General features: G+C 41.5%; 4 protein-coding genes, 2 long non-coding RNA genes and 1 pseudogene across 9 annotated transcripts; 3 read left to right on the top strand and 4 right to left on the bottom strand.

The window, feature by feature from the left end:
• The first annotated feature begins 33792 nt into the window (after window positions 1–33792).
• Window positions 33793–51946, top strand: Gm3363 (predicted gene 3363). Its single transcript, NR_126079.1, has 5 exons — window positions 33793–34079; window positions 43656–43724; window positions 44440–44605; window positions 50169–50352; window positions 51263–51946. It is a non-coding gene; the product is annotated as a predicted gene 3363 (long non-coding RNA).
• Window positions 34727–35763, bottom strand: Gm13333 (predicted gene 13333; annotated as a pseudogene).
• Window positions 44909–100644, bottom strand: Spag6 (sperm associated antigen 6). Of its 2 annotated transcripts, XM_006497502.2 has the most exons (14): window positions 100158–100644; window positions 99462–99502; window positions 96059–96156; window positions 95561–95929; window positions 95392–95487; window positions 84022–84188; window positions 78831–79014; window positions 62510–62715; window positions 61483–61656; window positions 60390–60542; window positions 57261–57452; window positions 51786–51902; window positions 49051–49196; window positions 44909–45192 (listed from the first exon to the last, which is right to left on the bottom strand). In XM_006497502.2, exons 4-14 carry the CDS (start codon window positions 95583–95585, stop codon window positions 45123–45125), a joined length of 1530 nt encoding a protein of 509 aa, XP_006497565.1. In that variant the 5' UTR covers window positions 95586–95929; window positions 96059–96156; window positions 99462–99502; window positions 100158–100644; the 3' UTR covers window positions 44909–45122. The 2 variants fall into 2 exon arrangements, with proteins under 2 accessions (XP_006497565.1, NP_001001334.2); NM_001001334.2 differs by lacking the exons at window positions 96059–96156; window positions 99462–99502; window positions 100158–100644 and having other exon boundaries at window positions 45050–45192; window positions 95561–95633.
• A 3279-nt stretch (window positions 100645–103923) lies between these two features.
• Gm46725 (predicted gene, 46725) lies at window positions 103924–107153 on the top strand. The gene has a single exon (XM_017319362.1). It carries the CDS (start codon window positions 103924–103926, stop codon window positions 104833–104835), a length of 912 nt encoding a protein of 303 aa, XP_017174851.1. The 3' UTR covers window positions 104836–107153.
• Window positions 107154–108025: 872 nt separating this feature from the next.
• Window positions 108026–117637, bottom strand: Bmi1 (Bmi1 polycomb ring finger oncogene). Of its 3 annotated transcripts, none has more exons than NM_007552.4 (10): window positions 117186–117637; window positions 112732–112862; window positions 112336–112432; window positions 111761–111816; window positions 111624–111674; window positions 111372–111480; window positions 111247–111286; window positions 110892–110990; window positions 110589–110669; window positions 108026–110503 (listed from the first exon to the last, which is right to left on the bottom strand). In NM_007552.4, exons 2-10 carry the CDS (start codon window positions 112841–112843, stop codon window positions 110174–110176), a joined length of 975 nt encoding a protein of 324 aa, NP_031578.2. In that variant the 5' UTR covers window positions 112844–112862; window positions 117186–117637; the 3' UTR covers window positions 108026–110173. The 3 variants fall into 3 exon arrangements, with proteins under 3 accessions (NP_031578.2, XP_006497374.1, XP_006497375.1); XM_006497311.3 differs by lacking the exon at window positions 117186–117637 and adding an exon at window positions 116824–117046; XM_006497312.4 differs by lacking the exon at window positions 117186–117637 and adding an exon at window positions 113436–116770.
• A 786-nt stretch (window positions 117638–118423) lies between these two features.
• Window positions 118424–122220, bottom strand: Commd3 (COMM domain containing 3). The gene is made up of 8 exons (NM_147778.4): window positions 122052–122220; window positions 120649–120760; window positions 120467–120530; window positions 120340–120374; window positions 119939–119999; window positions 119790–119846; window positions 119646–119705; window positions 118424–118788 (listed from the first exon to the last, which is right to left on the bottom strand). The coding sequence occupies exons 1-8, from the start codon at window positions 122188–122190 to the stop codon at window positions 118729–118731; spliced, it is 588 nt and encodes a 195-aa protein (NP_680087.1). The 5' UTR covers window positions 122191–122220; the 3' UTR covers window positions 118424–118728.
• A 30-nt stretch (window positions 122221–122250) lies between these two features.
• Window positions 122251–126081, top strand: Gm33355. Its single transcript, XR_374026.2, has 2 exons — window positions 122251–122319; window positions 125876–126081. It is a non-coding gene; the product is annotated as a predicted gene, 33355 (long non-coding RNA).
• Window positions 126082–144179: the final 18098 nt, after the last annotated feature.

Genomic DNA, 144179 nt, shown 5'->3' with positions numbered 1-144179 from the left:
ACCAGCAAACAGGGGACTGGATTGTAGCCTCAGGGAGCTGGCTAAGGAAATAAAGACCCAAGCAGACAATGGTGACATTGTGCAGCAAAACTTGGATGGGGACACCTAGGTGTTGACCCTTGTTATCCAGAAAGACAGGGCAAGAGACATCATCCAGTAGACTCCCTATTGTCACAGCACTGGCTCACAGGGGTCAAACTTTGCAGCTGTTTCCATCAAAGAATATGGCTCAGAATCAAACAGAGTTCATGGGGAACGTGGTTTGTGGATGTGTCATGGTGCTGGCACTGTGCGTCTAGCGTGTGAAAGCCCTGGGCTCAGTCTCCAAGTTAGGCACCGTGCACATTCCACAGTTCTAGCACTTGGGTGGCTAAAACAGATTGAAAGTTTCAGGTGAGTGAGAGACAGACAGACAGACAGAGACAGACAGACACAGAGACAGACACAGAGACAGAGACAGAGACAGAGACAGAGACAGAGACAGAGACAGAGACAGAGACAGACATACAAAGAGGTTAGAAAAGAAAACTAAGGGAAAACTTGTGCTGCTTGACATCAGACATATTGCAAGCTAAATATGCAGTGGTCAGGTTAGGACTGATCTAAAAACAAAACCATTTGCCTGTTCTCTCTCTCTCTCACTCTCTCTCTCTCTCTCTCTCTCTCTCTCTCTCTCTCTCTGTGTGTGTGTGTGTGTGTGTGTGTGTGTGTGTGTGTGTGTGTGTGTGTTGCCAGAGGTAAAAGTATACGCTGGGCAAGCACTCTGCCACTCCGAGCCTCAGTCCCACTTATGGAGGCTAAACCTTTGATGCCATTGATGTAACCAAGTCTCTTTGTCCTTGTGGAGAAAACATTAGAGTTGTTGTCAGAGTTAAATGTTAACCTTTGTAAATCAGCTACTATAGGGTATAAATGGATCTTAGGCCAGCATCTAAAGTTTCTGAAGTCAGGGCATAATAAAGAGGAATAGATGCAGTTTAATTTATGTGGAAAGATAGAATTAGTATCCTGGATTTTTTTTTCTTTTAATCTATTATAGATTTCTCATGTAAATCATTTACTAGAAGCCCGACCTTTTAGAAATCTACATCGAAGGTTATGTGGGCAAAATAATATGATATCCAAAACCCGTTTAAAATAATGTAGTGCAGTTGGAATGTAGCTCAGTGCTAGAGCACTTGCCTAGCTCATTCAAAGCCTTGGGTTCAATTTTTATTGCCACAAACAGAGATAAATAAAACAGTTCATTGCTGCAGCTCAGTGGAAGGATGTGTGCTTAGCACAGTAACAGTACAGTGTCTAGCACCACAATGATACCAGGAAGTAATAATGATGAAGATCTGAGTGGGCTGGAGAAGGAGAGTACATACAAACATCTTCATGCTGATCAGTGTCGAAGCTGGGATACAGGTAGATGAAGCCTCACTATAGTGTGCTATTTTTATATATGCATGAACTTGTATAAAAAAAATTAAAAGACAAGTTTGGAGAGACGGCTCAGTGGTTAAAAACACTTGACTGCTCTTCCAGAGGTCCTGAGTTCAGTTCCCAGCAACCACATGGTGGCTTACAAACATTTGTAATACAATCTAATTCTGTCTTCTGGTGTGCATGAAGACATAGCACTCATACACATAAAACATATGGAAAAAAAACTTAAACAATGTTTACAAGTTAAAAGACAATAATAATAAATTCATTATATATAATCTGGCAGAGTGTGTATGTCCAATTTTCTTTTCAGAGCTGGAAAGCATGAATGTCTGTCAACCTGAGGCAGAATCACATCGCCACAGCAGCTCTTCACTGTAATAAATGGTTGTGAAGTCAAAATGGTGGCAGCTTGTTATCCTGGAGAAGATCTGTAAGTGTGAGAGAGAATTAACCCAAGGAAACCTTCTAGGTGCTCTTGGCCTTGGGGAGAGTCTGCCATGAGGGTCGGGGGTACAAATGACTGCAGAATTTCCAGATTATGGTAAGGATTCTTAGAGACAAAATCTGGGAGAATCATCTTTATTCTGAGTCCAGCTATTTGCTGGTCCTCATGACCCAGGTAGGTGGTGATTGGTAGATAAGATTCTCTTATCAGGAAGACAGGCCCTGGGCAAAGGTCTTTCCTGTTAAACCAATTCCCAACAGGTCAGAACCCAGAACTGAGCCCAAGTCCCAATTCCTAGACATGGACTCTATTTCTACAGAGATCCACTCGCAATTTTAGAGACCAAGAAAACTATCGTGTGGCTGAGGAATCAACCTCTGAGCACCACTAAGTCCATGCCTACCTTCAGAGTGATTTTGGTTAAGTTATTCCATCTGGTGATTTATGTGACAGATGAAGGTTTCTCTGAAAAAATCCTATGCATTAACCCCACAGCAGACCGGGCCACTCCTGTTACCCAGTGGGTTTGGCTATGGTCCCCATTCCTTGATCTGTTTGGTGGGTTGTCCTAGGCAAGCCATTTTACCTATGTATCTTCATTCTCCTTTAAAAACCTGTCTCCTTAAGATTTGAAAAACAGGGGCTGGACAGGTGGCTCAGTGGTTCCGAACTGGCTGTTCATCCAGAGGAATTGGGTTCAATCCCCAGTTCCTACATGGCAGCTCTCAACTGTCTGTAACTCCAGTTCACACCAATGTACATAAAATAAAATTAAATAAATTATTTAAAATTAAAAAAAAAAAAAGATTTGAAAAGCAGAATAAGACCTGAGGATATCCCCTTCCAGTCGGCACCAGCGCTGGGCCACCTTTGGTGCAAACTTGGCAGAGTCCAACGGTCCCCAGAGAACTCACCATCCCCCCGCCTCAAGCATCCTAGCATGCCCAGGATTTTAGGATCACTGGTGAGTAGAACACAACATCTGTTCCAACACAACCAGTAGTGCCTGGAGCCAGCAGGAGCAGGGACACAGGAACCCAGCCTGACCAGTGTCTCTGGTTCCTTCCAGTTGGCGCTGGTCTACTTTGGTTTCGAACTCAGCAGACAGCTCCATGTTCCCCAGAGGAGGTACCACTTCCAGGCGCTCTAACATGCGCAGGAAGCAACAATCACTTTTCCTTAATATCTCTTAATATCAATGGACTCAATTCCCCAATAAAAATACATAGACTAATACACTGGATACATAAACAGGACCCATTTTGCTGCATACAGGAAACCCACCTCAGTGACAAAGACAGACACGACCTCAGAGTAAAAGGCTGGAAAACAATTTTCCAAGCAAATGGTCCTAGGAAACATGCTGGAGTAGCCATTCTAATATCGAATAAAATAAACTTTCAACCCAAAGTAATCAAAAAAGATAAGGAGGGACACTTTATACTTATCAAAGGTAAAATCTACCAAGATGAACTCTCAATTCTGAACATCTATGCTCCAAATGCAAGAACATCTACCTTCATTAAAGAAAATATAGTAAAGCTGAAAGCGCACACTGCACCTACACAATAATAGTGGGAGACTTCAACACCCGACTCTCATCAATGGACAGATCCTGGAAACAGAAACTAAACAGAAACACATTGAAACAAACAGAAGTTATGAAACAAATGGATTTAACAGATATCTACAGAACATTTTATCCTAAAACAAGAGGATATACCTTCTTCTCACCACCTCATGGTACCTTCTCCAAAATTGACCATATAATTGGTCACAAAACAGGCCTCAACAGATACAAAAATATTGAAATTATCCCATGTATCCTATCAGATCACCACGGACTAAGGCTGATCTTCAATAACAACATAAATAATAGAAAGCCAACATTCATGTGGAAGCTGAACAACACTCTACTCCATGATAACTTGGTCAAGGAAGAAATAAAGAAAAAAATTAAAGATTATTTAGAGTTTAGTGAAAATGAAGCCACAACATACCCAAACTTATGGGTCACAACGAAAGCATTTCTAAGAGGGAAACTCATAGCTCTGAGTGCCTCCAAAAAGAAACTGGAGAGAGCACACACTAGCAGCTTAACAGCACACCTGAAAGCTCTAGAACAAAAGAAAGAAAATTCACCCAAGAGGAGTAGACGGCAGGAAATAATCAAACTCAGGAGCGAAATCAACCAAGTGGAAACAAAAAGAACTATACAAAAAAAAAAAAAAAAAAAGTCAACCAAACCAGGAGCTGGTTTTTTTTTTTGAGAAAATCAACAAGATAGATAAATCCTTAGCCAGACTAACTAGAGGGCACAGGCACAGTATCCTAACTAGCAAAATCAGAAATGAAAAGGGAAATGTAACAACAGAATCTGAGGAAATCCAAAACATCATCAGATCCTTCTACAAAAGGCTATACTCAACAAAACTGGAAAACCTGGATGAAATGGACAATTTTCTAGACAGATACCAGGTACCAAAGTTAAATCAGGATCAGATTAATGATCTAAACAGTCCCATGTCTCCTAAAGAAATAGAAGCAGTCATTAATAGTCTTCCAACCAAAAAAAACCCAAGACCAGATGGGTTTAGTGCAGAGTTCTATCAGACCTTCAAAGAAGATCTAATTCCGTGACTTCTCAAACTATTCCACAAAATAGAAACAGTACTCTACTCATTCATTCTATGAAGCCACAATTACTCTGATACCTTAACCACACAAAGACCCAACAAAGAAAGAGAACTTCAGACCAATTTCCCTTATGAATATCAATGCAAAAACACTCAATAAAATTCTCGAAAACTGAATCCAAGAACACATCAAAACGATCATCCATCATGATCAAATAGACTTCATCCCAGGGATGCAGGAATGGTTTAATATAAGGAAATCCATCAACGTAATCCGCTATATAAACAAACTCAAAGACAAAAACCTCATGATCATCTCATTAGATGCTGAGAAAGCATTTGACAAAATCTAACACCCATTCATGATAAAAGTCTTGGAAAGATAAGGAATTCAAGGCCCACACCTAAACATAATAAAGGCAATATACAGCAAACCAGTAGCCAACATCAAACTAAATGGAAAGAAACTTGAAGCAATCCCATTGAAATCAGGGACTAGACAAGGCTGCCCACTCTCTCACTCCCTATTCAATATAGTACTTGAAGTCCTAGCCAGAGCAATTAGACAATAAAAGGAGAGCAAAGGGATACAAATTGGAAAGGAAGAAGTCAAAATATCACTCTTTGAAGATGATACGGTAGTATATATAAGTGACCCAAAAAATTCCACCAGAGAACTCCTAAACCTGATAAACAACTTCAGTGAAGTAGCTGGATGTAAAATTAACTCAAACAAATTAGTGGTGTTTCTCTACACAAAGGATAAACAGGCTGAGAGAGAAATTAGGGAAATGACACCATTCACAATAGTCACAAACAATACAAAGTATCTTGGTGTGACTCTAACCAAACAAGTGAAAGATTTGTATGAGAACAGCTTCAAGTCTCTGAAGAAAGAAGTTGAAGAAGACCTCAGAAGATGGAAAGATCTCCCAAACTCATGGATTGGCAGGATTAATATAGTAAAAATGACCACCTTGCTAAAAGCAATCTACAGATTCAATGCAATCCCCATCAAAATTCCAACTCAATTCTTCACAGAGTTAGAAAGGGAAATTTGCAAATTCACCTGGAATAACAAAAAACCTAGTATAGCAAAAACTATTCTCAACAATAAAAGTATCTCTGGTGGAATCACCATCCCTGACCTCAAGCTGTATTACAGAGCCATAAATGATAAAAACTGCATGGTACTGGAACAGTGACAGATAGGTAGATCAATGGAATAGAATGGAAGACCCAGAAATGAACCCACACACCTATGGTCACTTGATCATTGAAAAGGGAGCTAAAACCATCCAGTGGAAAAAAAGCATTTTCAACAAATGATGCTAGCATGTAGAAGAATTCGAATTTGATCCATTCTTATCTCCTTGTACAACGCTCAAGTATAAGTGGATCAAGGAACTCCACATAAAACTAGAGACACTGAAACTTATAGAGGAGAAAGTTGGGAAGACCCTCTAAGATATGAGCACAGGGGAAAAGTTCCTGAAAAGAGCGCCAGTAGCTTGTGCTGTAAGAGCAATAATTGACAAATGAGACTTCATAAAATTGCAAAGCTTTTGTAAGTAAGGCAAAGGACACTCTCAATAAGATAAAATGGCAACCAACCGATTGGGAAAAGATCTTTACCAGTTCTAAATCAGATATGGGGCTAATAATCAATATATATAAAGACTCAAGAAGTTGGACTCCAGAAAACCAATTAACCATATTAAAATATTGGGTACAGAGCTAAACAAAGAATTCTCAACTGAGGAATACTGAAAGGCTGAGAAGCACTTGAAAAAATGTTCAACATCCTTAATCATCAGGGAAATGCAAATCAAAACAACCCTGAGATTCCACCTCACACCAATCAGAATGGCTAAGATGAAAAACTCAGGTGATAGCAGATGCTGGAGAAGATGTGGAGAAAGAGGAACAGTCCTCCATTGCTGATGGGATAGCAAGCTGGTACAACCACTCTGAAAATCAGTTTGGAAGTTTCTCCGAAAATTGGACATAGTACTACCGGAAGATCCAGCAATTCCACTCCTGGGCATATACCCAGAATATGTTCCAACTGGTAATAAGGACACATGCTCCACTATGTTCATAGCAGCCTTATTTATAATAGCCAGAAGTTGGAAATAACCCAGATGTCCCTCAACAGAGGAATGGATACAGAAAATGTGTTACATTAACCCAATGGAGTACTACTCAGCTATTAAAAACAATGAATTCATGTAATTCTTGGACAAATGGATAGATCTGGAGGATATAATCCTAAGTGAGGTAACCCAATCACAAAAGAACACTCACTGCTAAGTGGATATTCGCCCAGAAGCTCAGAATACCCAAGATACAATTTGCAAAACACATGAAACTCAAGGAGAAAGAAGACCAATGTGTGGATACTTCAATCCTTCTTAGAAGGGGAAAACAAAATACCCATTGAAGGAGTTACAGAGACAAAGTTCAGAGCAGAGACTGAAGGAATGACCATCCAGAGACTGCCCCACCTGGGGATCCATCCCATAGACAACCACCAAACCCAGACACTATTGTGGATGCCAACAAAGGCTTGCTGACAGGAGCCTGATATAGCTGTCTCTTGTGAGTCTCTTCCAGTGCCTGACAAATACAGAAGTGGATGCTCACAGTTATCAATTGGACGTGGAACACAGGGTCCCTAAGGAAGGAGCTAGAGAAAGTACCCAAGGAGCTGAAGGGGTTTACAGCCCCATAGGAGGAACAACAATATGAACTAACCAGTACCCTCAGAGCTCCCAGGGACTAAACCACCAATCAAAGAAAACACATAGTGGGACTCATGGCTCTAACTGCATATGTAGCAGAGTATGGCCTAGTAGGTCATCAATGGGACGAGAGGCCCGTGGTCCTGTGAATGTTCTATGCCCCAGTATAGGGGAATGCCAGAGCCAGGAAGCAGGAGTGGGTGGATTGGGGAGCAGGGGGAGAGGGGGGAGAGGATAAGGGATTTTTGGAGGGAAAACTAGGAAAGGGGATAACATTTGAAATGTAAATAAAGAAAATATCTAATTTTAAAAAAAGAAAAAATTGTCATACAAAGAGATTGTCAGGGCCAATGGGGAAGAGGAGAGTAGAGGATGGATACTCAATGGGCACACTGTTCCAGGGCAAGCTCTACAGACCTGCTGTGTAGCACGATGGCAATAAATGCAACAGTGTGTTAGTTGTTCATGTTAAAGTCTGTCTAGAGGTAAAAATCACTTCAAGTGTTCTTGCTGCAATAAAATAAAAACTAATAGAAGTTTGAATTCTTCTACACAGTATCCAACAAAATAATGTATGCACAAAAATATTAAAGATTTTTATGTCTTGCCTTTGAAAGATGCCCAGAAAATAAATAAAAAGGAAATAAATGTGTTCTACACAGTATCCAACAAAATAATGTATGCACAAAAATATTAAAGATTTTTATGTCTTGCCTTTGAAAGATGCCCAAGAAAAAAGAAAATAAATGTGTTAGGCATTTTGATTAGTCTCTATGGCATGATCCTCTCTTTAGAGTTAAAAAAAAAATGTAATCAGCCAGTTGGTGGTGCTGCATGCCTTTGATCCCAGCATTTGGGAGGCAGAAGCAGGTGGATCTCTGTGAGTTTGAGGCCAGCCTGGTCTACAGAGCTAGTTTCAGGAAAGCCAGGACTAAAACAGAGAATCCTCTCTCTCTCTCTATATATATATATATATATATATATATATATATATATATATATATATATATACCTATACATACATATATATGTGTGTGTACATGCACATGTGTGTATAAAAAGTGTTTTTACACATGTCTAAATCTCTATAGACTATATGTGTATATATAAGAATACATATATATATATATATATAATCTATAAAATGTAGGCATGTATAGAAAAATTTTTATTACATTTATTTGCTTATTTTGTGTACGTGTGTGTGTCAAGGAGGTCTTGGGTGGAAGTTCGAGTATAGCTTTGAGAATTTATTCTGTCTTTCCATCATGTGGATCCCAGGCATCTAACTCAGGTTGTCAGCCTTGCTCGCAAGTACCATAACATTGTAACCCATCTCACTAGCCCACTAGGAAAAATATATTTATGAATTCATACAAAGTTAATAATGATTTCTCTTAAGTGATTTCTTAAATTTTCTTTATTGTGAAGCTATTTCCATTTAAAATAAAGAACTCATATGCAAAAAAAAAAACCTGAGGATATTTAAAACTTGATGATATATAAAATCTGTGGATATGTAAGACCTGAGGATATGCAACAAAGAATATCTGGGTGACTCTGGGCATGGAAATAGGAGACTTTCCAAGGCCAGCTCCGTCCTTGATCTCTGCCACTTATTTCTTTCTCCCTTCATAACTCCTCCGTTTTAAAGAGTGTCAACAGTCAAACTAAAGGTTGGTTTCAGAGAGTCTTATGAAGGCCATCTTCTCAAATTTCCAATAATTAACTCCCTTTTCAGTTTCTGTGTATTAAGTAAATACCTAACATATACCATAGAGTATGGCTTCTGCCTTCAGCAAATGCCTGAAAGCACACCTACACCACTCTGAGAACTCTCTCTCTGTCTCTTTCTGTCTCTCTGTCTCTCTGTCTCTCTGTCTGTCTGTCTCTGTCTCTGTCTCTCTGTCTCTTTCTCTGTCTCTGTCTCTCTCTGTCTCTGTCTCTGTCTCTCTTTCTCTCTCTCTTTGTGTGTGTGTGTTCACTTGAAAATAGTAATGTAAATCTTGCTTTTTGTTTTCAGGATATTTGATGCTTGTTAGGTTGAATGGAGTATTAATTATGGAATGTGTCTTCTCTGCCACCCACAGCGTGTGCTGGCTCTGGAGGGTAATGCGCATTTCTGCTCCTAAGCTTCTCAAAGAGCAGAGGCCACTAAGAACACTGGGGTTGAGTCATGCGCACATCATGAGAATCTGTGAGCGTGAGGGATGGGTGGAATCCCCCTTGAGTCCAAAGGGCAATCGGGAGCTATGGGAAGTTCTAGAGAAGTGAGAACATTTTTGGAGTTTTCTAGTTCATGGTTTATTTCTAGTTGGTCTATAAAAGTAGCATCATAACAGGTATAATGGCTCTGCAGGTAAGGCAGCTGCTGCACCATCGTTACCTGAGTTTGATCCCTGAAACTGAGTTCAATTTCCTTCATGGGGAAAAAGAACCAATTCTACCAAGTTGTCATCTGACCTCCACATGGCATTGTGCCACCCACTCCCATGAAAATGATGATGATTAGAAATAAAAATTTAAAGGTAATTTTAAAAGTCACATCAGAGTGTGACACAGTATCCTTGATGACTGTGCAGTGAAGTGACCAGAGTAGCCTGAAGCCTACTAAAGCTATGCTAGCTTTAAACAGAGAAACAAACAAGCTACAGGTGATCTAGCCAATGAACATTAAAAATTACAGTTAGGGATGGCTAGTGGCTCATACCTGTCTTGAGCTACAGAGTAACATCGAGTCCAGCCAGAGCAACTTAGTAAGACCCTGTCTTAAAATCAAGAGTGAAAAGAAGGTCGGGATGGAACATAGTAGTAAAACACTTGCTTAAAATTTATGAGGCCCTAGGTTCAATTCCAAGTACCAGGAAAAACAAAAATTAAAAACCAGTGTTTTGGTTAGGGGTGTAGTTCAGAGGTGAAATGCTTGCCTAACAAGAGTAAGGTCCTGGGTTCATGCCCTAACACACACACACACACACACACACACACACACACACACACACACACACAAAATCAGTGGGACATCTTGCTCCTTTCCTGAAAACACAGCAAATACTAGATATGGAGAGGTAACTAGAAGTTCAAGAAATTTGTAAAATAATATATTTCTTTGTAATATTTGCCATCATTTGTAAAATTATTAAAAGAAAACATAATAGGTGTCAAAAATTCCAGCAACACTTTGTAGACTCCTATAGAGAGATTCAGAGGAGACATATGCATAAAAATGTTTGAACCCCCAGTCTGAGAATACCTGTGTCAACGAGCCTCACCAGCCAGACTCCTGCTGCTCTGCACGTGTAAGCAGTGCTCCCCAGGCCAACCCACAAGTGCTATTAGTGCTCACACAATCCCCTTGCTCTCTCAGCATGAGTTGGGACCCTGCTTATCCCCAATCCCGCCCCTCGCACCTTCCCCCCTCCCCCCCTCAAACCCCACGCCATCCCAGATTCTTTGAAAAGTTTCTGGGACTTGGTGGGTGACTGGTTCAGGCAGTGGGAGCTGTCTTCTTTGGCTACCATTTTGCTGTGGAATTTTCTTCTCTCCCTTCTTTAAATAGCCTGACTCTTGTGGCCTGAAGGGCACACTTGACCATATATTCGTGTGTGTGTGTGTGTGTGTGTGTGTGTGTGTGTGTGTGTGTGTGTGTGTGTGTGTGTTTGATACTTTAAACATTTTAGAAAATGTTTGTGCCTGTCTTTTCTTGGTTTCATTTTGTTTTGTTTTATATTTTAGTTTGACTTTGGTGTCCCCAGGAACTTCATTCCTTGCCACCACCCAGAGATCTGTTTGCCATGTGTGATCCCTACCTTCTGTCCCCACCACCTATCATAGGAAGTGTGTAAAAGTTCAGACTCAGGGGACTCAGTTCTCAGCACTCGGATGGTCATTTCAGCCACCCTCTCCCTGACTGTGTTCTGCTCAGTGTAAGGAGCTCCAGCTTGTCAAGAGACTACCTAACAGAAAAAGGAGTCCTCAGATTACTCTAAGTCTTTTAAAAAGTCTGACAAGGGCTGGTAAGATGTCTCAGAAGGGAATGGGCTTGTGACTAAGCCTGAGGACCTGAGTGTGGTCCTCTGAACCCACATAGTAGAAGAAGAAAATGGCACTTTGTCCTCTGACCTCCATCCATGCATGTGCATACCCATCCACATACATAATTGAATGAATAAAATGTTAAAAACAAACAAACAAACAAACAAAAATCTAACAACATTGCAGGTGGGTCTCTAACAATGTCTGTAGGTGGGTCTACCCTATGTTCTGTGAGCTCTGAAATACTGTGAACTTCTGCACTTGGCAAGAAATGTGTCAACACTTGGGGCTGGACTATCCCTTCTGCTGTTCAGATGTTCTGAGTGGAAAATCAATTAATTATGGTACCTTTTCCATGATGGGGATCATGGGTAGTAGAGAGTTTCTGGTAGCTGCCTCCACTGTCACCTATCCCATTTACTACTACGGATTTTTACAGTTATCAGACCAAAGGGGAACTCTAGTATGTGACCCTAATGTACACCTTTAAATCCAGTGCCTGGTTTGCCTGAAGTCATGACGTCTGGTTTCTGTGAGGCTCCGGGCACTCTATGGGAGGGCAGTTCCTGTTGAAATATGCTCTCTAAGGGAGGCGTGCCTTGAACTCTTCAGGAAGGAGGGTTGTGCCACTCCCTGGTTGGTAGAAAATGGCCTGCCTCACTGGGAAGAAGGGTCCCATGTTCTTCCGGTGCTCTTCCAGCCCACATCCACCAGCCTGACTGCTGTCAATAAGCTTGGCTTTCTTGTGCTTGATGAGTCCTACCAGGCCTCTTCCTTCCTAGAGTGGGGCAGAGCACGGAACTGTGCTCTGTTACACTAGAGCCATGTGTTGGGCTAGACATGGAACCAGAGCCCGGAGTGTACTTGTCGTAGCCAGTGTTCTGTTGCTGTGAAAAGATACCATGACCACTGCAATTCTTATAATGGAAAACATTTCAATGGGGCTGGCTCATAGTTTCAAGGTTTAGTCCATTATCATCATAGTGACATGCAGGCAGACATGATGCTGGAGAAGTAGCTGAGAGCTCTACATCTGGATCAGGAGGCAGCAGGAAGAGATAAAGACACTGAGCCTGTCTTGAGTGTTTGAAACCCTAAAGCTCACACTTAGTGACATACTCAGCAAGGACAAATCTCCTTTATGTAGCACCATTCCTCACTGACCAACCTTTCAAATCTGTGAGCCCATCACCACCATAGCAATAGAGGGAAATGCTATACCACCGAGCCGTACCCTTAACACCAAAAACTTAAACGACAGCTTCATTGTATACCTATATTTTTCCCAGTTCTGGGATTCAAACCCAGGGCGTTGAACATGCTAGGCAAACCATCTACTCCTGAACTGCATCCTGGTCTGATCTTTATGTTTTATCATTCCTCGCATTGTCTGGTGAGCAGTAGGAATTGATAGTACTCTGAACCCACAGAAAGACTGGTCATCTAGAGAGTCAACTCCACACTGGGCAGATGTCAGTGTCTTAGAGTACTTGGTCCTCACACGGTCTCATTCTCCCCAGGTTGGCCATACTCATAAACAAAGCATGCAAGGGAAGGCAGGAAGCACATTCAACCGGAGCTCACCGACCCTTGGGAATGTGAAGGATTTCTTTAAGCATCTGCCTTTGAAAAATTAAACACAATAGTGTTTTCATTATGAATCTAACATATTTGTATCACAAAACCTGGCAATTTTAATGATAAAATTAAAGTGGAGTACAGAAAATTTTTACTTTCATTGTATAATCTCCTGATTGCCAAACAGACACTAGCTCTGTGTCTCACTCTTGGATATGTGTTTAATATGAGCTGGGGCCCAGGCTGAATAGACACTGAGTGCCAAGGCTGAGCCTGGGCCAAGCCCGGGGCGCCTGGGGAGTGATCTCGTGCAGGCTCAGGAGGCAGTTTCCAGCCTTCCTAGGTTTTTCTCATTCAGGTTGTTAGCTTTACCGCTGCCGGGGCCTGCAAACTCTCCTTTAAGTCATGCACCATGGGTTAACATGCTGGCCAAACACGATGCATTGCTCTTTTAGTGGGGACACTGATTTCGAGATTCCCTGGGTACTCTAACAAAGAATCCCAGTGGCTGCAGCTGTAATCTCACATGATACACATCAGAAACATGACCAAATAATCAGGGCTCTTGGGAATGGGATCTTGTTGGGTCTGAGGAGTCTTCGGGGACATAAAAGGAGGGTGTGTGGCCTTAAATAACATAGGTGCTCATAGAAGAAAAGACAGAACGGTCATCCTGGCAGGAGACAGCCATGTGCACAGGCCGTGACCAGGCAGGATGCACTGGCCAATATGTTGCTCTGACCTCAGTGGTGCAAGAGCAGACGGGGAGCTGAGTGCTCCCTGAAATTGCCCACAGATTTGTGTGCTCTGTCTTAAGACACTGAAGAGCTACCAGAGGAGAAACCCAGGTTACTGCTGGTCTGTGTTAACCCTCTCTTTCTCCTCCCTCCTCCCCACTCTCCCTTCCACCCTTCTTTCCGTCCCCCTCTCTTTCTTTTGCTAGAGCTGGAGATCAGACCCAGGGCTTCTGTGTGCTAGGAAGCACTCTGAGTTACATCCCACCCAGCCTTATGCATGACATGACTGGCTCCATAGCATAGCCCCTATGCCTGTTAGCAATGCAGCACAAACATCGTCTTTTCTTCGTTTGAGTTATTTTCACTACCAGATGGTCTCACTCAACCCCTTCCTCATAATCAGATATTTCGATTGTTTCTCATTATGATAAATTAGATTGGGGTCATTTTGTATATACATGTTTCCCCTGCTATATAAAAGTAACCCTACGTCAGGACATGTGTCTAGCCACCACACCAGTTTTATGGGACAATATTGGTTCCCTTTACTATTTGATGAGCAAGAAACCGTTATCCTTTATTTCCAGTTTATATCCTTCTAGTGACTTGTAAAATTTAATATGTCGTCATATTTTCCAACAAGCATTCTTAGGGCAATAGATAAAGTTATAAAGTAATTTAGTGAACAGATTAAAAAAAATGTCAATTGGTATTTTATACCCCAGTAAATCTGTGGCCTATGGAGACCAGCAGAACAATTATAGACTCAGCAGTTCTTTTATAAAGCCATCTTATTATTTAAAAAATCAATGTGTTTTCTACAGGCTAAATAAATTGTTCTTTGGAAGGAAGACATTAAGAGAAGCCACTAAACTTTATAGACATGTACTGATGGTGACCAAGTACCTATGTGATTTAGACGACACCATCTCTTGTTTATATGGTTCAGGCACAAATCTATGCCTAAGCCACTGTCCTTGTATTTCAGAGCTTCCCCATTCTAAGAACAACCACAACTACATTTGTTTTATTGACCACAGGGAAGTGTAACATGCCCCTGGAGGGGTAGCTCAGGGCAGCGCTCCTCTGGCTTTAAAACAATGACTTCTCTGATCAGCTTCTCGCAGGAAAAACCATGTTTTCCAGTCCATTAGAGTGAACCCCCAAATCAATTTACAACTGTATTCCTGAAAAGCTCTGAGCAAGACTGCTGTCAGACTTCACTTCAAAGGCCAACTTCTGAGGGGGGATTTCACTTCCTCCAGCTGCCTCCAGGATAGGACCCTACTCTTAAAAGATTTGTTTGAAATTTACGTAAAATCCATTTGCTTCCCAGGGAAATAACTGCTATCTCCGAGTGAAAGCCAGGCCTTAGGTGAAGCAGCCTCCTCCGGTAAGACTGACACTGCCCCATGAATGGAAAGGTTCATGTGAGGCAATCCAGCCTTCTTCCTGGGGACTGTTACCAGAGGGTCCTGAAGAGGGGATGGAAAACCCTATGGAAAATCACAAAGCTAGTTATGTTAGGCACATGCAATAAAGTCAGAATATAGACTCTCCTGTACTCAGAGATACTTCTGACTCAAAGACCCTGTGGAAACTGCTAACTGAGCTGCCCACAGAGAAAGCCACTATAATCCACACTTTAACATGGTTGGAAAGACTCTTGGTTCCCTGTGGTCTCTTCCCTGGTGTTGGGGACCTCTCCTTCTGAGGTGTAGAGGTCCAGGTAAGCACACATACACACACACAAACACACACACACACACTATCCATGTCTCTTTCCTTGGAGTCCTAAGAGCCTGGGGTCACCAGTTCAATGACTGTTTAATACCCTTGTAAAATCTTGTCACTTGGTACCTGAATTTCAGAAGGGTGTCAGAATTCTAGGTAACCCTCCAAACTAAAATCCCAAGCACGATTACTAGTTTAAGTCAGTCAGTCCCAAGTTACCAGAAGCTTTTGGGACATGGCAGAATGTTGTTTTTATCGTGGAGTCTCCAGATTTGGGGTAATCTCAAGATGCGTCAGAGTGGAGGAGAGAAGAACAGGTTTCTGGACCCTTCTATGTGGAAACACGGTGTGGCCAGGTTTCTGGACCCTTCTATGTGGAAACACGGTGTGGCCAGGTTTCTGGACCCTTCTATGTGGAAACACGGTGTGGCCAGGTTTCTGGACCCTTCTATGTGGAAACACGGTGTGGCCAGGTTTCTGGACCCTTCTATATGGAAACACGGTGTGGCCAGGTTTCTGGACCCTTCTATGTGGAAACACGGTGTGGCCAGGTTTCTGGACCCTTCTATGTGGAAACACGGGTGTGGCTGGTCAGACCCACTTTGAATTTATGATTGTTTTCAACAGGTATGTCACTGAGCAGAGCGGTCGGAGGGGGTGCGAAAGTCTTTTGACATGTGTTCTGCCACAGGACACAGGGATTGTTCATTTAGTGGGTGCTTACTGTTCCATTCTGAGATCCTGAGGCTGGACGCCACTCAGAGGAGGGAGCCGATGGGGCAGGAACAGCACAAAGGAGGGATAATTAATCAGGTCGTTACTTGGCACACGGCCAGAGGTTCCCTGGCAACAGGAATCCTTCAGCTGTCAGCAATCAGAACGCAGGCAGCTTTCAATTACCGCAGCCATTGGAGGGGGCAGTGACGTGGGGAATCTGAACCAGCTGATAATCCCTCCAAATCAGTCCCCTTACCTTCAGGATGATTTGTGTGCGCGCACACAGTTTCCTCCTCCCTCATTGAGTTCCACCCAAAGCAAAGGTAAAAACCAATCTGCCTTCCTTAGGCACACACCAGTTGATAAGAAGGTTGGCCAAAGGAAACTGGTTCCCACATGAAACACTCCTGAAGGGTCATCTACTCACGGATTACAGAGAATTTTATAGAAGTAAGTTCATGGACTCACAGAGCTAGAAAGCGCCAGCAGATCTTTTACTTTAAACTCTGTTTTTGCAGATGGAGAAATGGCAACTGAGTCAGTTGCCCAAGAACCTGTAGACAGCTCAATGTCCATTCAGCTTTTACCATTTTATTGCCAAGAATCCCCCTTCTGTTGTCTGTTCCTTTAACTAGGTGTGGTGTCAGCTCAAGAGCCACTTACAGGTCTGTGGTAGAAAAGCTAAGGCATCCGATTCCCAACAGTCATTCAGCGCACCGAAGGAGCATTAAAAACCTTTTCAATGTGGATATAGTGTTCTATACCTATAGCCTGACAGACACTCAGGGGCAGAGGCAGGAGGATCATGACATTGAGACTATAAATAAATAAAATAAAATGAAATAAAATAAAATAAAACAAAATGTTCCAGGCCAATTACAGGTGCGACCTGAGCACCAGAGTTTAAAGGCGAATTTCATTCAAAGGGGACAAAGTTGGGAATCACCATTGAGAATGCTCATCTTTTCTTCCACTAGCTACACAGTCTCAGGCAAACCCTCTCAGGCTCCGTTCCTCGGTTCCTCTGTAATGAAGTGCTGAGGATGACCGTTTCATACTTTACTTGAGCTGTTGAAAGGATTAAATGGTCTAACACACAGAAAATACCTAAAACAGTTCTTAATGCCTAAACAATACTATATAAAGATGGTCTGTTGCTATTCCTGCCAGGCCTGCTAATATTATCATATGAGAGCACCTGGTATGCGTGTGTAAAGACATTGTGCTAAATAGGGAGCCCTTCTGAAATGTTGGCTTCAGACTTCTCGCCCAACAAAATATCCAAGGTGTGGAAGCAAGCTGGGGGCAGGGGGAACATCAGCTGTTAAAAATAGATTCACTGCTAACTTGATAAAGGAGAAAGGGAACATTTTAGTAGGTTGGACTCCAGAAGTATGAGAGATAAATTTCTATTATATACAAAACATCTAACATGGAATTCTGTAATAGCAGCCTGAGTCAAGACACCCGTTTTTAAAATTAACAAGTAGATACATTATTGGACAACCTTCAGAAATTAACTTTATTCTTTTTAACAAAAGAGGGACCAGTTTTGTTTTAGGAAGACAAGTATGCTATTTAAAAAGTCAAGTCAAACTCCAGGGATTATTAACAAGCACTTCTTACAAAAATGCCAACACCTTTTAAGAAAACCTACAGGAAAAAAATGTGCATTTGGTAAGAACACATAAAGCATAGATTTTAAAATTATACATGCTTAAAGATTCCAGAATTTAGTTCACTTCTACTAGTAACAAAATAATTTCAAATTGATTTATAATTTTCAAATCTTTCTCTTTTTGACAAGAGTGGCTATGTAGCCCAGGCTGCCCTGGAACTCCCAATGCCCTGGTCATCTTCCTGAATGTTAGGAATATAGGAGTGTATAATCACGCTCTCTCAGTGAGAGACCATAATCATGAACCCACCAATGAGTTTGTACTTAGCAGATCTCATACTGGAAACTTGCCAGGAGCCTAGGCCCTTGCCCTTAGAGTTTACAGTAACCTCGATGTTCCAGAAAAGTCAACCAGGCTGGGTGCATAAACTGGAACCAGGATAAATGAGCTGGCGAGTCCTACAGAATCCAGACACAGAGAAGCAGATGGTAGACAAAGCAGCAATCCCCAAATGTTTTCTCTAGACATGACTAGAGCTGGCTCCTGCAGAACACTCTACACACTTGCCACCTTTATCACCCGAGTGCTGGGGGAAAGATGTGTGGTAGCACTCTCCCAACCCTACTGGCCATCCTCCCCTAGCAAAACCCAGCAAGAGTGCTAAACCTGAGCCTAGAATTTAATAAGTAACCTTGTAACTGCAAAGCCACAGTCTCTGCATCTCCGTCCCTTTGCTTGTGTGTATCAGAATTAAATTAGATAACACATATAACGTTCGTGGGCATGGGATAGCCATCAGCTATGGTTTAGCACCGTGCTTGTCCAATTGTTTGACTGGAACCTCATCACTCTCAATCCGGATAAGACCACACCAGGAAAATGTTCCTCTAAGGCAGTGGAAAGGCAAACAGGTCCCAACAGGCTGGGGACAGGGGAACAGGGAGAGGTGTGGCTGCCTTTTTATATCTAGAGAGTCTATCTTCTACAACCATCCCGTGTGTGTGTGTGTGTTCCACTTGGTTCCAGTGTTCTAGAATTTTCTCCATTGTTGGTTGGGTTTTCCACTTACTCTAGGGCCTACACAGGGAAACTGCATCAACCTGACCGATTGGTCCTTATATTTCAATCTCAGTTTCCCTCACCTTGCTTACAGTGTTTGGTTTCATTCCTCTTTCCCTTGTTAAGTGTAATTCTCTGCCTCCAGATGCAGACGTGTTCTCAAACATTTCCCTTAAATAGTTATCGGATAATCACACTTGGTCAGTTTCAAAATATGAGCCTGGAAAACACTGGTAAGCAGCATGGCTTGAGAAGGTTAGACAAGTTGCAGGACATCAGCCCTTGAACGATTTGTTGAGAGCGACAGTGTTTATATAACTCTACTAGGGTTAAGGAGCCCTGGAGACTAATGAACGAGTTCTCTGATGGGGCTTACAATGTCAATGAGAAAATGATTAATGCTATAGGATAATGGCTGGAGAGATGGCTCAGCCAGAAAAGTGCTTGCCTTGCAAGTGTGGGGACCTGAGTCTGGTACCCAGAACAAATGTGAAAGGAAGGAGGAAGGAAGGGAGGGAGGGAGGGAGGGAAGGAAGGAGGGAGGGAGGGAGGAAATAGGGAGGGGGAACAGCATGATAGCATGATGGCAAGGTGTAATGCCAGTTGTGTGTGGGATGATGTATAGAGGGTTGTGTGGGTTCCATAGTCAGTTGGTCCAGCTGTAGTGGCTAACTGCCAGTCCAGTGAGAAACCCTACTTCAAGAGAGAGAAAAAGGTGGATAGTGACTAAGGAATGGCATCTGAAGTTTTTGCTCTTCACATGCACACATTTGTATCTATCCACCCATGAACACACACACACACACACACACGTATGCACACACACACACACACGTATGCACACGTGCACACTAGGAGAAAACAATAAATCCAGACAGCCCACTCCTGACTGCCTGCTCTGCCTGCCACTTACAGGCTGGTGAGCCACCCATTTCTCTGAGCCTTGCTTTCCTCATTAGTGAAGCAGAGAGCAGCCACACTCTTCTTGACAGACATTAGGAATCTCTGAAAAGCACTTAGCTGTTAGCTGGCAAAGCGGCTGGTTACTGGTAAGAAGTGCTTTCCAAATAACTTACAAACTAAACTGTAACATAAAAACACCATTTGGTCATTTAAACCCATGCTTTGTGCCAACCATTCAGAGTCTACAACGGAGGGCTTGGGCTGGAGAACACAGCCTTACCTGGGTTTCTGAGGGCAAGTCAGATACAAGTAAGGATTGTTCTTTTACACATAATCTTTGGGTTTTGGGAAAACAGTTGTCAGTTAAAAGCTTGGACACAGTGTGAGGTTGAGGCAAGTCAACGTTCTAAGTAAGCAACATTGTGCAAACGGACATAACTAATTTTTCCCAGAGTGCTGTGCACATTCCGTTACCACGCCTTGTTTAACTGCAGTGATAAGCACCTTAGGACACTCAGCTTAACTTGTAGGACTTTGAACTTTGTAGACGTGAACAAGCTTCACTACCTATTACTAATGTTGGCGATTGTGCCAGGAGACCATTTTCCCAGTTTGCTTTGCATTGAAAGACTGCCTGCAACAACTAGTGTTAAAAAACAATACATCTCCTCAGAGGGTAGGCTACTCTGAAAAAGATGTAAGTTCCTGATTGGCTTGGTAATTTGAGCACAGGTAAGAAATCACACATATCCTTATGTAAAACGAAAACCTTTTCCCACTGAGGGGAGAACCCATCTTTTTATTTGTATAATGGTTCCTGTTGTGCACCAGGGGCTTTTCAGGGCTTTCTGTTTGCCACACTTCAGTAAGAAGCTCAAAGCACACATTAACTTGCCCACTGTGGTGATGCCTTATGTGTGAGCATGGAACTCCTCTCCAGACTCAGTCCCTACCTCAGCCCATCCTATTGTTGCCCAAGTCCTCCTCCCGTATGACTTTGAGGCAAAGTCTAGATATGATATCATTTTATTTGTAAACATTACAAGCAAAACAATTGATAACTCATGCCACCAAATTGGCAATGTTCAGATTTCTAAATGTCTCATGATATCATAATTTTTTTAAAAAATCAGAATTCTGGGGCTGGAGAGATAGATTGGCTCAGCAGTTGAGAGCACTTTCTGCTCTTGCAGAGCACCCAGGTTAGGGTCCCACAACCATCTGTTACCTCAGTTCTGGGGGAGATGAGACCCTCTTCTGACTTTTGCCAGCACCAGGCATCCCATGGTTCATATACATACACACAGGCAAAACACCAATGCACATAAAATAAAATAATCAAAACATACAAAAAACCAAAACAAACAAACAACAACAACAAACCAGGATCCAGATAAAGTGTACTCTTTGCAACTGATGTCTATGTCTCCTGTGTCTCCTTTGTTCTCCAATCCTCCTCTAGCTCTTGTCCACTTGCAATTACTTTTGTTCAAGAAATGTAGTTGCTTGTCTAAAAACATTTTTCCCTAGGATTTTGCTGACAGTATCCTGATGGATACAGTTACCATCTTCTGTAAGCTATCTTCTAGGAACTGGTAGTTGGATGCTTGAGCCACAGGTAAGATTTTTAAGCATTTTCCTTGGCTTTTTATTCTCCTTTTATTCATTCAACTTTTGCTTAATATTTACTACCTGTTTATCTCTGCATGTTGCTATGGAAACAAAAGTGAAGCAGAAACTTGGAAGACAGTCAAGGGATACAAACAGAAATACAGTTGATGTATTTGGTGTCTGTCTTTCTCCTTTTCCTCTTCTTCCTCTTCCTCTTCTTCCTCTTTTTCCTCTTCTTCCTCTTCTTCCTCTTCCTTCTCCTCCTCTTCCTTCTTGATGTTAAAGTTTAAAATCACTGCTAAGGCAGTCTCAAATGGGAGTAGCTTCTAAAAACTTATAAGCCTCCATAAACTAGTCAATTTCTTTATATAAACCTCAGCTCATCTTTCCACAAGAGTGTTTCTCTCACCCATAATTTCCCTGACTATAATGAGTCTTATAATAGGCCATAACCAAATGCTATGCAAAGAATAGCAAAATCTCTCTCTCTCTCTCTCTCTCTCTCTCTCTCTCTCTCTCTTTCTCTCTCTCTTTCTCTCTCTCTCTCTCTCTCTCTCTCTCTCTCTCTCTCACACACACACACACACACACACACACACACACAACAAAAAGTTCTAAGACAGAAAGTGTTTCTCTTTACTTCCAAATGATAAGCAAGTTAATCGTATGCATTCAGGCCTGCAATAGAGAACCTGACACACATGAGAGACGTGCAAGTATTTTTGCGGAGGATCCGTCAGTCATAAAAACGAAGAGTCCTCTTACTTTTGCATGGCTTTCCCATCTGTTTATGACTCATGCTCTGTCATCCAGGAAACGGTTTTATTTTATATGGAGACAGTGAGGCAGGAGGATGTGAAACTGTCACAGATCCACACAGCTTATTACATATGAGGTGAGGACTCTTGGCCCCCAAGCCGGGAATTCTTTATTTAATGTTATACCTCTAACGCCAGAACACTGTGGAAGAGGGAAAGAATTTGATATATTTTTTAAGCCTATAAAGTGGAAGGTAAAAAAGATTCTGTAATGTTCAAGCTGAGGAAACAGTTTTGAAATTAAAATTTAGATGAATTTATGATAACTATAAGGAAACAATATGAAAAGGACGCACAGAGATGTGGGAAGACTATCTGAATAATTAGATAATTTTTCCCTCAAGATGGGATTTCTCTGTGTAACAGCCCTGGAATTTACTTTGTAAATCAGGCTGGCTTCAAAAATCACAGAGATCCACCTGTCTTTGCCTCCCAAGTGCTGGGTTTAAAGACATCTGCCACCACGTCCAGTTTATTCCTGTGGTCAGGAAAAAAAAAAAAAAAACAACTCATTTGGTTCTCAAAGGAAGACGGTGCAGGAAACCTTACAGCATTGGCTAACTCCTGCTTTTTACCTGCTATCCCAAGATCCAGTATTAAACCAAGAACCCTTCATTAGCCCACAGTTCTTAGGGTTAGGAATCTAGGCATGGGGTAGTGAGGATAGCACTTTTCTGAGCCATATGGTCTTTGACTAAGATACCTTACCTGTGACAATGCAGCCAAGATGGCTTCAACTACACGCCTAAGGGCTTTAGTGCTGTTGAGTAAGACGTCTTTATTCCCCTCTGTTTCTCTTCCTCCTCCCACATCCCTGTGCTTACATACCCCTCTTAATTTTGTGATGTAGCTCATTTTTATGTAACAGCTGTGTTCCACATGGGTATAATACATCATACAGCGTCATTTGCATTGCATGTTGTTGGCCAAGCCAGGCTAGAGTGCCTTCCTAGATTCAAGAGTTGGAGAACAGACCCCACTCCTAATGGAAGAATGCAAAAATAGGCACACTGCAAAAAGAATACGTGAGGCAGAGTCAAAGTATCCAGACACCAGAAAGTAGTATATATGAAGGTTTTATGTGCTTAAATATTTGTATGCACGTGTGCATGTGTGTGGAGGCCAGAGTTTTATGCCCAGTTTCTTCCTCAATTGCTTCTCCATGGTAGATTTTGAGGCAGGGTCTCTCTTTCAGTAGGTCAGGCTGGATGGCCAGCAAATCCCACGAATGCTCCTGTTGCTGCTTCTCCAGCACTGTGATTTTTATGTGGTGGTAAGGATCCAGACTCAGTTCCTCATGTTTGGAACAGCAAGCTTTTTATCTACTGAATCATCCTCTGCCCTGGAGCCTTTATATAAATTTCAGAAAAGCAAGCTAATCAATAGTGGCAGGAAACAGATCACAGGTTGTTTGAGACTGATGGGTGGGGATCGCCAGCAAAGGGGCACGATCGAACTTTGGGAGTGATAAAAATGCTCTGAACATTGATTGCTGTGGTGTCCCCATAGACACACACATTTAATGTGTGCATTTACAGTAATTTTACATTTTTAAAGCAAGGGGGATTGGTGAAACTATCTTCCTAAAATTAACTATTGTACATTAAAACTTAGATCTTAAAGAACTTTAGAAGGTTCTTCCATCAGCGTTTTAATTTATGGATAAGCCAACTGTGCGTCCACTAACGACACGCACCTATAATCCCAGCCCATGTACGGTAGAGACGGGGAACTAAGCTTGAGAACTCTTGTAATAAACGTGCATCTGAGCTACCCATGGCACGGCTTCCCGAAGTGGCGTTCCGTGTAGTATTCTAGATATTTATAACAAGAACAGCACCAGGACTCTAATTCCACTGATTTGAAATTAACTGGTCCAGGGCAGCCTAGGAACCAGTATTTTTTTAAAGGCCTCCCAAGTGATTCTCCTATGCCAGCCAACACTGAGACTCACCAGCATGGTCAATAATCCATCTCTGACCTCACTGTTTGGGAAATTGCGAAAGGAAGGTTGGGAAGAGACCACCTGACATCCTCCCTTTAGCCCAAAGACAATGAGGAGGGAAACAGAGATCGCGCAGAAAAAAATGTCTCAGCAAATCTGAAATAAAATTCCTGTAAACAGGCAATGGGGGAGGAGGAGACTTGCACTTAATCTATGGTCTTCAGAGAACATTGAGGGCAGCAAGTACTTCAGAGTAAAGGGAGAAAACTTAGAGCAAACAAGTGGCAGAAAATCAAGGACAGTGCAACGAAAATAAATTGAGACTGACCGTTCCTTCCCAGGCTGAGCTATACACTAGAATCTCCTCACACAACCCAGACCTCTAAGCTAGTATTATTTACTACTTTCTAAAATTTTTCCTAGAAGTCTGTGATAGCGGTTTATGCCTGTGATCGCAGCACCTGGAGACTAAGGCAGAAGAAGGTTGCTGCGAATTTGAGTCCTGGCTGAGCTGTCCTGTGAGATTCTGTCAAGAGACAGAGACCTAGAGAGGGAGAGGAGAGAGAAAGAAAGAGGAAGGGAGAATGAGGGAGGGAAGGAAGAAAATCAATCTTGAGGGCATCTGTTTTACATGCTCAATGTTGCTATTTTCCACATTATGTTTGTGGTGTATTTTAAAGTTGGCTGTGATCAAAGTTTAGGTGAAAAAAAAAAACATTCTTACAGAAGGATAGAAGTTGACTAGATAGTAATTATTTCCATTCACGCCACAGCCAACTGAAAGAATATTCAGACTTTATAAAAAAGAAAACTTGAAAACAATAATCCTTTTGCTAAAAGTTAGCTTCTTAAATGGCTATTTTCTTTGTTTTATTTCATCACAATTTTTTCTCCTACCACTATTTTATTAAACATTTTCTCATGATGTTATACATTCTTTTTTAAAAAGATTTATTTATTTATTATGAGTACATTGTCATTGTCTTAAGACACACCAGAAGAGAGCATCAGATCCCATTACAGATGGTTGTGAGCCACCATGTGGTTGCTGAGAATTGAACCCAGGACCTCTGGAAGAGCAGTCATTACTCTTAACTGATGAGCCATCCCTCCATCACATTTTATTTCATAAATTTATATTCTGAATGAATTGAGAGACAGGAAATAGGAAAGGGGAAAAAAAACCTAGTGAAGAGGCCCAGCTAGTCAAGAAGGCAGATGGCAAATTAATGATTAAAATAGAGAAAAAGCACAGTGATAATGCAATGCTGTTGGAGAGCAGGGAGACCTTTGTTTGCTCCCTGCTGTACCTGTGGCACCAGTGACAGTCCCTGACACTACTGGATGTTCACTGGTTACATAGTTCACTGGTTAGATACACTTGAAAGCGTGACCTCAAAAGATGTCTCTAGTGTTCCATATTAGGGTGCCATAATTACTGGAATGATCGTAACATTAATACATGAAATCTTAAATTTACTTCTTATGGAGAGATGGTCTGATAGGAATTACAAGCCTGTCCAGCCAAGCTGCAGACTTTGCCTAACCAAAACTTCCAAAGAAATACAAATTGATACAGGAGAATTCCTTGTGGGTAGCTGGCTTGTCTGAGATGGGGGGAGGGGATCCCACTTAAGTACTTCATATCATTTTTCTCTAAACTAGGGAGGTTCGCCCAGTTTCCAACCCTCCAGGTGTGTCTTTAAGAGTGTATAATGTTGTCTAGGTACTCTTCAAAGACTCACAGTGGCTGGCCATGAACACTCCTGGCAGTGCCACAGACTGGAGGGAACTCTGTAACTGCACATCAGTGAAGAACAGTGTGGGCTTCCATTTTCCTTGTGCACGTTAGGTGAGTTCACATCAGAGTCCCTAGACTGAGAAGAAGAAGAGAGGAAAGAGATCTTTTTCTTCCTTATGAGTTCTTGAGTCAAAAAGTAAAAGCGAGTTAAGAACCATTTTCCTTGTGTCCTGTGGTATGTTTATCCTCAACTCACAGGACCTTTAAGTAATGCTTTTTTTTTTTTAACTTGCTGATTCAGTAAATATCTGCAATGCTGTATATATTGCCAAATAACATACTAGGCTCCAGGGAAAAAAAGTGAACTCCTGTGTTTTTTTGTTGTTGTTGTTGTTGTTTTGTTTTTTTTTTTTTTAGTAGGTTTACAGGAAGGAGAGAAACCAATAAGCAAATACATAAACTGTATGCAAAAGGTTTAAAATGTCATGACTGTGGGAGGTAATTGGCGAAAAGTAGTTCTAAAGCCAGCCTTGAGCTCACATTCCGCCTTGCTGGTATTATTTATTTGCTATTACTTATTTGTTTTCTCATTCCTGACAGGTTGTATGAACAAATAGATGATGACTTCTTAGACTTCAGTTTCTTCCCACGTTTGCTTTGGATAGTCTTAAATCATAGGACCCCTAACCCTAATTCTAACACAGGTCAATTCCCTCCCCTAGGCCCCGAGGTCACATTGCTTCTGCCAAGGGTTGCACACCATCCCGAGGAGGCCTCATATTCTTTTTTCTCTTCTCTTCTCTTCTCTTCTCTTCTCTTCTCTTCTCTTCTCTTCTCTTCTCTTCTCTTCTCTTCTCTTCTCTTCTCTTCTCTTCTCTTCTCCTCTCCTCTCCTCTCCTCTCCTCTCCTCTCCTCTCCTCTCCTCTCCTCTCCTCTCCTCTCCTCTCCTCTCCTCTCCTCTTCTCCTCCTCTCCTCTCCTCTCCCCCTCCCCTCTCCTCCTCTCCTCTCCTTCTCCCCATCCCCTCTCCTCCTCTCCCCTCCCCTCCCCTCCCCTCCCCTCCTCTCCCCTCCCCTCCCCTCTCCTCCTCTCCCCTCCTCTCCTCTCTTCTTTTTCCTTTCCTTTCCTTTCCTTTCTTTTCCTCCTTTTCTTTTCTTTTCTTTTCTTTTCTTTTCTTTTCTTTCTTTCTTCCTTCCCTCCCTCCCTCCTTTCCTTCCCTTCCTTCCTTCCCTCCTTCCTTCCTTTCTTTCCTTTCTCCTAACACAAGATGATGGTGCAAAGAGCCAGAAAACTAGCTTCTGTACGCAATTTTGAGCACAAGAAAACAATAAAACCCAAAGATCAAAACCCTAAAGGGGACAACGGCCAGTGGCTCAAAGCTAAAGGAGAAGGTGGTGCACAATCCAAATCCACGCCCCAGCCTTTGCCCTCCTTCCGCCCCAGGAAGGCCGACAGACAAAGCCACCCGGTGAGTCCATGAGTAGGGGAACAATGCCCTGGCGCTCAGCACAAAACGAAAGTCCGCTGCGGGGCCCGAGGGGATGGCAGGCCGGGGCGCCTTGGGCCCACGCGTCCCGACCCCAACTCCCGACGCCATTCAAGCAGACACCGCGCAGAACAAGGTCAGCTCTGTGCAGCGCGCGGCGGCAGCGCGGCCACCCCTGCTCCCGGGAAGCCCAGCGACGACATCGGGAAAGGCGCCCACGGAGAGCTTACGAGCCCCACGATCCCCGAGCCAAGCGCCCAGCCGGGAAGTAGAGCCGTCCGCGCGCGGAGGGAAACGCCGGGTGTAGTGCGGTTTGTCCTTGCTCTTATAAGCATGCTGCTCCCGGAACCGCTGCCTTAGACCGAGTTCGGGTTATTTTCTGGCCAGGATTCTACCTTCTGTGAGCCTGAGGATCCGTCATCTGCGCACTCCAGTGGCCCAGCGGCCGCCCAGCTCCAGCTTCGGGGACGTTCTGGGCCTGGATTGCATCCGAGGGTGATTGCGCCCACTTCCAGGGAGCAGGTTTTACCAGTGTCTGTTCTGGTCAGTGGAGTGCTGTTCTGGTCAGGATGGTGAGGAGTAATGAGGATAATGCAGGTAACACTGTCTAAAAGCACATCACACCCTCAAGAAGGAACCTAGCATTAACTCAGTGTTAATACAGGTAACAACTCACAAGGATCTGAAAACATAACATGAGGAAAATCGCAGAAAAGATCACGACCAACTAGAGTCCATGTTTAAAAGCTGTAAACAAAGCCTTTGCCTGGCCAGAAAACGAAAGTAGTACACTGCAGGCTGGACAATAACTTTATAGCTCAAAAGCAGTGGTGATTACATCACAGTTGCCACAATTCACAGAAGTGTAATCTAAAGGTATATAAAGTTTATTCTGCTCAAACTGTAAGTAAAATAATGTCCTCAAAAGTTGGCCGAAGTAGGGTGTCTGTTTTGGGGGAGAAGCTGCTGCTAGGGGGTAGGTGACTGAGAGACAAGCTGATAGGAAAAAAATATTTACTGCTTAGGAAATTTACATGAGCCTTAAAAGCATCCTTCTCAGAACTAAGTCCTCTAAGAGTAGATTCACTCCAACAATAGAAAGAAAATATCCTAAAGAACAATATGGCAATGTTGTTGCCTAAAGAACACCCAGAGCAATTGATGTACTTCTCCAGATTTACTTAGCCCCACCAACCTCACCACCACCTCTGCTTCGTGGTGTCCAGGGCTGGCCTTTCTGCGGAGGGTTCCACTCCTGTTCCCTCCCTGACAGATAACCCCCAACAAATGAGGGTAAAGATTCAACCCTGCTTCCTTATAGGGGCCCTGATGGTGGAATGTTCTGCCTCTATCTGCCCAAGGTCCCAGCGCAAGGTGAGTTAGAACAGTATGAGACAAACCTTCACAGAGGCAGAAAACAAACACTACCCGGCATATCAGTCTCTACCACGGACACTCCCAAGGCTTGAGCTTTGCCTGAAAGCTGCAGAACGAACAGTCAGCTACACTTTCTCATACGTGTTCACTAACGTGCTACTTTGTATCTGTTTTCCTTTCTGTTTAGGAACAGTCAGCTGTACTTTCTCATAAGTGTTCACTAACGTGCTACTTTGTATTTGTTTTCCTTTCTGTTTAGGAACAGTCAGCAGTACTTTCTCACAAGTGTTCACTAACGTGCTACTTTGTATCTGTTTTCCTTTCTGTTTCTCCTTGCTCTTGATGCCCTGGGATTCCATCTTCTCATCAAATCTTAACACTTAAAATTGCCCTCAAGGTTAGCTTTTCTTTGGCAGTGTTTGGGTGTTACGTATACTTTCCTAAAGATTTCACAACCATGACAAACTTTTTTTTTTCTCTCTCTGTTTTGGCTCTGGATTACTGTCTCATTAAAGTGCTAGTTTAGAAGGCAATCGGTTGAGAATCATTGCCAAATATTTGGGCTTGGGAGAGAGATAAAAGTTTGGGCTTCTATTTATTTGGTTTCAATTGGTGTTTCCTCATACAAGCTAATTCCTAGATCATAGGCTCTTACATGCTTTCAACATTTGGAAGTATGAAAAGTTGAGATGCATGTTTGTGTAAAACAAAAATACTTTCAATTATGCTTATAAAACTGTTAATCTGGATCTCTAATTATATGTTTTAGTGCATCTTCACAAAGCTGTTTTGCTTGTTCTAAAATCACTAGGAGAAGATAAATTATGAGCCTTTTACCGCAACCTCTAGCTCACAGTGCTTTGCAAAACAATTTTTCTTGACACTATTTTAAATATAAGAGCATTAGGTTCATGATTTTAATAATAATTGCACAGGTTTGTGGCAACATGTTTATTGAAGATTCATCAGACACATTCTGCCTCCCACCTGGCTTGCCAATCATCTGTAATTTGATCAACAGTAATTCGAGATGGGACTCAGTAGGGTCAGATGTTAAATAGAACATTTCCACTTTTCTAACCACAAAATCCTCCCTCTCTTGGCCACTTAAAACCTGTTACATAATCTGCAAACACATGAATGTAATGATTTCTGCTGCAGGCCTTGGTAAAGATCACATACCTGCAAACTTGCTTTTCTATTGCAGTTTACTGCTTAAAATTCTAGCCTTGAAAGCCACTTAAAATACATAATCTGCTTTCATCTACATCTGTAGCTAGTGAATTGGTGTTTGCAATGAAAACTTTTTCTCTTATTGTGTTTACAATTTTTAATATTTGCACTTGAAAGCCATCCCATCTGAATTTAATTATGACAAAAAATGAAGCGAGGCTGTACAGATAATGTGTACATTTTCAAAGAAAGAAAAAGACATTTAGGGATATCTTAGGTTATTCATATCTATGCAATATCAAACGTTATCTTAATAAAGGAACAGAAGAGTATCTCCTTAATTTATGGCTGCTAGTTCTTCCCAAATTTATGAGTATAGACAGTGTTCAGCAACCATGCAGTTTTATACTTACAAAATAGGCACTGGCCTCAGTAGTAGGTCAAAAGCTGGCCGCAATTGTGTCCCATTACTCAAACACTTTTAGAATTCTTATGCCACTAGTGTCTGAGTCACATTATTTTAAATGACATGTTCAGTGTTAACAAATCTCCACCCCCCCCCCCCGAGCAGATCAAACTGTTAGAAATATCTGAAGGTCACTTGCAACCACAGCTAGCTTACCGGCATTGTTTAACAGGTGAGATTTCAATGAGAAGGAAGGAAATTGAGTGAACTGAGCAGCACATAAAACACAACAACCAAACCACCACCATCATCATCATCATCACCACCATCATCGTCGTCATTGTCGTCAAGAAAGGACTGAAGAATGATTGCATGAGAAATGGATGAATTAGATAGAGACCAATAAAATGGATCAATTCAAAAAGAAAGGTCAAGGAGGAGAAATCCCTGAATTTTTTATTTAATGAAATATACAGAGCATAAATAAAACTACAAAACACAAAGGAGACAGCAGTGATAAGGAGTATGTTTTAAAATTACCTTAATTATAATTAATTATTAATTATAATTACTATGTAATTATATTTTTGAGTACAGTTACATGAATGAATCACAATTTTTCACTCCCTAATTGGTAACCAATTAGACCGTTATCCAGTATTCTGCCATCACATAGCAGTGGAATGTCTTTGCTTATTATTTAGGAGAAGACATCATTGAATGTTTTTACCTATTAGTTAGATTGATGCCTAGTAATGAAAATAAATTTCAGTATCTGAGTATGTATTTCTAAGCCTTTATCCAGAAGGGTAGAATTTGTATCAATTTGAAAGTATATGCAAAAAACATGTGGAAGGTTTGAAGGTGGTGGACGGACGAGTGCCATTTTATTCTTTCCTCTACTTCTGTTCTCGTCTTAAAATTTTTATACTTAATTATAGAACCATAGAAGCATTTTCATTAAAATCAAATATGAGGATACCTGTTATCACTGTTATTTAAATTTATGTTGAAATACCTAAAAAGATAGAATGTAAATATCAGGGAGACTATGTCAAAGCGATGGGGAAATGCTTTTATTTGTAGGTCATTCTTTTGCCTATAAAAATCTTAGAAACCTAGTTGAAAAGCTACTGTAGAATATTGAAGAGAGGCTTGAGAGACAGTTTTAGTGGATAAAAGTGTTTGCGGTGTAAATATGGGAACCTGAGTCTGAATCTCCAGCACCCAGGTAAAAAAGCCAGGTGTGTGTGTGTGTGTGTGTGTGTGTGTGTGTGTGTACTCATGTAACTGCAGCACCGAAAGCAGACATGGGCAGAATCTAGGAGCATTTTTAGCCAGCCAGCCTATCTAAACCAGCAGGCTTCAGGTTCAGTGAAAGACTCCATGGAAAGAAATAAGATAGGGTTATAGAATGGGACAGCCGACCACCATCCTCCTCTAGCCTCTAGGGGTGTATACACAGGTGTGTACATCTATACAAATGCACACCCACATAGAATGCAAACATACACCATATACATAGATACATATATATCTAAGTATATGCATTTATGTATGTGTGTATATATATGTATATATATGTGTGTTACATATAAAAAGGTTTTCCAGTAATTTACCAATTAACTGCTTAAAAAGATTCTATGCAAAATAATAAAATGATCCTATTTACACATAAATAATGTTGGCAAAAACTGAAAGAGATCTATACCCACAAAGGAAAGGGAGGCAAAGTTATGAATAGGTTAAGATGTATATGCTCCTAGGTAAATATTTGCAATTTTAACCAAAAAATCCAGTGGGACAGGTTTGAATTGAAACAATAACTATCTGAAGGAAAAAAACAGAGTAACCAGGATAGATCTGATCATGAATAATAACAGGGATATTCACTGTACCAGATGTTAATATATATTATAAAGCCATAATAATTACAGCAATATTGAATTACTGAAAAAAGGTTGACAAATAGATTGATATTTTGGGGTAGATAGCTCTGAATTCAATATGCCAGTAAATGAAGCATCACTAATGGGGCGGGCATGGATTATCAACAAGCAGTACTAGGAATACTGGCCAGTCACTGGAGGGACTCTGAATGCATCTTCATCCATACTGAAATCCGTCTCAGGTTAAAGAGGGAGGTATAAAACAGAAGCTGTCATGGAAGAGAAATACACCACAAAATTATGGAAGAAATAGATGTATACATAGAATTGTTTAGATCAGATCAGCTATGCCAAAAGTCATAAATAATAAGTTGTAACATGAGTATTTGTGAGGAATATCAAGTACGAGAGGTAGCATTTCCATCTTAGAGCCTTCTGGAAATCTTTATGAACAATACATCAATGTATCTATATATCAGTATATGAAGGTCACTTAGAAGAGCGTTTATCTGGAAGGTTCGCTCATCCCATTTTTTTTTTTTTTGAATGCTCAGATTTTTGTTGTCTGTAGATTTTATTTGTATATTTTGTTGTTTGTATACTTTGCTTTTTCTCAACTCATTCTCTTCTACAGGGTAGCGTTTAGGTTGTAAGTGCTTCTTTCTCCAGTTTCTTTTTCAAAAATGTCCCTGGGACTTCGTGCTTCCCTTCACTCTCTTCCAGAGAGGTAAGTTTTTACAGTTATCCTGAGATCTATAAAACGACAATAATGTAAACGATATGGAGACTATTGCATGACAGTGAAAAACATCTTATATTACGACAATACTTTGGCCTACAAAACTTTAGAGACCCAGTTTGTCTTTTTGTAATCCCATCTCCCAGACTAGAAAGGAAGGTTTCTGTGTGTCCGCATGTGCACACATATACCTTTTAAGCACAAATCGATAACAGAGTGAAAAACCAACATAAACAAGCCATGAACTATGTTCAGTGATGAAGCCATGGGAGTGAGGATTATTCTAAACCAGCGTGCTCACATCTTGCAGCTCTGGCCCTTACCTGCCACAGACTGCACGCAGGGGCTAGAGCTTAACTGTAGCACCATCCAAATAAAAACAGTCCCAGAAGCCTTGGGCAAAACAGACCAGACCCACACCTAAGAGGAAGAACCCTGACTTCAGGGGAACCCTGCCTGAGCCCTGCCTTTGTGTTGGCACTTGCAGGGAACTGAGACTGTTGTAAGCATCTTCTGACCATGTGGTCCACAGGATTGCCCCGTGTAACCACTGCCAAACACGCCTAGCATTTATGTAGTTTCATTGTCTCTATTTTCTATATTATGGGACTGAAGTACAGAGAAGCAAAGCACCCCGCTATAGCTCACTCAGATGGAAAATGGTGGGTAAGTCTGTGGTTTGAGCTTTTGTAGGAGTTCTTATGATCCTCAAAACTTTGTGAGGGAGTCAAGAAAAATAGCCTTCCCAATTTCTACCAAGACAATGCAGGCAGGAATGGGTTATCGGGAGTAATACACTTTTGTTCAGTGATCAGAAAGAAACAGCAGAACAAGGAGTGACTGGAGGGAAAGCAAGGCTTGCGAAGCCCAGGTCAGAGGGGAAAGTGCTCTGAACTTTTAATAGATGAAATACATGCTCCATACAGGGGAAGAGGACGGGCAGATGGGGGTGGGGGGTGGGAAGTGGGAGGATACCCTGAGTTCAGTGAGAACGAAGACCATGCCAGTCCTAGAACTCTCAGGTCCAGAGCGGTGTAGCTATTAGACAGTACATGATCACACCCACACTGTTTCCCGTTGTTTATGGAGTATCGCTGCTTATGTATCGCTCCCTCATTGTGTGCAACTGTTTATCTAAGACACTTGTTAATTTATATCTCTGCTTATTTACAGAGGCTGTGTTAGTTTAGTTGAATGGAAAGCACCACGATGAAGTTGCAGTTGAGCGGTAGGATTTTTCCCTACTTTCGGAATGTAAGTGTGGTACTGAAGCCGCTTTTAGAGCTTTAGAACTAAAGCGCTAACTTTTGGCCTCAGAACTTGCTGCTTGATTTTTAAATCACATTTTGAAAAAAAAGATTCTGAAATATTCTAGAAGTGGCCTTCCAAGAAACATGCATCTGATGACAAATGTATATACATTTGATAAAGTCCCTTTGTTAAGATTGTCACTTACTTGATTTTCATCTGGCTAATTTGATAGGTATCTAAACTGATGCATTGTTAAAAAGACTTTAGTTCTTTGTAATTTAAAATTGATGCTTATCTGTCAGCTAGAAGGTGAATTTGTATACCTTTTTTATGTTTCAACATTGTCCAAAAGTTTTGTTTAAAAGTATGTCCCTATCAGATTTATCATTACAAATATAGTCTTTTTAGTAGTAACACATTTTTATAAATAACTTCTGTAAATGAATAGAAGTTTTAAATCCTCTCCCAAAGTAGCGAACTCCACATAATAAACTCTCCCCAGCTTGTCCTCTAAACACATGAAAGGTCTTTGGTGACTTACAGCAACCAAACAAGTTCTTAGTATTTCATCTCATACCCCTTTTGGAGGTTTTGTTGTTTTGTTTTTTGTTTTTTGGTTTTTTTTTTTTCTGTTGTTTTTTTTTTTTTTTAACTGGGCAGTGTTTTATTTTCCTTTACAACTTAATAAATACTTTTTGATGACTGCACATAGGGTACAGCTGCTCGGTAATTCAGAAAGATCCCAGTGACGGTATTTTCCTGACAGTGTGGTCTTCAGTGTTGAGTGGAATGAGTTATGTGAATGACATCACTGTCAAACTAGTAAGACCAGCATTTATGCACCCATCGCTTTCAGGATTGTTGGTAACTTGGGCATACTTTCCCCAAATAACCTTGCCTCCTTGTGTCACAAGGCCCAACTCTCTCACATTCACTTCAGTAACTGTACCTTTGGTGATCACACCCAGGGTTGTATATAATGGGGATGAAGGATTCTTTTTCACACCGAATATAGGCAGGCAAAAGGTAGCTTTCAGCTCAGGGTGTGTGACATGGGCTTTTTTTGAAACCCATTGGCCTAATGAACCTTTCATATTTAGGTGGTTTTCTTGTAAAGCCATCACCAACAGAGCAGACGTTAGTTACCATTCTCTTCCATGCCTCCTTTTTTCTTTCTCCTGTTTGAATAACTTCCAATACTTCTGCTTCTCCTTGGGCATGAACTTTATGTAGAGGGAACTCCTGTTTTCCCACCTTTTCTTTCCATTTCTTCTTAATCATGTTAGAAAGTACTTTTGCTCTGGACTGCCCCTCTCTGTCCAGCAGATAGGTGGGGATGCTCCCTGCGGCGTCTTCCCATCATCCTTCTGCCTGGTGTTTCTCTTCTCATGCATCTTAATAGTCTTTTTCATTTGTATTTTCTCGGCATGGCGCTGTTTATGGTAGAGCTTAGCCTTCAGGCCAATCTTTATTTTTTTTTTTTCCTTTGAATGTTCACTGGCCTCTCGACCTTCTTTCTTTCTCTTTTTCTCATGGTAGTTTAAACAATATCCATATCGTTTGCAGTGCAATTCAATATATTCATTTTGTGGCATGATGACACCCACGGAGTAGCCATCCGCAACCTCCCTGGTCTCAAAAAAACTCTTAATTTCTGGGTGTCACTGGTTCACGAGCCTGCCTCTTTTGTTTTGATTTGTTTTGTTTGAAGATTTTTAAGACTTAAATATTTGGCTGTGTCAGGGTGGGGGGATGATAAAGGGCACTCTTAATCCATGGATATAACAACCCTGTTAAGATTTTTTTTTAATTGCTAATCTGGCATGATTGTACACAGATGATTCATTCAGTGAGAATTTGGATGCTGGTGGAAATCCAGGTGAGTTTAAAGAAAGACCTGGAACTTGTGGGGAAATGCTGTCAGCAAAAGAAATGACTTCACACTTGCAGGAAAACAAACCCAGCCAACTTGAACTGTAGTATTTAAACCTGCTAAAGGCCAGTAACACATAGCACCAGGGTGGGGTGGCGGGGAAGCCAAGGGTGAAAAGTTTCTAAGCCAACGATTAAATACATGTAACTCGCTGACTAGAGTGCCCATGTGGGATTTTAATTACTAGGACATCTGTTTAGGGAAGTGTACTACTAAATAGGGATCAAATACAGAGATCAAATTACGTGTGGAGGAGAGTGGAGATGACATTCATGAGTCAGTTAGGAGCGCTATCAGCCAGGGGAAAATCAGTCCTGGCTTTACATCTCACCAACGGAGAAGCAATTAGTTTAGATTCAGGGCTGGTTAGCATCCTCGGTCATGAATTTAATTAAATAACCCACAAGTGGCAGAAAACAGAACAAACCACTGTATTTAACCATCAGTAAGACACGAAGCACAGAGATGACCCAAGCCCCTCTTCTTTCCCCTCTCCCTACAGAAACTCCTAGTGTTTTTTTTTTTCCCCAAAGGCCTCCAGGGAATTAATTGGAATTGATGGTTTAAACCAGAGAAACAGAATTTAACACTAAAATCTTTGCAAAGAGGTAATTTTAAAAATGGAAGAAAATTAAAAAGATGCAAGGATTGAGTCACCATGAGTGCCTTCCTCACGCTCAAAACAAAAGCTGATCAATTCACAGGGAATTGTGACTTTTATTGATTTTTTTTTTTCAGAGACAGGTCTTCTCTGTATAGCCCTGGCTATCCTGGAACTCACTCTGTAGACCAGGCTGGCCTCAAACTCAGAAATCCACCTGCCTCTGCCTCCCAAGTGCTGGAATAAAAGGTGTGTGCCACCACTGCCTGGCAATAATTTTTTTTAACATAACTCAGACCTACCTGCTTAGGAATGGCACCACCCACAGTGAACTGATTACTTCATCAATCAGCAATTAAGAGAATGCCCCATAGACCTGCCCGCAGGCCAACACAATGGAGACAATTTCTCTGTTGAGATTCACAAAGTAAACAGCACAGGCAGCTAAGCTTTAACTCTCCAACCCAGCCATTTTTTATTCTGTTTTAAACTTTTACCCCTGTATACCCTTGTCTTGCCTCTAGAACATTAAGTTCTATTGACTGTCTTCATAAATGTCAGGATAGGACCACTGGATATACATTAACCTCATCCTGTTGAAATAATTACATACACTTTGCTTCTGGGATTATCTGACTTCTCTTATTTTGGGATCCTATCCTTATTTCTGTCAAGGAGCCCCCATTCTATAACTACCTCTCTTCCAGTGAGCCCTACGTGCAGAGACAGTCTCCACTGAGATCCTTGGTAATGTTACCCTTTTGAATATATTTTATCACCATGGTATGTCCTGGTATATCTCTACAGATCGCACCTGACTGGTCAGTTTTCCATCCTTACATAGTATGACCCTTGGAGCTGTTAGTACCATTTATCACACTACTGTGACAGTTGTACCATTTCAAAATTTTGAACAACAGGCTATTTGTTTCCTCTAGGTTTCCATAAGCCACCCTGGCACGCATGGTCTTTGCCAGCGACAAATCCTTTATCCTGATAAGAGTTCCTGCTGTGAATGAACTCTCCCGTGTGTAAGAAATGCTACCCAATATTCTCTGTGATTGTAGTACTAGCAAGGTATGAAAATAAGTCAGAATTTTCCCTTTGTGTGCAGTCATCACTACAATAAGGACATCCTGCAAGAACAGAGACCGGCTCTATCGCAGCCTACTAACCTGGGGAATCAGGGCACAGCACATTGCTTTCCTACCTGCTGGCTCGACCACTACAAGATGGTGTCAGATCCCCTGGATCTGGAGTTACACATGGTTTTGAGCCCCAGAAGGAGATGCTAGTCTAACGCTGGTCTTCTCCACAAGTAACAGCACTCTGCAACTGCTGACTCATCTCTCCAGCCCCTCACTTAGTATCTCGGCAAACTTTAACTATGGACTTACTATAGAATATTCTTTTTGGTCAAGTGGGAAATAACGGAAAATGTCAATTCCTTTTATTGAGATTTAATTTGAATTTTTAATTTTTCAGGTTAATTTATTTATACCCAGGGTTACCTGAAATGCTTTTCTAAATAGCACTTCACAGAAGTCAGAAGAGTAGAGAGTAGACTTTCATTGATTGCTATGGAGTCCAGCATTGCAGTTCATTGTTTACACAAAGGCACTGGTATAGCCTGGGTGTCATGGCTAAGCCATGGACATCATAAATTTGCATATTTACAAAGAGAATTTTCCAGCAGATGGCAGTCAAGTGTCTTATTTTAACAAAATAATATTATTACAACAAGGTGTGCCAATGGAAATAAAATGTCTTGAGGATTGGTCAGCCTTTTCAACTCAAAGCCGTGTAGACTGATGGTGGCTTCCTGCCCTGCCAAGTCCTGTGTTTCTTCAGCTTCGTTTAACCCTCAGAGTTGAATGGAAGAGATGCTGTTGGTAAATTGACCACAGACTCACTAGGAGGAGCACAGTAGTTTGGGGATTCTCATGTGGACTTGGTCTCCTTAAAACTATGGTTCCTTCTACACTACACTATTTTAGAAAACAAAAGCATCAGAACATGAAAATATTTGGCTGGCCATAGTGAGAAAGTTGACTCGGCCTAAATCAGTCAGGCATCAGAGGCCCTGGTGCCTTTCAACCCAGCCTGCTGCTCCTTCTGCCTGCTGCATGCTTGCTAGAGTGCTGGCAACACTGGGAGCTGGAGAGAACAGAGCAATAACACAGTTTACATTACTCTATACCTGCCACAGAAATATGTAAAATGAAGAACTTAATATAGGTTGCAGTCATTCACGAGCTGCTGGACATCTTCATATCCAGCAAACTTTGAATACACGTTTACCATCAGTAATATGTTTTATATTTTAGTATAACTTTTTTCCAAAAAATATCTATATCTATACTAGACCATTTTATGGTGGTGGTATAGTAATATTCTTGACCCAGCATTCAGTTAAAATTACTATAGAAGATATGCCAATTGTGAATAAAAAAATTCAGAAATAAATATTTTTTATGCTGATTCCTAGATTAATCACTGAGGATTTCCCTTAAGCCCACTTAGAGAAAAGTGAAAACTGTGCTCTATAAAACGAAGGAACTGCTGTGCCTCTGGGAATTTTATTTTAAAATTCTTGAATAACATGGACACTTTTTCCCTGCTTTTTCTAACTGTGCAAGGCTTAGAAGCACTTGAAGCTCTGATAGCCCGCCCCCCTGGGTCCTGAGATGTGGGATGTGTTTCTCCCTTCCTTCCACCTTTCACACCATCAGTGACATTTACAAACAAAACCTTGCAGTCTTTAAAGCAGTACCACTGACTGGGTGTAACTTTATAGCCTACGGGACTGATTAAAAACAAAATGATGTCTTCGTATTTTTTCATATAAAAAACTCAAAAGGTTTTGAAGCAATTAGAAAATACAACAGCTATAGATACAGACTTGTAACTTGATCCTGTCAATCTCTGGGAAGCTAACTACAAATGAAGTTTTCTCCACATCAAAGTTAGTCGCCAAATAAGCCCTAACATTTGCTAGCATTTCTCTTAAAGGGACTGTTACAGAAAATTCATCTCTTCAAGGTCAGTTTCTAAATGAGATAGCCTCACCTTGGGATTTAATGACAAGGTTTATGTTAAGAGCTTAATTTCTAGCAAATCTTTGATTCATTGGTTGGCTTGTTGTTGTTGTTGTTGTGTTGTGTTGTGTTTTGTTTTTGGAGGAACCGGTTTGAGAAGCGTATCCTGTGACTGTGGGGCTGTCGTTTGTTTTCACATCTAAGTTAAACAGGACTGCTTTGTGCTCTGTGCTTGATGGATGGTTTGCTCCCTCTGGGAAAGTGTGCACGCCAGAAAACTCCACGACGGCAGGAAAGCAGTTTCGTTCTATCATAAATCATTGGGCTTAAACCCCACACACCTAAGAAAGAGGACTGAGAGACACTTCACAACTGTTGGTCACAATGTCTAGCTTTGTCCCACCAATCATATGAAGCCTGTGGAATGAAGAGTTACAACATTGTTACCTGCTTCCGTCTAGGTTGTCTCCTGAACATCTTATGCTAGGCTGAATGCGTGTCCTCGCTCGTCCTTACTCTCTAACCGACTGGTGACTAGAACTCAGGCCTCAGTAGCCCTTTCAGAAAGGTACGACTCAGTCTCTTCCCACAACAGGTGAGGGAGCTTTGTCCGCAAAAAGAAGGCCTGGCCAACTCCATTCCTGAAGCTCCAGCAGTAATTAACCCTCACATAAGAGGAATTCTTATAGAAAGTTAAAGATGAAAAAACTACAGGGAGTGGCAGGAAGGGGTTAGTCTGTACAGACAATTGGCGTTGACCAAACTCAAACCAGCAGTGAAAATGCCCGAGAATATCATCAGTGGCAGAAATTATTTTTGCCTTGACACAAAAAGGCTTTTTAAATGCTATATTAAAAAAAAAAAGTTTTACATTGCTTAAAGTGTCTTGTAAAGAAACATTTTATACAACCGGGTATGGTGGCATATCCCCTAGAGCCAGTACTTTGAAGGCAGAGGCAAGCAGTCCTCTCAAGAGTTGGAGGCTAGCCTGGTCAACACAGTGAGTTCCAGGACAGCCAGTGCTACATGATAGACCCTGCCTCAGACAAAAGAAACAAAAAAAGAAACATAACTTAAAATGTCCTAATCCCATCTGAGCAAATTAGGAACATCTGGCAGGACAGTATTATTTTATTCCTACTATAGTACTCCTTGATAAGGGGAAAATGATGTATAAAGTAAAAATGCAGCTGCAAGGTAGAATGGAGTAACAGGAAACGAGAAGAAACTCACCACCCAATATCTAAAGCCACTGTAACCGAGGTAACTTAACTTCTGCACCATCGTGTCTGTCCCAGAGCTGCTGCTGCTGTGCTTGGTTTTGGTGGCTTACTTTGTGTGTGTCACACAGGGTTTTTTTTTTTTTTTTCTCTCTCTCATTATTATTTTTATTTTTTAGATATTATCTTTATTTACATTTCAAATGTTATCCCCTCTCCTAGTTTCCCCTCTGAAAATCCCCTATCCCCTCCTCCCTCCCCATGCTCTCCAACCCACTCACTCCCATTCCTGGTCCTGGCATTCCCCTATACTGGGGCATAGAACCTTCACAGGACCTAGGGCCTCTCCTCCCATTGATGACCGACTAGGCCATCCTCTGCTACATATACAGCTAGAGCCACAAGTTCCACCATGTGTTTTCTTTGATTGATGGTATTGTTCCAAGGAGCTCTGGGGGTACTGGTTAGTTCGTATTGATGTTCCTCCTATGGGGCTTCAGTCCCTTTCAGCTCCCTGGGTACTTTCTCTGGCTCCTTCATTGGGGACCTCATTTCTGTATTTGCCAGGCACTGGTAGAGCCTCACAGGAGACAGCTATATCAGACTCCTGTCAGTAGGCTCTTATTGGCATCTGCCCAGTGTCTGGGTTTGGTGGTTGTTTATGGGATAGAGCACCAAGTGGGGCAGTCTCTGGATGGTCATTCCTTCAGTCTCCTTCCATGGGTATTTTGTTCCCCATTCTAAGAAGGAACGAAGTCTCTACACTTTGGTCTTCCTTCTTCTTGAGTTTCATGTGTTTTGGAAATTGTATCTTGGGTATTCTAAGTTTCTGGGCTAATATCCACTTATCAGTGAGTGTATATCATGTGTGTTCTTTTCTGATTGGGTTACCTCATTCAGGATGATATCCTCCAGATCCATATATTTGCCTAAGAATTTCATGAATTCATTGTTTTTAATAGCTGAGTAGTACTCCATTGTGTAAATGTATCAGTTTCTGTATCCATTCCTCTGTTGAGAGACATCTGGGTTCTTTCCAGCTTCTGGTTATTATAAATAAGACTGCTATGAACATAGTGGAGCATGTGTCCTTATTACATGTTGGAGCATCTCCTGGGTATATGCCCAGGAGTGGAATTGCTGGATCTTCCGGTAGTACTATGTCCAATTTTCTGAGGAACTGCCAAACTGATTTTCAGAGTAGTTGTACCAGCTTGCAATCCCACCAGCAATGGAGGAATGTTGTTCTTTCTCCACATCATCGCCAGCATCTGCTGTCACCTGAATTTTTGATCTTAGCCATTCTGACTGGTGTGAGGTGGAATCTCAGGGTTGTTTTGATTTGCATTTCCCTGATGATTAAGGATGTTGAACATTTTTAGGTGCTTCTCAGCCATTGGGTATTCATTCCTCAGGTGAGAATTCTTTGTTTAGCTCTGTACCCCATTTTTTCATAGGGTTATTTGACTTTCTTGAGTCCAACTTCTTGAGGTCTTTATATATATTGGATATTAGTACCCTATTAGATTTAGGATTGGTAAAGATCCTTTCCCAGTCTGTTGGTGGCCTTTTTGTCTTACTGACAGTGTCTTTTGCCTTACAGAAGCTTTGGAATTTTATGAGGTCCCATTTGTCGATTCTCAAACTTACAGCACAAGCCATTGCTGTTCTGTTCAGGAACTTTTCCCCTGTACCCATATCTTCGAGGCTTTCCCCCTGTGCCCATATGCCCAAGGCTCTTCCCTACTTTCTCCTCTATAAATTTCAGTGTCTCTGGTTTTATGTGGAGTTATTTGATCCACTTAGACTTTAGCTTTGTACAAGGAGATAAGAATGGATCAATTTGCATTCTTCTACATGATAACCACCAGTTGTGCCAGCACCATTTGTTGAAAATGCTGTCTTTTTTCTACTGGATGGTTTTAGCTCCTTTTTCAATGATCAAGTGACCATAGGTGTGTGGGTACATTTCTGGGTCTTCAATTCTATTCCATTGATCTACCTATCTGTCACTGTTCCAGTACCATGCAGTTTTAATCACAGTTGCTCTGTAGCACAGCTTGACGTCAGGGATGGTGATTCCACCAGAGATTCTTTTATTGTTAAGAATAGTTTTTGCTATACTAAATTTTTTGTTATTCCAGATGAATTTGCAAATTACCCTTTCTAACTCTGTGAAGAATTGAGTTGAAATTTTGATGGGGATTGCATTGAATCTGTAGATTGCTTTTGGCAAGATAGCCATTTTTACTATATTAATCCTGCCAATCCATGAGCATGGGAGATCTTTCCAACTTCTGAGATCTTCTTTAATTTCTTTCTTCAGAGACTTGACGTTCTTATCATACAGATCTTTCACTTCCTTAGAGTCACACCAAGGTATTTTATATTATTTGTCACACGGGTTCTTAATCTGTCACAGAGAACCTGAAATCCTGTGTTGTCAGCTCCCCGGTGTTGAGACATCAGAGTTAAAAATACTCTTAATTAAGAATGATGCAAGCTACTCTATTTCCTCGGGTCCTTAAATGGCTTTGTAAGACAAACTAGACAGGCAGGAAAAAAGAAAGGGAAGCTACAAAATCAGGAATAAAAATTATATTCTCCTATGTAATGTGTCTAAGAAATTGCTGTAAAGAAACAAAATGGACTAAGGAATATTAATGAAGTCAGGAGTGTACATTGTACATACATAACCATGAGTTTGATCCTCAGTGCCGACACAGAAAGGAAATTACTAGGTATTCTGGTTTTACCTAAGGTTTTGTTTTTTTTGTTTTTTTAAAGAGATGGGAGATTGGTTGCTGGTTGTGAAGAAATCTTGAAAGATGCAACAAAGCTGTTTGTATGGCAGAGGTAAATACAGGAAATGGGTGCTTTCCCTCTGAGGAAACATAAATGGAGTCCAAGAAGGAAACTTTAAACCAGGTTTTCAGGGACCATCATAATGTAAGAACTTCCTGGGCTACCCTGTTCCTCTCTGTTCTTCAGGCCTTGAAGAAGTCCTTCTCAAGGAATAAACCTTTAGGGGCTAGTAAAAGATAGCTCAGTGGTTAAGAGCCCTGGCTGCTTGCTCTTCCAGAGGAACCTAGTTCAATTCCCAGCACCCACACGATGGCTTACAACCATCTGTAGCTCCAATCCCAGGCATCTGAAGTTCTCTTCTGCCTCTGTGGGCACCAGGCATGCCCTTGGTACACAGACATACACGAAGATAAAACACTCACACACATAAATTAAAAAGAGATATATCCTGTTATGCCCAAAGATATAGGCATAACAACCAAGATATGTGACTCTAAACAAAGGTTCCTAAGGTGAGAGGGGTATTGGATAGGTAGAGAAAATTTGAAAAAAAAAGTTTTTGCAACACTATCTTTAGTGTTCTATTGGACTCTACTTTGACCCCCATTACAATTTCCTAAGTGAAATGTGTTAAATCTGAGGCTGCTGCTAGCATTCTCAAATTATACCTTATTATCCCTGAATACGTAAATTCTGAAAGTTGGGAAAGTGAACCTGGGAAAGGGAATTCTAAGGACGTAATTTCTGTATCTGCAACCTTGAACAGGAATCAAGACACCCCCCCCCCGCCACCCCCCTCTCCGTGGGAATGGAGAGCTGGATTGTCAGGGTGCATGGAAGTCGAGAAACAACTTCATGCAGGGTGAGAAGAAAGCAGTTCCAGAGCCAGGACTAAAGAGGAGGGCTTTCCCAGATTCTCAGGGAAAAGGCAGGTGAGTGATCTGCAGATCTCTTGAGCTGATTCAGTGCTCTTAAGTGGCCACGCACAACTCCTTTCTTAGGGCCTGGCACCCCCATACCCACTCCATCCCCAGTCATCATTTCTCTCTCCACACTCTTTTCTGTCTTTCTGTGAAACTGGCAAGGTCAGGTTTCCTTACCTATTTGATCTGTGAGGACGTAACTAAAGGTTTTCAAACAGCATGTCTCATTTACATCCAGTCCCAAGGATGCGTGTGTTGTGTTGTGTTTTATGTGTTTTATAGAAAAATAAATACCTTAAAACCCTGTATTGACTTTTAAGTTTTTCTTTATTCATGCAAATGATTATAACTAGTCTTTTCATACATTGCAGCTAATAATTTCTAAAGGATTACATAAATATAGAGAACATTAAAACATTTCACATCGAAGAAAGCTAGGGTGTACTTGTTTCAGACATTTTAGAAAGATCTTTAACAATTGTTATCCTTACTCTCCTGTGAATCTGAGTATTATAATATACTTCGTTCAGTTAATAAGAGGCTGATAGCTGTCGATCCTCTGCAGAAGTATGTCTGAGTATCCAGGAGAATAGTACCTGAAAAAGAAAATTTGCTATCAAATATATGAAAATTTGTCATACATTAGGAACCAAAGAGTCTATGTAAAGAACTTATTAAAATAACGTATGGGGCTGGTGAGAAATAACTTATGACTCAACCAGTAAGGTTGGTAAGTCCATGCCTGAAGCCCATATGGGTATTAGAAGGAGAAGCAACCCAAAAGCTGACTTCCACATGCATGCTGTGGTGCACATGCACACACACATAAACAAATGTAAAGTGTTTTAAACTAAATCATTGTATGAGTGAAACTTCACATATGTTCCAGTAGTGCTAATGCATAAAGTTAGAACATGAAGAACGAGATCCCAGCTCGCAGTGCTGTACTAGACACTGAAACCCTTGAGGCCAGTGAGCGCCGTGACCAAGGACGGAGTTCCCAAGCCTCCCTTTAATCCAGTGGTAATATTTCAGAGACATTCTTGCTATCATATCAGACGAGTGCTGGGACTTAAGGATCACAGCTAATAAATGTCTTTTCTATATTAGAGTATACAGTCTGTTATTGCTAATCAACTTCTGTATTTCAATTGTCTTAGAAATCGTGTTTTAATGTATAGTTGGATCAGAACCTGTCATAATTCACATGGAAAACAATTGAACAAACACTCATATAAAATAGAAAGTTAACCATCTTCATTGCTTCTTTGGCATACATAATACCATACATTACATTTCCAGATTTCTAAATTGAGCATCTTATAAAATACTTAGTATAAAACATTAAATATATGGAGAGTGTATATGAATAGTGATATGTTGTGGAAAGAATTTACAATTACATATAAACAAGCCAAATAAAATCTTATACATATTAATGCTGGGACTTGTCCTTTGTTAGGTATCTTTATGCCTTTCTCAAGTTAGGAGGGCAAAACAGAGCTGTATTTTCTTTAATAGTGTCCCTTGTTCATAATCAATGTCAAACAGAACACACACACACACCCAAAGAATGATCTTCTTCCTGCACTCATGTGTGCACACACATACATATGCACATATTTAAATAAAAATAAAATTTTAGCTATGTGTGGTGGCACATGACTTGACTCCCAGCACTCAGGAGGTAAAGACAGGTGGATCTCTGTGAGTTTAACACCACCCTAGTCTAATAGCAAGTTTCAGATCAGCTAAGGCCACATAGCAAGCCTTGTCTCAAAAAACAATCATCAAAAAGCCACCAAATCTTGAAAAATTAGTTTCAAAGTGGGCTTATTAGTCTGGCATTGAGGAACTGGCCATTGTCTTTCAAAGTCTGAGTTAGTACAGTTGTTAAAGCTGACCCCACTTTCATTGGCTCCTCATAATGTGGTGGACACAAGACAGGTAGTTTTAAGATCTTTAAAAATGTGCTCCTTAAAATGATAACCACTAGTCACATGGGGCTAAAGAACACTAGAAATATAGCTACTATGCTTAAGAAACTAAATTTAAAATTTTAACTTCAAAACTGACAAATCAACTCTTGGAAAACACAAAACATGTTTGGAATCATTTGTGAGTCTGCTTTTCCCATGTTAGTTTCATATGATCTAAATTGAACCCAAATATTTCCAATGAGATTTACCACCTGGATTAAGATATGCTAGGAGTAACAAAATATTATACAAATGTAAAATAACTAATTTTATATTTATTACAAGTTAAAATGATAAGAGTTAGATAATTGGAGTCTTAAAAATTATTAAAACATATTTGCCCTTTCATTTTACTTTCTTAAATGTGACTAACAGAAAATTGGAAATTACATATGTGGCTCATATTATATTTTTACTGGACATAGTTAAACTAAAAGTCGCACTATATCAATCAGGATGTATCTATAATTCTTGAGGCTTTACTAGACTCCTTTCCAAGCTTACTGCCATTGCCAAATGTCCTTCACCAAAGACCTCAGAGACTTCATAGTCTCTAGGACTCCCAGCAACCAAGAAGTGACTAAACATCCCCAGATCATCAACAGAGCAGGCACTTAGAATTGCCCAGCCCCTCATAGCTGCAACCAACTCCATGTGTGTCTCAAAATACAGACCCATAAATAAAGATATCAAGTTATTCATTTACCATAAGAAAGACCTCGTTCCAGCTACTATGGTGGTAAGGAATTTAACAGTAGTTTCCTATTAGGAAAAGCTATGTAACTCCAGCTCAACAATAAAAGGCATTTTAAATACATTGCAATAATTTTATACTTATAAATTTGGAATGAGCACTTTGCTTGCTATGCATTTATTATCAAAACAAATAGCAAAAAATAAGTGCCCAAGCACTACTATATAATGTCTCTAATATGATTATAAGATTAAATTTGATTTACCTAATAATGCTACTTAATCTCAAGAGGAAAAAAGTGATAACAGAGAGACCCCAAAAGGGACAATAAGACATGTTGCCTGCATTGGACTCTTACTCATTTAAGCCCTTTGATTATGATGTCATTTGATTCTAAATAGTTAATAACATTTACAAATACAGAAATTCTAGCTTAAAGGATGAAATAATTGTCTTCAAGGTCATTAGAAAATAATAAGAACTGCGATAGGAACCTAGGTCTGTCTGACACACCACAGGAGCTGAGTTTTCCTCAAAGAGTAACAACAGCAGCTAAGTGAGAAACTCCTTCCCTGGAGCTGTCACAGTCAGTGCTAAGCTAAGCCATCTCAAATGGCCTTTAGTGTAAGCAGATGAACCCTATCCCAGACTGGGAGGAAGCTGGGTTCTGAATGGAGCGTTTCCTTCCTGGGGGCCTTTAGCTTGCCCTTTGTTTTCTCCATTCTTATTTTGTTTTTTAGAACAGTGAATTGAAAGTTATCTTAAGATTACACAAAATAGTATTCTTCCTGAATGCACATACATCCATGTACAAAGGCAAACTTTAATAAAATGTTTTGTTGTATAGCTTTTGTTAGTCATGTGTTTTTATATATGCTATGACATACTACTCCTTTGACATCATATACTAATGTACTAATATTTTTTAAACTAACTTATTGGAATTGTTTCAAGTTCTCATAAGCCTCTCAAGAATGCATAACTTGTCTGGAGAGATGGCTCAGCAGTTAGAAGCACACACTGCTCTTGCAGAGGACCCACGTAAGAACCTGAGTCCAGGGGACCTGTCTGGGGGCACCTGTATTCATGTGCACATACACAGACATGGAATTGTAAGATTCTAAAAAGAACTCAAGCCAGGCTTAGTAGCACATGGCTCTAATCCCAGTACTTGAGAGGAGAGGCTAATAGGGAAGGGTTAGTGAATGTCTAATCTATATATCAAGATCATCTCAAACAACAAAATGTACAGTTGCCTCCCCCTCCTCTTTCTCCTTCTCTTCCTCCTCTTCTTCCTCCTCTTCATCCTCCTCCTTTTTCTTCTTTCTCCTCATTTTCTTTTTATTCCTAACCCTCACCCTCTTCTTTTTCTTCTTTTGTACGTATGTTACATGCACTCTGTGTGTGTGTGTGTGTGTGTGTGTGTGTGTGTGTGTGTGTGTGTGTGTTCTATGCACATGTGATGTGTGTGGACATAAGCACATCACTCACCTCCTTGATTTGGGGACAGAATATCTCAGTGAATCAGTCACATTGACATCAGTTATCTGGCTGGCTTGTCACTTCCATGTTCTAGCTGTATCTGCCTCTAATACCTTGGCTATGTGTGGCCCAGGTTCTACACGAGTGTAGGGATTCACACTTGAGCCCTCTTGCTTACATACCAAGCATTTATCACTGAGCCATATTTCCAGCCCCCCAAAGTCTACATTTTGACACAGATATGAAAACCAAAAAAAGTGGTTTGTAATATGGAGCTGCTTAACATCAACTTTTCTCACCTTACTATTTCCTCTGGGTAGCAGCTGTTGATGTTGTTGATATACTCTTGGAGGATGGAACCAGGTTCTGCTTTGATCTCTTGGATCTTTTTAAGTCCACCACTTGTTACAAAAAGCCGACGAGCTTTGCTGTCATGTGGCAGCACCTTGAGGATAGAAACAGATACAAATGTAATCTTTACTTTTCCAAGTCAGGTTATTTCTCTTCAAAAGTTATATTGTATCAGAATTAATGCAGAAGAGAACTTTTCAGTCAGTACCTATAACTTAAAGAGGTGATGATTTGAAGTAAAATACATTCTTTTTCAAAGTACATTAACCCTCATGTAGTAGAGACCAAATAAAGGTATGTGGTGAGTAACACTGGTGGAGACCTACTCATATCTAAAGCTGCATGGATCTGAAGTCTCCCTGCTCTTCCGGAAGTGAAAGCAAGCTTGGTAACAAGGAAGAGAGGGGCCCCTCCCATCATCTCCTAAATACATCTCCAAGTTCCAGACTCACGAGGCTTTACCCCAAGCTTTGTCTCCAGAACATCAAAACGTGAAAGCTATGTGATCATTTGCATTTCCCACTGAGGAAACATCCCCTTGCCTGGTTAACTCTTACCCACTGTTTAATACTCAGCTTGAATAGTATTTCCTTTAAGAAAGTACAGGCTGGGTATGGTGGCATACATCTGTATCTCAGCAGACAAAGGCCAGAGGATCATGAGCTAATCGGATTATGAACTAAAGGTCAATCGAGACCATATAATGACACCCTATCTTTAAAAGACAAAGGCAGTTCAATGATAACATTTGACAAGCATGTACAGGTCCCTGGGTTTGATCCAAAGCACTGGAGATAGAGGTGGGGGGATGAAGGAGGAGAAATGAGAGATAGAGGGGAGAAGGAGGCAGAAAAAAAATGACCTTGTTTATAATAAATAGCATTAAAACTGACTACTCGACTGAGTTTGTTTTCTCTCATTAACTAAAGAAACCTTAGTTGGCTTTAAACACATGACGTTTTGTTTGCTTGTTTTCTTATTATTGGGGGTGGGCACACATGCCACAGTGTGCACATGGAATCAGAAAACAACTTGTAAAGTTGGTCCTCTCTCCATCTTCATACAGGCTCCAGGGACAGCACTCTGGTGAAACCTGGGTGGCAAGTGTCTGTGCTTACTGAGAAAGCTCACCAGCCCCAACCTGGGCTGTTGTTTTAACGTTCTATCCATATTAGAGGGTTGCACAAGCTATAACACATGGATGGAAGCCAGAAGACAACTTGCAGGAGTTGACTCTCTCCATTCACCAGGTGGGTTCCTGATCACATGAGAATTGGCAGGTGAGATGGGAACACATTTACCTGTTGAGTCATGTCACTAGGCCCAAATGTCGTGCCTTTTAAAAACAGTTTTTGCTTTCATTCTGGGTATATTTATGTTCCTTAGATTGAGCTAAACTCTTACCATATGCTACTCATTTAATCTCTACAACCATCTATAGAGAAAGTACCCTTAATCTGGTCTTATGTGTAAACAAACAAAGGTTTAGAGGGTCAAGACTTTCCTTAGAATTAGAGGTGTAACTTAGAATACAGTTATAGTTGTATTCCAAGCTAGAGCAGCCGCCATGTGTGTGGCTTTAAGTGCCATCCTCAGTACCAAAAACAAAACAAAAAACGTAAAGCAGCAGAAAGGAGGCTAAACACTGTAGCTCATGATTGTTCAGGTCCCAACTCCTTTCATTTGTTCTTGGGTTTGTTGTTTTTTTATTTTTGTTTGTTTGTTTGTTTGTTTGCTTGCTTGCTTATTTTTGAGAGGGTCTCAATTTGCAGCCCTGTCTAGTCTCAAACTCTCTGTGTAGATCAGGCTGGCTTCAAATATACAGAGGTCCACCTGCCTCTGCCTCAGTCTACATGGTAATAATTTATTTTTCATAATGTGTGTAGTGTTTTGTATTTAATTCTGTGTACCATGTACATGCGACCATGGAGACCAGAAGAGGCCATGGATTCCCTGGGAATGAAGTTATAGGCAGTTGTGAGCTGCTGTGTGGGTGCTGGGAATTGAAGCCAGGTCGGAGGAACAGGCAGTATTCTTAAGAGCCGAGGCATATCCACAGCCCCCGCTGACTCTGCTTTAAGTCAGATATGCAGAGTATAGTTTGACTATCCCGACTGTTAGTATTGTAACACGGCCGCTCTCTCCATCCTTTTCTGTCAGATCTGCCTTCTTGGCTCTGCACTCTGGCAGCTCAACCTTCTGCACTACTGTCAATCTGCAATGATCTATAAAGCATGACAGTTACATTTGGTGAACTGTTCATAAGAAGTCACTGTGTGCCAGATGACTGAAAGCATCTCCAGTACAGAGTTTCTAAAATGTGTTTCAGTGGCTCCAAGACCATTTTCCTTTTCTAAAGAAGTTCCTATGCTAAAAGCAAGACTAAAGGACCCTGAAAACTACTAAAAGGTAGGTTCTAGCATCAACCATCTAGAGAGTAAGGTTTCCTACGTGTCAGCTTCTTCTTGCCTTCTATATTGTTTAAGGAGATAGTACAGAAGTTGAGAACTATATGACAAAGGATGAAGCGGTTCATTTGTCTGTGACCTGTATCAACTGAGATTGGTGAGAACTGAGTCTTAAACAGTAAAGCCCAGAGCCAACCTTACAGAAGGAATCAGACAAGCAAGCTCACAGATATTGTTCGTGTTCTTCCCTTTCCCAGGCTATGAGAGTTTCTCACCTTACTGAACTGTCCAGCGACATACTTCAGGATATTGGGAGGCGCATCATAGAGAAACGGCTCAAGCGCCGGGAGGTAGGTGCATTTTTGGATGATATTCTTTATGGCCTTTTTACTCTGTTGAGATACAAAGCACAATAAATAAAAATCTTGGCAACTCATGTCTCATATTTCTGGAATTTGAAAATGAAATCAGTTTCTAACAGTTATTTCATTTTAAAACAATTTTCTGCATAACTTAACAGCTGAGCCATCACCCCAGCCCCTGTAGAACCTTTTTTAAGAATCTTAAAGTCAGAGAGGCAGGGTACACAGGTCTTCATTTCTCAACACTGAAGGACTATTTTGACTGATACTATCAGTTTTACCAACTGTCTTCTGTTAAAGTTTTAACTATGTGGTGAATGATGGAGTTCTTAAATATACATCAGGACATTAAAACTATAAAGCAGGGCTGGAGAATGGCTCAAAGTATAAGAGTACTAGTTCCTTCTCCAGAGGTCCTGAGTTCAGTTCCCAGCAACCACATGGTGGCTCACATCCGTCTGTACTGGGACCTGATGCCCTCTTCTGGGGTGCATGAAAACAGATCACTCATAGACATAAAAATAAACATCAAAAATCTACAAAGTTAAAAAACTATAAAGTGTACTTATTTACTGTAAACTAACGTGTATTAGAATAAATAAATATATATATATATATATACATTTATGGCTGTTAAACAGATAACTAAAGCATTGCATTTGTTTTGATCAACAATATAAGATTATAATTATTACAAAATATATACAATAATATATAATTATATAATTATTTCTCTATTTAAAGCTATTCATATTGTATAAACAGCTATATATAATATCTATATGGTATAGGTACTCTATACTATCTAAACAAGTTCATTTTACATAGACATATTGATAAATGTCTAGTGTGTGAATTCCTCAGTGTGCATTTGTAGACACTGCTATAGCTCATGGATAGAAATTGATCCATTTTCAAGTAGAAGCAAAACAGAATCTACTCAACTGTACAATCAACTGTCAACTGAGAATCACTCCCAAAACCTAAATACCACATGTACCCTTCCTACCTCCATTCCCCACCTGGCTGTCCCTGCTTTCAAACTGATACAGTATTGCTGTCACAGCTGTAATCAAGGCTGAAGGGCCTCACTGTGACAGAGAGCACTGCTGCAGCCATGGCCAGCTCTGGTGCGCTTTCTTTGCATGACGTGGACTTGTTTGCCCATAGCTGGTTCTCTCTAGAATCCCACATCTTGGGTGTGGTGAGCATCCAGGCTACCTTAGGTAGCCTTGAGTCCTCTGAAGTCAGAGCACGCCTGCCCTTCTGCTTTTGTTACTGTGTGTCCGACAATGATCTTGAAATGAAGGACCATTTTGATTTTATATTATGGCCTTTATACATGAAAACTGTAGTCAGCAAAACTTTTGTCCTATTTGTGCTATCATAAATGATCTCTTGGATTTTAGGTTTTCTTTAGTGAAGCCAGAGTAAGGAGTCTTATACAGCCTCCATTGCTGCATAGGTCAACTAAAGAATGGAGAAAGGTAGCCCACAAGCAGTGTGAATTGAAGAGAAACTCCAGTTTCCAACACACCTGATTATACTGCCCCTTTGTAAATCATCTTAAGACCATGGTGACCTTAGCAGACCAAGACATTTAACTTAACTGCTATCGCTAACAAGGCCAAATAGCTGTAATGGTGCAAATTATATCAATCGTAGCTCACAGACAGCCCTGCTCCTACTCAGACCATTCCAAGTGGATGCTGACTGATCAAGTCATTAGTCCAGGGCTCTAAAAAGAAATCTAAGAACCTGAGAAGTTCATCGAGTTTCCTTTCCTTAGTCTGAAAGACATACACTTATTTCATAACTATCCTCTTAGATAGGAATGGATGTTATAAAAATCAACTATATTGTCCTACATGAAAGAATTATTAGTTACTTAAGGTTTTGCTTACCTGCCTACCTCTGACCTGTGAGAATTAACTCTCAAATGACCCTATTTAAAAATAGGCAGGACTGGAAGTATAGCTCAGTGACAGGGGCTTGCCTACCATGTAGAAGGCCTTGAGATCGATACCAATTTTCAATTTAAATTGAACATTTAAATTCAAATTTAAATGCACAAACAGCCAAGAAGTATATGAAAATATATTCAACACTATTGGCCATTAAGCAAATGAAAATCAAAATTACGCATTGGGATAGCTATAGGTATAGTAAAAGAATAGAATGAATAAATAAAATTTATTATTAGCAAGTTATGTGCAAAAGTTGGTTATATACGAAAACAGTTCAGTAGTCCCTTAAATCTTAAAGCATTAGCAGTGGCCCACCAATTGCACTTCTGGAAATATACCGAAAAGAAATGCAGGCATGCCTCCAGCTCAGAGACATGACAAACGTGCCTGACGCTCCAGTCCAGCCAGCAGCCTGAGTTTGCTCTCCAGATGGAAGGAGAGAATAGATTCCAAAGAGTTGGCCTCCGATCTCCACATACAGCCATGGCTCATGTGTCCATGCACACACACTACTGGTAAGTTTTTAAAAATTAAAAGAAAATACATCCACATGAAAACATGTGCAAATAGATAAAAAGTTTAAGTAGCGCAGTGTCTCATCAACTGGTGAATGATAAACAATGGAATATTATCCAGCAACAGAGAGGCTCAAAAGGCTGATATGCACTACAGAGGAGTCTTATAAGTCAGGTTAGGGGCTGGAAATAGAGCTCAGTAGTTAATAGTGGCTGTTCTTCCAGAGGACCCAGGTTCAATTCCCACCACCCACACGGTGGCTCACAATGACTGCAAGTCCAGTTCTAGGGTATCTGAAACCCTCTTCTGGCCTCCATGGACACCAGGCGCACATGGTACACAGACTACATGCAGGCGAGACAGCCATACACATTAAACAACAAGTAACAAAACTCCTTCAGATCAGACACAAAAGGTCTTGGATATTATATCAGCTCATAGAGACAGGAAGAAAATTAACAGTTGCCTGGGAGCAGACGAGATCTGGAGGGACAATTGATGGAGGGAAAAACCTTTAAAATCAGCTTGTGGAGATGATTTCACAATCTGTAAGTAGACTAAAAACCATTGGATCTTATACTTTAAGTGGGTAAGATGTGTAAGTTATATCTCAATAAAGCTACTAAAATGCAATGGGAAGTATGACCATGAGAACAGGAGATCTATATGGGGTTACTGTCTTTGACAGTTTTATAAGGATTCATATGCCAACATAAGCTAAAGCACTTCAGCATGATGCTCTAAAGAAAGCATATTGGATGATGTAGTCAGATAACAGACTTTTCACTCTTCATTAGAATAACATAGGGGCAGCAAGCAGTGACTACACAGGCATCATTCCAAGAGGTTGCTCATTGGCTCTCCCTCATTAGAACCAATTAGCCAATGCTTACCGAAGCTGACATGCCTTTGAGACAAAATGAACCTTGAGCTAGCTTTATTCTTAGAAAGCTGCCACAGAGTAACAAATGGGAAGTGCCACTAGACAGCTGCTAATGCTTTTGGATACACGTTTTCTCAGTGAGCTAGTGTTAAATCAAACAGGCTTGAGAGACTTCACTGGACACTCCAAGAGACCCTGGAGAAGACCAAGAGTGACATCCCTACAGTAAGAAGCGATTCAGATGAACAACAAGCATTGGGAAGGTTTTGTTGCCAGGGAAATTACTAAAGGTTTCTCTTTGTACATTTAATGCCCTGTGTATTTCCCAAAAGTAAATACTGTATCAAAAGAAACTTCATTTCTATTACTTGGCCTAATAAAACCACCTAAGATGAATTTAAAAGATTATCTTACTGTTAAAAGTAAGTTTTTTTCAATTAATTTTTCTCCATGGATATTTGTACAATTTAATGTCACAATGGTTCATGTAAAAAAAAGTCTATGGGCAGGGGAGCTGGCTTAGTGACTGAGAGTTTATGCGCTTGGCATGTTCAAGTTCTCCAGTTAACCTCCACACCACTTAGAAGTAAAAACTATACAAGGTGATCTATACATTGTAATCACTGTAAAAACTATCCAATGCTACCTAAGGGCCACTTTGCCAAGGTTTCTCCAGCTCTCAGTACTGTTGATTACATTATTAATCAGCCAGCCTTGGACAAATCAGACCTCAAATGGGTCTGGGATTTCTCAGCAGAAAGTGGAAGAACCAGACACCTGCTTAACTGGAGAAGACTGGGGAGGGCCCAGTGCAGATCTCCTTCTGTCAGCCAGGTATTGATTACTCAGGTTACCTGACTGCAATGGTCATGGGAGGGAAGCCCTGATTCTACGTAAGCATTGCTTTGATCTGGAAAGTCTTACAACTTGAACAATCCATTTGCAGAAAACTAGCGTGTAAACATAACCAAATAAAGTCACTTTGGTAAAACTTAACAAAGGGAACTTTCTACCCTGTTATCCGAAGCTGCATGTCAGCAAATGGGGTTCACTCTTCATTAATTCACTCATTAACTAGATTTCAATGCACTCTACTATTAATTTTGTTTTGGGTTGTAATTACATTTATCATTTATTTTGTGTGTATGGGAGGGTGCAAGCTTATGCCTGCAGCAAGCGTGTAGGACTCAGTGGACACTTGGCCTGAGCCAGATTCTCTCCTTCTTCCATGTGAGTCCTGAAGATGCTCTTCAGCATGCACAGACCCCCTTCACCCTCCAAGCCACTGGAGTGGCCATGCTTATCTTATTTTTAATTATTCTCTTTGTTGTAATTAACTTGTCAGTATTTTCCTAATATGTATTCTAGAAAATATTTTTCTTTCCTTGAAATTACAGAATTATTAAATAGTTCACACTACTTAATATGCCAGTTTCACAAATCACCCTCATAGCCAGTAGTATTTTTTTAATAATTTGCCTTTTAAAAGATGCATGACTCAAAAAAATTTAATTTTGTGAATCTTAAACATTTCAAAAAGAAAAAAGACACAGAATTAAAAGATCAGACAGTCTTGAAATTAAGAAAAGTAAATTATATCTTCAGTAATATTTTCTAACTAGTTATATCTTTGAAAAATAATTTAAATTCTTTTGGACTCAATTTTTTTTTCTGTAAAATGCATAGAATGCTCTCTAGCAAACCCAAATTCAAAAAAATTCTGTTTTTCTTCCATTCCTATTTCATAGAAAATGTCCACAGCAATATAGAATGTAAAAACCAGACATTCACTTTACATCCAAGTATTTGCCTGTACAAAATTTCCTTGAAAAGATCCCTGACCCTGGTGACAAGGGTAACCAGTTTTCAGAGGTAAGATACCCCAGTCTCCCGACAGATTTGTATTGCTTGACTGAGAAAAGGAACAGCCCGTCAGGAAAACCATGTATTAGAACCACATATTTTAAAGAATGAGACAGTGTCTACCCAGTCTTCCTAATCCTGTTAAAAGCAAGCACGTACTTTCACCTGCAGGTCCTCAGAGCTCTCTGGGGACATGTACAAAGCCAGCAGCACGGGCAACGTGTTTGTGATGGCGACAGCCCGAGCATGTTCTGGAGTGTGCCTCCCAACCTGCCCTAGAGCCCAGGCAGCCGCAGCCTTAATATGATCTTCCGGTTCTTCTGACAGGCAGTCTGACAACTGGGGTACACCCTGCAGTGGGGATCAAAAGAGCAAGTGCTATAAATCTAGAGCGGGATTAAAGTCCTCCCTGTCTCTCAGGCATTATAAGAAATCATTTCATTCTCTCTCTCTCTCTCTCTCTCTCTCTCTCTCTCTCTCTCTCTCTCTCTCTCTCTCTCTCTATGGTTCAATAAATGCCCCCATCACAAGGGCAGCCATTTCTTAAGTCAATAGAATGATGAGAGCTACAGTACCTTAATTACCTGTAACAATCCAACTTAAATAAGAATGTCTCTACTAGCTTGTCTTAATAGAATGTCTCTACCCCCCAAATAGAGGGCTATTTACGCAAACAACAGAGATGCCTCAGACCAGGCAAAACCAGATTCTACTGGGACAAACTGAAAACTTTCCTATCCTTTAAAAAGTTAAGACTGAGGACAGCTCTCAGTTCAACCCTCAGTGACATACATACCCTGAGTACAGTGAATCTAAAAGTAAAATAATTACTGCAAGCTGAACCTCAGGTGACTATGAACAAGAATCCACTCTAAGACCTTTACATGGACCGAAATTCACTAATATCCCCTGAAGCACAACCCACACTTCCAGTCGGCTTGATCTACTTTATAAGGACAGTTCTGCTCATTGTCACAGGCCAGATGTGACCAGATTGCTTTTGTTACACAGGTGGCATGTGTGTGCATTTTGCATTTTAGACTCCAATTTTGTTTAAATAATAAAAACATCATCAAAAGTCCTCAGAATAAGTTTAAAGATCTAAGGAAAAAAAACAAAACATATTAGGGGGCTGGAGAGATGGCTCCGTGGTTAAGATCACTGCCTGCTCTTCCAGAGGGTCTGGGTTCAATTCCCAGCACACACACAGTAGCTCACAGATGTCTTTAATCCCAATATCTGACACAGACATAAGTAAACTTTAAAAATAAAATAAACATATCAATTTTTAATTCTAGATTCTGTATAAGGCATAATTTTATAATTAATTTGAGACAATGTAATTATTTCAAATGTAGTACTATGAAAACCCATATCACATGTTAATGCTGCATGGCAAAGGTCAAGACCATCACGCGTGCCTTCCGCAGAGCCTCTTAATCGGCCTTTTTCCTTTCCTTTCCTTTCCTTTCCTTTCCTTTCCTTTCCTTTCCTTTCCTTTCCTTTCCTTTCCTTTCCTTTCCTTTCCCCTTTCCTTTTTCCTTTCCTTTCCCCTTTCCTTTTTCCTTTCCTTTTTCCTTTCCTTTTTCTTTTCCTCCCTCCCCTCCTTTTTCCTTTTCTTTTTCTTTTCCTCCCTCTCCCCTTCCCCCTCCCCTCCCTTCCCCTCCCTCTTCCCTCCCCCTCCCCTCCCCTCCCCTTCTTCTCCTCTCCTCTCCTCTCCTTCCCTCTCCCCCTCTCCCTCTCCCTCTCCCTCTCCCTCTCCCTCTCCCTCTCCCTCTCCTCTCCTCCCTCTTCTCTCTCTTCCCTCTTCTCCCTCCTCCCTCCCCTCCCCCCTCTTCCCCCTCCCTCCCCCTTCCCCCCTCCCCCTTCCCCTTCCCTTCCCCTTCCCCTTTCCTTTTCCTTTTCCTTGTCCTTGTCCTTTCCTGTCTATCTGTCTGTCTGTCTGTCTGTCTGTCTTTTGGCTCAGTTTCCTAAAACTCACCATGTTTCTACATCCTGTGAGAATGGAGTGACTTGGTAAGCAGCCCACGTTTTTAGGACAAAGATTGAGGAAGAGAGGACCAAGGAGAGGACCAACAGACAGTCCTTGGCCTTCACCCCAAGCTCCACATTACCGGCCCCAACTGTGAATGCACAGATGAGGCCAGGAACGTCAATGTGCTTCAGAGGCAACAGAGAGCCAGAAATCGTAGACATTATCAGCTGTCCCTGAAGCCCCTTGGAGGACAAGGAGGAAATGCCTCTCATTGCTGTGTGATTTGCCTCAGACCTCCACATAGACCTTAATGCTCAAAGAACTGAAAGCCAAGCCAGTGGGAGAGAAAGCCAGGCAGCACTCCTCACTGAAGAAGTCCTGGCCAGATTCAGTAGGGTATGTAGGATGCACAGACAACTGCAGCCCATCTCTTCATTATGATGAGGCATATTCCTGACAAAGGAGCCAAGGATCAAAACCCCAGGCACATCCCTTATGACTCCTCCAAAAGCACCAGTACTGCCTGGTCATTCTGCAGTAACAGGAGAACAAAAGAAATGCAGAGCAGAGAGGGCTCAGTATAGGGAGCATCCGTGTGGAATCGGTAGAAAATCAAGATCTGGGGCTCCTTTGTGTTCGGAGGATTAGCAAGGGGAAAAAAACCATTTCTGTTTAACCAACAGCAGCAGGTTTTCTAGGCTGATAAGAGCCCTGCCCCCTAGAGGGCTGCCGCACACAGTGTGAGCTCAATTTTTGAAGTGGTCTTCAGGAAATCCATATCTGTATTCCAATACATTTTGTGAGTACCTAACTAAGGGCCACAGCTACACTATAGAGAGGGTCCATACAAAGCTATAAATTGAGAAAGGGCTAAATTTCTAGAACATAACAAGGAAAGTGCTGCTGCTAGCTGTGAGCCTCTGAGAGCCTGGCTGTATCTGGAGAGAGAGCCAGCCAACACCATCTTCTGACCCAGATGACAGCAGTGGAGGGATACACAGACCTCTGGGTGCATGGAAGTGACAAATGGAGAAGTCATTTAAAGGAAGTTCTTAGCTAGAGTGTTTTTAAGTATGCACAATTAGTCATTCAAGATATACATTTACATAATAATTAAAGACAGATTACAGTAATACTCAATAAAAGAACCCCCCCCCCCAGAAAATATAGTAATAAACGCTGACATACATAAGCAGTAAAACAACTGAACACATTTAGGCAATTCTTTTACTGCGTCCAGTTGTTTTCTATCCTGGTGTCAGTCTATGGTTCTACCATGAAATCGAGGAGAAAGGAAGCATGCGTCAGCCAACCTTGGAGATGATCACCGCCATGGCCAGGTTCTCAGAATGAGCAGCCATGTAACCCAGCATCATGATGCCAGGCAGCCGTATGTTCCCTTTGCAGGACCCGATGCAGTCGATCACGGCAGCCACACCTCCGGCATTAACAATCAGCTGCGAGAGCTGGGAGAACAGAGCAAGACCCCAGACAGCACAAGATGGTTTTTAGATATGACTCAATCACTCTCTGTTTAGTACTTAAAACTACCTGGCAATGGTGAATACCACTCTAGGAAGGCATTGCGTCTATTAAAGAAATGTTCAAGTATAATAAGTCGCCATTCACAATGTCTGAGTATAAGGATGAATCGATGTCCAAAGGCATCAGACTTGACATCTGACCTAATTACCCACACACCGACCGTGATTACTAGCTGAGTGCACTTCAGTTCTGGAAAATCTCAACTATGTAGAGATGATAGATGAAATTTACTTTAACATGTAATGAAATACAAAAATAGATTAGTCAAAATACACACAGGAAACAGAAACAACTTCAAAATCAACACAGGCTTGATTTGTCTCTTTTGCACCTAAAAACTCAGAGTAGAAAATCACATTAGAACAGCTAGCTATCTAGTGCCACAGCAGGCCAAGGAGCCTCTGTGGTTGGTCCCAACCTACAGAGTTAATATCATTCCAATGCTCCTAGCTGTCATAATATAAGAATGATCGAGGCTTGGAGTCTTCCCACAATCTAGAAATAGAAAGCTAGCAATAATTAGAAACTGTATTTTAAACTCAAATGTCATTAATACAACTCAGTGGATCTCAAATGGAGGTGATTTTGTACTCTAAAGAACATTTGACCACATTTGGAGTCAGGTTTCATTGTCTCGTGGGGGGAGGGGTGCTGATGTCATCAAGGAACGCTGGTGAGCATCCACTTTCCCACCTACAGTCACATCATCCAAAATGTCTGCAGTGCTGAGGACGAGGAGCAGTGGCCTCATTAGACTGCACGGAGCAAGCTCAGGCTTCATAGACAAACTGCTGTTAATTTAAAAGACAACGTAACTTCGTCTTGAGGCCTGTGTTTTGTTTGGGTTTGCTTTGCTTTTACCTCTGGTGTATGTTTTGCGATCTCTCTAATCAGAGTACAAGCATTCTTCTTCACGAAGTCATCTTTGTCCTTCAGACAGGTGAGAACAACTGGGAAAATCTCTGCCTCCACAACCATCTCTGCCAGGTCCACCGAGTGCTTCGCGATGTGACTCAGAGCTGAGAGGACCTGTTGCTAATAAGCAAAAATATAAAGTGAAGCAAAATGTTACAGATCCACTCGTCCACCTCAGAGCTCAGATGTACCTTAGCTTTATAATAGTCTAAGTTCTTTATCAGAACACAAAGCAACATAGATATTTAGCACAAGCTAAGATTTCTGAGCTGTTGGACTTTCATATCTTAGTCACAAACTCCATTTTTTTTTTTTTTTACATTTTTCCATTAGGTCTCTGAGCACTTTAAAACCTTTTACATGTAATTAAAATGTAGGACCTTAAGGTAAATATCCCTTCTTAATCACACATACTTAGGTTGCTAATTTGATATGTGTGGTATGTAATACAACAACAAGCAGAATTAATGTCTTTATGGCATGCTGTTGGTACCATCTGAAATAACTCCCCATCTGCTTAGCTAATGTTAATATTTTAAGAACTATCCATATGTAGCTGTATAACTGGTAAATTTAGAAAGCTACCAGAGGACTGATAAGCATGGCCATTTTCATAAGAAATTCAAATGTTCTAGTGATGGGCTAGAAAACCTTTCGGCCCTGTTTTCAGTCCAAGACTATCCCAACTGAGTCATTTGGGGCAGGCCAATGCCTTATTTTAATTATTAATGTTAATACCAATGCTACCTGGAATCTTCATCATTGCACACAGATTTCTAAATAACATCTTAAATGTGACACCCAAAGCATTATTTCCATGTTAAAAGACCCAAAACATGATATATGCATGTCTGCTTCCCATGGTATTTGCTAATTGTTTTTCCTTGTAACACTAGTTTGTTACACATCTTCATTGTCTTGGATTTTTAGAGCACTGGCTTGTCTGTTGTCTCTTGACCTCCGTTGTACATACCTTCAGTTTCTCATCGGGGTTGAGGATCATCTGGGCTAAGTGAGCAATAGCTCCTACATCCACCACCGTTTGTGCTAACTCTGGGGAGTGCTTTGAAATATCACTGAGGGCCGAGGCAGCGATCCTTTTCAAAGCAGTCTCGGGCTCCTGGATACAGAGGACTAAAAGAGGAACAGCTCCCGCATCCACCACAGCTTGCGACAGTTCTGTGGGTCCAAGAAAAGTAATTAAGTGAGTATGGGTGACTGACCCTTGTACAAGCCATCCTTCACCCTGACAGATACAGCAAAGGAAAAAGGGGAGGGTGTACTTCACTCTCTCGACATCTGCATTTCAAATCAGCCTTTCTGGTTTCATAAACCATGTGGACCAATCCCGAGCTGAAAAGAACGCAGGTCAATAGATGGACCTCCATTTACATGAACACATTTGAGGTAGATTAGGCTGAAATGGCTTGTTATTCTTTTTTTTTTTTTTTTTAAGAGAGTAAGCAGATGTCAGCTGTTTAAGCTCTGGCAATTCTGCACTTCTCAATAGGCAAGCATATTATGCATGGTTTACAATAACAGAGGAAATTAAAGTACCAAAAATTTACCAACCACACTAATGAGGCAGTATTTTGTGCTATTTATGTGAGTATCCATTAGCATGACTCGTGGACCAATAATGTCTATTGTTAAATTCCTTTCATCTTCTAATACTTTGAAAATATTTTCAAAAATACCTTATAGAAAATAAAAGGCTGCCTTTTCATTATATTCTAAAATACTTTCAAAATTGAAGTTTACAACTTATCAGCATACTTTCGTATTAATACTACTAGTAAGATAAAGGGACATATTTATCTTAACCATGCTATACAGAGAATTAACAAATATAATGCTGATTTACTTATATGTCCAAGAATAAGAACTATAAAATAATAACGTTACACTTCAAGGAATGAAAGATATTAAGCAGAACCTTAGAATGTACCCGCAGTAAGTGCCATCTGAGAAGAGGAAAGCTCCGTCCCGTGACACATTCTAATCCTGATGTATGTGTGGTCTCATTGAATCACATACATCATTCTCTAATCTCTTCCTTCCAAATTACATTCTCATTTCCCCATATTTCTAGTGTATAAGCTAAAATAGCTATTTACCATATCACTTAAATATTTAATTTGGGAAAAGTTAATTTTTCAAAAGATTGGTAAGACTATATTTTCTAAAAGAAACTAGTGCTAGCAAATACAGGTTAGTGTCTATAATTTGTTTTCCTTAAATTATCATAATTGCCAGGCACTGGTGGCACATGCCTTTAATCCCAGCACTTGGGAGGCAGAGGCAGGTGGATTTCGGAGTTGCAAGCCAACCTGGTTCACAGAGTGAGTTCCAGGACAGCCAGGGCTACACAGAGAAATCTTGTCTCAAAAAAATTGTCATAATTATCTTGGAAGATTCAATAAGGTATAAACATTTTACTTATTCTTTCACCAAACAGGTATTAATGGAAGGTTATTATATGGTAGGCTCATTTAACTCTGGTAGGCTCATTTAACTCTGGAGCCTGTGACATACTTCTACAAATTAATACTACATTCATTAGCAAATGTTTTCATTTTTTAAAAAAAGACCTGGTGTTATACGATATAAATAGGAAGCTTATATACAATCTCAAAAAAACTGAAATAAAAGGTTGGTTTTTTTTTTTGCAAATATAATATCAGAAAGATTTGGATATCACATGGCAATGTAGTATGCTCCTCAGAAGTATCTCTGGCCTGCTGTTGCATCAACCAGAAGATGGACAGGGCAGCAGGCACAGAGGCCAATCCCCATTTCTCTCCCATACCCACCCACCCAAGGGAGATGAAGACAATGTAAAGTACATTGTGTGTCATTTCTAAACATAGCACTCAAATTTCCTGTTAATTAATGGGTTCCTGAGGGATTCAGCCTGAGCCAGATTATACAGGTGTTTATGGTAATATCAACTGGTATGTGTCTACCGGAATTTCGTGGGCATGAGGGTAAATCCTGTCAACTTGACACCCAGGAGCCGAGCTCCAGGAGCACTGGTGAAGGTTTGTTTAGATCAAGGCCAGCCTCTGAGAATGTCTGAAACGGACTGTCTTGATTAAGTTACTTGATGTGGGGAGACCTGGTTTGATGGCAGACAGTCCCATTCCCTGAGCACGGGGATCCTGAGCACTGTAAGACTGAGTCTGCAAAGTGAGCACCACCCCAAATGACCTCATTCATTCCTCTCTGCTCTTGACTGTGGGTGTAACGTGGACAGTTCTCTCAAGTTCCTATCACTGTGACTGCCCTGCCGGGATGCTTGGAACCAGGAACTGGGAGCCTTGAATAAACCCTTTCTCCCTCACAACATTTTTCACAGCAACAGAAAAGAAACTAAGGCAACAGGCCAGATGTTTATCACTCTCACGGTTATAGGAGTAATGAGCATACAGTATAATTCAACTCTTTAATGGAAATATTAAGCAATCCCCAGCTAAGTAAATAAGCCATTGACAACAAAAACTCAAGGTTCTTTCTACAAAGCATCTATGTGAGATTTATGCCTATTTTCACATTGAAATGTTGGGGTGACAATTGATCCATCACCCAAACGGTGAACAGTTAGTAATAAAGCAGACTGTCCTGAAAAGCTACCTAGCTCCCCCAAGCTGCTCCACAACCTCTGAAATCAATGCTGTTAAATGTGGGGAGACTGGAAGGTCCCTGGAGAAAGATGTGCAAGATGAGGAAGTTTCCAAGGGCCTGCACTAGGACTGGCAGGCAACAAGTGTGTATATCCCATGGTGCTGGGGTCTGCACTTGAGTGCCACATGGTGTTCCTTAGAAGTAATTTTGACCTATGACCTTCACTCATGCAGTCTCTATTAGCTTCTCTTCCACAGGTAAGGGCACATTAGCCTTGGGATTCCATGTACCATGTGCACACATCCTGCCTTCAGCCTCTCTCTATTCAGTGATGTGTCTTTCTCATTTTCTCCATCACCGCTTTCACTGGTGTATCAGGCCAGTGACCAGCGTGTATACCCTGCAGTATTTGTCAGTGAAGGAGTTATATTGGCCAAAGGACCTCAGTTGCAGTCTACTAGAAGCTTTGCCAAAGTTTTTTCTGCAGAATGCTGAAATTCACAATAGGAAACAGCACCGTTTCTTTGCTGGATATGGCCATGTCTGCAAATAACATCTGGAACACCAACCCTGTCTTGTGTATGACGTCACCGATATTTTGATGGTTGAGAACAGAAATAAAAAAGCTGGGCGGTGGTGGCACACGCCTTTGATCCCAGCACTTGGGAGGCAGAGGCAGGTGGATTTCTGAGTTCGAGGCCAGCCTGGTCTACAAAGTGAGTTCCAGGACAGCCAGGGCTACACAGAGAAATCCTGTCTCAAAAAAAACGAAAAACAAAAAACAAACAAACAAAAAAATTCTGGGTTCTTCATGACACCGCCCAGCTTGGAATTGCCCTGACTCTGAACTTTATGTCTTCTGACATAAATTTCTTTTAAAAGTTCTTATTTCTTAAGTCCCCATGGTCAATGCTCAGCAACCAACAGCTAAAACCACCCAGATCTACACTTCTTGCCTCTCCTATGCTTGCAGTATGTGCCAGGTGTTTACTGCCAGCGGGAACCCTGGCTGGACTTGGAGGAAGTAGAGCAGAATTCAATCCTTGTTCTAGACTAGAACTCGCTCCAGGTGAATGCTGGAAAAGACCACTACAAGCTCAGAGCTGGGGGTGGGGGGGACAGGCCTTGGGTCTGTGGCACATCAAGGGACCCAGAAGCTTCACTCCAGGAAGCTTCCCACCTCCCGCCTCCTCTCCCGCCCCTCCTTTTCCTTTGCTGGTCTACTCTACAAAAGAAAAGCAGTGAGCACCAAACATTCCGAAACTATGTACATCTAGAACTTCTCCTATGAGAAATGTCAGGAAGCTCGTTTTGTTTATTTCGTGTGTGGGTGTTTGGCCTGCATGTATGTCAGTGTACTGTATTCACACCTGGTGCCAAAGGAGACCAGGAAGAACTGTCACGTCACTTGGAACTGGAGTTACTAGGACTCAAACTAGGTCCTTTGAAAGAGCAGTCAGTAACTACTGAGCCATCTCTCCTCAGGGAGCTCATTTTAAAACTATTTTAGAACCCAGCTTTTGGCTTAAATTAGCATGCTGATGAAGGCAATGATCAGTACAGAGATGCTCACTGAAGATGGTTTCAAAAATAAACAAGTAGTTTGAGTGTGCTAGGGAATGCCTTTAACCCCAGTACTCAACAGGCAAGAGGCAGGCAAAGCTCTGTGAATTCTAGACTAGCCTCATCTACATATTGAGTTCTAGGTCAGACAGGGCTACATAGTAAAACCTTATCTCAAAAAAAAATCAATTTTTAAAGAGTAGCCAAGAAGTTTATCTTGAAAATATCTTAGGTTCATCTTAATTGTTAAATTAATCTTTAAAGTTAATTTATAAACAATATTCTATTGTATGTTACTATATAATTATGATGTAACAATATATTATATAAAAATTATATAATATATAATTATATAATACATAACAGTATAATAACATTATTATATATATGTATGTATATATATCTATATATATCTTATTGGTATGGTGGTGCACTTCTGTGATGCGGATTTGGGAAGGTAATTAGTCCAAGGTCACCCTCAGCTCTGTAGCAAGTTTGAGACTAGCCTAGGCTACATGAAATCCTGTGTTTATTGACATTTTATTCATAATAGCTAGGAAATAGAACCAGCCTAGAAATCCATCAACTGAATAGATAATGAAAATATAACACATATGCAAAATATAATTTTATTGGATTTGCAAGTTATTATATGAAATTGGAAAAATATATTCAGTCAGGTAACCAGACAAATGAAAACAAACACTTCCTGCCAAGCCTTAGTGGCACATACCTTTCTTTAATCCCAGCTCTTGGGAGGCAGAGGCAAATGGACCTCTGTGACTTTGAAACCAGCCTGGTCTACACAGTGAGTTCCAGGACAGCCAGGGCTACATAGAGAGACCATGCCTCAAAAACAGAACAAAACAACAAACAAACAAACAAACACTTTATGTTCCTGCTCATCTATGAACTGTCTTAGAGAGGAAAGGATTTATTTTTGCTAACACTTCCATATCATTAAAGGAAGTCAGGACAGGAACTCAGAGCAGGAACCTGGAGGCAGGAGTTGAGACCATGAAGGAGTTGTGCTTAAAGGCTTGTCCATCATGGCCTCTTCATCCTGCTTTCTTATAGAACCCAGGACCACAAATCCAAAGATGGTACCACCCACAATGGCCTGGACCCCCTTTAGTTAAGAAAGTGTCCTATATCTGGATCTTATGGAGGCATTTTCTCAGCTGAGCTTCCCTCCTTTGAGATAACTCTAGCTTGTGTCGAGTTGACATAAAAGCAGCCAGCACAGGACCCTAGCTTCAAATCTCTAATTTTGTGTATTTAATTTAGAAACAAGATGTTCTTTCCCACCAGTTTTGATGAGCCAGAAGATACACAGTCAGCCCTTAATCTCACCTCTTAACTATGCATTAAGAAGTTGTCAATTAGCCGGGCGTGGTGGCTCACGCCTTTAATCCCAGCACTTGGGAGCAGAAGCAGGCAGATTTCTGAGTTCAAGGGCAGCCTGGTCTACAGAGTGAGTTCCAGGACAGCCAGGGCTATACAGAGAAACCCTGTCTCGAAAAACCAAAAAAAAAAAAAAAAAAGTTGTCTATTTGGACCAAAGGTGGTAAATGCAATGGCTACAGGACCCAGGCAAAACAACTGAAAACATAAAGCCCGGAGAAATATGGAAAGCAGGGCACTTGGGAGCAATGGAGAAGGGGAAGCCACTATCTACGAGGGACAGCAGTTCCCAACCTTAGCTCTGTGTGACTGACTGTGTGAGAATATAGATATGCTGTTGTCAGGCCGTTCTAAACTGGAGTGCCTTGCCCTTTAAGTGTGATCATCTTTTTTTTTTTTTTTTTTTAAGGAACTCTGTATGGTACAGCATAATGCTGCCAAATAAAACATCCACCTAAGATTAGGCCTCAAACTGAGCCAGCGTTTTACAACCTCAGGCTTAAGTCTTATGCCTTCTTAAATAACCTGGGCAGAGGCTTCCCAGATATGGAAATGTGATGTTTTTTCTACTTTTACTTCTTACGTTTATGTTCAAGGGACTCATAAAGGAAGAATCACCACAGTGATGATATAAGAAAAAACTAAGGAAGAAATCAAGAAATGAGGGAAGGTTAGCCAACAAAGGGGCGGGGCTGATCTGAAAATGGACACTCACTGGTTTTCCTGCTCACTCGTGGTACATAGAGAAGTACCTGAGCCAAATGAAGTGATTCTGAGAACTCAAAGTAAAACGTACGCTAACTTAGGAGGCTTTCAAAATGAGTAAAGGAAGGGGGAAAAATGTGTGTGTGTGTGTGTGTGTGTGTGTGTGTGTGTGTGTGCGCGCGCACTACACCATTAGCATACAAACTCAGCAACTCCTCTGGAAACCTAATTTCTTTAACTTTGCTTATTTTATTTCCAAGTCCTATAAAGATATATTTTAACCTGTTTTCTTATAAAAGCACCAGGAGTCACAATCCAATAACTTGCACTATTTCAATTTTAAAATGGGGTGGCTGGATTTTGCTCTAGCCATAAAAATAAAATACATAGCTATACCATTTCCAAACTTTCACTTGTTTGTTTGTTTGCTTGAGACAGAGTCTTGTGTATCCCAAGCTCGTGGCCTCATGATGGTGATGACCTTAAACTTCTGATTCTCCTGCTTGAGCCTCAGAGTGCTAGTTAGCATAGCATCCCATTTCACAACACTGCTGGAGATCCACGCTTGGCATATGCCAAGCAAGCCCTCTACTAACTGAATTGTATCTCCATCCCAATTAAAACTTTGAAGAAAGCAATATAGAAAATATATTAAGAACATATTCTTACATTAATAATAATCTGACAGCCCACTCAACCAATTTTTCATAATTAGGTGAAATTTTAATTTAAAAAAACAAGCTTTATTCCCAGAACTTCAGCTCTTCCAAGAAAAATTAATTTAGACTTGGTCTAACCCAGCTGTTTACTTTTTTGTTGTTGTTATCTACTACTGTGTAATAAATCACACCAAACTTAGAAACCTAAAGCATTTAGGGACTCAAACCTTTTACTAGGCTATAGTTGAGGGGTAAGCTTCACCAGATGACTGCTTCAGTCATCTGAAATTTACTTCCAAGTACACTCATGAGTCTTGGGAGGAACTTGCCCTCTCCAGGGCTTTCCAATGGGCCATCTAAGGAGGGTATATCTAAAATGATGACCCAGAACACAGGATCCATTACAAACCCTGAACTCTGTCATACAAAGCTTGAAAGTTACAAAACACCAAGTCTGTTGGGGCAGACCACACAGGATGCACACAGTAGGAAGCAGACACCACTGGGGTGGCTCCTATGGCAACCTGGTCTTCGCCTACACAGCTGAGACTTGCCACATCCAGAGCCAACACTCCCTCCATTTGGCTATAACTTTGAGCTGATTGGTTGATATCTCAGTTTGCAGATAGAAATGGGAAAAGCACAGAGAGGAATTTTCTGTGCATTATGAAAAGGTTTGGTATAATTTTTCTTTTTCCTCCTACTTACAAATGTTACTGTCTTTCCATCCCTCCCATCTCCCATTCCTCTGCTAGAGCTTCATAGTGATCCGTTCAGCTCTAACATACGGATGGAATTATAGTTTAAGGAACAACATAGATACATTTGCTTCCAAGGCAAAATGATTTAGGCTCCTTTAAAAACTCATGAGTCAATCAAGTCATTGATCTGAAGATAATGGGACTTTAGTTAGAAATTACAGTGAGCTGATTTGGACAGAGCAGGTAACACTTACGTGGCCTGACAACATGGTGTGGGAAAGTTAAGAAATGGAAACCAACTTAGACAAAGAAGAATCCTGGCTAATAGCCTGCAGGACAGTAAGCAGGAGATTTAAAGCACCCCCAGCCCCCACCACCACCACCACCACCACCACCACGCCCACTATCTTTAGCCTCTGACTCTGCAGCTGAGACTAGGCAAAGCCAAGCTCCTGCACAGGTCCAGAGTGCCCAAGAGGAAAGGAGCCAGCATGGTAAATTAAGTGAAATGCGATCTTTATAAAATGCATTTTTATATCTACAAGTTTTTTCATGTTATCTGCTTGCATGGTTGGGATTTCACTTAGCCTATAATGTTAAGAACAAAATCATTATTATAGGAAAGGCCAATGTTTCTCATTCAGACTTTATTGGTGTGAATTTTTGCTTCAGCCCAGTGTTAGGTAGAGTCCAGTCTTATAGAAACCCAGGGGGATGGAGAAGACTGTACAAAGTTTACAAGGTTCTGACGGAACTCTCTATGGAACCAGGGCAAGGCGGAAGGCAGATGAAAGACAAACATTAAAACACTAGAGATTAGAAAGATCACACAAGATGCCAGGCGTGGTGGTGCACACCTTTAATCCCAGCATGAAGCAGGCAGAGGTAGGTGGATCTTTGTGAGTTCAAGGCCAGCCTGGTCTACAGAATGAGTTCCAGGACAGCCAGGACTACATAAAAAGACCCTGCTTAAACAAAACTCATACCGGCTCTTAGAAAAGAAGACTAGTTCTGAGTTTCTGCTGAGCCTCCCTGAGTGGCTCCTAAAAGGGCCCTGCCACCCCCATCACCCAACCACACCCTGGCTGCTACACCATCTAGTTTTAATTCTAGAGGTGGAGCTAACCCAACAATTTTTAAATATATATGGTTTTTAATTGCGTGTCTGTGTAACAGGTATCTGTGTGGATACGTGCACATAAGTGCCCATGAAGATCAAAGGAGCTGGAGTTGCAACAGGTGAAAGCCCCCAACACTGGTGTTGGGAGCTAAACTCAGGTCCTCTGGAAGTAGCCACTCGTAACCAAGCCTCCAAATCCTCACCAAACATTTTTAATGTTCCCCTGAAATCATGCTGGGTATATATTGCTATGGTTTCCTCCATCAGGCCCTATGGTAGACATTTGTTTTTGCTTAGCTTGGTTGTTATTTTAACATGCATTACAATGATTATATTCTGATCACATTTATATACTTTATGTGTGGATGCACTTTTACGTATATGTATGTATGCATGTGTGTGGAGGTCAGAGATGGACGTCAACTGTTTTCACTTTATTTATTGAGACAGGATACCCTGCTGAACCTGACCATGTCGACTATCTTGGCTGGCCGATTACTTTGGGGATTGCTTGCTTAGCTGTGTACCTGTGCCTTCTATTTAAGCACAAACTTCCTGCTAAGGCTTCTAAAATGGTGCTGGAGAGGGGTCCTAGGATCTCTTGTTCTCCCTCCCAGTGTGACTACACTGAATAAATCTCCTTTCTCTGCTTTCACTATTACTTATTTGCTTAATTGGCCTCCTGAGGATGGGTGGTCGAGCCTAGCTTGTTAGGGCTGCAAGGGCCCAGGCTCTCACCCTAACAACTTTAGAAACACTGTTTGAGTAAATTGCTTTGATGTAATTAACTTATTCTGCACTTTGAAAGCAAGCTGGGCCATTCATCTAAAAGTGCATATGAAAACAAAAGGCCCCCCAAATATGCCAACTAACATTTCCTGAAAAAATGGCATTAAGCTCTATGGTGAGACTAGGTGCTATGCATATCTTACAGCAGAGCACAATTCTGACGCTGGCGGTCCTAAGCATTCAATAGCCAACTTAGGCTGTGAAATGCCCAATTGGAGTACTTTCAGATTTCAAATGCATTATGCCTAATGGAATCCAAGAAATTCAGCTGCAAATTAAAATGCCCCCCCCCATATTTAAAAGGTGTTATGTGAATTGGAAAATAAATGAAGTTCAAGAAGCAGGGTGGCCCAGACTCTGTGGAACATCATGGCTTTGTGATCAAGCACTCCAGACTCAATTTTCTTTATCCACCCCACACACAGGGATGTTTCTCCCACAAATACTAACATTAAATCAAAAGTTGAATCCTAGACTATGAGAATTTGGGGTACTATCAAGGAATGGGGTCAGAGGGCTCTTCCTTCTCCTGTGTCTCATGTCACTGCCTTCTGTATTTCAATTCCCAAAGTCTGATGGGTGCTCACCTGAATGGTCCTTAAGAAGAAAATGACATGGGTTCTAGTGACCTTTGCTTTTGATATTGTACCACATTCCTTATATTTCACTATCCTAGTATATATTATGTGATGTATTATATGTGATTGTTTTGTTTTGAGACAGTCTTATGTATTCCAGGCTGGCCTTCAACACAGTGTATGGCGAAACATGACCTAGAACTTCTGATTCTCCTGGTTTTTACCTTCTCAGTGCTGAAGTTACATTACATGCATGTAATATCACTCCCATGTTATGTGGTAAGGAGAACCACACATATGTAGTGAGAATTCTGGTTTCTTTAAAAAACACAGGAATAGGGTTGTGCTTATTTTAATCCCAGGCGTAGGGGTGTAGGGCTGCTGTCAGACAGTTCACAGCAGCTGACTACGATTTGCCTCATGCTCTAGCAGGGATGTAATTTTGCTAGCTAAAGATAGTTTCTGTGATTGCATGACATTTGGAGACATTTTAAAGGGTATATAAACACTAGGGCAGGGTGGGTGGTTGTTGGTTGTTAGTTGTTGTTGCTTGTTGTTGGCTGAGGTTTGTTAAGTAATCATGCGCAGAGAAGCAAGAAGAAGAAAGTAGATACTCTGACTGCCAAGATCAAACTTGCCCCAAGGAACTTCATGGCCCTGATCAGCAGAAAGTAGACTAATGATAATATCACTCCCTTTCTGACCCCTGGCTTTATTCAGGGATCTCTTTCCTTTACCCTTTATCCTTTTTCTCTCCTATCTAGCATTAGGGGATGAAAAATGTACAAGAAAGAAGAACACATAAAGTAGCAAAAGTCCAGCTACACACATAGCCAACATTGTACTAACTGAGCTACATCCCAGCCCTCATCCCTGACCCTCGTGCATACTTTTTAATACAGTAGTGTAGTTCTGTACATTCCTGTCTGTCTTAGTCAGGGTTTCTATTCCTGCACAAACATCATGACCAAGAAGCAAGTTGGGGAGGAAAGGATTTATTCGGCTTACACTTCCGTAATGCTGTTCATCACCAAAGGAAGTCAGGACTGGAACTCAAGCAGGTCAGGAAGCAGGAGCTGATGCAAAAGCCATGGAGGGATGTTCTTTACTGGCTTGCCTCCTCTGGCTTGCCTGCTCTCTTAAAGAACCAAGACTACCAACCCAGAGATGGTCCCACCCACAAGGGGCCTCTCCCCCTTGATCGCTAATTGAGGAAATGCCCCACAGCTGGATCTCATGGAGGCATTTCCCCAACTGAAGCTCCTTTCTCTGTGATAACTCCAGCTGTGTTAAGTTGACACAAAACTAGCCAGTACACTGTCCAATGTTAGCACCATTGTCTGCATGGCCTTTATGCCTGTTTGAAGCAGTTATTTTTTTCCCTCAGGGCTGAGATCTTAGTCAATTTATTTTATTCTGTCCATTAAGACAATTACAATGATATGAGAATAAAGTTTCTTTAAGGCAAAGGAAACAATCAGTAGAGAAAACAGATACCAGCCACACTTTACTCAAGGAGCTGATCTCTAGAACTTACAAAGGATTACAGCAATCAACTACCAAGCAAACAGAACTGCCAATCAACAAATGGATACATGAACTAATATTTTTAAAGAGACAAAATGGTCAATAGCTATTATTAAAAGTATCTCTAGTTGTCAGAGAAATACAAATTTAAAGAACTTTGATATTCCATCCAGAAAGGCTATTGCCAGGAAATCTGATAACCAATATCAAAGATGATGTAGAGGGAAAGAAACTCTTATTTACTATTGGTTGTGCTGCAAATTAATATAGTCACTGAAGAAATCAGTTTGAAGATTTCTCAAAAAATTAAAAAGAGAGCTACCATATGACTCAGCTATTTAATTCCTGGGCATGTGCCCAAGAACACATACCCTACCAGAAGGATATTTATACCCCCATATATGGCCACTTTACTTTCTATAGCAAGGGATTGGAATATATGATGGAATAGTACTTAGCTCTAGAGAAAAATTACTTTTAAAAAATTGCAGGAAAATAGACTTTTATAATATTAAGTGAGGTCAGATAATCTCAGAAATTTAAAAAAAAATCGTACTCCCTCATATATGGGACCCAGGTATGTATGTAGATAAATGTACACCTGGTGCCACATAACATGTAGAAAGGGGGGGGGGAGGCTAAACATGCGACAAGGAAGAGCTTATGTGTGCACTGGATGGGAGTTACAGGAGAGGATACAAAGCTAATTACTTTCTAATTCTATTTCATCACAGATTTGTTTGCAGTGGTAGGTACATGCAGAAGATGTATTCAGTACTCAACGTGTAAATTTAATGTGAAATTCCATGGCTTCCATTCCAAATGTTTGTTCTAACTGTACCAAAGTCCAAAAGTAGTATAGACTTGGCCTGGTTAATTCTGACGAATGATGCTTTTCTTTTTTTAGAAGATAATGTTTGTAAATACTGTTTATGATTAAAATATTTTTAAAGATATGGAAATGCACACTGCAGTCCCCCCAAATTTTTCATAAGTTCCAAGATGAGAATGTCACTAAGCAAGCCATATAGCCACTGTCACAGGCTGAGTGACTAGGAACGTCATAGGCCTGGTGACTCAAGTCGCCAAGGTTAAGTCATTACACTTCGTTGCTCTACACTCTAAATTCTTTTTGTAATAAAAAAAAATCAGATTGTATTTACTGAATGCTTAGTAACAACAACAGGAAAATCCCAGTGAACTTCTTACCTATGTGAACACTGATGAGCAGCAAAATAACTGCCCTGGGAAACACAGTTCTAAGTAGAATAATATCATGAGGAGCTTGAACAATACGAGGATAGTATCCTAGACATCCTCTTCCTTACACAGAGGCGGGGCTGAGAAGCTATTGGTTGTCCATGAGTCCCATCGGAAGCTGCAGGTGACCAGCAGTGCCATCACACCTTTCTCAGCTGGACTCTGGCCCAGAATCATGCATGAGTTGTAGAATATCTGATCAAATGTCCTCATCTTTGTTAGACTAAGTCAACCAAAGCTTACCACATAGATAGCCTGATTTTTAACTAAAGCATTCAACATTTAAAACTTATTTTTGAGCCTAGCTATAGAGAGGTTTCCCTCAAAATATCAAGTCATTTCTGGCCTTTGCCTCAGTCCGCACGTCTGGTTAGGTTAGGTCACCTGAGGCCCTGAGGCTGCAACCTGGAGTGCTCATGAGGCATCTCTGTGCCTGCTTGAACCATTGCCCAGGGCCTACAGTCCTACTGCCCTTTCTTCCTAATCCTTCATGCCTCTGCTCAGGAACTTTGGTCTCCAAAAGCAAATGAGGCCCTGAAGATTGCGTTAGCTAACCTGTTTGTGACTGACCAGTTAGCAGAGTGGGAAAGACTAACAAGGAAAGAAGGAAGAAGAAACCATGGGGGGTGGGGGGGCAGAAAAAAGCCGACCTCAGACTTCCAACCTTCCTATTGCCCTTAAATAAGGTAAAACTCCCCTGGCATTTCACCTGAGGTCTAAAACATTTTAAAACCCTCTCCTGCCTTAGCATAAATGTCAAGAAGAGAATGATGAATGGGTGTTCCCAAGTGATCTCAGTATGTTCCACTTTTAGGAAAACACTGAGAAACAGACCAGTTATTTGAGGGCAAATATTCCACTGTCTGAGATTTGGTTGTGACGGGTGATTTCTGTGGGACTAGACAGCAGTTCCCTTTACTTCTGAGAATTCAGTAGATCTCTTTGGGGAGCTTCTAGACCTGAGACCTCTACAGTGAAATATTATATTACAGTGGGAATTCCACATAGGATCCAAGTCATTGAAAGATAGTGGAGTGTGATCCCTCAAGCCAGGTCCTACCTATGAACCATGGTAACATCTCTCAGACTGGGCAATCAAGGGAGATGGACAGGACATCCCTGACACCTCCCCACCAATGTGTGTGTGTGGTCGTTCCACAGAGCTCTGTGAACTACTCAGAGAGACTCAGCATAGCGTGGAACATGTCCCCTGACTCATCAGAACCTACTTAACCTAATTATGAAGTTTTCATCTTCTGACCCAAAACACTGAGTTCTCTCGACACATTATATGACAAATTAACAACTTCTAAACTCCAGATACAATGGGATGGAAATACAAACTTTTCTAAATATAAGAGTTTGCTTTCTCAGCTTAGTTTCCTGCTGTTCTATTTCTATCCATATGTCCCCATTAAGAACCAAACATAACACAGAGAGTCTCTGCCTGCTTCTGTGGGTTTCCTTCAGCATCATCAGGAAGTGGTCAGTCCAGTTGTGTGGTACCTAGGCTAACATGGACTTGGGAGTACACAGATTTGGATTCTCATACCTCCCTTCACATCACCCCAGGCCTCTTCTCTAAGTCAGCTTCTCTCAAGTAGAGAAAGAAGCAGCTAAGGGCAGCTATAGTCTAAAGGAGACAATATATCACAGTGACTCCACGCAGAGAAGCTGCTGTTCTTTGTAACACTGGAAAGCCAAAAGGCATCTTTAATTCTACCAGCTTAGTAATGCAACATGCGTCTCATAGTCTACAACCATAGGAAGGCTCACTTTACAGTATTGGAACTGTATTATACAACTTTCTCCGTTTTAGTATTTTTTTATCTTTTTAAAATTTAATGTAATTTTTTTTTTTACTTACTCACTTTACATCCTTCTCACTGCCACCGTTTATTATACTTACTTTTCTGCATTACCTTGTAGGGACCATAACAACTTTTTGCTTTGTGGCATGAGATTTTATTAAGCGGATTACTATAATTTAGCCACTCAAGTTTTGTCAAATATTTAAGGCAGTTTGAAACTATAAACAATGTCATAATAACACTTCCACAGATACAGGGTTTTTTTCCTTCCTTAATACTCTTTCCTCAGGACCAGCTTCCCAAGGAGGTGTTTGGGGTAAGCCTCTCCTGGGACTGCTACTAATTTTGACAAACTGGTTTCCATTACTTTATGTAATTTGGACTTCCTACCCCAATGTAATAAATTTCATTTCATTTCTTTTTTTTTAACTTTTTTAAAGATGCAATCCTACTATGCAGTACAGGCTGGCCTCAGTAGCTGGGCCTATGGGCATATAGCACCACACTTGGCTAAAGTCATGAGTGTTATGGTGTTCCTTCCGATAGTTAATACTATCTATGGACATCTTGCATTCAGCAGGTACATGCCAAGTACTGACAAGAGCTCTGTTTGTGATTTTACCACCCTTATTACAAACCTCAGGACTGTCAGCTACCCTCTGTTCAGATGAGGATGTGGCTGAGGTCACAGCAGCTGAGCACAGTGCCTGTCCTGGAAATCAGATCCTACCATGTGGCTGTCCTGCCCTGCTCAGCATGCAGGATGCCAGTTCCTAGCAAAGCTGATCATTTTCATAAGCCATTTAGCACTTATTCTTTAGCATCCACAGAGAGATGGAGTGGGTCCATCCCTCACCCACCACCCACCCCCCTGCGCCATATCATTTCTCGATCTTGTGTCTGTACAGTCTTCGCTCAGGAGAGCCCCGTCTTGTCTTGTTGACCACACCAGGATTTCAGTTTTGAGAAAAGTGTTGCCCTTATTTTCTTCCTCCTCCTTCCTGCTAACACAGGGTAATAAAACATTTTCTACAACTGTATATTATCTTACCGCACCATTCATCCATGTGATCTGGCTCCTTGATTGGCTTGAAATGTCCTGTCGTGAATGACAAGGAGCTCAGAGCATGAGAAACCAGTAATAGTCTTCTGACAAGTTAGTAAGAATATATTTACCTGGTCGGCTGAACTTTCTTCATCTGACTTAGTTGTTTTGGTTTTGTGACAGTGTCTGGCTGTGTAACTCAGGCTTGCAGAGCTCACTTTAAGCTTTCTGAGTCTGCTTCTTGAATACTGGGATTATAGGCATGTACCTTTGCTACTGGATGCCAATCCCACTCTACCATACCACCGTCTCCTTCAGATTCCCTTCTGCTAGAACTCAAATGTAGAAGTGTTTTGTAATTATGTGATCCAAATCAGTGTGGCTATCCTTCAAGACAGCTCTCCCATAATGTCCAGCAACTTTTAAAACTCCATCAATGGATAATAAACAAAACTGTTCTTATCTAGTAAAGTTAAACTTGAGTCTATCTTCAAGCACACCCCAGTACCTGCATTATGCCTTGCAATATATGCAAGTGCCCAGGCTGCAGCCTCCTTGACTCCAGGGTCAAAATCTTCCAAGCAGATCACCAGTGAGTCCAGGGCACCACAGTCAACTGTGGCCTGCGCCAGCTGAGGAGAGTGTTTACCAACCGCTCGCAGCACAAACGCAGCTGCCTTCTTGTAGACACACTACAGGGAAAAAGAGACCAAACCTAGAATCTAAAATAGCCTGAAAGTGACACAAAACTGGCATTGAAGGAAAGCACAACCGCCTCGGAACGCAGACGGTGGGAACTGCCTGGGATATGTTGAGTCTTTATCGCTCCCATTGCCGCTGGTTAGTAACTAACCTAGAAGCAAGGTCAGTTTCAAACTGTGCTGAAAATGCTTTACTTTTAAGCATGTATTTGGAAATTATATAAAATCAGATATAAACATGGGACTTTCTGCAAATTCATATAATAATTGGATTCTCTACATCTGCTTGATACTAAAAGGTACTGTTTGACTCAGGGGAACTCTGGAATGTTAGCCTATTAACCAACTCTGTTGACTGACCACCTCTTTTCTGTTATTTCCCCTCAGCCTCTCAGTATGGCAGACTTTCCTGACCTCAGTGAACTACACTGAATAGCAGCTATGCTCTGATATATACCTAAAAATCATATTAAGGTAAAACATTCACACCATTTCTCAACTTCTCCTGGTTAAAAAAAAAAAAAAAAGGATATGTTATGCTATGTTATTTTTCTATTCTAGAAAAGGCTTTTGAAAAGATAAAAACAAGTCACCTATTGTGTGACTTGTGAATGCTGTTCCTATATACAGTATGCCCAAGATATAAATGTCATTTGGTTAAAGAATAAAAAATGAAAGTGAAATACAGGAGTAGCATGTTTCTTTCTTCATGGTGCTCAACAAATACACAGGAAATATTTAGCTACAACACAGTTGTTATATGACTATTATAATATAGAGATGATCTCATAGTTCTTGGCTAGTTTCGTTGCTTGTTTAAGATAAGGTCTCACTGTGTGTACTGGGCTAACCCTGACTGTATCACATGGTCCATGCTGGTCTTGAACTCACAGAGCTCTGCCTGCCTCTATATATTGATTGCTGACATTAAAGGCATAGACCACCACATTCAGCTGATCCCACGGTCCTCATTAATAAAACCCAATGAGTCTCCTACTTGATAGTATCAGTTTTGATTTCTTTATATTAACTACTGTCTAAGTTACTTTTCTACCGCTGTGAGGAGATACCATATCCAAGGCAGCAGGTGGCAGGCATGGACTCAGTTACTCAGGAGCAGTAACTGAGAGCTTAAATCTGATCCACAACCAAGAGGCAGAGAAAACAGTAACTGGAAATGGCTAGCATGGTGTCTTAGTTAGGGTTTTACTGATGTGAACAGACATCATGATCAAGGCAACTTTTTTTGTTTTTTTGTTTTTGTTTTTGTTTTTGTTTTTCGAGACAGGGTTTCTCTGTGTATCCCTGGCTGTCCTGGAACTCACTCTGTAGTCCAGGCTGGCCTCGAACTCAGAAATCCACCTGCCTCTGCCTCCCAAGTGCTGGGATTAAAGGTGTGTGGCACCACTGCAAGGCAACTTTAATAAGAACAACATTTCATTGGGGCTGGTTTGCAGGTTCAGAGGTTCAGTCCATTATCATCAACACAGGAACATGGCACCATCCAGGCAGGAATGGTGCAGGAAGAAATGAGACTTCTACATCTTCATTTGAAGGCTGCTAACAGAAACTGCCTTCCAGGCAGCTAGGATGAGGATCTTAAAGCCCACACCCACAGTGACACACCCACTCCAACAGGGCTACAACTTCTAATTGTGCTACTTCCTGGGCTGACCATAGACAAGTCATCACACAGGGGCTTTTGAAACCCCAAAGCTCACCTCCAGTGACACACCTCCTCAACAAGACCACATCTCCCAATTCTTCTCAAACAGTTTCACCAACTGGGATCAAGCGCTCACATAGATGAGCCTATCATGGCCATTATCATTTAAACCACCATACTAGGAAGGACCAGCCAACTCCAGCACCTTCTCTGAAAGGTTTCTAGTCACTTAGACTAAAAACACAAACAATAAAAATTATAAGAGACAGTAAACACACTAAGTGTATTTTAACATGCTATATCTTAAAAAGGACACATGTCAATGTAAAGAATATAGTAAAGAATGCTAGAATATAATGTAAAGAATGCTTGAATATAGTGTAAAGAATGCTAGAATATAATGTAAAGAATGCTAGTACAGATCGGGTGCTTTAATGTGACATATTTCCTTTACTTTATTAAATCATATCAAGGACCCGAACTCTAATTTATTATCAAAATTAAGGTAGAGTATATGCATAAATTTTCTGCAATCTATTTTTTAATAAGGGTCCAACCTCTACTCTAGCACACCACCCAGCAAAGGCAGTGAAAGAGAAAAGCTGTTAGACTACGGGGGAAGTGGACCTGTTCACCAATAGTTCTTTGGAGGCAAGCTCAGCCTTCTTTGGCAGCAGTTCAGTCCTCTAGCAAACACCAAATATGACTCAACAGCCACAGACCAGTCCTCTAGGCTGACAGACACCAGGCACAAACCAGCAGCTCCAGTCCAGTCTTCTCAGCAGGGGAACACCAGGCAGCTGTAGTTCGTTCCTGAATAACTTTACCAGGCTCACTAAACCAGCCAGAGGTGAGGCAAGCTGTCACAGAAACCTGGCTAGCAGCTCTTGGGCAAGTTTCTCTTAATGGTGGTATTACCACAAGTTAAGCTCAACAATGTTATGTAAGATGAACCAATATATGTCTGTCGTTACCAAAGAACAGCAAGGTGGAGCAAAACAAACCAATGCTCAGTGCTCGTCTCCCACTGTCTGTGGGGTCAGATTTATACTCCTTTATCGCAGGTCCTTTCTTGTGTTTGCTATATGAAAACATCCTTTCACCTGGGTCTGCTTCAGGGAAAAGTTCTTTCCCATGTCTCCTTTCACCTGTGTGCTCCAGCAAAGCATCATTTACATAACTAACTTTCCAAAGAAACTAAAAGTTTCCACTTCAGTAGAGCTTTAAAATAACTTTCTAAAGACTACTTTATTATAATCATTAAAAATAATGGCACATTTCTTGTCATTACCTTAAACTAATTTGACTTTTTATTCTGTAGAATCATCAAATTTATAATGTAAAGTTATTAATAGCTGTTAACTGCCAGCACCTATAATTCACACTTTCTGATCACATTCTCCTTCCTAGTGCTAATGTTTCATGTTCTAATTCCTATAGCCAAAGAACTGAACACAAAATGTAAGGTCACAGGGCTTCTTCATTTACAAAGAGGGCATAGGTTACAGCCACAGTAAGGCCAAAGAGCCTCATGGGTAATCCTTGCATCCTTGTGTTCTGTGTAGTCAAGCCCCCACTCCACCTTCCTTCTGTGTCTAGTGTTTATAATTAGTACACAGTCATACTTAGAAAACTATCAAGATTTTCCACATGGGATACAAAAGCATAGAGCCTGCTCTCCAAGGAAAGGCCGAATGGTCCAGAGGATGAAAGCCTGGTAGCACGTATGAAGCAGGAACTCCCACAGAAAAATGAAATTTCTGTAATTCCTTGGAAAAGCATTAAAAAACTAAACCTATCAAATGAGACAGATTTTTGCACAATTAAGATGTTTTTAGTCCGGTGAAATAAATGCATCATAAAATCCCCACATTCATTGTAATGCAATTCCCAGGGTTGTGCAGGTGTCACTGCTAAATCCCCATGTTCACTGATGATTTAAGGCTCATCCACATGGCATTTATCAGGACTCAGGTCCTTTCTGTGACAGAGTAACAGTCCATTGTGTGGGATGCATGTTGTTTTCTTATCGTTGATCTGTTGGTAGACTTGGTTTGTTCTCTCACCCCATGCTGTGTGCCACGCTGCTCTGAACATTTGTTTATGACTTTTTTGAGTGTCATGCTTAGTTCTTTCAGATGCTAGAACTGCTCACAAACACACCTGCTGGATGCACACCTGCTGGATTACTCCTCACGGCTCTTGTGCTGTTCTCCATCCCCTCTGGCAGTTGCTGAGAGTCCCTGCTTCTTTACATCATCACCTCCTTAAGGATGTTTATTATGCTCAAGGTCCTGGGAAGTGTGCAGAGACATCACTCCACGCCTTTGATTTGCACCTCTTACCGATGCTGCCAAGTTTCTCTTGTGTTTTTCACCATTTGGAGATGTTCTTTTAGGGAGTATCTATTCAAGTTCTTTGCCATTCTTCAGTTTTTATTTATCTTTTTATTATATAAGTAGAAATCTAGTCTTAAGGAAGGTGCATGCCTGAATTAGGATTTGCTAAGAGGGGGATGGGCAATCTAAAACCCTACTTACAGACACCAAATAGCTCATTAGAAACATCTAACACCAAAGATCCCCCCTCCCGTGTGTGTGTGTGTGTGTGTGTGTGTGTGTGTGTGTAGATTAGAGACCAACTTCAGAGGTCATCCTCAGGAAAGCCTTCTGCTTGAGACACTGTCTTTCTTTGGCCTAGATCATCAATTATGGTAGACCAGCTGACCAGTGAACCCCAGAGGCCCTTGTGTTCCTGACTTGCATCCTGGTGCTGAGATGAGAAGTATATACCACTATGCCTGCCATTTTTACCTGGATTTTAGGAACTGAACACAGGTTCTGGTGTTTATGGGGCAAGCACTGTAAGGACTATCTCCCTAAACAGCCTTCCCATGGAGAGTTCTTTAAGAAGAGCTAGAATGCTTGTTTACTTAGAAACATGCTTGATCAAACTTTCACTTTACCACAGGCTCTTTCCCCAGGTTGGCTCTTAGTCTGTCACCTGCATGTGAGGGCTGCTGAAGCAGCTATGTTTTCATCAGGGTGTTGTCCTCTTCCCTGAGGTAGATCTAGAGCTTTGAAGTGTAAAGAAACACTGTCTGTGTGTCTATCCCCTGAACTTTTTGCATGGTCCACTTAAATTAGCAGTAATAATAATTAAAAAATGCCTTTAAGTCCCAAAGCAAAATTCCCTAAAGATATTCTCATGTACATATAGGGATTCAAGGTTCTACTAGCATTCTGGGATTCTAATGCCTTCCACTTAACAATTGTGCCAAAGGCATCAATTTGTAAAATCTCAGACAAAAAAAGTTTTTGAAAAAGTCTTACATTCTGCTCTGCCAATGAATACACAAGCTGTGGAAGAATGTCACCCTTCACGACTGCTTCTGCTAAGTCATCGTTGTAGTTGGCCAGCCTCCCCAGAGCCAAGGCAGCAGTCTGCTGAATGGTTGGGACCACGTCCAGAAGAAGAGGCCTCAGCAAAGACATTATACCTGAGTTAAAGGATAAGAAACAGAACTCAGCCAAATTTTACTTTAAAAAGCAAAACATGTGATTCTGCACATATTCAGTCAGAAAATGAGATTTAAAAATAAACAAAAAAATTAGTAAAACAAGTAAATAGAACAACTGAGAGTTAGGCATAGTGATACATGCCTGTAATGCCCTGCTTTCAGGGGCTGAGGCAGAGGAATCATGAGTTCAAATCTCTTGTCCTCTCTCGCTCTCTCTCTCTCTCTCTCTCGCTCTCTCTCTCTCACTCTCTCTTAAACACACACACACACACACACACACACACACACACACACACCAAGTACCCACTGAAAACTGACATCTGATGGTCAAGACACAAAAATCACGCAAGCCGCCAAAATTACTAACACATGCAGAGGGAAGATCCAGCTCTGGAGCTGGGTGAGAACTCACAATTTACTCATCAGGTAAGCACCTATGATGTCATCAAGAGGGATGCAAAGAAAGGTTAGAGTTTCTGGGGTAAAACCCAGCCCCCAGCCCTGCCACCTTTGCCAGTCCTGTCTCTCAAAGACCATCCCAGATCCTTTGTTTTATCTGGTCTTTTTTACATTTTCTTACAGAAAAATTTTCAGGTTCTCTCTCACACTTGAGGGAGCTAGGAGAGTGAGTCACTAGGCATGCGTATCTCTATAATGCTTTCTAATTTTGGTTCTTTTAAAAAATAGAAATATGATAAGAATATGTTTTTGCTTTAATTCCAGGGCTAGGAGACTGCTTCAGACTGTCGACAGCAACTGACTATGATTTGTCTTGTGCTGTAGCAGAGGCAGGATTTTTGACAGCTGCAGATATGTTCTGCAATTGTGTGACATTTTGAATTCTGAGGATTTTTCAGAGGGTATATAAATGCTATGGGGTGGGTGGGTTGTTGGTTGGATGCTGTTGGTTCCAGTTTGTTACGTAATGGAGCACAAAAAAGAAAGGAAGAAGCGAAGGAGGAGGAGGAGGAGGAAGAGGAGGAAGAAATAATTAGATACCTTGTTGCAAAGAACAAACTTACTCCAAAAAACTTGATGCCCCTAATCAGCAGGAATTAGTCTAACAATAATGTCTCCCCCTTCCCCCTTTACCTGTTTTTCTCTCCTATCTAGTGTTAGGAGGTTGAAAGGAAGAAAGGAAGTGGGAAAAAGTAGGAGAAAAAAACCCCACAATGTAGTAATAACCAGCTTCATGGATCTTTAAACAAATCCTTGTTCTCTCTCATATTTGTGCCAGGGTTGAATACACACTGGCCATATGGCCGTCATCACCATCATAGTAAGTCATGTATATGGACTGGGAATTTCACGCAAATGCATTGCTCTAGGAGCCTTGTGCCATATTAATTCACTTAACTCTCATGACAAACCTAAGAACTAGGCCCTCTCTTTCACAAATCAAGGAATTGAAGACGAGAAGGACTACATCAATCATTCACAATTAAGAACTGATGGAATGAGATTAGAATCAGACATTATCTGTTGATAATTAGTGAACAAATGTGTGTTGAGAACTGAGGAGGAGGCCAGGGAAGGGAACCCAGTAGTAACTACATTACAGTTATCTCACAAGATATTAAATTCCTTGTGCCAGTCCTATCTTCCATGTGCTGCTTCTGCATTCGTAAAGTCACCACTTTAAGTCTAACATTACAAGAAACAATGACAGCATTCAAACTGGAACAAAGTGCCCTTGGCTTTCCAAATGTTATTTAATGTACATATATATTAAACTTGACACCCTTACACCCACTCCTCAAAAATATGTCCTGGTAAGGACCAATGAGTCAGCAGACAAAAGCACTTGCCCCCAGCCAACTACCTAAGAGCCATCCCCAGAACTCACATGGAGAGAACTAACAACTGCAGTTATCTTCTGATCTCTACATGCAAACTGTGGCACATGCACACCCACACACATGCACATGACACACAAAAAAGTAAATAAAAATATAATTTAAAAAGTTAGAAAGATTTATATAATGAATATGTATGTATATACATGGTGATAGTCAAAAATCAAATATTACCAAATATCCTTACATCACTCTATATTTAGAAACATTTGAAAGAGAAAAAATAGCATTCACAATAACATGAGATCAGACCAGAAAAGGCATAACCTAGAAACAACTGTGTGTCAAGATGTATTTAATTATACAGCTCTGTGAGTCTTCCTAGTTTCAAGTTTCATTTGGTTGTTATTTCTGTGTTTAAATTGGCCAGATTGGACCATGTTCCGTAAGGCCTGTATGGGAGGTGCTGCCTGCTCACACGTGGTTCGGGATCTGGGCTAGCCAAGCTCTGATGTCTGCAAGTGCAGTTTGTACTTTTCACTAGACTTTCTAAGAGAGATAACTTCAGAAATCTCACAACAAAATGTTTAGAATACAGAATAAAGAATTAGAGTAGTTACCAAATTCAGACACAGGTTATTTCTAGAAAGTTTTTGGGTATTAAAAAAAATAGTTTTCTTTTTAACACTTCCTTACTTTTGTCCTTGTGCTATGATAAAATACAAATAACAAACTTACCTTTTCATCCTTTTTAACTGTATGCGGGAGTTGTCTGTTTACAAGTGGTCGTTAGCCATCCCCAACTACCTGCTTTCAACAGCAGCTACACCACAAAGGGCCCAGTATTTCTACCCCAAGCAGTACTATCCTGATGCTGTGCATAGTACAGCATCCGCACTGGGGCTGATGTGCGTCTCCCAGATAGAACGTTCAGCATCTTCTCATGCGCCTATTGGCCTACATCTTTACTGGAGAAATGTTTTGAGGGTTTAACCCATCTCTTCCTTTGGGTTGACTTATTTTCAAGTATTGATTGGCATATTTATAATAAATATGACAGTTTTAGTAAAAGAGGTCAAAACATACATAGTAAAGTATCACAATGAATGCACTTTTGAGACCATAACCATGTTTTTTAAGAATCACAGTGTAATTTTATTTTTTCCAATGATTCTGATATTTATTTTCCTTTTCTTTTTGATATATTTAAGCAAAGGCAGCAGCCTCTTAGCTTTTGAAATACGTAGTTGAGTAAAGTCAATACTGGGTTACTCATATTAGACTGTACTTTAAATTAAACCACAAGAACTCTAAACTGTTAAGACTGTAAAAAAATAGCCATGAATGACGGTATACATTTTTAATCTGGGCAATAGGGAGGCAGAGGCAGGAGAATTTCTGTGAGTTTAAAACCAGCTTACTTTCCATAGCAACTTCTAGTCCAGCCAGGGCAACATAGTGAGACCCTGTCTCTAAAACAAATAAATAAGATAAAAAGGTTTAAAGTGAATTTAAAAAAAAATTTTATTAGGTATTTTCTTCATTTACATTTCAAATGCTATCCCAAAAGTCCCCCATACCCTCCCCCCACCCACTCCCACTTCTTGGCCCTGGCGTTCCCTTGTACTGGGACATATAAAGTTTGCAATACCAAGGGGCCTCTTTTCCCAATGATGGCCGACTAGGCTATCTTCTGCTACATATGCAGCTAGAGACAAGAGCTCCCGGGGTACTTTAAAGTGAATTATTATGTTATAATATTTAATTTAATTAAAGTATTTATTAGTGATAGCTTATTAGTTACAACTAACCAACTACAAGCCTCCTGATTTGGGAAATTTCAGTGTTTATTTAAACAATTCACATAGTCAGAGGAATTTTTTTCCGAGGGATTTTTTTCCTTTTATGTTTTCTCCATTTTTTCAAATCCATCTAACTTATAAAATATTAAGACAGGGCTAGAGAGATAAATCAGAAGTTAAGAGCATTTGCTGTTCTTCCAGAAGACGGAAATTCAGTTCCCTGCAACACCAGGCAGCTTACACGTGTAACTTCACTAACTCACTTCCAGGGGTCCCTCTTCTGACTTCAGGTACCTGCACACACACACACACACACACACACACACACACTCACAGAGAGAGAGAGAGACATACAGAGAGAGAGACATACAGAGAGAGACAGACAGACAGACTGACAGAGACAGAGACAGAAGAGAGAGAGAAGCACACAGGCACACACACCATACATACAGAAAAACACAGAGACACACAGACACAGACACACACACACCTTTTTTTCAAATGCAAAGCCAATAGATGACTGTTAATTCTTTTTCTTCTGTCCCAAATCAGTTAACTGATTTTTTTTTCTGTATTTCTGCTACGTCATAAATATCATACATTCCTTTAGACAGTAACACAACACAAATTTTTAAAACATTTCTAAAATTACAGAAAATAGAATCTGAAATACTTTAATTTGAATAACTTTAGGGAAACAAACAAATTTTCAAATAGTGCCCCAAATGTCTACCTCCTAAATTACAGCTTGTGTTTTATATGTAGCAATCTTCAGGCACTTTTCTTTACCTAGGAGATATGTTCTTACCTTTACACTGGCAAGGAGACTTCGTTATTCCAGTGATAAGGTTGTACCTCAGGAGAACACTCCCTGCACTGGCTTCCTTTATGTCAACTAGATAGATACAAGCTAGAATGACCTGAAAGGAGGGAACCTTAGATGGAAAAAGCAATGCCTCTATAAGATTTGACTGTAAGGCATTTTCTTAATTAGTGGTTGACAGGGAAGGGCCCAGCCTGTTGTAGGTGGTGCCATCTTTGGGCTGGTGGTCTGGGTTCTGTAAGAAAGCAGGCTGGGCAGGCCATAGGAATCATGCCATAAGACAGTACCCTTCCGTGGTCTCTGTATCAACTCCTGCCTCCAGGTTCCTGCCCTGTTTGAGTTCCTGTCAGCTTCCTTCAGTGGTGGACTGTGATGAGAAAGTGTGGCCAAATAAACTGTTTCCTTCCCAGCTTGCATTTGGTCATGGTGTCTCATTGCAGTAATAGAAATCCTAGCTAAGATGCATGCCTACTGTGCCAATAACCCTAGGTTTAATCCACAGAGCCCTACGATGGATAGATGACAGAAGATAATAGATTTGTTCTAAAAACACACAGATGTGAGAAGGATGATATAAAAACAAGCGCTCACTAAAGAAGGAAAGTGACAGAGACAGAGAGAAAAGAAGTGGAAAAAGAGGAGAAAAAAAACACAGCAGCTTTCTCTTTACCCAACTGTCTGTTTAGGAGTCCACAGGTCACAATGAGTACTTGAAAACTAAGATCCCATCAAGAGGGGCTGCCCATGAGTATCACAGCCTCTGGACTGCCAATGAGTTACTCCTGTTATTCTGCCATCAGCATTGCTGTAGTCATCTTCTATACACTAAGTAAAAGATCCCCTAATTTTCCTAGGGAATCTATCTCACCCTTGAGTTGATCAGACACTACTATCTGCCCACAAGATTTCATGAGAGAACATACATGTTACTTCAGGGCTGAGCATAGATGGCCTGAGCTATGCACACCTAGCAAGGATTCAATCCCTAGCAGTGCATGAAAAAGTTACTTCCAATTAGGTTGTATTATACTGTAGATAAAGTTATTAAAACATAATTACATGAAAAAATATTAAATGGGCTTTTACATAATTTTCAAATAAAGATATAAGCTCCATGCATCTAACCCTTTTTCCAGCTAAGATCTCCTTTCTAAGCTTCGCTCTGTCTCCAAGATGCTCGCTGCCTCAGACAGACACTCCTCCCTCCATGTTCTTATAGAGGGAAAGCCAGTCCTTCTGCTTCGATGTGTTCTCTATTTCTGAATGGTGCTGGTGTGTCCAAACAACAAGATGTCTGGGAGTTATCTCCAATCTGTCTTTGTGTTTACCTGACCCCGCCTTCCATTCTAAGTCACTCCTTTAGGCAGACTTCACCCACTTGCCAGCTCGTATCCACGTGACAGGCACCAGCTCATCCTGGTGCTGTTTAAACCTTACCAAGCTGTCTTCCACACTAACCCCAAAATCATGTTCCCAAACACAGCACTAGCCTGGCCGTTCTCTCTGGCTGCAAACTTATGATGGCTTTTCTTTTCTTGCAGGAGAAATGCAAACTTCATGAGTAGGCCTGCTTTGCCCTCCAGCTTCAACTGACTCTCCTACCCTTGCCCTGGTTCCCAAGCTCCAGCCAGACCTCAGTGCTGGTCTTTTCTGTTTAGTGTCACCTCTTCTCTTTCTTGAGTTTCTGTCTTTACACATAATGTTTTCTCTGCCTAAAAGCAGTTGCATCTGGCTACCTTCTAGAAATTTAACAGAGGTAATACCTAGACCAAGATGCATCCCCTGTACAGTACCTCTCATACCCAAATCTTGATTTAGGTGTCTTTCAAATAAATAGTAATACATAGATATATAACAGTTATATAATATAAACATATATAACAGTACATATTATATATTACATGTGTAATATATACTACATATTACACATGTTATGTGTGTGATATATATTACATACAAAAGCTACTTATATTAGCAAATCAGCCACTGAAGGGCAGGAACTCTCCTTTTAATATTTGCATGATCAGCACATGTGTCTGGTGTCCATTTGGCATGTATGCATGCCATAAATGTTCACTGGTGGCAAATGAACCAACCATGCAAATTGATTTAATTTCAAATAAACTTTAGTTAAAAAAATAAAAATATTTTATGATAGTTATTTTCATGTTATGCATATATTGTTAAGTATAGTAATAATGCAATTACAAATTCAACTTTAACTAACTCATATGGACCATTTAAACTGTTTTAAAGTCACACCATAAAGACACAGTTCCATGTGGTTCAAATAGTTGTGTAGACAATTGAAAAATCTTGATTTTTTTTTTAGCTTGTCTTCTACTGATGATTTTTTATTGATTTTTTTTGCAATATATATGATTATAAAACTGCAGATAATTAAAATATCTAGGGAGAAGTCAGAATGTTAAGTAATAAGGGCTGAACCAAAAGACTAGCTGCTGCTTCAGGTTTCAGGGGTAATGTCTGCAGAAAAAATATTTGTAAGGCAATTCATTAGAAAACTGTCTGAGGCTAGCGATATATGTAGTTCAATGGTAGTGTACATGACTTGCATACATGAGACTGAGTTCAATGTCCAGCAAAACACACACACACACACAAAATCCTCACATAGTTAAATCCTTATTGCACACACTCATCCTAAAATATTTAGACTGTTTACAGTATGCACATTACAGAAAGTTTACTTTAAAAGATGTGTATAAATGGCACCCTACATGCTTAGCATGTTAGAGGCCCTGGGTTCAATCCACAGTACACACAAAAGTGATACATTTAAAATGGTAACTTTCAATAGCTACGCATCAGAGGAGGGAATTCATAACTGTATCAGAAATATAGATTAAGATTATTATTGCAGTTGGTGATGGTACACGAGTTTCCTGGCACAAAAAGAAGAGTGAGAATATTTTACTAATTAAAAGGAACAGTTTTCTACCAGAAATATCATACATAGTAGCTAACTTGACATATAATAAAAAATTAACAAGTAACTGTGAAATAAATAAGTATATTTTTTGACAGATTCTTTTGGCAAGAGGCCAATGTCTTTATTGACATCTATTTCATTTAAAATTAGATTTCAGGGTTTTTATGAATGCATGTTATAAGTTTGTGTGGTGTGCACACCTGCAGGCAAAATACTCATATACAAAAAAATAAAATAAGCCTTTAAAAATTAATATTGAATATTCATTATGGCAAAGCCAACATTCCTCTTTGGAAACTAACACAGCCTAACTTGTATCTCACAGGGCAGCCCATTGGCTCTTAGGCATGGCCAACATTCTTCCCAGAATGTAACCACGCATTTCTCCTAGGACCAACACAACTGTTAGCAGAAATCCCAGTTTTGCTTCCTAAAATCAACTTACACAAAGTATGATCTAAGCCAAAAACAAACAATAAAGTGTTCATTGTGTATTTAAAAACCAACCAGCCAATAGCAAATACCACCTCTTGTTCCTCCTCTTGTTCCAGTCAGTAAATTACTGATCAATTGACAGTCATGGGCTTGAAACTGGTCTCTGCGTACCTGCCTTGATCCAGGCAGATTGTCAGTCCAATCTCAGTTCCTATGGGATCCTGGACTTTTCTCTGTCTACCTTTAAAGACCTTCTGGTTTGATAAGACTGTTTTGTTGTAGGTTGTTGTTTGTTTGGACAGAGAAGCCTAAAGCTCCTTATGAGGCCAGCTTAAATTTACAATCAGCCCCCAACCTTCAGGGCTTTATCTGTGAAGGTTTTCCAAGACTGACTTCATTCAAATTGCCATGGTGGTTCCCAAGGAGATCTCATAGGCTGACAACCTTCACTATTATTTGATAACCACCAGTGGTACCTAAAGACAGAGAACTGCTTTAAACAGTTAAGTCAAAGTTTGCAATAACCTTCATTTTAAAAATTCCTTTCACATACAATGATTACAAAATTCTTAGCAAGAGAATTGTGCTTTGCTCATTATGCCTATATGGAAAATGTTTTCTTATTATCCTGGACCCATGCTGCATGTTTAATTAAAGAATATGTTGGGAGATGGGGAACAAAAAATCTTGCCAGATACATAGACCATATATCAAAGTCAACAGTAAAACGAACCAACACCTTACTGTCAAAGCTTGACTGCAATGTTTAAGTCCATGGTGATTTTTTTTTAAAGAATTTGCCATTAGAATGGTTAATCTTATTGACTAGGAAGGAAGAAAATGTTTCAGAATAAAACTTGTAAGTTGTTTTGAACTACAGGGATACTCATGATTTTAAACTACTGCTAGAATTATGAGATCTAGATAAGTATGTTAAAAATATGTTTCCCCAGAAAAGAAAAAAATCTTAATGTGCCATTAAGTGGATAATTTTGAAAGACTACTATATCTCCCTTGTATTCATTTCTTCACAAACCAGACTTACAGGCCTGAGCCACAAGCCTCCCATACTTTGACCATTTAGCCAGCTAGTTTATGTTAAATTCCCCATACACTTGGAGCATTATATCCTGTTCATATCCCTAGCTACTTGGTAGAATTGAGGCAGGAGGGACAGAGAGTTGAAGACCAACCTGGGCACCAAGGCTAAAACCTTGACTTAAAGATAAAAATAAAACAAAACAAAACTGACAATGTATTCTACCTTGTACTCTGATGGGAAGAGGCAACAAGTCATTAAAATTCCTAAAGATACTCTTTATCTTCAGTATTCTGTATATTTAATTTAATATTTCAGTATTATTCTAAAGTATTTCTTATTTAAAAAGTACTATTTTACTACATATACATAATCCAAGCAGTAATCCTTGTAAGTAGCAAGCACCTATTCACAGAGTACATTGAGAAGGACTGAGAAAAAAAATCAGTTTAAAAGTAACTGTGTCTTTAAAATGTAAAATTCCATAACAAAATTTTTATACGTAAGGAAAATTAATATGCATGAAACAATTACAGGACAAAATGAGTTCCGAAATGACAACATTTTAAAACAGATAACGGGGTTGTTCAGGGGTTGCACAGGTTAGAGACAGCAGCTGGAAGTGACCTTGATTTAGTAGCACTATACAAGGCAGTCGTGGTGGCTCTACTTGTCTGATGGCAAGCTTGATAACCTGGGTTCAACATCCAGGACCCAGGAGGTACAAGGAGAGAGCTGACTTCCAAATCTGTCCTTTTCTGTCTTGGCACCCAGCAAGCACATGCACGCTCATTTAAAATTTAAAGGAAAAATGCAAGAGATCGTTGTCATAAAGAATCTTGACTATGGCATAGGTTCTAGAGACAAAAGTTTATATAGCCTGAAACAAAACTGAAAAGATGGAAACTAGGATCAAAGAATTTCTGCCACAGTATCCTCCCTGGAATCTGTTCTAAAGTTTTAAAAGATGGCACTGGCAGAGCCCAAATTTACAATTATTGTAAATTTACATGTAATGTTTACACTTACTTAAATATTGAAAACATACTTTATTATAAATGGCTCCCCTTCACAACCAGAGATAACACCTAAGGGATAAACAGTAAAATTCAGTGAGGAAACAGAGAATCTGATCAAGAGAAGGTGTTTCCTCAAAGAAAGCCAGAAGTAAGCGCTGTCTAGGTGCTGTGACCATGGCAATGTGTTCTTAGTTTATTTTAATGATGTGTTCATTTAAACTAGTTTTAAATTAGATCTCATCCTGTAAACTGAGGTTTTCTTAAGACCTAGTAAGTGGCATCAAGCTTACAGTTCAGTCAGAGGCTTTTGTGGAAAGCTGTCTTCTGGGCGATGCTGGAGGCCCCTTCGTGTGTGTGTGTGTGTGTGTGTGTGTGTGTGTGTGTGTGTCCCTCTGCCTCTCTGTCTTTCAGCCTCAAATCATAAGGTGACTACAGACAAAGACATTTAGAGCAGAGGCTTATGAAGTACGGACCTTTTCCAGGATGTCTAAGTGACTAAGGTGATGGGGAAGGTATTTTCAGTGGTGTAGTCAATGGTAGATTACACTGGTTCCTGTTAGTAATGCTAAACTCATTGGTTCTCCAAACTAGATTTGGATGGAATCCTTTCTGTGGTCTGTGTTTGGTGCCCCATCAGTGTTGTCTCTTCAGAAACACACACACACTCACTAGTGGTGGTGGAACAAAGATGGATTTCACTAACTGTGACCTCTCCTCTTTCCCCTCCTTCCTTTCAGACTAAGGGGTGGGAAAAGGATGCCCTGTAAGATTCACAAAACCAGGTCCGTTTTGCCTGCTTCGAATGTCCTGGAAAAAATTTCAAGCATACTACTCTTACTCCATTAATGCCTAGAGGAGACCAGTGAAATCAGCCTGGGATTTCTTTGCTTCTAGGAAGTGAATGTGATCTAGGAGTGACAAGAGAGGGATAGACTAGGTCTGGTTAGGGTACGTTCCCATCCAGGAAAACGACTTCTGGCAGTTCATATGGCAGGCCGATTGCAACGAAGATGGAAATAATACCAGGCCTCCTCCACTGCCTCACCCACAAGATACCGCGGAGGGGAGGGAGTCCGGCGGAACTTGGCACCACTTTAGCCTACTTCCTCGGCTCCCCAAAAGCTGAGCTAATAAGGGAGCATAAAGACAATGTGGGCAGCTGGGAAAGAAAGAGGACCGGGGACCAAGGGAGGCTGGGGCGCTGGGTGGTGTGAGGATGAAGTGCGGGATGAAGGATGAGGCCAAGGCGATGAAGGAGGAAGATGGATTCGGGATGAGGTGTGGGACCAGGGTCCCATGAGCTGTGAAGGCTCACCCGCATTCTGCAGTGTCTCGATGTTCTGGGGTTTGGTCGCCTGCTCCGCCACCATCTGCACAAACCGGGTCCGGGCGTTCTGGTACAGCTCGAACACTGCAGAGAGAGGCGAAGTGGAGTAGCCCACCCTAGGAGCCAACCCGTCGGGGCGCCTTCCCAAGGCTCCTACCTTGCAGCACCTGCCGCTGGCTCATGGTGCCGCGGCGCGTGTCGGGTCCGCTCGCCGCGACCCCTCAACGTCCCTCGGGACTGCTCTGTGTACCCACACTCCTGGGCAACCAGTCGGAATCGGAACGCAGCCGTCCTGTCGCAACAGTTAAGTCCCAGGCATGACATCACAATGGTCGATGGAGTGGTGGAGGGACGACCTGATAAGCTGGGACTCCAGTGTTGCTCGAGACAGTCCGTCGGTTGTCACTTCCCTGTAGGCGGTGCACAGGGCGCCAGAGTCTCCCGGGAGGACTTGGTCTATGCCGACCCATCCACGAGGCAGGGTTTTCCCGACTGCAGCGCGACTGCAGCGCGAGCGGGCTAGGGGCTGGAGAGAAGGGGTGCGCTCGGGGACCAGGCGTCAGGCAGATAGACGCGTTGGCCCGGCGTGTCCCCGGATCAAAGCAACACTGGCAACACATTACTCCGTGTTGCTCTTAATGCCTCTCTTCCTTACCTGGCACTTCTGATTTCCGAATTCCTGGAGAGTCACAGCAATCGTGTCCATACACTGAATTACGATATATTAACAACAATTAAGGACACTTAGAGAGTCTGTGGAAAAGCAGAAAAGAAAATAATATGATAAATATCCATCTTGCAGGTTTTTCTAATGACTACCAAGTTTGCTGTCTCTATATTTCAATATGACTTCTAAAAAATAATTTCTTTTAAATTCGGGCCTTATTTTGTTGCTCGGTGACATTTCCAAAAGAGACATTTCTTTTTATCTGAAAAGACCAGCTCACATAAATGGAGCTCCGCAGCCTTTCTTTTTCATCAAATTTAAGCACTACAGTTTACCGTTAGTTCTAGCTCCTCTCTTAAAATTCTGCACCAAATGTTTCAGTGACAGGTGTCAATTTTAAATATTTCTCTCTCTGAAACTACCATTTCACCAGGTGTCAAATGGACAACTAGCCACAGCTGCTGCCTAATCGTGGCAGACCGGAAATCTTTGCTATCACCAAGAGGACGCACACACATCTCTGGTTTTCATACTTGGAATCTTCTACTACAGTCACTTTTAACTCCTGATAGGAGCTCTCTGAAGAAGCCTTGGTATTCCCTGGAGTCCTAGAAGGCTGGGACTAGTGTGTCTAGTCCTCTTCACACCCTGGGACAGCCTTTGGCTTCTGCAGGTCAGCAGTCAGAGACACATCCTTTTACTTAACTCTGTAAGTTTCACAGTGGTCTTCTACATTCTCCCCAACAGGACTCCCAGGTACAGATATAGAGGGAAACCCGGAGTGAATTATTAAAATTGCTAATGGAGTGTACTTAATTTATTTTCAGTTCCCTGTAGCATTTTGAAGACTTAAAAAAACAAAAACAAAAACAAAAACAAAACAAAAAACCCCTCACAACTTAAAGGTCCTGGTGCTTAGTTTCAGTCTTTAGACAATTCAAACTCCTAAATTGCTACACCCTCCATTTTTAGTAAGTGCTTTGCTCTTTATTTTCTATGTTCTATTTATTTTCTACTTTAAACTTGTTAGGAATTCAATAACCTCCATATGGGATGCTAGGTTTTAAAAGTCAAGTAGAAAAAATATTTAAAACTATAAAGTCTGTATTCATGAACAATGCCCATTAGTAGAATTTATTATCCTGTTGAAACACATTATAGGATGCCTATTTCATATCTGAACAAGCTAGATGGAGTAAAGAAGTTATCTTTGTTTTTATCAGTCCCCCCCCAAGGCCCTTTAAAGTTCAATGAAGAAATATAAGATAATGATCATAATGTACCCATAAGTGGAATTGTTGGTAATTTAAATATAACATATAGTGAAGAGATTACTGTAACTGAAAAGAAAGCCATTCTATATTTCCTGACCCATATTCTTTTTTTTAATTGGATATTTTTGTTATTACTTTTCAAATGTTATCCCCTTTCCAGGTCCCCCCCCCCAGCCCCTGCCCTATCCTCCCTCCCCCTGCTTCTATGAGGGTGTTCCTCCACTCACCCACCACTCCCACCTCCCCACCCTCAGTTCCCCTACACTGGGGCATCCAGCAAGCCTTCATAGGACTAAGGACCTCTCCTCCCACTGATGCCTGACAAGGCCATCCTCTGCAATGTGTGCAGCTGGAGCCATGTGTACTCTTTGGTGATGGCTTAGTCCCTGGAAGCTCTTGGGGGACTGGTTGGTTGGTATTGTTGTTCTTCTTTTGGGGTTGCAATCCCCTTCAATTCCTTTGGTTCTGACCCATTTTCAATGTACTAACTTTAAGACAAAATGTATCTCTATTTTACATAGTTACATGAATGTTCCAAGACCACATATAAACCTTTAAGCTAATGCTTAAATGAAGAACTACTCAAAAGAATATTTAAGGTATTATCAAACTAAGATCATTGTTCTTAAAGCACCAGTGGAATTTAAAGGTGTCTCATGAACTTGCCAAATAAAACTATGCATTTGACTGGTAGTGAAATATTCACTTGAAAACCTGTTTTAGTGAAAAGTTTGGAAGGCTTTGCTTCCTTTTGGGAAAGGCTAGTAATACAATCTCAAAGTTATTCCCTACTTATTTATGAAAATGACACTGAAACCCCAAAAGTACAAAACCAGTTTTTTAATCTTGTTCTGTTTCTATTTACAAATTTCCTCTGAGAATCCAGAAAATTCCACTATTGTGGGGCTATATGCTACTCATGAGTAAAAGGTAGTTTTAACACGTTTCTTTTCTAGTTCCTCACTGAATTTTACAAGGTAAAGTTCTCTATTTCAGAAGCCTGTTGAGGTACTTAAAGTGTGCAGATATTCTCCTTTTAAGCTGAACACATAACAATATCCCTGTGTTTCAGACACTTTGCTCTTGAGAGAATGTGCCTGTCTTCCAGAGCATGAAGGAGAAAAAATAATTTATTCTCCATGTAATTCAGTCTATATTAATTCAACATGTGTATGCCTACTATTGATTTCAGGTCTATAATCATTCCAAATTTTGTGTTTGAGGAGCAAAGATGAGAGGGTTTGAGTAAGGTAGGGATTGGCGAACTATCCAGACAGTTTAAAACTAGGAAAAACTTATTAACAGAACGGAGTCTGCTTTATATAGATATGAAATCTTTTCCATTCAAACATGTTGGCAATTTTTCAAAGGCGTTCCATTGGTAGCTGTCATTTGTCATTTTGTGAACTTCAACGATCCTTTTGCCAACATCGACTGCAAAATCACTGAAGTAGCTTCACTCCAATTGGCAGAAGTACTATGTGCTCCACAGCGGCCAAATAGGTGGGTTCAGATGTGATCTTAATGAAGAAAGCAAACCTAGGGCTATCTGAATTATGACAGTCCTTGTTGAAGTGTAAGTATCAGGTTTTTGCAGTCAGGTGTGAGCACACCATTCAGTTGTGCCAGCAAATTTGCTCCCAGAGCAAAGATGTGGAACTTCGCTAGAGAGTGGAAGGCTGACATTTCTCAGTGTATGCTGTACTTGTATTTTATTCGTATTTGACTTTACTTCTCAAGTATTTTACGGTCAACCTCGTATGTCTTAAGGGTCTAGTAGTGTTTTTCAGGCCAGTACAATGTCAAGGTGACAGTGACTAGCCCGGCAGAGCTAGATCCACCAACACATGGCTTTCCCTATTCCCCCACCCGCCCCACCCCCAAGTGCCTGGGTGAATGCTAAGCTCCAAGGCATTTGGTTCCCTCCCAAGGAAAGCTATGATCAGAGTGATGACTTCACTGCTCCCACCCCACCCCCGAAAAACCAAGGAGCATTGTGGTGATTACTAAATAAATCTACGTTTTAAATGTAGGAGTCAACCAGCGTAATATGCTGTAACATGCAGAGCAAAGCAAATTATTGCTGCGCAGTATATGCATGTAAGCATCCTACTTACGAGAGCTTTCTTTATTAAAACTTGCTCCAAAGCCAGCATGGCTAGAAAGAAAACACTGTGAACGCTCTACATTTAAAATTATCTGCCACCATCTCAAGACCCCCCCCCGCCCCCCGCCATGCCTCCCAAATTTTATTGTTGGACTTTTCTTAGAAATCGTGGGAATTTGCACTCCGGTGCTTAAAATTCTCTTATTATTGTTGTACCAAACACAAGAGACAATCCTGGAAGGTGCTTCGCTGCAGACTACCCTGGCGTCTATGGACGGACGCCACGCACCGCTCAGGTGCAGGTCCCCCAGAGGAGGCTATGCGGTCTAGACCCAAGGTTGATGGGGTGGGGGTGGGGGTGGGTGCTGGGGGCGAGGTGCGGGTGGATCAAGTGCCACCGGTGTGCTAGAGTCTCCGAAGAGAGGGGCGCGCCCGTGGTTCGTGACCAGCATCAACAAGCCCGGCTGGGCTGAGGGCAAGGCCCCGGCCTCCTCTGCGTTTTCACTCGCCCAAAGTTTCTCTAGCTCCCAGGAGCATCCTCGGAACCTCAGGCTCAGGAGAGGGCAGCGGGGTGGGGACATGGGGGCAGAGTGGGAAGAACAGCCCACGAGGTCACGGGGACGCGCGGGGGCAGGGCGGGGAGCGCCTGGGGCACCGGGAAGGGAGGGAGCGCGCGGGCGGAGTGCGGAAGCGTCTGGTCGCGTACCCCGCCTGCCTCCACGGCCTCCGGTCCCCGCTCTGGCCTCCGGCCGCTCTCGGGCCTTGGAGCCTGCGGGGCTGACCGAAGAGAGGCCTCTCCTTCCCTTTGGGTTAGGTGGCCAGGCCTCCTTTGCAAGTCGCTAGGAGTCTCGGCAGGAGTCGCCGCCTCCCCCCAACCTTTCCGGCGGTGCGCCTGGGAAGAGCGCGGCCAGGACGCGGGCGAGGCCTCCGCCGACTCGGCCCAGAACCGAGAGGCCAGGCCGCAGCCTGGGAGCAACCAAGAAACGCCCCGCGGCCGCTAGGCTGGGCCTGCCGGGCGGGTCTCCTCCGGGGACGCTCCCAAGCGGCGGGCAGGGTTGGGAAGTGCTCCAGGTCCCTTTGCCAGGACTGTGTGAGAACCCTGCGAGGTCCCCCGCAGCCAGCTCAGTTCACCCGGGGCGTACACCGGGTCCCAGAGGAAGGGACCAGACACAGTAGCTTATTTAGGAGGGGAGAGGAGGAGAAGGGTGACGGTGCAGCTGCACCTCAATGCGCATGTGCGAGGTTCCAATTTTTTTTTTTTTTTTTTTTACTTTTGCGGTTCTTTCTCAGACTAGTCTCAAGCCAAAATGAACACTGATTATTTCAGAAACTGATTGTTTGTGTGAGCTGACTCCTGAAAGTCACTGCAAACGTACAGAAAGGGTTTGCGAGGTTTCTGAAACCTTTGAAGTAAAAATAGCATCTCTTGTTTATCAGTTCTGCAGGTCTAGTTCCTCTAACAGAAATGGTCAGTGAAATCCGCTGAAATGTAGAGTGAATCCGAGGACCCTATAGCACATCTCATCCCTACAAAGAACATACACTGTCATTAATTATTGTTTCAGAAGTAGTGCAAATATTCTAAACTGAATTACTTTCTATTCCACTATTAACCCATTTTTAACTTTACAGTGAATAATAAACGTCATTTGTGTTATTCTCAAATAAGCAACTCAAAAGATCATTCATATGAAGAAAGTATGATTACCTTTCCCAGTGATGAGGAAAAAAATGTAGTCATAAAGAAGACAATTGCAAGGGAATGCTTTCTATTCTTCAAACCTTGCTTTCCTGGTGAAACAATGTGGAATTGCTTATCGTTTTATTTATAAAGCAAAGCTACAGTTCTTGAAAGTTTCCAAATAATCTCAGTATTTTTATAGACACATCCCAAATAGAAGCAGCCGATGAAATCTTGGTCATACCAAGGACATTTGATGTCCAGAGTGGAGAGCAACTTGTAAAAACCATTGGGTTTTTTTGTTTGTTTGTTTTGTTTTGTTTTTTTAAGTGATGTGTAAAATGCAAATATGGGGGCAGAAACTTAGGAAGAGTGCCAAGTGGCCAGCATTAGTTCTCTTTCTGGGAAAGGGTATTCCCAGAACCATTGCAAACCAAGATAACAGAGTGAGCTTGGATTGCTCTAGTGTACACCATTAAGTTTAGAAAGCCTATATGTGCTATATTAAATTGCATAAAATACATTTTCCTAAGCCTAGATTAAAGATCCCTCCAAATATCCAGGAAAAGGCTACTCTATTGTGATGGGCTAAAATGTGTTCTCTGAAGTGGAGGCATGCTAATAAATGAATTCTTTGATCAGAAATGATCATTTGGTAAACTAAGCAGATCCCACCGACTCTGATAGCCTCTTTCTCCTCTGGAAAAAATGATGAGTTTGAGGAAACCCCCAGTGAAGATCCTTTAAGAAAACTGTCATGACACATATAGAAACAGCTGGTAAGCACATTTTCTAAAGTTTGCACTGACTTTTCAGTTCTTCAGTTACACTGGGGAACAAATTGTAATGAATCATGTTCAGAGCTAAAATCACTCCCATGAACTAATTACTGATAACACTAATGTGTCTGATTTCTGAACAGTTAAAGGTTGTGTCATTGTATCTTCCCATTAAGATGAAACCCTGAACCTCTGGGAAGTGAACCTGCTGAGCATAGGAGGGTTTTGTTTGTTTGTTTGTTATTTTTGTTTTTAATTGGGAAGGCTGGAAAGGAGTCAAAATGTGAATGGCGAGAGTCTATAGAATTGCACTTGCTCCACTTTTTTGAGAGTCCTTTGTGCATGCTGTATGGAAGTGGCATGGCTTATCAGTCCTAACTGTTTGGTGTTTGAGTCTCAGAGAAGTTGCACAGCAGTAAGAGTGCAGCCTCAAAAGCAATAGTGCTAGGGTTCAGTGTAAACACAACAGTAAAACCCAGCATTATTCAGATCCAAAGTGATGATTCACATGAATATGAATGCACTTTGATCTCATCCTTCAATTCTCCCAAGACCCAGTTGTGAGGAAAAGGAAAACAACCTCAAGTTGGCACTTTCCTTTCTTGAAAGGGGGCAGAACTTTTCACTACAGCCTTGCCTCCCTATGTTTAAGGTGTGACTGGAGTGGTTGGGCAAAACACAGCTTTAGGTTGCCTGTAGGAACCAAGGAGGGCTGACTTTCTTTTTTTTTTTTTTTTTTTTTTTGAAGTACACTATCTTAAAGAACTTGGCATTTGGAAGGCTTGAATGTGAACACTTTCTCTGCCTGTGAGTCATTTTGGAATATATTGAGTTTACCATCATATATGAATAAGACATTGTAATTTATTATACCTTAACTTTTATTGCATAGGTCAAAGTGTCATGTCTTAGAAGATCTAGCCTTTTGAGCATTCTCATAAAACTAGAGACAGTTGGTGAGAAAGTATGAAAGTATGAAACCAAATTTTAAAAATCCTATTAATGGACATTTAAGCAAATATTTAGACTTTGAGTGAGAAATGAGCAATGTTACAAATTCCTGTGTACAGGGTATCTCAGAATCCTGAAACGTTGGTCAGGTGTTTTAAAATACAACCCACAATGTTTGAAATATAATTAAGTTAAAATATGTGTAGATGAGTGTATCTGGATAATGCCTTTAACTGAGAAAGACGCTGACTTTTTCAGCGAGTCTATTAAATATATTCAAGATTGTGCTCATTAATACTAAGTTTTTGCTTTCTACTAAAGATAGTTGATTTCCTCTGGAAATCTGACCAATATTTGTTGTTATAAAATGGATTCCTGAGCATACAAAGGTTAATGAGACAGGTGCTTGTCGCCCAGGAATTCTGAACTTAGTCACATCATTTGCAACTTAGGTGAAATTTAAATCCACAAAACCACGCAGCTAAATGTAATAGCTACTTAAGTCCAGGGCAAGTATTAAGACCCAAAGAAATTTGGCAATGTGTATTACACGATTGTAGTTAAATAAAAATATTTAGCAGCATACTTTAAAGATCTTTCCTCAGTAATACCGGTGTGAAACACTAAGATTTTTGTTTTGAAAAGTTAGCGTCCTAGAAACACACAAACACATATGCAAGCACGCACGCACACGTAGGGCAGGGGAGCGAAACTTTATGCAACCCCTGAGTCTTCACTGATTAAAAGCTGCTATGGTTCATCAAATAAAATCGCGTGGAGGTGAGGTGCTCTATCCATTTAATAAATAAGAAGAACCAAGAACCTGCTTGCAGTATTTGAGTCAGTGCACGCAATTAAAGATTTGTGATACACAAAGAAGGAAAACTGTAGGTGTATGTATGCCTCTAAGGAAAGCCACCTCTTACCAAGAGAAAGTACCATGTCAGTTTTGTTAGAAAGGTATTGATCATTTTGGTGTCGCATTATTTGGCCCCATCCTTGTTCCAATTTACTGGCTTTTGAAAGGGGATTTTTGACTTAAATTGGAGAAGAGGGAACCTATGCCTTGTGCTCAGGAAAACGCCCGCAACTCCAAGAAAGTGTGGGTTCTGCCTACGGCGCAGTGTGTGCTGGCAGCTGCCCCTTTTGTTTGCCATGGGGGCAGGGCTAAGCCCGAGACTCTGGCTTTTGAGCCCAGCCTAGGGTACTGGAGGGTGAGGGCCAGGGTCTGGAAGAGAGCTGTCACCGCAGGCCACCCCCAGATACAGAAGCTCAATCCCGAAGATTTCCCCGCGGCTGTGGCCGGGGCGGGAGAATCGCCGTCGTGTGGTTGCTACTGGCAACCGAGCCTCCGCCGAGCGCAGCCTGCAGCCTCGGGAGGAAGGTGGCGAGGAAAGCGGCTTCGGCGCGGAGGGCGCTCAGTCCCGGCCCCCCACAGGACGGTCGCCCACGCCAGCTCCCAGAGGCCCTCCGCCCCCGTTGCCGCAGCTGTGCTCGGCGAGGAGCCGGAGGCCTCTGCGCTCAGCAGCGGCGCGGCCTCGCAAGCGTCAAAAAATCCCGGCGCCCTCCGTGAAAGCAACATGGCAGCCGGGACTGCAGCCCCTCGGCACCGGGAACGCCAACGGATCGCGCCCGTCCCGGGTGTTCGCGCCTTGAGCAGGGTGCTGCCCCCGGCCCGCAGCCCACCGTGCTCAGAGTGGCTGAGGAGTCGCCCTTTGTTCTCCTCCCGGTGGCCTACTCTTGCTCCGGGGTCTCGACCCTGCGACGCCTCCATGGGGGGGGGTGGGTGGTGGGAGGGGGATCGGCCGCTGGACGCAAAGTCCTGCGTCCCCCGCGGGCCGCCACTGGCCGTGTGGCTTCTCTCCCCACAGTTTAGGTTCCCAGTTCCCCCGCTCACATCTCGGAGGTGTGAGGTGGGAGACTGGGGTGGGGATCACGGGCGGGAACCTAGACATGCTCCTCAGCAACAGTGAAATAAGACCTTCAGTAGTGGGCAGAGGACAGCTGGGCTCCATTCTCTGTCACACCGGCCCCTGGGTACAAAGGTCCGAGGAAAGGTCCCTCCCAGGCCCCAGAAGAGGAAAGCCAGGGGGAGAACTTTTACTCGCTAAAATGGTGTGTGTTGGGGTGTGTGGGGGTGTTCTTGGGCGAGTCAGTTATGACTTCCCACACAGCGTGCTACAGACTCGCCGAAATCCGTCCCCAAATGGCGGTTTCTGCAGCCTGCTGCACTGATTAGCGGATCGGTTTGTTTGCCTTGCCTGCCGGCAGGCCACTTTCGCTTCTCCCGGATCAGAGAAGCGCTTGCGCCCGTGCGCCCTCGCATCCGTGCGCCCCTCTCGCCGGCTCCACGACCTACGTAGAGATTGGGTGTCCCCTTGGATGACCCTTCTCCCAGAGCCCGAGGTGCCCCGCCTGTGTCGTCCTCGCCCGCTCCACCATCAGGGCGTCCACCCAGGAGATGGACACGCTCAAAGTGAGCACGCCATACTCCTGGTCCTGGTCACCTGCGGGGGACCTGGGCAGCTTCCAGTCTGTTAGTAACTTTGCTTCAAATCCGTCCAACAACAACGGGACTCCAAGCTCCAAAGACACCACCTTGGTGAAGGGGAAGTGGCTTTGCAACTAAAGCGTGCAGAGAGGAGGGGACAAAGGGGTGACTGTCTTGCAGCCTCGGGGTAAAGGGGTCCACGCGGGACTCCGGTCCGCGCCCTAACGGCCGCGCGGCCCTTGGACGTGGACGGCTTCAGAGAGAAGGTCGCGTTTCGAGGCTGCAGCCCCGCGGCTCTGGCCGCCCATCCCCCGGAGCTCCGGTTCCGCAAGCCCGCAGGGTCCGTCGGCCTCGGGAGCCCGGCCCGGCCTGACGAGCTCGCATTCAAATTTGGCGGGAGCCGCGTCCGCCGAGCTGGGGGCGGTGCGAGATGAGCGGCGCACGCGCAAAATGGCCTCCCGGGTCCTCGCGGCCTGCGCTCGCTCTCTCGTGCGTGCGGGGAGAGCTAGAGCTCAGACGGACAGAGGGACACTACCTCAAACCTTCCCCCTGACGTGGAACGCGGCGCTGCCGTCCAAGCGAAGCTGCTTCCACAGTCATCCCGCTCCCCTCCATCCTTTAACTGGAGACTTTTTTTTTTTTGGTGGGGGGGGGGGGGGGTGGAGGAGACAGGTGTGACAATCATTCTGGTCCCTGGCTTTATTTTCCGCTACTACTTTCTTTTATTGGAATATCTCCCCCGGTTTCTGGGTCCTTCGGAAGAAACACTGCAGCAATCTCTGTTGCTAGTCCCAATTTTCGACGTGTTTCCCCCATACCAAGATCCATAGCCTTCTAAGTCAAGTCACTCCTGTCAGCTTGGCTTCTACCTGATTTAGAACAGAGTTGGAGCTCGTAGTTTGGGTTTCATCATGGCCCCAAGTTAATACCAACCAGGGATGTTTTTTATTGACATGTAGGTAACCAAGGGAAGAGCAGCTTTTTAAAAAAGTTCTTCTGATAATCTCTGGAAGTAGATTGTTGGTTGTTTTTTTGTTTGTTTGTTTTGTTTTGTTTTGTTTTTTTTTTTGGCAAGGGTCAGAGAGAAGGGATTTTAATTCATAAGTTTTTATTGGGTGTTTTACTATTTATTCAAGAGGCTAAATGAGATGCCAAGATGAGCTTTCCACTTTGAACGTTTTCAGAAATCCCATAAGGATCCTGGAGTGATAGATGATTTCTGTCTTGGTGAAGGCAGTTTTAGTGAAGTTCTTCGTGTGACAAATACCTCCAGAAATTACACACTAAGAAAAAGAAACTGATGCAAATAAAGGAAATCCGTTTTAGGAACCAAAAGAAAAAAAAAGTTTTAAAAATTAACTGCGGAAGCAGGAAACACTCGACTGTGTAAACATTTTTCAGAGACTTTCATAATCAAAGATGGGTGATCTTGCGATTTGCTGTGTGATTCTCTGGTTCAAGGACTCCTCCGGACTGTTTCTCACCAGGCTTACTGGAGGCTGGAATGTGTGATAACTTGTTTCTCTTCCTTACATAAATCCTTGGTCACACTTGGAAACAAGGGATTGGGGGTGGGGGTGCCACTATTGCAGATGTCGGGATGGGGGGGGGACGACAGATTTTGGAAACAACCACCTGTTTATACAAGAAGATAACTTCCTTAAGTGCTATATATCTAAGAGCTGTAAATTAGAGCAGGGGGTCCAAGTTCCACTTCATTGGGTGTATTAAGGGATATGCACTTTTTGAGAAGGGTTCTAACATGATGGAAAGCTAGTTTAAGTACAATTTGACTACGGCCTTTTGTTGTTTCAGTCTCTCTCATGTAAGCACTATAAGAACTTCTGTCATTCTGTCATTCCTGGAGCAAGGGGAGGAAAAGTGTCTTAAATCTTTTGAACACAAAGCGAAAACAACTTCTTGGGGGTGTTGACTGGGTCCCTGGTGCCACAGGCCAGGTGAATCCTATTCCCCCTAAACCTGTGTCATAAACCACACAGACAAGACGGTGTCTTCCCTTCTTGCTGACCTTTGCAAGGAGTATTTCCTGTGGGCATTTAAAGGTTTCAGAAGAGAATTTGTTCTTGATGGGCCCACACAACGAGTACAGTGCAATGAAAGAAGTCACCAGGAGCTTAATTCCAACGCTTGGGAAAACAGGAAAAGATGAAGGAAAGCTTTGCTTCTGTTGTACTTTACTTCCAGAGACCCTAACATCTGAACATGCGCATATGGAAATGAGGCAATGTGCTTAACTAGTTAAGTCAACTGAAGGGCAACCCCTTTCTACTCAGGGCAATTAACGGCCGGCAATTTAGGAGGTGCAAGTACTTGTAAAGTATTATGCATGTGTAAAGCAAGATAGATCACTATTTACACAACAGCAGTGGGCCCCATTTCTCTTTCTACTTTTAAACTAGTATCTGTGAGATCAATTTAGGCATTTTCTGTAGACTACTTGGTTATTATCTTTGTATTCTAGGATGCTAGAATACCTTTAGGAGTGAAAGTCAAACTTTAAAGCCAACTTTTCACGTACCCTAATGTGGTAAATTACAAAGGAGATTCCATTGGGGCTTTCTTAAGGTGAAGATTTTAAAAAGTTGGGAAAGGTTTTAAATCTTAACGGTAAGAGCAGCAATGACTCGTCATTTAAGAAGCAAACCACGATGCATCTTTCTGTTGTTTTATTAAAAGACAAATTTTGACTGAAATATCATTTAAGCTTAAGCAATTTTCAAATTGAGTAAGGGTAAAAAGCCTCATCCCAGATACAATAAATGGAAGTGTTTTCAAGTATGGTGACACACTGCTTAGTAAGCCATAAGTGCCTCAAACGCACTCTCAGAAGTAAGTCCATCATAGAGGGTGAGATGTCTTTTGTCTTAGGTAACACCATGAAAACCTCGAGAAAAGTCTAGAAAAATGAGTTAAATTCACCAAAATTGGCAAACATTGGTAACTTTTGCTTCAAAGATTGTAAATAAGCAGATACTTCTTTCATTGGGCTTTCGAGCAATATACAACAAAGCATTTACTAACAACATCATTTGAAGACAACAAAGTATTTTCCTTAGGTTTTAGCTCTTACAATCCACTACAGGGTTCCCAAAACTTCTGCACACTGTGCTTTTCATAGCAAAATTTTAATTAAAGAGCATAGTATTTTCTAAATGAATATCTTTTTATTGAATTTTCCAATTAAAAATGAAATTTAATTTTACATCTATAATTAGAAATGACACACACACAATGGGACTGTACAAATTTAGGTCAAAATAAAAATATATGTATCTTGTGGCTTCATAAAACATCATTTACTAAATCTTTAAAGAAAGCAGAAGTTAACAGCAATGTGTGTAAAAGTAATGATTTAATGGCTACAAGCAAGACAAAGCAATACAATTGTGCTTCTTCTGCAGACTGCAGACAATGAAATGCTTAGCTACAGTTTCCCATACAAACATGAAACAATATTCATACGGAATTAACATCCTCACAAATAACTGATGGCTGATAAACACACGCTAAGTTCGACCAAAGCAAAACTGAGACTTGGAGGGGTCATTCATATTTTAAATTCAACATGTTTGCTCTATTAAAAATCCCTGTAGAAATCATAACAAATTGTTTCTGTTTCCAGACGTTACAGTGAAGGCAGATTCCTTTAACTATGAAAACAACTCTTAAATTTGAAATTACACTTGTGCCACATACACTAAAATAAAATTGTAGATAAAATGCTTTACTTCAGCAATTAGCTGGTTGACTTTAAAATCTATTTTAGAATTCCACTGATAAACAGAATTTAAAAACATTAATTCTATTTTAACCAATGGAAAATTAAACACTATATTTGCCTTGGTTAAAATTTTTCTTTACTGCAATATTAATTTTGAAAGTCTTATTGGAGAAAAGCCAGAACTATGAAGATCTGCCATTTGCTTCTAAGTGGAAAAGAATTTGAAACTGGTTATCAACATTAAAACAAATTCTGTGCTGGTGGTAAGCCTCAGCATTGGGTGCACTGTGATATCCGCAAAGGTCGAACCCATTTGGAGAAGTTTACAACTGTTTTTGAATGCATGAAACACAATATTTTCATAGTATTTATAAATATATCATACAATACTGTTTCCTGTTATGTCATATACCAATATGGCATTGTACAACAAGCATAATGCCATCTGATTCTTACAAAAGTGAATCATTTCAACAAGTCAGTAAAATAAACGGTAGTACCCGCTTTTTAGGCATACAGATTGTAAAACAAGTTTCCTTTGATCATTTTGTGTAGCAACAGAGAAGTAAAAATCAAACAGGAATTAAAATGGCTAAATATGCAAGAAATTGTTATTCACAGTGACGTGGCTGCACAGAATGCAGTATTCTATGCTTATTCTTTCCATTTGCTGAATTTCAAGATAAAAAGCACTTGTTTTCTACAGGTTCACAGAACAGCATAATAACAAGAACAATCAAAGAGAATGTAATGTAGGCATTAATTGAGATTAACAAACTATGGCCCAATGTCTACCCACTGTAGAACATTTCCAGATCCAAACAGTGGTCACAGAAATCATTTCACATCTTTCCTAACACAGAATCCTTCTCAGAATCCAATTCTTTAGAGAAAGAATCAATCTTTCCACTTAACATCCATATGAAGTATCACATCTAGTCCATCATTTATGGCCAAATTTAAAGTCACTACAAAAGGAAGCAAACTGGACGACAGTCACATGTATTAAGCATCTATAAAGCTGTAATGAATGAAGGTAACTAAATCAGGGGGTTGAAAAATCTTTTCCTTAACAGTCCTAACCAGATGAAGTTGCTGATGACCCATTTAGTGATGATTTTCGAGGTCTACTGGCAAAGGAAGATTGGTGGTTAGCACTGGGGCTGTTGCTGGTTCCATTCATGGTACTGGAAATGTGAGGGAACTGTGGGTGAGGAGACTGCACTGGAGTGCTGGGACTGGGCAAACAGGAAGAGGTGGAGGGAACACCTCCGGCTGGGCTGTTGGCCTTGTCACTCCCAGAGTCACTTTCCAGCTCTCCAGCATTCGTCAGTCCATCCCTCTGGTGACTCATCTTCATTCTTTTGCAAGTTGGCCGAACTCTGTATTTCAAAGGTAGTGGGCCATTCTACAACATTAAAAAGAAAAAGAAAAACCACTCAATTCTTTATATGTACTGGGCCAACATAGCCTCCAGGTAACGAGCTACTTACTCTTCTCCAGGTATAAATGTAGGCAATGTCCATTAGCGTGTAGTAATCCTTTAAAGGTTCCTCTTCATACATGACGTCAATCTATTGAAATATATTTCAAGTATTCAGTGGCAAAAGAACAAAGATAAATATGTATGTTTCTGTCGTCAAGATCTAACCCAAAACGATTAAAAAGCATCTTCACCAACCATTTTAAGAGGTATCTTAAACTTTGCTACCAAATTTAAAATTTCTTAAGGTCCAGAATGAAAAAAAAAAAACATTTAAATTTGAAAATCTGCACAAAATGCATGAGGTAGGTACCTGGAAAGTATTGGGTATGTCCATTTTACTCCTGAGAAACTTTCTCAAGTGCATCACAGTCATTGCTGCTGGGCATCGTAAGTACCTTTTATCATTCACCTAGAAGCACATTTACAAAAGTAATTTTCTTCCAATTCCTAACTTTCAGGTAAAACAAAAAAGTCTGAATGGCCTAAATATGATAAAAAGATACTAATAGTCACACCAATATGCAACAACTCTCAACTAGTTACATTTTGAACTTACTATTAAAAATACTAACTCAACAAACTCCTAACACAACTTGGCCATTTAATAATATCATATAACTCCTTAATATTCTAAAGGACAACTTAAACTCCCAAGTAGAACATACCTCTTCCTTAGGCTTCTCTTTATTTACTTTCCGATCCAATCTAAGAGAGAGAAAATACAAATACAAAGTGATACAAAGTACCTAGCAACTACATTAGCATACAGTAGCTTTCTAGGAGCACTCACCTGCTCTGATCAAAGAACTCAATAGACAAGCTTATTATCTCATCATCAGTTATAATCCTCTTCTCCTCATCTGCAACTTCTCCTCGGTCTTCATTGGAGCCATTGGCAGCTATAAAGACAGTTTGAAAGTCAATTTTAGAAACTGAATATTTTACCTATAAGAGAATAGAAGGGAGAATTTAAACAAAATAATTTAAATTACTAAATAATTTTCTTCCTGACATAAAATGTCTTTTGCCCCCCAAAATTTACCATCAGCTGACGGGTGAGCTGCATAAAAATCTCTTCTTCTCTTCATCTCATCTGAAATGGGTGAGAAGGGAAATGTAGAATTTGCTATAATAGGTAAAACCAACACTTTAAAAACTTCACTGAATCCATTTACTCACTTTTGAAAAGCCCTGGGACTAATTTGTATACAATATCTTGAAGAGTTTTATCTGACCTGAAAAAGTAAGAAACAGTTAATATGGCAAACCTAGAACTGTTCTAAGGTTTGGGTAGGCATGCTGGTGTTGAGGCACAGTGATGAGGTGTTGTGGTGGAGTGTAAGAGTGTCCTGTGAGGAGAGAGGAGAGCTCTGCCTCGTTCTCCACCCTGCAGATGCCCTGCAGTAATTAACTCTTCACATCCAAGAGTAAAGAGAGGTAGGCCTTTCATGTAACAGAGAATTCTCTCACTAGCAAGAATAAAGAATAAGGAAATGTTGGGGAAAAAAATCTCTTCTTGCCTGTTATTAAGTCAATAAAGTTATGCACAAAAAAGGGAAACTAACTCAGTTTTAAAAGACAGACACCTTTTAAATACTTGAACAAAACCAAACTTTGTCTAAACAGGGTAATTAAAATAACAAGAAATTAAAGTTCTACCCCCTATAAAGCACACATATCAGAAATAAACGTCCTGCAAAGCAAAACCAGGAATGCTAGCAGCACTTCCCACCAGGGACAACAGCACTTCCTACCTTATGTTCAGGAGTGGTCTGGTTTTGTGAACCTGGACATCACAAATAGGACAATACTTGCTGGTCTCCAAGTAACGTACAATACATGTTTTACAGACTAGAAATAGGAACATAAAAAGGTTTTGTGAGTTTAGAAAGTAAAGGTTCAAAGGTTAATTGTATCAGAACTGAAAATTCAAGGATGGGAAATGACTAGGTTTTCTCAAAGTAGAAAAGTGAAACCGATTAATAACTTGAAAACTACATACTGCCTAACTGTAACAAATCACTACATATAAAAGAAAGTAAACCTCACAGTTATGAACTAACATTTTCAAGGAATGTGGAAATGGTGTTGGTTTTAATGGATGAGCTGTGAAATGCACAGACCCAAGAAGGCGAACACTGTGTACTTACAGGAATGTAGACATTCTATTATGGTAGTGGCATCAATGAAGTACCCTCCACACAGGACACACATTAAGTGGGGATTTAGCTCAGTGATCTTGATTCTGGTTGTTCGATGCATTTCTGCTTGATAAAAGATCCTGCAAGACACAAAAAAGTATTGGCTATAATTAAAAAACGAGAATTGAGTTATCTCCACAACTCCAAGTAACTGTATACCCTGAATGCTGAGCGGTTTATAAAACTCATTTAACACTGGACAGCTGGATTCTCTAAACGTTTTCCACAAAAGGAATTTACTAATGAGATCAGAATAACCTCCACTGTTAAATGGTGTAAAAGGATCCAACTAAATTTACTTCTGGCCTTTCGGGTCATTCCTGGAGCGAGATAAAAAGGGCTGGGGGCTGGGGCTGAGAACTGAGTAGATTCTGCTCTCTCTCTCTTCAGCTGTCCTCCAGCTCTGCAGACACCACGCAGCTCTGCTGCGGCTACCACGAGGCCGCCGCCACAGATATTCAGTAGCCACTATTGATCTAAGTCTCCGAATTTACTGTGGAATTTCCTGCACTCTAGTCAAAAACTTCGTGATTCTTGTTTCGACGGCTCAAGCAACCAGAACCTGGCAGGGCTCAGGCCCCACAAAGGGAAAGCGCTCAGTGAGCCTCCTGCATCCCCGGCATTTCCGGACTGGGTAGGGAGGAAAGAAGCACCTCGTGGGCCTCGGCTGAGGCCTGGGCACCGCGGACACGAGCGGGGATGTGAGGGGCGGATCCCGAAGTGCCCCGGGCTAGGTCTTGTTCCGGATTCGGAACTCGCCTCCGTTGGGGTTTCCATAGCAACTTACACTTACACTTGGCATCCGGCCACCTCTGCAACTCTGCGCTGAGCTGGCCGAGCCCAGCCTCTGCGGGCGTGCGGGGTGGCGGACGCGGGGGAGGGGAGGGGAGGGGAGGGGCGGGGCAGGGAAGCAGGGTGCCGATCCTCGCGTGACCGCCACCTCAGTCCCAACCCCAAAAAGAGTGCACCGGCCATTCCAGGCACTCTCCGGATCTCTTTCATGACCATTGGGAGGGAAGAATTACTTTCTCATCTTGCCTTTTTCTGACTGTCCTGTTATCAATCGCGATGTCAGAAATTTTACTTAGAGATCTTTTGAGAATTGCCAACTGTACACTTAGCCCCTGCCCAGCAAGACTGGAGTTGCAGAGACGTTTATTGAACTGAACTTCTAAGGCTCCCTTCTCTAATAAGTCCTCCAGTAGATTGGATGAGCCATGGAAAGTTTTTGGAAGGGCTGAATACTGAACTGAATATTTGAATAAACTATGCTAGAGGCAAGAAAAACTACTTTTGTGGGTGGTATAGTAACAAGGTACAAAGAGCCATGAGACCAGCCCATGCCCAAAACTAAATGCAGAGTAAAGATGGGGGGAAGGGCAAATGTCTTTTCTCACCTAACTCCCATACAGTATCACAAGATGAAAGGATAATCCCAGCAGATACATTTTAGAAACTCACAGTTGAGACCTGTCAGCAATGCCACACCAGAAAGTACCTCAGGTGATGTAGCTGTGGGATGTCCCTTTTATTCCTCACAGAATCTAAACCCAGGCTGACCTTCTACACCTGACAAAAGTTAAGCCCCAAAGTTGCTGTAAGCAAAATCTAGGAATTTGCATAATTCGCAATAAGATGCACCTGGGAGATTTATTCTAAGGAAAATTTAATACACAAGAGGGAACTACCAACCAGCATGCCCCAATGGCTGCAATTAACAGGAATGGGTACTAAAGATGGTCCAAACCCAAACCAAGCCTCTCTGAAAGTGACTGAAGGGGAAACTAGTGACTTCAATCAGAGCTGCTCCGGATTACTTGTTCGGAATTCTGTCAACAAGTAGCATCAATCCAAGGAAAGCAGGCTGAGAAGGAGTAAATGAAATTATGACTCTCAAAAGGAGCAAGCTGTAAATTCAACCATACTTAGTGATTAAAGGCAACTCTCTTGTGAAACCACAGGCTCTTTCCTAAAAAGAGTGAGGCTGATGCTCTGCATATGAAAGAAACCATATCCAATACTCACACATCATCAAGTTCCCACCAAAGGGCTCTCTCTATCTTGCCTCCTCCTCTCCATGTTACATTCTATTATAAAATTGCAAACACTAACCCAAAAGAGCAGTCAAACCTCAATAGAAGGTGACCACTAGTTAGTTCTCTTTGAACATTTCAGTCACATGAACTTGATCAAAGTCTCTCAAATTCACTTTAAATTGGAATTCACACAACTGTCCTCCCTCAAATAAAAATAATCTGGCCCTATTCCTACAACCATTCATAATGCTAATCAATTCTTACTTTGTTATTGATACAAATATCAATTCTTCATTCTTTTATCCTATTGGACAGTACTGACAACCTCATGGAGACTTTCTAGAATGCTTGGTCAGACTTAAGAAACAACCTCTTGCACCATAGAAACTCCCTATAAATCATAAAAATGCAACAAGCATAAAACACTGAAAATACTCAATAGTCAAGCTACAGCTTAGTCAGTTGGAGCTGTCAGTTTTTAGTTGGAGGCCTAAGGACAGTAATGTCAATATGAAGGAAAACAGAAGCAAGCTCTGATGATAAACAATCAGCTTGATCACTGCAACCTAAGAAATGCAAATGATCTCTATAATCCCACTTGGGGCTCACTGCTCAAAGGAAAGCGTGGGTAAACTTGGGGGCGACTTGACTGATGGGGAGAACTTTGCCTACTTGAACACTTAACATACCCTCATGAGCTTAGTGGTAGACTGGACATCAAATATATCCAAATGCTTACATGCCTTGCAAAAGTTTGTATGTGATTATATTTGAGTGTCTACACATGCATAAACAATCTTTTACATAGTTTTAAAGATATTATTACAAGAGTATAATTTGCCCTCATAGATTATTGTAAATTATTTCCCTTTCATAGAAGACATGGAAATAAATACAATTTACTGTAGATTATAAACACATCATATAATAATAATTTTACAGAAAAATCAACCTCTTGATTAAATCTCCTTTATCTCCCTAGTGTACTTAGGACCCAAATGTACATAGTCTCAGAACTTGGTTTTACTCATGTGGTCAACAATTTACAATCTCTAGTATCAAGTCTTTACTACGTTTTACAACGTCTCCCTAAAGGTTGGGGGAGTTCCTATAAAAATAGCTTGAACTGCCACCACACATCTGCATTAGGGTAAATATGCCCGGAATTTTGCCTACTTTAAAGCGAAGGGGTTAATGCTCAATTCTCTTTCAGATATTGAACCGTGACCACTAAGCCCACTAAATCCTTTTATTGCAATTGGGAATGATCAAAGTCTCTCTCCTTGTTTATTTCCAATTATTAACTGTAAAGCTCTGGGGAAACGATCATGCTCCAGCGCTGTCAAGTCCAAATGACTACGTAAACATAAGCAATCAACGCGTTAGTGCTCCTTCTCCGAAGCATCCATCCCCTTACTTCATGACCTATTCTGACATTTAGCAAAATCTATAAAATGCAATGGACCTAAGTCTCAGCTCATCCCACAGCAAAGGGGAAAGTTGTAGTGTCTTCGAGAGAAAAGAAGAAAAAAGGAGGGGTGAGAGTGGAGAGAGAAAGGGCGCTCAGCAAGGCTAACGTACAGTCACCGGCTTCACTCCAAAACAAAGCTCAAATTTTAAATGCCCACCTCCTTGAGAGCTCGCCCCAAGTACGTATGGAACCCCTGTCCTCGACTCCCAACAAATACCACCTTGAAAACTTTACCCTTTCCAACACAAATGCACAAGACCTTGGAAACAACTGGGAACCGCCATCTTACCAGCCATCCAATTTCACACAAGTGTCCCTCCAACTTAAGTTAATAACATTTTTGTCGGGGCTCCCCCCAGCCTAACACCCACCTCGTCGGGATCGCTGTTCCCCACAGTACCCATCCCTATAAAATGGGGGCGTTCCCTGGAGGTTCAAAGACCTCCAGAGCCCTTTCTTCGGGAGAGGAGGGAAGCCACTGGACCCAGGCAGCGCCCGATCTCGGGATCCCGTCCCCGTTTCAGCAAAGTCTACCTCTCAACAAAGGGCGCAGCGGCCGCGGGAGCCGCGCAGGCTGGAGACACAAGTGCCGCTCTCGGGGACCATGTGCGGCGCGAGGGTGCCGAGGGGCGCTCGGGGGAGCGGGGAACTAAAACGTGGGGCGGCGCGGCGCGGCCGGGCGCGGGCGGCGGCCGGAGCGGCTGGAGCGCGGTCAGGCGGCGCTGGTGCGGGCTGCGGGGCGTCCGGCGCCGCGGGAGGCGGCGGGCGCGCGGGCGCGGGCGCGGGGCGCGGGCCGGTTGCCCACGCTGTCAGCGCCTCCGCCCCCCCCCCTCCACGCCGCCCCGACCCCCACCAGTCCCCGGCCACGGCCCGTCGGCGCCTCGCCTCCTACGTACCCGGAAAGAGCGGCCGGCGCGAGGCGATCTGAGCGGGCGGAAAAGACAATGAAAGTTAAAAGTCGTTCAGCATAAAATGAATGCGAGCCAAGCGGCCATCTTGGAGCGAGCCGCCGCCGCCGCTGTCAATGGGCACCGAGCGCGGCCGAGAGCAGCCACGGCCGCCGCGCTCCGCTCATGCCGCTCCCCCGCCGGCCTCCTGCTCGCGCGCTGCGGCCTCCTCCTCCCGCGCGGCCTCCTCCGCCTCCGCGCGGCCTCCGCCGCCGCCTCCTCGGGGCCTCTCCTCCTCCTCGGCGCAGCCGCCGCCTCCCGGCCGCGCTCGGGGGAGGGCGCGCAGAGGGGCCGAGCCGTATTATTCTGCGGGGCCGGGAGGTGTTGCTAAGCCTGCGCGGGGCTCCCTCGCCAACCTCCCCATTGTCTCTCCCGATCTCTGCCTTTAATACTACGATTATGATTTCAGACTCGCGTGGGGGAGGCGGGCTGGCGGGCGGGCGGGGGGCGCCGAGTGTGCTTGCGGGCCGGGTGGCGGGGGAGGGGAGGGAGGACCAGGAGGGGGAGGGGAGGGTGGAAAAAAATGCACGGCTGAAGGCAGAGTGGAAACTGACACCGGCTCCAAAATGGCTCGGAGTCCGCCCGCCCCCTCCCCCGCCCCCCGCCGGGTCACGTGCTCCCCTCATTCCTTAAGGGCGGCCTGGGAATTAGTGTCGGTGTAGTCGGGCCCGTGGCCGCCCCCTCCCCTCGCAGCGCGCCGCGAGCCGCGCGCCCAGCCCCCTCCCCTCCCCGCGCAGCGCGCCGGGGCCGCGACGGAGGCATTTCTCCACAGCGCCACACGCCGCTCTCCCGGCGCGGCCCGCTCGGCCCCGCACGCCGCCCCGCCCCCCACCATGTCTCCTGCTTCTGGCGCACACGTCCGCGGGGCCCGCCGCCGGGGGCGCCCGGCCGCTGCCCCGGCTCGGCCCTGCCGAACCTGCGCCGGATCGGGCCCGCGGAAACAACAGCGGCCGCCCCGCCCGCTGGCGGCCGGGAAGAGGCGCGCGCGGGCAGCGGCCGGGCTGGCTCCGCTCGCGGGGTCGGGCGGGCCGGGCGCAGGTAACGGGCGGGCCGGGCAGCGAGCACGGCCCGGCCGCACACCTTTCCCGAAACACTTAACCTGGGGCAAGGCAGGCGTCCGAGCCCACGCAGGGCAGATGTGCTTGGCACACTCAGTCGTCAAAGTCACACACAAACTCCAAACAGAATGCCGCCCTTCTTGTGGGAATACCACCGTATTTATTCAGGGTACGATACTTTAATAGGGCTTGAAGACGCTCAAGATAGAAGGAACGCAAGAGTAATACTGAAAATCCAGATGCTTAAGAGTCTCCCTCTTAACCATTTCACATGTGTAAAAAAAGTGTCAAAATTGATGGTTGGCATCACTTCAAAAGGGTGCTAGCTCTTTTTCCACTGAAAATGACATCCAGCTCGCGCGAACGATGGTCCAGCAGGAGACAAGGCGCGTCTGGTTTTCCTCTAGGCTCCTGGGGTCATCAGCCTCCCCAAATTACAACTGAGTTGCTCTTTCCAGGCTTTTTGAAGCATCCTTAAGTTTCCCCACCAAGTCCTAAAAGATGTACAATCATGTCACAACTTGGGCATACAAGTGAGGAAGCAGCAACTCTGAAGCAGCTGCAAGAACACAGTCGGAAGGAAGAACACCTAAGGAGTCCACGGGAGCTCAACAGCTCGCAAAGCCCTTTGGAAAAGAAGCGCTTCTTCTGCTGGATCTGGTCCTCCAATCAGGTATTCAAGTTCTAGTTAAAAGGGAATTTCTAACAGAATTTTTGCAGGCTGAGAATATCTAAATTATCTCTCAACTTCTCTAAGGAAGGTTATGATTCACACACATTTTCTGTTTAAAGTTTCGCTAATATTTACTCTAAAGTGACTACAGATGTCTTTGGAACATTTAATTTCATTCAAATTTTCAGGAATGATCTTCATTTTATTTAATTGGTAAGAAATTCGTTAGCATATCCATCAATCAACGAAGACTTTAATTTCTTCAGTTTTACACTGAAAATATTAACAGTTTTAAGAACTTGTGTGAACTTTCCCTTTATAGGGTAATTTAAAACTCCTGCTTAAAACTTTGGAAGTTTAATTTGTGAAAGGCATTCTCCAATCTCTTACTTTTGCTCAGTTTTATGAGTCAGATGCATGATGGAATGAAAGAAAGTGTGCTGAACTCAAACTTTAAAGTTATTTTTCAATTAGGGGCACCAGTAAATGCAGGCTACTGGGGATGTTACTATGTTACTTTTAAAAGTGAAATCTATGTTAAATTTCTGCTTTCCATTCTCTCTTTGCCATTAAAACCTAAACCAACCTTCATTACCTGATGCTGGGAATATTATAAAGTCTCCATAACAGTTCTCAAATGCCCACTGAAAGAAACATTTAAAGGTCCTAATACTGTACCTGTAACTGTTCCATGTTGCAACTAAAATTAATCTCTGGGTAGGATTGGGAATCATTGTTCTATGGAAGAAAAAAATGTTTGTTTATATAAAGGAAATGAAAATTTTTATTACACATAATTTTTAGACAAGGATCTATACATACCTCTACATTTAAGGTCACCAAATATCCAGGTCGGTACATCTTATGAAGTTGGTTGGTCTAAAACAACACAAAACATCAGTCTTTAACTCTAACCTTTTTAAAAAAAAAGTTCCTCTAACTCCCTCTACAGAAAAGCTTGTTATCTTTACCTTTATCTGGTACTCCAAGCGCCAAGAAACATCAGTTATATGAGGGAGAGATCTGCCTATACTGAAAGACAATGATAATTTTGTAGTATCTACAGAAAAACTTTCAGGATTTTCTCAATGGTGTCTTTCTCTTCTTAACTCGTTTCATTCCACTCTGAACTTAAAGACTGTTGAACCTCATCTTCAAGTTCAAAAGAGTGAAAGCACACCTACTAAGATTATGTCAGGCTCTATCTTGAAAAAAACATTAGCTTAACTTCAATTATTCCACTTGCCCTTTGGCCCTTTATTTTGGGTCAGGATCCCAATTTTTTTGGCTCAGTTTTGTTTCCCATCAGCACACTCCATTCCTTACCCACAAGGGAAAAGCTCCGCAGCTTGACACCTAACACAGTACCTACCTTCCCAGTAGGGTTTCTAGAGAATTCTTATTGTTCTGGGGAAGGAGAAAGAAAACACAGTTTTGCAAACAGCAGGAAAAAAGGGGGTGGGTACTAATTGTTAATTTAAAAGTTTAAAGTAAGTAACCTGATACTCGGTGCAAAACAGTTCTATTCGCTCTCGGTCAAATTTACAGTCTTCTAAATAAGTGCTGAAGGGGGCAGGAGGGGGGGGAAATAAAGCAAGGTTTAGTCTCTATCTTTAAAAACTGAAATTACAATGACAAAGATACCACTTCAAAGTAAGCGGGCATTAGATAAAGTCTGTACCTTAGAGTAGACTTGTCAACTTGGTGCTTTCCTGCCTCCAGGATGCAAGTTGCAGCTGCTGCATGACAATGCTTTAAAACCACTGGGTCGATCTGTTTCAAGTATGGGTGATCTAAAATAAATTAATTGCTAATGATTACAAATCCTTTAGGCCCCTGTTCCTAAGAGGAATATTTGGTTTTGGTAAAACTTCCTCTTTAGAAAATATAACAAAAATTCAATTGTAAATGGATGAGATGAACAAGGTTAACTGCAAAACAATAAAGAGAATACATCAATAATCTGCTGTCACTCTCTTTTCAATTACCTTCTTTTATTTCGTCTTAGTATTTTTTTTTTAAATACCTCAAAGAAAGGGGGGGCAGTGGTTGCTGGATGGACTGAAAGCAAAGGAGAAACTGAAGGTAGTTTACACAGTAAATTTCAAAATGAACAACTTTCAAAAGACATTTTAGAGCAATTGACTCCATGAACATAAATACATCAAAGAAGCTTGATAGGAGGGCATACATTAGCATGCACAACAGAAATATCAAAATCCCATTAATATCTTCAAGTCCCCCCACCTCTCCTCGCTCTCTCTCTCTCTCTCACACACACACACACAGCTTCGAGATAAACCAGGTAGTGGTTAATTGGGGGGGGGGGGGGGCTTTAAGAACAGCTTCCACTTTCATACTTGTTGTCCAAGTATCTAGTATGAAACGGGGGGGGGGGGTGTGGAGACCCAAGGAGTTCTGGAATGTGTTGATAGATTTGAGGGAATTATCTAGAAGTGATTTGTCTTAAAGTACGCTCTTAATCCATTATGACAATTGCAGTCTGCGACCAGACATTTTAAATAGTCTCTCTTCCTGGTAGCCGCTGCAGAACAAAACATTAGGCGCCCTACTTGAGGGTTCTGGACGAATAACCTGGGCTTAACACTCTGAACGCCCGTGCTGGAGTGATCAGAGAATCCGGAGGTGTTCTGTAGGTTGGAAAATGTCAGTGCTGTCTGACCCAGCCATTGCTTCGGAAACTGCCTTTTCAACCCCCTCCAGCCCAGCTGGGGGAGGCTGAATCACAGGACCTCCCCAGTTGAAGTCCAAGTGTCAAAACAGCTGCAGCCTCCGAGGAGGCTGAAAACCCCCACACATTTAGGCCACAAACTAGACTTGAACACGGCTTTACAAAGGAACAAAGAAACAGTCTGGCAGGGAAACCAGGCCAGGAGCGTAGAGCTGGCCCCGTGTAGGTGCCCTGCGGGGGCACAGCGGCGCTCAGGGCCCGCTCGGGTCCCCACAGTCGGGCTGGGCGAAAACCGGGGACTTGCCCGGGCCGGAGCTGTGCCCAAGGCGCCGGGCTGGCGGCTCTGCCGGGCGCCCCTCCGCCCAGGCCGCGGCGGCGGGAGAGCCGCTTACCTAGCGCGGCCTCGTCCGCCCGGGCGTCCAGCAGGCTCTGGAAAGCCGCCCGGAGGAGAAGCGCGAAGGCGTTGGAGTCAAAGGAACCGGGATCCGCCAGCGTCTGGATGCCTCTTTGCACAGACTCCGAGAGCTCCATTGTGAGCGCGCCGTGACCTTCGACACGCACACCACGTGACTCGGGGCGCGCGCCCAGCTGATCGGGCGCGCGCACCCGCGGCGGGGCGGCTCGGGGAGGTTCGGCGACGGCTCGGGACGGTTCGGAGAGGTTCGGGCGACGCCTCGGGGAGGTTCGGGAGGGTTCGGGTGAAGCTCGGGCGGCGGCTGGGCCTCTCGTCTCAGCCGCCCTGCGGGCCTCGGGCGGGACGCGCCGGCCTCTCGCACGGTCTGGGAGGCGCTGGCCTCGGCCGCGGCGAGCGCGGACGCCCATTGGTCCCGCTTGGCGCTCACCTGGGACCGCACCAGCTCTGTCCCCACTGGGCCTGGTGCAGGGAGGCGCGGGAACCCCGCCGCCGCGAGTGTGGCCAGAAGCTGGGCTTCGGGACAACGGGAGACTGAGTGCGTGTGTTAACTCGCCAGCCTGACCCGCAGCGCTGCCCTTTTGTGAGGCTGAGGACATCTTAAATATACCAGTTTTACCTTGTCTTTGTCACTTCAGGAACATGGCAGTAGATTTCTGCGTGATGTGCAGGACACAGGCGGGTGTGTGCACGCCCGGTAGTTAACAATTGGGAGATTAATAAATTATTCATGAACATATTTGACAGGATTATTAAAAAATTTTATATGCTACTGCGAATAAATACCTTTCGAAAGCACTCTGTCATATAAATTCTGTGCTCCTAAACTCACTACGTCCGTGGCTTTAATTACTCAATAGAGTCTTCGTAAATAAATACGAGATACTCATCTAAAGTACGGTTAGGAATGGCAAGATCTTTAGTATAAATGAATTACTTCTTTAGCGACTCATAACTTCAAAGACAAATCCTGTATAAAGTTTAACTTTCTCCTTTTCTTTTTCTTTCTTTCTTTTCTTTTTTTTTTTTTTTAATACGAGGTTGGTTTAGGAGGACAAGAATAGTTCTTTGTTAAGAAAACCCCAAAGTAAGTAAGACACATTAGGCATTTTTTTTAATTAAAAGAATTTGAAAGCTTAAAAAAAAAATCCAGTTTTGAAAGAATGAAGAAAAGGGCCGTAGAGCAAGAATTGTCTTTTACTCTCCCAGAGCAACGACAGTTTCAACTTGAAACACTTTTGTTTTTCCTAATTTAGATGCTTATTTGTGGGGGAATGGTTGTTATTAATGAATAAAGTCAGCATGTCTGAGTGTCATGTTGCACGTTGTCACATTGGACAGTACCCCACTTCATAGTAACAGGCACAATTGGAATGCTTGAGCGTCTAACAAGTTGAATAGCGCTGCTCAGCCAAGCTTTCAAAAGCACGTGCAGTCCCCTCTCTAGGTGAGAACTCACCAGCCTGAAAGGCTTAGAAGTCTCCCAAGGGTTTTCATGGAACAAATACCTATTAATTATGCTCTCTTTCCCCCACCCCTACTTCTCTGCTTCTTTTTTAACCCTCCCCACCCCCCAAAGACAGTTGAAAAAATTCAAGATACTTGATTTGCCCAGGGAATATTTTACAGGAAAGAACAGTGTATATGTTAATATTAACAACACTGAAACATTCTCTTTGTTATATATTTTATGATCACTGAGTGTTACCACTCAGAATTTGAGTTGGTAGCTCTGATCATAGTTTACTATCAAGAAATGAAAAGATAAATGTGTGAGCATGGGCTTTGTAAAGCTGTTTAAAAAGAGAAGAGTGAACAAATGGTAGGGAGCTTGTGGGCATAAATCTAGGCAATTTGCAATGCTCAGTTCCCCTCATAGCCCCCACATCAAGCATGCCCATGTGTCAGTATTTACAGGGCACTTGTCTTTTCTGTCCAAATATATTCCTGTGATAGGCCTAAGTAATGGCTACATTTCCAGCTCTCCCCACAAAATTTAAACCATGGTGTTTTTCCATGCTAAAAATTAGATTTTCTTACAATAGGTAAATTTTCCTTTATTCCCTTTGGTGAATATTTCATTTAATGAACATATGTGCCTTTGACAAGCCCTTGCAAAATATAGAAACATGATTATTAAAAGACATGCTGTAGACTTCCTTGGCCACAGTCATAAAATCCACACATTTTATATTGTTAGAAAAACTGAATACATTCTGAAAGTGGGCAAGGAAGTACTTAGACCGTTTTGCTTCCATGGCTGAAACCAGTCTTGAAACTTCCATTCAACTTTACAGTTTTTTGCAGACTCAAAGCCAATAGACTGTATATGACCGCAAAGGACATTTTAAAAGAACAGCTTGAGGAGCTGAAAGTAACAATATTCAAGCATCTTCATGTGAATAATGTGCCTTGCCTTTATTGTTACAAATAGTGAAGTATCAGGTACTGATGAGTTCGTTTTACTTTTTAAGAACCTAGAAGTTATTTCAAGAACCTAAAAGTATCCCTTTAAACAATGTTTTAGAGTTTCTGAGAGCACTTCATCCTTTGAACAGGCTGTTTGTTTTAACACCTTAATGTTGGCTACTGTATTGTCATTACAATGACAACTGGCCAGGACTTTAATATGATCCCTGTGGTCAGCCTTCCCCAATGGCCTTATTGCTGTATTGTGTTAGATTTATGAATTAAAAAACCATTTTTAGGTGAACAAGTACTTTTTGCTTTCATGCAAAGCAAGCTGAGAGAAGTATTTCTTTAAAGAGTCCATTGGACATCTGTGGGCAGGAAATCAAAACAAATATGCACAAATACCTAGGAGCTATCTAGAAGTTTGAAGAGCATAGTAGAGGATCTGTTTGATTCTTCCCCATCAAACAACCTGTTCATCTCCTAGGGATAGAGAAGACAGCAACAAATAGCTAAAAACTACCCGTACAAAAGGATCCATTTTGCTTATTACTCCCAATATGATTTCTTTGATAATTATAATAAGCTCTTGGAAAATTTGCAAAAGAAAATAACATTTTTTAAAATCACCTTTACCACAACTGGACAGTTGGAAGGAATATTTAACCAAGTTCTACATGACCTTTGGAGAGTTTAGGTCAAAAGCATTTCAATAAAGTTTATAGGTCCTATCCATATGCATTTATTTTTATTAGGTGTCCAACTTGGTAAGGCACAGTTAAGACTAGGGATTTGAATGGTCAGGTTCGCACACTCAGGACGATAGAGTTCCAGTGATCTGGATGTTAAAAGGAGACAGTAAAGCTTTGTTTTTGTTTTTGTTTTTTTCTGAGTTAAATATAAAAGGAAGTCTCAACTTCTAAAATGTTCACTGCTACAATAATTCTTTAGATGTATATAACAATTTTCTCAGTGTAGTCTAGCTTAGTCTGTATGTGTGAATTTGAGAACCAAATGCAAATTCATTTCTGTGGAGTCAGGGTTGGGATGGGAGGGCAAGTGAGACCTGAGAGCCCACAGAGACCAGGACGTGAAAGCCGTCATAAAATATCCTCTGAAACCTCAGGAAAGTCATCTTTATGTTCTGCATAAGCACTTTGGGTTTTCTTCTTGAAATTTAATTTGAGATATTGAAATTAATACTCAGTGGATCCATTTTCATTTAAATAGATCTTTTGACATTTCATACCATTTTCTCCTTTTAAATGAATACATATAAAGTATAAAAACTTCATAATTGAACAAAGAGGAAAATTAAATAGTTTAGATCCAAGATTCAAAAAGGCCAAATTATCATGCTGCTGAGAAGTTGTTTTTCTTTTTCTTTTAAAGGAAACATCTCAAGACCTGTCCTGGAGGAAACATACTACTTTAGTTAAAACTTTGTAAATAGAGAATTCTATAGTTGAGATAGTGACAAGAAACCTTTGGCATGTCTGAAGTGAATTGTGAGCGCTACCATCACTGGTGTCTTGCCATGCTTGTGTTAGCTGCTAAAGTAAGAACAAGATGACTGAAATTAAAGGGACATGCATGAACATCAAGTTATGTTTGTTTGTTTGTTTGTTTCTCTGTATAACAGACCTGGCTGTCCTGGACTTACTTTGTAGACTAGGCTGGCCTCGAACTCACAGAGATCTGCCTGCCTCTGCTGAGATTTAAGGCACCTGGCCACCAGGAGCAACTGCAAGTTACTTATTTTCAATTTTCAAGTCTTCATAACTAAACAGTCTAGAAAATAAGCAACATCCTTTAGACAAATTCCTTGCATATTAGTAACTAATTTCCTTCCTTTAGGGCTGGCTTCAGGGTAACATCAAAATGAACGTGTCCAGGCATTTGCTTTGCAGCAAAGTAGTTAAGAGAGATGGGAATATCTAAGTCACATGTGCCAAAGTTATGAGAGAGGACTGAGGAAATGTTTTATGAGAAAGAAATGCGAATGAACAACTGTCATTTGTCAAAAGATGAAGACAGACTTCAATGTAAAGGTGAGGAAACTAGGAAGAAAAGAATACAGTGAGAAAAGAATGGGCTGGATCCTGGTTCTTGGAACTTGGGCACAAAGAGAAAACACTAATGTGTCTTCAAATTCATCAAGTGGCTTACATGACTGCAACTTATATTTTAAAAAACCTAGATTGTTAAAAGGAAGTTTACCCTTGAAACAACATTGTGTTTTTAATCTCCCTCACCAGTGAACAGCTGTGACGGCATGATGGTCAGGAGATGGTCGATCATCTAGCAAATTCTATTAAATAGATTAAATAGACAACTTAGACAATGAAGATAAGTCTTCAATAGATCTCTCTCTCTCTCTCTCTCTCTCTCTCTCTCTCTCTCTCTCCCCTCTGAATTATAAAGATCCCACCTTCATCCAATGGCATTGATTTGGTGTCAGTTTGAATGACCCATGGTTCAGCTGGAAGAGGGTAAAAATGCAGCTCAGACATGTGGAAACAAGTTCATGCTGACAGATGTATCACATTCCTCACGTGTACAGTCTGTCCGTTACATTGTTAGGATATTTTTAGGAAGAGAAAGAAATTAAAAGCAAGGGCGAAGGTGTAGCATCCTTATCCTTGATAAGAAAAGCCTTGTCCTTTACCAGGAGGAAAACAAAGAGGTTGCTTCTTTTCTTTTCCCCATGTTCAGTTCAAGATTTCCCTAGCTGTACTGGTTCCAGCAGGGCAACATGGTGACATCCCAGGTGGACCAGTTGGGTCATCAGTTGCCATGTTAAGAAGCCAGTTTCCAGATGTTCGACTTCTTAACAACAGTAGGGGACTATCTGAAACAAGTGTCCCTCTTTACTTCTAGATTTAGAACTGATTCTAACTATATTTTCTCTGGCCTCAGAAATTGGAATTTTGGTCAGATCCATGAGTTCTTTGAAACACACACACACACAGAGAGAGAGAGAGAGAGAGAGAGAGAGAGAGAGAGACTATGCCAGGTAATATGATTGCCTATAGCAATTACCTTTAAAGTTTGTATTTTGAGAACTTGCTTTTCATATATTAAAATTAAAAATTTTTAATGTATAAATAGCCTCCATTTAATCAAAGGAAATTAACTTTCAAAGGCAAATGAAAGCAAAACAAGACGAGAAAAGGGAAAGGAATGTTTTATAGATTAAAACTCAGATAAATGAGAATCTGTCCTTGCTTATAAACTGCAAGAGTTGCCTATTCTCACTTATCAAATGATACATTCTGGCAGGAAAATTACATATAGAAGGCATGGTTTGAATTAAATGCATTATAAACACGAAAAAGACTATGTTAAATGTACTTTGAACTCACTTAAAATAAGCATTTAAACGAAAATTAAATTTTAAAAGAAACTGGGGGTGTAGCTCAGCAACAGAACTTTCCGAGTATGTTTAATGCCCTAGATTCAATCCCTAACACAGCTAAAAACAAACCCGCAACAATGTAAATGATTTTTAAAGAGCAGAGCAAAGAAAGGTCTAGGAAACAAGGCTTGTTTGCTTTCAGGATAAACGTGAGAGTTATTAATGAGCATGGTTTGATGGGGTGTAAGACTCAGAAATGGGAGCCTCAGGCATGTAGAGCCTTTCTAGGGAACCTTGACCAAAGATGGATTTGACCCTGAGAGCCATCAGGGATGAACTTGGCTACCATATATTTAAATTAATTTGTATCAAACTTGCTGAAGCCCACTCCCCCTTTTTATCAAGCCAAACTTCTTTGAGATGAATCTGCTGGCATTCACATTACTTGAACTTGGCCCTATGTGGAGCCTCCATCACAAATTCCTTATTCTGCAGCTTGATGAAGATGGACTTGGCCTCACCAAGGCTTCCAGGTGTTTCAAGCAATGTTTAGAAGGAACAGGTTGTGTATGTTACCCTGGAGGCTGCTGTTGGCAGTAGATAAAGTTTTATAATGTTTTGAAATACATTTATAATTTAAAATAATATTGGTTTAGAATTTAACATTTTAATTATGATAGTTGATGAATGTTGTTTTCAACCAAATACAAATTCTATTTCTCCTTTCAAAAGAAAACATAGACTTGACACAATTTTATAAACAATTCAGCCCAAAAAATAATTTGGAGAAACCTTAATAGTCCCATTTTCTGACATTGCTTGCATAGATAGAATTTTTCTGAACAATCTTTTCATCCTTATGCTAATGTAACAAACTGTTGTTGACTGTTAAAGCAAACACCATGAAAAAGATACAGCTTTCCTACTGCTTCTTCCCGTGAACCCATTGTTTTCCTCTTTGTTTTATTAGTTTAAGGTTCAAAATACAATGTTCTAATTTTTTTCAAATGGCTATATTCTAAATTAGAATTATTTTCTTTGTGCTCCTGGGAATTTATCCAGGGCCATGGGCATGCTAAGTAAACACATCCCCAAACCCAGGCTAGAATTCTTTCTGCAAGCGTTTTCATCTGTATTTTAAGGAAAGGGATTGAGTTAAGGCAAATTTTACAAAATCGTTTCTTTTTCCTTCTTTTTCTTGGAGCTGGGGATCACACAGAGAGCTCTGCAAGCTGGGCAAGCACAGGCCACTGAGCTGCTTCAACAGGCCCATAAAATCTGCTTAATGTAATAAAACCCAAGAAAATATAGTCAACTCTTAACTAGGGTGAAACAGGGAATTGTATTATATAGTCAATTTAGTCCATGAAATTAGAAACCTGGACCTCCGTTACCAGTATTCATGTATTTACTCAGCTCCTCAAGCGTGTGTGTGTGTGTGTGTGTGTGTGTGCGTGTGTGTGTGTGTGTGTGTTTGTGTGTGTGTGTGTGTGTGTGTGTGCACGTGTGCTGATAGAAATAGGTCAAATTATTTGGAGTACTTTAAATTAGTCAGAAAAATGACAATTTAAGTGGTATTTACAGCTCTCTATAAAATACAGGTCAAATAAAAAATTTAGAGAATAATAATACGATGACTGGAAACATATGGGAGGGGGTAAATCCCAAATACTCTGAATTTTCATAAGATTTTCTTTTCTTTTTTAAAAGTCAGTGAAGCATATTTATTTATTTAGTTTTTCGAGACAGTCTTTATGTAGTCCTAAGTATAATATGTAAATAAATATACATGGATGGTATATGATATATAAAATATATATAGGCCTGAGTATAAAAAAATAAGTAAATGTATTTCTTAAATAGTGTAAGAAAATTGTTGGTCTTTCTAAAATAATAATTATGTAATACAGTTATTTGTGGATAGAAATGAAAATGAAGAGTAGTTTTATAAGACCACAGGTACCAATGGAAGAAATATTTTTTGTTTCAAAAATTTCTTTATACACTATACATTCTCCTTTAAAGGTCTTTCTTGGGCCGGAGACATGGGTTCAATTCCCACCACTCACATGGTGATTCACAATCATTTACAACTCCAGTTTCAGAGGATTCCGTGGCCTCTTCTGACCATTAGGCATCAGGCATGCATGGAGTGCCCATATACACATATAGGCAGAACACTCGAAGACATAAAATAAAACATAAATCTAAATAAAGAAATTTAAAATAAGTCTTTCTTTTAGTAACACGCACTAGAAATGTTGGGAAGTACTGACTTTTTGATTTCTCAGTTATAACCGAAGGAAAAATATATTACACATACATTTCTATATAGTTTGCAAAAGTTTCCTTAGATTGTTTTGATAACAAAATGGATATAAATAAAATATATGACATAATTTTTTGTGAGACATTTTAATCAATGATTAAGGAGAATCTTCAAACTGATACTGTTAAATTATTTTCATTTCATTTTTTTATTCTTTATTTCTAAGTTGCTATGATCAATATTTGTCTGTTTATAGAGATGGTGGCATTCAATGTTTAAGTTGAGTCATAATAATGGTCTGTTAAATTAAAAGCAAGAGCAACTATAGGAAAGTAGTCATTTCGAAAGCAAACATCCTGCCACGAAAGGAGGGGGTGGCGGGGCATGTGTCATAAGTAACAGATTCAAATATTTACCTCAGCTACAAGTGTCTGTGCATTGACATAAATAGTTTAAAGAGAAGTTAATTGTATTCACTTAAGCCTTTTCTCTTAGTTCCCTTTATTAGAATTTTAGAAAATAGTATTCAATCTTGATCAGGCTTAAACATCCAGTATCAATATGATTCCTACAGTGGTTTGTAGAAAAAGCCACAGTGGGTGAGAATGGTGTAACTCTTTGCTTTTCTTTCTCTCCACTTAATTTCCAGGAATAGCAGCTCCGAGACTAATTATATATTAATAAATGCTTAGGCCATAAACTTCGGCTTGTTCTCCGACTTGCTCTTATTATCTTTTTATTCTCACCCGGGTTCAGCTATGTGGCTGGTCTCATCTCCTTGTCTTCTTACACCTGTCTCCTTAGCGAATCTCCAGAGTTCTGACTATTTTCCAGAATTCTCTCTCAACCTGACAGGTGTCTCACCTCCTATTTCCTGTCTCTGCTCATTGGCCATAAGCTTTTATATTGACAGGTGATGCTTATAAGAGATTCTCTCTACAGAGAGGTGGCTCAGTGGTTTTAAGAACACTGCCTGTTCTTCAAGAAGACCTAGGGTTTGATTCCCAGCACCAGCAAGGTGGCTCACAACCTTCTGTAACCCCAGTTCCAGGGTGTCTTAGTTAGGGTTTCCATTGCTGAGAAGAGACACCATAACCAAAGTAACTCTGATAAGGGACAACATTTAATTGGGGCTGGTTTGCAGGTTCAAAGGTTCAGTCCATTATCATCATGGCAAGAAGCATGACAGTATCCAAAAAGACACGGTGCTGGAGAAAGAGCTAAGAGTTCTTTATCTTGATCCGAAGGCAGTCAGGAGAAGACTGGCATCCTCAGGTAGCTAAAATGAAGCTCTCAAAGCCCACCCCCACAGTGATACATTTCCTCCAACAAGGCCACACCTACTCCAACAAGGCTACACCTCCTAATAGGGCCACTCTCTGGGCCAAGCATATTCAAACATCACAGGGGATCCAATTCTAGGACAGCTAGGGCTACACAGAGAAACTCTGCCTTAAAAATATAAACAAACAAACAAATAAATAGAATTAATTTTTTAAAGATTTATTTATTGTTATATGTAAGTACACTGTAGCTGTCTTCAGACACACCAGAAGAGGGCGTCAGATCTCATTATGGGTGGTTGTGAGCCACCATGTAGTTGCTGGGATGTTTATTATTAGCATGTGAGAGTACAGATGATATGTGTGGAGCATCATGTGCTGTGTGCCCAGATGGAGGTAGAGGCCGCCTGTAAAGGCAGTTTTCTTGTCCCCCTTTCATGTGGATTCTGGTGCTTGCAGTCGGGTTGCAAGGCTTGTACTACTGAGCCATCGTGTCTGCTGGAATTTTAGTATCACATTAGTTTATTTATTTATTTATTTGAATGGGGACTGTATATGTACGTGTATGTGGGCCCAGCATGTCATCTGTAGATACACTGGTGCACGTTCTCTCCTTCCATCATGTAGAAGCTATGACATATGCAAATGAGGGATGCATATGACAAATGAGGATTGCCGTATGCAAACATCCCTAAATCCCTATTGTAACCATGTAAAACATGAAAACAAGAAGGTGGCCAATACAACTCTATGCATTATAATGCCGCCCCTTTCTGAGGAAAAACAGTTAGCCAATTTCTGTTAATGACAGCTCAATAATTATTCAGTGATTTAATATTAAGGGAAATATTAAGGTTTAAGTGATAATTTTCAGTGTTAGAATTTATTTGCAGTTTTATGTAGAATGTTGTTTTTCTTTTTAAAGATTATGTATTATTATATGTAAGTACACTGTAACTGTCTTCAGACACACCAGAAGAAGGTGTCAGATCTCATTATAGATGGTTGTGAGCCACCATGTGGTTGCTGCGATTTGAACTCAGGACCTTCAGAAGAACAGTCAGTGCTCTTAACTGCTGAGCCATCTCTCCAGCCCCCAGTGTTGTTTTTCTAATAACGTAATCAGTTAGAGCAAAATTTATCGAAAAGAGATATTTAGAACCTTTCAGACAACACTTATTCAAAGGGATAATCACACTTTTGGGGGTTGTTTGTTTGTTTGGTTTGGTTTTTGAGACAGGGTTTCAAAACCTAGTTGTGGCTGTCCTGGAACTCACTCTTTAGCCCAGGTTTGTCTTGAACTCACAGAGATCCTCCTGCCTCTGCCTCCCGAGTGCTGGGAGGCACCACCTCACCCAATAAGTCATACTTTTTAAAGAGGAAAATTTTCCTAGCTTTTCTTTACAAGTTTATTTTTATGTTGATAATGCTGTGGGTCACCACAGTTGCACCAAATAAGCACCAGGTCTTCTCATGGCTGAAGTTGAGGGGATTTCTGACAGGATGTGGACAGTGGCAAGAATGGTTACATTTTACCTTACTGTCTGTATAAAGACCCCTTTCATCAGGGAGGAGCCTGGCAAGTAATAGACACATGTAGGAACCTGTCCGATGATTGAAGGCAGGAGAGAGTGAGGAACTAGGGAAACTGAGTCAAACCCCATCCTGCCTGGCTCCTTTTTATGACCTTGGGCTACAGATATTTTCTCTACATCTCATTTTCCTCAAGTGTACCACAAAGATGACAAAGACATTGTTTTCACAGGTTCTTGAGGAACATTCTGAAATAATGTATCCATAGTAGTTTCAACCAAATGGCAGAATTCTGTGATGGTGAATCTGATTTTACCGACATGGATGGCTTCTCAGTTAAGTGCATAACTGTTGTGCATGTGATTCACCGTTCGGGGATCCCAAGTTCCCAGTTAGAAACTAAAATAAAAACCTTGGTGGCTACCTAGCGTTGCTTTCAGGAACTCAAAAAAACTGAATCACCTAGTGGTCTTATAATAATACTAATCATGTGATATCCTCTAAGGGCTTTTGTTTGTTTGGTTGGTTGGTTTAGTTTTTCGAGACAAGGTTTCTCTGTGTGGTGCTGGCTGTCCTGAAACTTGCTCTGTAGAACAGGCTAGACTCCAACTTGGAAATTCGCCTACCTCTGCCTCCTGAGTGCTGGGATTAAACGGGCACCACTAGTGCCTGGCTCTTCCAAGGTTTGATGATAATAATTTTCCTCCTTTCCCATCTTTTGATACAATCCTCCCCACTACCCCCAGGAGTCAGAGACCACAGTACCATCAGGCCAGCTTCCTCTAAGTCCCTGCCTCTAAAGAAGAGCTACCATTTTTTTACTCCAGAGTTTTAAAACATAGTTTTAGTATTATTTTAAAAGTGTGTGTGTGTGTGTGTGTGTAACTGAAATTACAGGTAGCTATTAGCTTTCCCATAATAGATCCTGGGAATTGAACATAGGTCCTCTGCAAGAGTAGAATGTGCTCTTAGCCACGGAACCAAATCTCCAGCCCCTCCAGGTTTTCTTGAAATCATTCTTTTGGTTAGTGCTCCCTTAGAAAGACTGAGGAAGAGCAAGTAGGTACAGGTTCTTGTTGTCAAGTCAGGCAGCTTGAATTCAATTCCTGAAACTTACATGTCAGAAGGAACAAGTCAGCTGACTTGCATGTGTACAAGAGAGTGCATGCGCACACACACACAACACAAATAAATAAATAGATAAATAAATATGCTTTACCATTCTTAAGTCTCAGAAAAAAAATCAAGATACATTCATATTCTCTTTAGAATGGTTTCTTATCTAATTTCAAAGAATGGTTCTCACCCTTTTTACTGAGTGAAGTGATCTGTAAATTGTGATCCCTTTTAATCTACTTGAAATATCTTCTACAGAGATTCGCATGTGTCCATAAGACACCGAGAAAAGAACCCATGGTTGACAACAATGAGAACTCTCATCCCCTGTGACTGAAGAGCATGGTTGGGGGTGGAGAGGCTTAAGCTCTATGGCCCCACACTGTGGAGCAGCTCCTTGAGCAGAGGCAAAGGAGAGCAGTAAGGCCAGCACGCCACACTCCCACGCTCAGGGTTGTCCCCACGTCTATCACACTTCCCAGCTCCCTTTTGCAGGTGTCATGATTGACACACCTGTGAACACAAAGAACCAATGAATGACTCCACCATCACAGCTTCACCGTTCTGTACCACCACTCAGAAGGGAAGGTTCTGTGTCTGGTTTAAACCTCATGGAACAGGTTGGGGATGTGTCACAGCTGGGGCCTTGATGAGCCCTTCCTTCTCCTTTCTAGTACCTCACAGAGAGTATATTCCACTCTCTGATTCTATTCACCACCGATGAATACGTGGGTGGCTTCCAGGTTTTTGGCAAATATGAATAAAGACGCATGATTTTGCTAGGAGGGATGTTCTTCTTTGGGGGGATTCAGTTCAAGTGTGGAGTTGCTGGTGTGTGTGACGTCTGTTTCCATAGTGGCCAGGCCACACCATTTCTGCCATCATTGTGTGGTAGTAAGTGAAAGTCCAGCTCTTCACATGCCCTTCTGTAGGTGGCTTTAAGTCATTTTGCCTCCTCCCCTTCTCATCTTTCTAGACAGAATCCTGCTAGGTTGCCTGTTTTAATAACTATATAGTGGCATGTTCTAACACTGGGATTTTAATGTGCATTTTCCCAGTGACTAATAATGAGCCTCTTTTCTCAGTGTTATTTATAATGCACAGTCTTTATTAGTGAAAGTATACTCAAGTCTTTGGTCTTTCCATCAGGTCATTTGTATTATTGAATTGTGGGTGTTCTTTATGGAATTTGCATGCATGCCTTTCATTAGAGGCACTGCAAATATTATTGTGGATCCCTCCTGGGTTGTACTTTCATACTTTCATTGTATCTTCCAAATAAAATACATTTTAATTGTGTAAGTCCAATTTTCGTGATGACTTACATTTTTGGAAGTGCATCTAAAAATTGTCCTCTAACCAGGTCATTAGGGATTTCTCCTTTGTTTTATTCTTGAAGTTATCTAGTTTTGATTTTACATTCATATTTGATTAATCTTAAGTAGACTTTTATATATGGTAGAAGATGAATTAAGTTGTTGAGGTTTTTTTGGTTATTGTCTGTTTCCATATTAATATTTAACTATTTGTCTTTTTTAAATGATTTACTTATATTTTTTCATGTGTGTAAGTATTTTGCCTGCATGTATGTGTAATATGTGCATGTCTGGTGATCCTTGAGGCCAGTAGAAAATTCCACTGGAAACTAAAGCTATCGATGTTGGTGAGATGCTCTCTGGGTGCAGGAAACTAACCCTGCATCCTCTGCAAAAGAAGCCAGTGCTTTTATAACCACAATAATGGTTTGAAGAATAATGGCCCCTACATGCTCATAGATTACAAGGCTTGGTCACCAGAGACTGACACTCATAGGAGGTGCGTCCCTGGAGGTGGGCCTTGAACATAAAGCCAGGCCCAGTGGCTTCACTCTACCTGCAGATCTGGATGTAGAACTCTCAGATTCTTTTCCAGCACCATGTCTACCTGCATGTTGCTGTGCTCTCTACCATGATAATGGACTAAACCTCTGAAACTGTAAACAAGCCCCAATTAAATACTCTCTTATAAGAGTTGCCATGGTCATGGTGTCTCTTCAAGGAAATAGAACACTGACTAGGACAACCACTGACCCATTTTTTTTTCTGGTCCTAGTTTTGTTACCTTTAAGACTGATTTGCACTAAATTATTATCACATTTTTGTCAAAAACCAGTTGACATATTGGGCCTCCTATTTTGTTGATCTATATACCTACCCATTTGCTAATATTACACAATACTGGCTATTACAGATTTATGTTAAGGTCTTAAAATCAGGTAGTATGAATTTTCTAACATTTCTTTCTTCAAGTTGTTTTCATAACTTCCTTTTGCTTGCTTTTCCCACATTAATTATAGAGTAACATCATTGATTTATAAACAATAGCAAAAGCCTATTGATATTTTTATCTTACCTATTGGCTTACTTTAAAACAATCTTATAGCCTAGGCTAGATTGGAGCTCAATATATTGCCAAAACCAGTCTTGGACTCAGCATGCTGTAGTCTCTTAAGTCATGTGACTATAACTATGCACCATGCTGTCTGGCTTTGTATGACCTTATAATCACACCAGAACTCATTCACTACTTCTGGTAGGTTTTATAGACTCTCAGATTTTTCTGTGTAAATAATTCTGTCTTCTGTAAACAGAAGTAGTTTTATTTCTTTTTTCCAACCTCTAAGTCTTTTATCTCCTGCTTATGCCTTAATACACAGGCAAGGATTTTCAGTATGAAAGTTGAATAGGAACAGTGAATGTGAACATAATTATGTTGTTCATGTTGCTTAATTTCAACTGTAGGGTCATAAATATGAATGTTAACTACATTTGTGTTGGGCTCTAAATATTTTTGTCTTATTTCATAAAATAAGAAAATTAGGCTTCTTCTGATGAATATTATTAGAAGCTATTTATAATACCAGCACTTAGGAGACTGAAGTAGGAGAATTACCATGAGTTTGAGGCCAGTCTGTTTACATACTGGGTTGTAGACCAGCCAACCTCAAAAAAAAAAAAAAAAAAAAAAGCACCCCTTTGTAACTTTACTTTTTTTAATGTCTATTTGAAATGATGGTTTTTAAACACTTTAACCTTCCTTGGAGCCCACCAACCACCAAAGGTAGTGGGAAAGAAAGGATACAGGGGAAGTGGACCTGTTTAGAAAGGTTCTTTGGAGCAACTCCCTTCTGTGTTGTCTGGAAAACAGCAGTTCAGTTCACAGGGCGGCAGCAGCAGCTTGATCCACTAGCAAACACTTCACAGATACACCACTTAGGTAGAGTCAGGATAGCAAACATGAATCAGCAAAGGTGGCACTACCTAGCAGAGACAGCCAGGCTTTGGCACAAGTCAGCAGGAGGGACCCAGAGGGATGCCAAGAGATCTGGCTGTGCCTCTCGCAGGGAAGATCAGCAAAGATAAGAGACCAACAAAGCATTGCACAGCGAACTGTACCAGCAAGCCAAGCTCTGGCTCTGTCACTCTGTCTAGTCCTATTTATATCCTCCAAACATCATATGTCCTCCACATGTCTTGCCTCAAGACATGCATCTGTCTCAGCTGACATTACTCTGTCAATCAGCCCAAGTCTGTGGAAGCTGCAAGAAGCAGCCAGCACACCACCAGAAGTTTTTTGGTGAATTTCTCTCTGTGGAGTCCCAACATATGCAGCTCAACTATGAAATGTAAGGTGGATCAATACATGTGTGTTGTTAGCAAAGGATCTTTTTTTTTTAAGATTTATTTATTGTTATACATAAGTACACTGTAGCTGTCTTCAGACACACTAGAAGAGGGCGACAGATCTCATTATGGATGGTTGTGAGCCACCATGTGGTTGCTGGGATTTGAACTCAGGACCTTTGGAAGAGCAGTCAGTGCTCTTACCCACTGAGCCATCTTGCCAGCCCAGCAAAGAATCTTTCATCACGTGCCTACTTTAGCAGAACATCCTCTCTCCGGTGTCGCTTCAGCAAAATGTTCCTTCATGTGTGTTGTGGTAAATCTCCAACCCAAATATGCCCTGACAATGAAAACAGGACTCAGTTAATATGAATACATGCTGTGTCCCTAGATTGGGCAGATCTACTGCTACACTTCCATCTTCCACATCAATGAGACCCCTTAGAGTTTGCAGTTTCTCTAGACCATGTGCTTCTGCTCTGCTTTTCTTCTTCCTCCTTCTCTACGTCCTCTCCCTCTTCCATTTTCTCCTTCTCTCTCCCCACCTTCTGCTCCACTTTCCTTTTTATCTGCTCAATCATCAGCTCTCCTCCATTTTACAAATTAAGGTGGGAAGTAGGTTTACAGGAAATCACCTGAGTGCTGACTCATTCCTTGTTTGAAGCCACTCACAAGAGAGCGGAATTAACATCAAGTATAATTAGCCCCAGGGCTATCCACAACACATGTGTTTGACCCAGCAAAACACTATCCAACCAACTTTCCTAAGAACCCTTAAGTTTCCACTTCAAGGATCCAGGATTGATGGTGGTGTAGCAGAAGCCAGAGGACTCAAACCAGACCAATGACTCTTTGCAATAAATATTCACAAATAAAGACATGTATACAAAAGGGTATACTGTGAGACACACTGTGACACACTACAGAGCCCATAAAGAGATGGTTTCTTATATTTTGTTTTGTTATTTTTAATTGTTTTTATTTTTATTTTCTTGGGGGGGGGGCAGTTGCCAGGGTGCAGTGCAGATACAAAGGAAAAGGTGGATGAGTGGGATTGGGATTTGTGGTGTAAAACTCACAAAGAATCATTGAAAAGCTTTAAAAGAGAAAAAGGAGGAAAGAAAGAAAGAAAGAAAGAAAGAAAGAAAGAAAGAAAGAAAGAAAGAAAGAAAGAAAGAAAGAGGAAAGCAATATATCACATTCCAATCATTAAAGAGAAACCTTCTGCTATGCACTGGGGCAATGGGCAGGTACCTAGAAGACATGACCCTACCCACCAATGGTTCCGGGTCATGAAAATGAGAGTTCATTTGCAAGGAGAAAGCATGGATTGGGAAGACTGAAGGAAATGCTCCTGGAAAGGTAAGCCTAAGAACAAGTTTCTTGTGCTTGTGATCTAAGGGCACAGGTGTCACCTCAGCTGGTAGCATTGTCTGCACAGGTGTCCTCTCATCTCAGCTGGTGGACAGGTGTCGTCTCAGCTGGTTGCATTGTCCACATGGTAGTGTTCACATCGTATTGGTTTTGCAGACATGAAAGATGCAAGACTAAAGGAGTCATGGAATCTTGCACTTCAGTTCCAGAGAGCTGGAACAATGTGCTGGCAATGTGTGACAGGTTGTGTGAAGCTGTGAAGGTGAAGTCAAGGTTGCCGTGGAGACTCATGTGTGTTGTAGATGCCACTTCCATTTACCAAGAAAATCTGGACTGGAGTTGGTCCAAGACAGAGGCTGTGTGTGCCGCAGACATGGCTGGAGGGATGGACTTACCCACGTCCTTTGGAGTCCAGATGATTCTGTCACCATTCACAAATGCCTAACATGTGGATTCGAGATTCTCTGATGTGTTTCTGTCTCCCTCTGGTCTGATCATTTTTTTCTATGACCCACTTCCTTGGGAAATCCTGCCTCCCTCCCCTGCCACTGTGACTTCCCCATCATGATGGATGATGCCAAACTGCGAGCAGAAACAAACCCTTTCTTCCTGAAGTTCCTTTGGTTAAGTATTTCATCACAGCAGTGAGAATAGTAGCTAACATACCCACATTCTGAAGAAAGGCTTTTGCTTCCTTCCTTTGGATGAAGGCTTATCTGTAGGGATTTTTAAAACGAGTTACTGAAAGGATATTAATCTCATTACAAATGGATTGATGGATGTGATGCAACATGTTTTTTTTTTAAGATTTATTTATTTTTATTATATATAAGTACACTGTAGCTGTCTTCAGACACTCCAGAAGAGGGAGTCAGATCTCATTACGGATGGTTGTGAGCCACCATGTGGTTGCTGGGATTTGAACTTCGGACCTTTGGAAGAGCAGTCAGGTGCTCTTACCCACTGAGCCATCTCACCAGCCCCGCAGCATGTTTCTTATTCCTAAGAAATAGACTTGGATTTACTACTGTGCAATCCTGGTGGAAACGCAGTGTGGTTGTGGCTACTCTAGACAACAATTTGGCATTTCTTTATATGTATTTTTATATGTCAGCAATTCTACATATTTGAATGTATTCCAACAAAATAAAAATGTACCTCCACTTCAGTGGGAACTTAAGGGGTCTTTGGAAAGTCGTTGGATGGTGTTTTGTTGAGGCAAACACACGAAGGAACATTTAGTTAAAGTGGACATAGGTGTGAAAGGCTAAGGCAGACTCATGAAGGAACATTTCACTGAAGCAGACACAGGAGAGAGAATGATCTGCTAAAGCAAGCATGTGAAAGGACACATAATGAAGGATTCTTTGTTAACAACATGCATGCATTGGTCCTCCCTCATGGCGTAGTTGAGCTGCATTTGTCAGGACTCCATAGAAAAAAATGCACCAAAAACCTTGTGATGGTGTACTTCGATTTCTTGATGCTTTTGAGGACTTGGGATGATTGGATGCACATTCTGAGGTAAGCCAAGGCACATGGAGGACACATGATGTTTGGAGGGTATAACTAGGACTCCACAGAGTGGTAGAGACAGAGCTTGGCTTGCTGGTACAGCCAGCTGTACAATGCTTGTGGGTCTCAAGTCTTTGCTGATCTTGGCTTCCCTGAGAGACACAGCTGAGAATTTCTCTTAGTGTTCCTCCATGTCCCTCCTGGTGACTCGTGCCAGGGCTTAGGCCTGGCTGTCTCTGCTAGGTAGTGCAACCACAGCTGATTGATGTTTGCTATCTCAATTCTACCCAACTGTACTGCTGGTGTATCTGTGAAGTGTTTGCTAGTGGATCTAGTTGCAGCTGCCTGCTGACCTGTGAACTGAACTGCTGATTTCCAGACAATACAGATGAGAGTTGGTCCAAAAAACCTTTTTAAACAGGTCTACTTCCCCCATACCCTTTTCTCCCCACTACCTCTGGTGGGTGGTGGGCTATAAGGGAGGTTATAGTGTTTAATACTTATCATTAAAAATAGGATTTGAAAAAAATTAAACTACATTTCACAGAAACTCAGCCCACACATCTTTATACAGGTTTTACTTATAACTGTCAATAACTAGAAGCCATCCGTATGTTCATCAGTGCTGGATGAGACACAAAGTGGTTTATCATATAGTGGCTAGTAGTAAAGAGCAGAAAGGGACTGCTGATGTGCCGACAGTGGCAAATCCCCAGGTTGTTATGTGAGGTAAAACTAGACACAGACTGAACGATTCCGTTTGTGTGATGTTCTAGAAACGGTGGGTTGATAAAGAGGCAGAGAAGCTCAGGTGGCTCTCTCAGGCTCTGATCCTCAGGTGTGCTTCCGAACCCATCCCTCCTCAGCCCGGCTTTCAGGGGCTCTGTGGGCTAACAAAATTCATCACTGGGCTGATTTATATAAAAGTGGGTGGAAATGAGACTTAGGAAAAAGGAAGATTAGGAAGGAATGTGAAGTCTTGGGGAGGAAAGTGTCAGTCCACAGTTACAGCATGAGTCACCAGGTGAATGTAATAATGATTGTCCTCTACTTTATGGCTCAAGGTGTTTGCCTTCATAGCTCTTCACATGGTTGAGATTCACAAGCAAAGAAAGAACGCAATCCACGGTTCCAATAACATTGCACGCCTAAAGGTCCTATCTACATAGAGCTTCTGGAATTCTTAAAATGGCTACAGTAGTAATTAGTAAGCGATTACCTCCATGCATGCTCCAGTTTTTCTTGTGGCTGGAGAGACACCTCAGTGATTAAGAGCATGCGTTGCTCCTCCGGAGGACCCTAGTTCAATTCCTGGCCCTCATCTGCAATCTCATTGCCATCAGGTTCAGAATACCCAATGCCCTCTTTGGGCTTCCTTGGGCACACATAGACTCATGTGCACCTACACACATCCACATAAATAATAAACACCTTTTTCAAAGAGAATGTTTCCTTAAAGTTTATTTAGTAGCAACTTCTAGTAGCCAATAATATTCATGTCAGAGAACAGTGAGGTAACTTTCTTCCTTTTTTCCTTTCTTTCTTCCTTCCTTCCTTCCTTCCTTTCTTTCTTTTCTTTTCTTTTTCCTTTTTTTTTTTTTTTTTTTTTTTTTGAGACAGGATTTCTCTGTCCTGGAACTCACTCTGTAGACCAGGCTGGCCTCTCCTCCTGAATGCTAGGATTAAAGGCATGCACCACCACTGCCTGGCCAAGGTAACTTTCTTAAACCAATGATGTGAGATCACAGGTTTGAATCTTTTTTTTTTTTTGTTTTGTTTGTTTGTTTGGTTGGTTGGTTTTTTTTGTCCTTTATGACTTTTGACTTAGTGTTCAGCAGTACTGACTTCTGTGTTCCTGGGGCAGACACCCTAGCCTCGTTAAGCTCAGTTTCCTAATTCATAAGAACAATGGGCATAATATTTATTCCCTTGTTGGGTAAGGTTATCATGTCAACTAAATACAGTAATCTTTAAAATGCTCAGTGGCACAGGCTCAGAATCCAGGAGCCTCTTAACTTCTATTTCTTCAGCAAAACCTACTAAGAGTTTTAAAAGTACCTGCTGTCATTTGACAAAGGACCATAAAATGCCTCAGCAGGTGTCTAATCTCACCCATTGCAAAATTGTCATTATTAACTAGGAACCCACAGATTGTATCAACTCTAGAAATCCTCAATGTTGAATCCCGAGAGCAGTGAATCTTCCTCTTTGAACTCTGTTCTCTTTCTCTCCTAGGGCCTTGCTTTGTGCCTCAGGCTGGTCTTAAATGTGCAAACCTCCTGCTTCAGCCTCCCAAGTGAACAGAGCACTCAGCTCCCTCAGTGACAAGCACGGTCTTGTTCACCACTGAGTCCCTGTCCCCTTTATACCGCATCCTTTAAAGCATGGCAAATCCTAGGCACTAATGAAATGTTCACTGAATAAATACTGTTTTTTTCTGATCATGCCTCCAAATTTTAGAGGTACCAGTTTTTGTTTATTTGTTTGTTTCTTCTTCAACTTCTAGAGCCCATTGGAATAAGACACCCCCGGTTAAAATCCCAGCAAGTTTCTTTTTCTTCTCTGTAGAAACAGAGAGCTGACTCTAAAATTAATGCAGACCTGCAAAGGATGAAATATACCTTATAAAACCTTGGCAAAGATGGGACTGGAGGACAGTTAAGAGCACTGCCTGCTCTTGCAGAAGACCCAGATTTGATTCCCAGCACCCACATGGTAGCTCATAACCATCCATACATAACTCTAGTTCCACAGGATCTGGTGCCATTTTCTGACCGTCATCAGCACCAGGCATGCATGTGGTGCATAGGTGCAGTCAAAACATTCACACACAGAGTAAAATAAATACATTTAAAACGATTGTAAAGAACATAGTTGGAGGAGATTCGCTGTTTGGAGCCAGGCCTTTTGTGGTGATGAGAATAATGTAATTCTTGTGGGTAGGTAGGAAACCTGCTGCTCAGAACAGACTAGAAAAGCAATAACTCTGTGTGTGTGTGTGTGTGTGTGTGTGTGTGTGTGTGTTATCTGATTTATGATTTGGGTGACACTGCAGGCAATGAGAAAAATATTGATATTGGATCAGTTAGATATTAACAAGGAGAAAAAAAAAGTACCTACGCCTACATCCTATACCAAAAATAATTTCCCGATAGCCTGCACACAGACAACAGTGCTTGCCAAGGGAGGAAATATTTTTGACACTGCCAAGATGGTTTGCCAACCATACAAACAGGTAACCACACCAAAACCATAAAAAGAAGATTTGCCAGGGCTATATTAAAATCAAAAAGTCTGTTCATCAAAAGAAGCCCTTAGGAGAATAAAAAGGAGCTGTGTGGTAGGGTACCTGTATCCTCAGTGCATAGTTGTCTGATGCAGGAGAATCAGGAACTGAAGACCCGCCTGGGAGGCATTAGCAAGCCCCTGGCGAGAGACAGGGGGCAGGGGTGGGAAAGAGAAATTACAAAAGAAAAGGCTAACAATACTCTGACAAAGGAAGCATCCAGAATACATAAAAACTACTATAAATCAAGGAAAAGAAACAATACCAACTGGAAAATGGTCAAAAGACTCAGACATTGAC

Source organism: Mus musculus, chromosome 2 (assembly GCF_000001635.26).
Source record: "Mus musculus strain C57BL/6J chromosome 2, GRCm38.p6 C57BL/6J".
Classification (NCBI taxonomy): domain Eukaryota; kingdom Metazoa; phylum Chordata; class Mammalia; order Rodentia; family Muridae; genus Mus; species Mus musculus.
The sequence above is the reverse complement of the archived record's forward strand: the minus strand, read 5'-3'. Positions and strand labels throughout refer to the sequence as shown.

What these genes read in the sequence shown, in the direction of transcription:
- Spag6 (XM_006497502.2), bottom strand. Translation starts at nt 95,585, where the DNA reads ATGAGCCAGCGGCAGGTGCTGCAAG. An exon ending in TATTGCAAGGCATAATGCAG is followed by an intron (nt 62,716 to 78,830) that starts GTACTGGGGTGT and finishes TTGGACCCACAG; the next exon opens with AACTGTCGCAAGCTGTGGTG. An exon ending in ACCCCGATGAGAAACTGAAG is followed by an intron (nt 61,657 to 62,509) that starts GTATGTACAACG and finishes TTTGCTTATTAG; the next exon opens with CAACAGGTCCTCTCAGCTCT.
- Gm46725 (XM_017319362.1), top strand. Translation starts at nt 103,924, where the DNA reads ATGCCTTGTGCTCAGGAAAACGCCCGCAACTCCAAGAAAGTGTGGGTT.
- Bmi1 (NM_007552.4), bottom strand. Translation starts at nt 112,843, where the DNA reads ATGCATCGAACAACCAGAATCAAGATCACTGAGCTAAATCCCCACTTA. An exon ending in AGACCACTCCTGAACATAAG is followed by an intron (nt 111,817 to 112,335) that starts GTAGGAAGTGCT and finishes TTACTTTTTCAG; the next exon opens with GTCAGATAAAACTCTTCAAG. An exon ending in ACATTTATACCTGGAGAAGA is followed by an intron (nt 110,504 to 110,588) that starts GTAAGTAGCTCG and finishes TTAATGTTGTAG; the next exon opens with AATGGCCCACTACCTTTGAA.
- Commd3 (NM_147778.4), bottom strand. Translation starts at nt 122,190, where the DNA reads ATGGAGCTCTCGGAGTCTGTGCAAAGAGGCATCCAGACGCTGGCGGAT. An exon ending in GTTGACAAGTCTACTCTAAG is followed by an intron (nt 120,531 to 120,648) that starts GTACAGACTTTA and finishes TGCCCCCTTCAG; the next exon opens with CACTTATTTAGAAGACTGTA. An exon ending in GCTTGGAGTACCAGATAAAG is followed by an intron (nt 119,847 to 119,938) that starts GTAAAGATAACA and finishes GTGTTGTTTTAG; the next exon opens with ACCAACCAACTTCATAAGAT.